We start from the raw sequence: 144,179 nt of genomic DNA, 5'->3' as shown, positions 1-144,179 counted from the left end.
GGCATTTCACATTGTTTAAAAGGCCCAGTCAGACTCATCTCGCCACTTGCTGCACAGGGTTGCTTACATCTTTTCATTTTCCACCGCGGCTGTCTCATACTCTCTCCTCACACCATTTGTTAGCAGGGTTGTAAGACTTACTTTAAATAGGCTTTCCCTACATTTCCCAGGTTGTTTTCTGCTTGGGGTCTGCACTACGTCCTCAGATTGACCGTAACAATGAGCGTGTGTATTTGTTATTGTGAGCATCATATATAAAACTCTCTGCTAAGGTAAAAGTTTCAGATTGTGTTCACCTTTTCTGTGAAGGCTGAACTTCTAATGAACACATGGAGCGCTCCCTTCTCGGAAATTCTGCTCTGAACCCATTCAACCCCCTTTAAAAACGTCACTGCAAAAACCAATAAAACTCTGCCATTATAAATATACAATTCATAAATACTGGGAAGCCTGCTCGCGTTTTGTGAATTATATGACCCAGGCCCAGTTAAAAGGTCAAACTTCAGACGTTGTGGTCACTCCAGGTTGTTGCATTTTTTCAGCCACGTTTGAACAGACACCAAAGTTATGCACCAAATCGCACTCGAGGAGCCAGCAAATGTTGTAGTTTGATCTCAAAAGTTTGGAATGAGACATTCAAAGATTAAGCAAGGGAGGGAGGGAGGGAGAGAGAAAAGAGAAAAGGCAGCAAGAAAAGTGAGGGACTTTTAGGGGCAGCTGTGTTTTATTAACCCAGTCATAATGCCCCTAAAAATCCTTATTGCTCTTGCAATGGTCAACAAATCTCCTGTTACAACATGTAGAAGGATCTCTGAGCGGCGTGTAGGGATTTACACCAACAACCCGTCACACTATATGGCCGGGGCACAAGTCAATGTATGCTGTGTGTGTTGTTTCCGTAGGTTAGGTTTAGAGATTTAAGCTTAGTTAAACCAACTGTCCAGTAGAAGTCACAGCGTTTATTGAATTGCAAAACTCGTGAATGGAAGGATCCAGTCTCACGGGGCCTGCTGAGATTGAACAGCAAACCCAGTATCCAAGTCAAGTCAAGTCAAAAGTTTCACAACACGTTTGCTGATGCAGATTAGCACAAAGTTGGATATGTTAACAACTCTATCTGGGAGCTGCACCGGCAGAATGAAAAGCGTATCGTTACTAACAATACCAATGTTTGCCTTTTGGCAGACTTGTGGATTACACTGTCTATATTTCTTCCCAAGTCTTCGTAGTTTAGCATGCAGACCAGGGAGCCTATACGCTCTGTGTCCTTCGGTATTTTGACTTTGCAATCGAGTGCCAAGGGACAGACTGAAAGACAGAGGCGGAAAGGCCAGCAGACTGACAAAGACGACAAGCAGTGAAGGCGGACCAAAACAAATTCAGAGAGTATTAAGACACGCAGTACAGGTTGGTAGAAATACAGACAGGCAGATGGGAGTATAAACACAGGTAAACAATGAGACATCTTGATGAGGCAGTAGCCGTACAGAGGGATATAGAAAATGGCAACCAGGGAGACAGAAAGACACAGAAAAAGAGACGCAAGAAGACATGCAGCGACATGGACAGCTAGTAAGAGAGACATAGAAGCAAGCAGGCAGTGGAGGACTGGGATCCAGGCCTGGGTGTGGTGAGGTGGGCTGTCTTGGCTGGAGAGCGCGTGGTGTGGAGTGGAGCTCTCGATGTTTCTGAGTGAGTCATCGGAGGGAGGCTATTCTGTCGAGCTTCCCTGTGGGACGGCAACTGTTGAAGGAAGGAAGGAAGAATCCTCTTCACGTAGAGGGAAAGAGAGAGAGAGAGACAGACAAGGGGAGAGGGAGTGAGGGAAAGTGTGGACGATGACTCAGGGCCACGAACCACATGGTGATGGAGGAGGGAGGGAGGAATTACTCATCAGAGCATGTGGAATCTCATATGGCTATCATAGGACTGACAGTGTGCTTCTCCCATGGTGGCTACTCAGCCACCATATCCAGCTGCCATGGCTCCCTCAGGCACCAACTCCACACCAATCAGCCTCGACTTTTTTACCGACAGAGAATGGCGCACAGGTGAGCCACGGGTCAAATTCACATAAGAAGGTTTAAAAATAAAAAAAGCCCGGTTGTTTCTAGTTTTTCACAAGGCACAAACTGACAATAAATGAGTTTTTAAACTCTTTTATCAAAGCTGAATCCACTCCAGTATTGCTGAGTCACGCCATTCCTCCCCCCTCCAAAATGTCCCTGCTCTTGGTCACCTGGCCTTCTGTAGACTCTGTCTGGCTGATGGGGGTGCATGTTGAAAATACTGCATCATAATCTGATCATCATTATTCGAATTTCAGCAGAGGCTATAATGGCCCTCCTGATAAAGTATGTTTCAGCTTACCGAACTTTTTCTGTGGGTCAGGAGAAGAGAGTCATGTCAAATCATAGAGCTTGAGTTTGGCCAAGTGGAGTAGCTATTATAGTTTCTAGAAACACCTGGGTGGTGTAAGGCCAGGCTGGCTCAGGTCCTGGCTTTAATCACAAATGAAAAGTATTATTGAGTGTAAATATGGAGGTATTTTGACACAGGAGTTTCACCTTAGTACCTGTCTGCTTATATTTGGGTTTTGAATTACAGCAAGTCCGTGCAGGTCTCTCTGCTCTTGCTCCGAATTAGGCAATACTGTCAAAATATTTAATCAGAGGAACCTTTCAAAGGGAGAAGAACTGAAAATGGCTTTATGAATATGTATCTAGAGCACATGGTGAATGGTGGGTAACATTTTAGGTCCAGTAGCTTTTTTTCTTCTCTGTCACTCAGCTCACACAACAGCTCTTTCATGGCTGCACAAATCCATCTTTACAGCAATAAATGTGGCACTACAGCAAGCCTGTGGACGAGTAAGTTGTACTGAGTCAGGACAAGACAGAGTATGGAAATGGGTGAAAGGGCTAGCAGCATCACATGCACCGTGGCTTCTCTTTATCTTCTTTAGACTCAGCAGCTGAACCGGTAGATGTCCTTGAATGTGAGCGCTGGTGAAATAGGTGTTAACATATAGCGCAATGGTTGAGGGGGAATGAGTCAGCAGAAAGTTTGTGTCACTGTGAATTCATTTACCCGAGTCTACTTTATATGTGTCCTATACACCTGTCAAGAGTTTTTGTAGGCAATAACTTTTCATATTTGCGTATGCAGCAAAAAAACAACAACATTATGATGAATACACAATGGTGGCATGACTCAACTGGTTAAAGGGGCACGCCCATAAGACTAGTTTAGCCCCCCTTACCATGGGCGGCACAGTCACAGATCTCTCAAACAGAGGCTGCCATTAGGGTGTGGACTGACAGTGCTCCAACACCAGAAGAACCACTCAAATCCAGAAGCAAACACTGCCGACAAAAGGGAGAGGGCAAAAAACTGGAGCAGACCTTCCCTGTGTGAATCCATCCAGCACCCCTCTTTAAAAAGAGAGAATGAACCTGCCTGACCTGCTTTTTGCCAATCAGCCTGTGAGAGCAGGCTTTGGTATGACTCGAGTGAATAGAGAGGGGTGATCAGCCATCACATATCTGTGATGGTGCTTTCTCCATCTCAGTTATACCTTAAGCCAAATTAATGTGATGCCGTTTGTTGCTGTTCACTGGCTTTGTGGATCCTCTGGAGTATCACTAAATTAAAACAGGTTGCACCACACAAACTAGTTCTTACTAAATATTTACACCCAGTAGCTGCCAGGTGTAACTGGTGTGTTGCTAACTGAATTAACTATCGCTAACATTAGCTTGCTAATAGATGACTTTAGATGGAATGTGGTACAGACAAATATTAAATGACATTTCGCAAAAATAACACAATATACATCAAATTACAAGAAGTAGTGCGATAACGCTAGGTTTAATGCACGTATATGTCTGCAGCTTCAGTGCTCCGTCTGTGTATACACAGGATGCATTCAGGCCTGTGTTTGTCTGATCCCAACACACAATCGCTATAGTTAGCATTGAAAAATAAGGATAAAAAAGACTTAAAGCATAAAAATATGGCTATAGTGTGAATAAAGCATGAGCCGTTTTGCCGCCTGTGTAAACAGCTGGACACGGACGACTGAAAAACGTGGCTGAAACACCTTCTGTGTAGACATGCCATAAATGATCAAATAACTTCAGCTAGGATAGCATCTAGTATTTCTCAGTAATTTTAACTGAAACCCATGTACCCTCTCCATGTTTCCATATATAAGTAAAACAAAGTGGTACCTACATTTAAAAAGGACTGGCAGTTAAGTGTAAGGCATCCTTTATCCTTTGTGTACAGCTTGTTAAGCTTCAATGAGTTTCTGTTTACATAGTTGATTGCGTTTGATCAGATGTGACAACAGAAACTTCCAAGCAACCAATTTACCTATCACTAAAGTCTTCACTTGCTAAGACATCTTAATGTTTAATGGTGCAACCCAGTTTAGTAAAGAACTAGTTTGAAACTAGCTAGTAGTTACTAATAACTTAGAAAGAGCAAACTTATTAATAGCTGGTACAACCCAATCCTGGTCCTATCAAACTATTAGATGTGATAGATGCACTTATGGATTCCAGCATCAATAAATAAACTCCGGAGAGCACAAATTCCAGTTGATCCTTTTGAAAAGGTTTGGCAGCAGTATGCTGCAATTATAAACAAATAATATAACAGGGCTGCGCTGCGCACTGCAACTAAGTTTAGGTGGGTGGGTGGACTGAACGGTCAAAACAAACCCTACCCATGACTCCCAGGCTTCAGCTATAGGCATAGAAGGCGTGTCTTTGACTCTCACACATAGATCGAAATAAGATCTTTAGACTCAGGGGTCAGTACTGTGTACACACAAATGTATACACAGTGACACACTCACACAAATGCACCCAACCAGACACATTAACTCTCGACCTCTCCTGTACTTGCTGTTTGCTTTTTATATGCAGTGTCAAACTGCTCGCAGGTATTGAACTTTTCTGTGCTCAGTCAGCAGCCGGACCTCATCTTCCACTGTTTGTCTTTGTGATTAAGTTTGCATATACATAAGCAGAGGGCCACTTCATACTGACAGTGTTGGTGTTTGTATTGTGTGAAAGTATTTGCTGTAGTATGAGGAGAAATGCAGCACTCATAGTTGAGAGGTGCTCCACTTCCTGAGCTTGAGCTTGAGTTCAGCCTAAATATTTTGAAAAGTCATTCCTCATCCCAACCTCGCCAACTATAGAAAGGGGCACTTCGGTTTCTAGTTGTTTTCTGGCTATTTGGGGTCAGCGATGCATGTTGGCAGACCTCATGTGCACTTACTCTTTGCATTGCAAAATGTGTTGGGAAGCTGAACCCGGCTCAGCGTTTGTGTGCCCCGGTGTTGAGTAACAATGAGCTCCGCAGGGCGATTGGCAGATGTGTGTTTGATGCTGCAGATACAGTCATGCCATTGTGTGGAGTCAGCAAGTGAAATGTGCGCATTCACGTGTGTGTGTGTGTGTGTGTGTGTGTGTGTGTGTGTGTGTGTGTGTAAAGGGTGAGGAAAAACAGGTGTTTGTTTTGGCAGAAAGATCATTTGCCAAAGAAGCGGTCAAACTGCCAAAACTCACCAAACAAACCTGCAGCAGTGAGTGTTTTATCTGTCCAACCTCTTCAGTAGTCATAATGGAAATGTGGCCATTTTACTCCTCACACCCACCCACCTCTTCACAAGTCTTTTGTGAGCTAAGAGAGGTAATAGTGAGCTACGCTAGGCCCATTTCAGTGGGGGAGCTTGTTAAAAACAGACAGCATTGAAGAAAAGCTGCCTTTTAACCAAACTTCTATGTAGCATTTGTAGTTAACAAGGGGATGAAGTAAACATTTTAAGCTAATCAGGGGCATGACAGAGCCTCATGTTTGCTCTGATCTTTTCTTTCTACTCGCTGTGGCTCACTTGAAGTCCCATTATCTGGCCCAAGCTGACGTCCTCCAGTCCAGAAGGCCTCTGTGCCAAGCTTGGCTCTGAGGATATTACACAAAAAAGGGAAAACCCATCTTCCCCAAAACCTTCTTCCATTACAGAAGAGAAGTTTTCTGCTTCTATCGAAGCTGTCAATGGAAGTTATTCAAGCCACTTGGAAAACAATCAATTGGAAATCAATTGCTGCTTCTTCTTTTTTTTGGTCTTCATGTTGGCAAAATCATCAGTCATGGGAACAGTACATAGTTGGTTTTCAGAAGAAAGGGAGATTGTCTGTGTGTGTATGCGTTTTTTATGCCCTTGATGATTTTCAGTGTTGTAAGTATTGTTGATCTGCAGAGCACATGTGAGCTGACAGGTCTGTGAAGTGTCAGCATCTGCATTGCTTTTCTCACTGTAACCTTTGCAACCAATGTGGACATGAATAAATTGCCTCTGTGTGTGTGTAGAGTATGTGGTAAAGTGTTGAATGAAGAGCTGTTTTATGTTGGCACCAAAGTCATGGGAGCCACAATGCGACAGGCAGGCCCGAGGCGACCTTAAGCTCAGCAATGTGCCTTCTTGGAACTTCCTTCTCATTCCTCGGGCTTAAGAACAGTGGCGCAGTGCCCGTCTGACTCCAAAACCAACAGTTTTGGAAATATCTTTTATATCTGCACCCCAAATATTCAGAAGTGCTTTCATGCCGTTCTTATTTGGGTTGACAGCGTTTACTTTTTTTCCCTTATGCCTTTTCTTGGTATACTTGGCTGTTTTTGTCTTGTCATCTCCTTGGCATACAGAATGGGTTATTTTAGGCAGGATGGATGTGTGAATGTAAACAATATGACTACATGTAGGACTGTAAATACATTTTTTCAATGTGTCGTCATGTCAACATACGTTCCTCTAAATGTTTTTTCTGTAGTACAAGTTGTTCATTCTTAACATGGGATTTTGGGAAATACACTTATTCACTTTCTTGCAGAGAGTTTGATGAGGAGATCCATGTCTGCACGGTAAATATGAAGCTACAGCTAGTAGCCAGTTAACTTAGCTTAGCATAAAGACTGGAAACAGCTAGCCTGGCTTTAGTCCTCATCTGTCCAGATTCTGACCACCTGCAGCACAGTCTGATCTCTCACGTCTGGTGACATTTCAAACTCTCTGCACACTTAATTGTCAGATAGCCTCTGGCTTTATTAAGCAAGGGGAGGATAAAGATGTCTCGAGGCAACATCAGTTGAGGAGATAAAATCAATGCAACAAGCATAGAGTCCTTATCCTGCCAGCAGAGCTTTAGCAACAGCTACAGTGGTTTCATTAATCAACTTCTTATAACGGTACACAGTAAACACTCCCCTTTTCCCAAGGTATGTATGGGAGGATGGGGGTGGAGGGGTCAGAGGGTGATGGAGTTTGGAGGATAAACTCAGCTAAACTTTGTCAGTGCACCTAAATTCCCCCATCAGTCCCCATCCCATCCTCCCCTCTCCACCCATCCATAATAACCTGCTCTAACACAGTGCAAAGCTAACACAGTCCATATCTAAAGAGCTATTGAAGAACTTAAGCTAAGCGACTTGATTTCATTATTTAAAATGTCAAAAGCTTGAATAAGCACCCTTTTATGCAATAAACCGTCCCTCCAGAAATAATTAACACAAACTCAACCATTCCTCATTCGTGAGAGTTTGCAGTTTTGTCTGAAGAGTGCTCTTTTTTTTTTTTTTTTTACCAGTGGCTGCATTTTGTCACATAAAATAAGCAAATTCAGAACCACCACTACAAGCACAGGTCAAATAAAATCAAACCTCAAACTTAACAAACTGTTGATGCCTAGAGAATTATCAGTCCGCTGAAGTTGGCTTCTCAAGCAGAGCTTACTTTCAGACCTCAACAAGCCATTTGTAACCTTAAACCTAAACTTAACCATCAACCTCTTTATATGTAAAATAACTTCTTGATTAATGGAGCTTGTTGGGAGTTGCACTTGGTAAGATGTTATAGGATGATCTATCTACATATATATCTATATCTATAGATATCTCTCTCTCTCTCTGTGAGGATGCGGAGAGACTGGATGCTGTGAGGTGCCCCAGATGCTGCGTCAATTGTCTTCCTCTATGAAACACCAACACCTCTTGCCTGTTGGTTTGGGCCACTATTTGGCTGATACTAAATCCTGTAGTCTGATCCCTACATACATTTATGAGGCACCAGTTGAAACATCTGAAGACCATTTAAACTCCTATTGGAACCTAGTGTCTTTTTGCCATTGTGACATGATCTCAGTTTATTGCAAAATAAGTTAAAAAAACGGGCCATACAATGCATTGCTGTTTCTCAGTATAGTAATCACAGATTAACTATTTTGGCAGCAAAATTCATAAATAATCTCTGGAAGACCTTAGTGGGACTGAATAAAGCGAGGAGAATCAGCAATTTGATGATTTATTTAAAATCTGACAAAACTGAGAAAAATTTTCCATGTGTTGTTTTCAATTGCCTGCTGAGGTGTTGGTGTCAGCCTGGCTGTGTCCAACCCGTGGCTGTCAGCAATTAGCATTTAGATTTGTGACTTAGGGAAAGTTCTTTCTTAGCAAAATAGGAGCAATTACACAAAGTGGAGCGCACACATTTCCAGTGTTCATGCAAAGCTGGATCAATGATCCAAGATCAAAGCTGTCAGAATAAATAATAGATCGTTGCATGTGGATCTGTGGTTCAATAGAACACGATACTCAATCCAGTAATACCAACCCAACAGAGACAGGCCTGTGACCACAGCAGTGTCCTGGGATTGCGATTCAGAAATACTGATATAGTTCATTTAGACAGGTAGCGAACCTTGTCCCAAAACAGCTCTTAACCAAAACATTTACTCATTAAAGTTTTGGAAATGTGGGCCACTTTTATACTATCAGTCCCTAGCTCATGTTGCAGGTAATTAGGTAGTCAAACATTGAATATGTATGTTGGCTGTAAATCTAGAAGCCAAGAGTATTTTATCCTGACAATGTGACATTGTGAGGACTTTTTTGGGTAGACTTTGGCAAGGCACTGCAAAACTGCTGCAGATACTAGTATCTTTAGTGTCATTTTGGGAGTCATTTCAACATCAACCTGATCCACTCTTGCTTGTCAAAGCCACTGGGGACTATGTGAAAAACTCTGGTTAGCCTCAAACAAATTTTATTCTTTTTAGCTGATAACAGCCACGTTAACCATCTTGTTCTCTGTGTGATCTGCCTGGCTCAGGCTCAGAGGGATGTGTTGTGTTGCAGGCATCAAGATAATTAGGCAGTCACAGTCTAGTTTTCCTGGAAGTTGACTGCATTAGCGAGATTCTTCTCTATTCTCACCTCTTCTTTTGTTTTCCTTTTTCTTACAAGCAACTGTCACACAGAAAGCTTTGGGGTGGGTGTAAATAAGAAGGCATGCGTGCTTAATGAGCAAGAGTAAAATGACCTAATTCTTTATTTTTTTTTTTGCAATGTAGTTCTGCTTACTGGACTAAATGTCAAGGCAGTGGAACTGCTTTATTAAGTTGTCTGTTAACACCAAGAGACTAACAGTGACATGTGTCAGCCAGATCGTATCTGCTTAGTTTCATACTTTCTATGAAAAAGTCCAACACATCTGCAACCAAACATTGAGACTTCACCTTCTGAACTCACTTGTCAAACAGATTAACATCTGACTACGACTCGCCAAAAGGATATAATGAGTCCATATTAAATACTGACAGTCACGTCTTGTCAGTGATGTCAGTGAGTGCCAGAAAGTAAAAAGGGAGAGAAAAAATAAGAAGTAAGGAATGGTCTTCTAACTTCAGATTTACAGCCATGGGGTCACCAGTGGAAGTGGAGCTGGAGCAGAGTGGTGCAGAGCTCTCCTCCTCCCACCCAATTTTTTTTTTTTGTTGCTCTCTGTTACTGCATAATGGTCATACTGCGATTGTGTTTACAGGCTGGTAAATGTGTTGTTTCCAGTGAGTATATGGAAAGAAGTACTCAAACCTTTACCTTTAAGTAAATGTAGCAACATAAGCTTTTAAACTTTAATATGTGTACGTAAGTATGGTTAATTATTAAGTTTAAACTTGTGTCAAAAGTGAAAGTTGATGCCTTTCAGAATTCAAATTATTTATTCATTAACCAGCAAGAATTGTTTAGTAGTTTAACAGTGCATCATGTTGAATGAATATGAATAGATAAAGGCCTATGTAATTATTTACGGTGTAGAATCCATTCAGTGCGCTTTGTTTGAGGATTTTGCCCATTTTGCCCACGTGGTGCAGTTCCCTCCTGAAGTATATTTTGCAATACAACGAAAAAGTAGTGGCTATAGTAATGTAGGTAATATAGATAATCACCAGTATATGATATTCCTTTACTAAAAATAAACTGTGAAAATGAAACTACTTTTTTGTCTTTTTCAGAGAAGCTGCTGCAACACAACATGTTTGGTTTTAACCAGTCTCAGAACATCCTATTGAACCCGTGTGCATGTGTGCGAGTAAGTTGTTTGTTCCCACTAGTTTACCTGCGCGTCCCATGAGAAGTCACCAGAAGCTCGGGCAAAGCAGGAAGGCAGGATGTTTTTGATGAAGCAGTGGGCTTAATTTAGGTCCAAGCATTCTCAGTATCTGACACCTAACTCCCAGCGATCTCACCACACAGTACAGGAGGCGTTTGTGTGTGCGTGCTCATGTTTATCAAGGCAGGAGGGTTATAAATTCAAGAAATGTACACTGACACTTTGCCATGCTAAAAAGATTATAATACCTCCCAAATGTCATAAGGCCCATCCTCCTTTGGACTTGATGAATAAGAAGAAAATAATAATGACAGGCTATTGTGATATGGTGTTTCTTTCGGAATTATTGATACTGGCAAATAAAAAAAATAAATCCAATTAACCCTGCCAAACACCCAAAATCTTCTTCTAAAGGAATTGGCTTAGTTATAGCTCCTGCTTGGCCATAAAATAACCAAACAGGCGTAAGCAAAAGACGAATGCCAACAACCTCTGCCAAAGACTTCAGCTTGCACCCACTGTTCTCTTACTGGTACACAGAGACATTTTCTGCCTACTTTGAATTACAGAATTTTTCTGCTTGTAGGAAAAACATTTTTTATTCATAACACTTAAGGGTGAGCTAACTCTGTTGTACAGCAACTACACACTTGTCTAATGTAATCACACGAACCTACATTTTCTAGCCCTCTCACCAAGCCTGAGGTGTAACCCGTGTTTGATGAACACATGTATATGCTGAAAAGAGCAATGTGGTTTTTGAAAAAACCCTCCTTTAAGAGAATCTGGTGAAGCTCTGACCTCGAGCTCATTGTCATTTTAATGTTGCATTAAATGAACGTGCTCGGACTCGTTGAGTGACTGCTCAGAGTGCTGAGAGGAGAGGCGTGCGGTCGTCAGGCGTCCGTAACGAATGGAAAGAAAAGGAAGACCACACAGCAGCACGGTCAGATCAGGTTGTCAGAGACCATATTTAAAATCTGGGTCAGAGTCCAAGCCATAACCTCTCTCACTCACCATTGCTCTACACTCCCTCCGTCTGTGCCCCATTTCTCCTTCAGCTCATCCCACTAACCTCTGTTTGTCTTTTGTCTTTCTCAATAGAGCTTTATCTCCTCACCCACTTTACATATCTGTATTTCATTCACCCACTTCTACCTTTCTCCCTCCTTCTTGTCTTTCTTTCTGGCCATATGCTGTGACTAGCATGTGCTGCCTGAGCCATTTGCAGAGGCAGCAGCTTTGCCTTGTTTGTGTTTCACAGACATGTTCAGAATAAGATCATATAAATTGGATTGTAAATGAATAAGATAAATGTTAACACTGGGGAGGAAAAAAGTAGAATTAATCTAAAAATGTCACTTAAAACTTGAATTTTTGAGAATACAATGGTGGATGTTTAACTATTGCTCTTCTCCCTTGAGGAATTAAGAAAATTGGAGGCGGGTATAAGGAACAGCCATATGATTCATATGCAGGTCCAGTGGCAGCCAGAAGACTTATGAGTGTTACAATAAGCCTATTCAGTTCTACTTTATAAGAAAAAACAGGCGCAGCTGTTGCTGCAGTACTTACACAGGACTTCAGGTACTTGTATTATATGGTAAACATGGCAAGACAAAAACATTCAGAAAGTGGTTGCAATGAGTTTCATTTTTAAGAAGTACGTTCTTTTGTGAATTAAGCAGTTTCATCTCTGTGGATTCAATTAGTCCATTATGTTTCAAGTCTATCTTAGCACACAGACGGGAAGCATGGGGGAACAGCTAGCCTCTGTTAAAAGAAACAACACTAAACTTCCAGCAGCGGTTGTTGGTTCGGACATAGCTGCAATGCAATAAGTTAACTGCTAGTTAAACAACATTGCCTTGCTTTTAGGTGTAAAATGTGCCCGGATTCAATGTGTGCAGTTGCTGAAATGCATCTTTTACGACACTAGGCTAGCTGTTAACCCTTCGTTTCAGACCACTGTTTTTTTTAAAGCCATGAAATTTGAAATTAACCATGAGTCCTTCAGATAGTCTGCATTCACATTTGGGAAATGCAATGTATTGCTGCTTGGAAACCATTAAAGAGCCAGAGATAGAGATTGATTTTAAGATTTAAAGAGGTGCCATACTGGTGCTTATTCTCTAAGGCAGACCTGGCAGACCTGCAGCAACTCTAACTCCAACAGTGCTCTTGCTACCATTTGTCATGGGAAAATGGCAAACACTGTAAATCAACTGGCATAAATGTCCATGCTTCTTTTCAGCTCGGTGGCTCAGAACCTATTGTGGCGCTAACATGGCTGCCAACAATAAGACATGATGACATTGTCCTGTTTTCATGCTGGAGGACTCCCAGTAAGGAGCTCTTGAATACCTCTTCAGTGTGACATGGAGACGGGCCTGCAACCACCAGCGGAGCAGAGCTGCTTTAGAGCCCTGCTGAGACCTGCCAGAACGACAGCTTTCCCTGCCAGGGGCCTAGGCTCACAGTCAGAGTAAGTTACAACCCATGACACACTCGTGCTAATGCAGAAACACACATACAGATAGCTTCAACATGTACAGTATGAAGGCATGCAGATGCCCGCATAGGTGGAACACATAGTGGAGTATATGTGAACAACCTTAAACTAGGGTGGGCAGTAAAACGATAACAATAATTATTGTGATATTATTTTCCGGAATATAAATATAACAAATGTTCAGTTTAATTCATTTGCATCACAAACAAATCAGCTCTTAATTTTTTCTATTAAGATATGTATTTTGTTGAGGAAAAATAACTGAAAAAAAGATTTTACTTAATTTTACTCATGCATATTTGTTTAAAAAAAGATTTTATCATCATAATAGTTTTGAACGTTGTACCTCAGATTTGTGAAGTGATCCACTGTTTGGTAAATGTTTGTCATGTTCTGACCATAAAGAAAAGTTTAAAACCACAATTAACCTTCTGGTTTCTTCAACTTTCACTCAGGAGGAAAAATCAGGAGGAAAAATCAACCTTTAACCTTGCCAGATATAGTGATAATATTTTTAGCCGTAACGCCCAGTAAATCAATTCACACACAAGCAGACAGGAAAAAAAGTAAATAACACCCAGATAATGTTACCCCACTTATGGCAGGTGTAGCCCCATTGGACCATGCTTGCACACATGCAACAAAGTGAGCACGTCCTCTTACAGGAGCTCTATCTGACAGGGCAAGTTTAAGGTCAAGGTCCGGCAGCTGCTGGATTGATTTGTCTAGGTCAACATGTAAAGTGAAAAAGAGCATGCTTGTGATTAAGGGCTTAGCTGAAGGTATGTGTGTGTGTGTGCGCGTGACTGAGCAAGTGAGACACAGCATCAATATGTGACTGTATATGTATACACACTGTGTAGAAGAGATCAATGCACAGATATATCAGCTGCACGTGTGTGTCAGTATGTGCTTATAAATTCATCTTTTTTTCCAACACGGCTTAGACAGGATCATCCTACATGCCAAGAAGTCTAGGTTTACAGAAGAGAATCGATCCCACAAGGTCCTGGTTCAGTGTTTCTTTTTCTAACTGAAATATGTAAGCCAATGAATGATGAAAAGTCTGCGGATGCAGCATCGTTAATGATTCACTGTGCGTGATATGTCTACCCTGTAAACTCAACTGTGGTTATTTGCATGTTTATATTGTACTATAGTTACATGTTTACATAGCTTCCTATGAGTTGAAAAAAGTTCCATGGTGTCATGCCCTCACAAATTACATTTTTTTTTTTTAATGAATTAGTAACGTGGCATCAAGGACTGTTTTCCTTAGCTCACATAAAGTATGTAGTACAGTTAATATATCGTTTAATGATGTAACTAAAAACCCTTTTAAGGCTAGGGGAATATTGTAGTCAAGGGAAATAAACTATTTAGTTAAGGTGTGCCTAAGTTTTGGCACCTGACACTGGGTTAAAGGGGAACTCCAGCGATTGTACATAGTCTGTTACAAGTCTGGGGGAGTACTACATATGCATATGTGAAAAAAGTTGTATAGCTTTTTGTTGCTCAATTGGGAGCTATGCAAATTTCATGAATTACCTCAAGTGATGTCACTTGAGTCAGCGTTGGTTAGAAAATGAAAAATATCTCGGTGTGTGGAGCTCTGCTTGAGGCTACATTAGCAGCTTCTAGCATAACCACAGTCCTTATAGGCAAGTCATGCCACTCGGACGCCATCTTGGCTATGCCTCCGGGCAGCTATATAACAAGACCAGGCTCCTATCTGAATGGGGAGAGAGCCAGAACTGCACTTTTATTGGTCACGGGGACATAAAAACTACATGAATAGAATCAGCAGTAAAATCTAATAAAAATTGATGAAAAAGTTTGACGACTTTGCCCCTAAATAAGGTTTAAAAAGTGTTTTTCCCGACCAGTTATACTTCTGCTACGCACACGTCACCACTTCCATGCATGTGCAGTAGAAGTAAAACTGACCCTTATGTCAGTGGAGCGTTCGGGAGGGGCGGGAAAAACCGCCATCTTTGCCATTACGGGCTTTACCCGTAGTTATATTGAGGATGTGATTGAGTGGTGTGTCTCTTCTATAAAACGTCTCTTGCATAACACACCTGAATCTCCAACCAAACTGTCGGCAGTAGGATTGCATTGTGGGTAATGTAGGCACCAGGTTTTGACACTCCAACAATGTTATGGAAGAGCAATGCTAAATCGATGGAGTACTCTTTTAATGTCAGGGAAAGTTGATGTTCATGTTGACATATTAAAATATATTGGTATGAGGAGGCCGTGAACAAATAAAATCATGTTTGGAGGCCAAAGCTCAAAATGAAGTTTGGAAAGATCCCAAAATGTATAACAAAGTGGACCATATGCACTGACCGTACATATTAATTGCACATCCTTGTATGTTTTGGAGTTCATCAGACCTTTGGACAACTAAACTGGTAGAAGAAACTTGAAAATGTTTGAGTGACATGACAGTACTTGCATCAGAGATGTACGTGGACACACGAGGGCTGACAAACAGTTTTGTGCTGGCTGTACAAATGTATCTCACAGCAGTAATCTATTATGTGCATGCGTGAGTAGCTATAGAGCTTGTGTCTACATTACTCCCAGGAATGTTGACGTGGTCCAGAGTTTAATAGAACTTGGCGTGGGTGTGGAGTAAGAGTCCCCTGGAGCAGAGTTAAGGTCTTAAAGTATTAAAAAGCCTTGACCCAGACCCTACGCACCCACTCACAGGGACACAGCACCCCTCTTGCAGCCCAGCACATGCTTTCAAACTTTGGCTATGCAGCAAAGAAACACAGGCAGCAGAAAGACAAGAAGAAGGGTATGAACTCAAACAACAAACATAATTTCTCAGATGAAGATGAGCACAACATGTACCCAGCCACAGATGTTGACGCGTTCGCTCTCACTGGCTCAAACACACATACAGCCAAACACATCCCTGTTGTCTTGTGTTGCTCGTCATCCAACGAGGAGCACATGACTTGAATCGGGTGTGGTGCATGACCTCTTATCGGACAAAAGCGTCCCACAGAGAGAGCTGATGGGGGAGACTGTGCCTCTCCGCCTGTCGGCAGTCATGAGGTCTCCATCCCGTTGGCCACGCCGTGTCCCGTGGTTCAAAGACCATATAATGTTGGCGGCGTCTTGTCAATAAATCAGCTGTTTAGCCTTAGGAGGGTGGCAATAACGGGGGGGGGGGGGGGGGGGGGGGGGGGGAGTGCAAAAGACTTCTTTTTAAGGCATGTTTTGCAAGAATGAAGCCTTTGATTTTTTTTTCGCATGTCCTATAATTGCCTCACCTACAGGGCTTAATGTCTCTCAATGAGAATGGTTGGTGTGTATTTCCCACATTAACCCTGAAGGCCATATGTGCATGTGCAGTCATGCAGAGCTAAATGCAAATTTCAGAGACAGAAGTTGGATGCTGTTTTTGTCTCATTTACTGATCTGTTTTTAGTGTGTCTGTGTCATTTAACTGTCATAATGATGATAATATCTGTATGTTGGAATGATAAGTCATGCGTCTCAAATCTTACAGGGATCATTTCTTGACATTCTTCTCAACAAAAGTTTAGTCATAACTCACCATATCTCACTTTCAGTGACAGGACTAACCAGCAGTACTGATGTTTTCTCTGTAGTACTTGCTAACTCTATGCTGCACGGTAGGTTTCATAGGCAGGTTGTTAAAATGCTTTTGCAGGAAACTGCTAATAAACTGTTCCACAACCAGGGCAAGGTCCATCCATCCATCCATCGTCAACCGCTTATCCTGCGTACAGGGTCGCGGGGACCAGGGCAAGGTATCTTTCAAAAATCATTGAAATGGAGGCCAGCAAGAAGAAACAGAGAGGGGAATGAGGGTTATAAAAGTTTACTAGTGAACATCCTCTCAGAATGTTCCCGATTTGATTTGGTTGATAGCTGAAACAGGCTGATGAAGTGTGGCCAGAAGGGTGAAAATCAAATTGAGCAGAAATGTTTGGGATGTGTGTGCCCGTGTAAAAGCTGTCCCATCACAAGGTAGCGTCACTGAGAGGCAATGCTCCAGGGAGCAGGCCTCAGTCCACCTAAAATAAGTGCAGTGTTCACTAACACAAGCTTACTGGGTCCATCCACTGTCAGGATATGAAAAGGAGTAATTGTCTGGTGCAGCGCTGATGGCAGCATGAAAACCAAGTGAGACAGCTTCGAATCGCAGGCCTATGTGCGACCATAGCTAATTATGGAGCGAATCGAAAACCCACAGGATGGATGGAGGGATGTAAATGCACATGCAAAGATGGATGGTTGCGAAGATGACTGTTCCTTTGAGTGATGGCCACCTTCAGGAGTCACTAACTTTAGCTGTGTGGAATACACAGTGTTAAAAGAAATAAGTGTGGTAAAATAAGGTTTGTACAATGTTTTATTCTTGGATTATGTGTCATATGCTGAATAAAGATTGTGTTCAAAATAATATTAAGTGTGTTGCCGTCTCTGTAGAAAAATAATTACGGTCTGTTAAACATACATTTAACAAAATGTAAAATGTCTCAAATGCCTCTTATTTTAAAACCGGACCACAAAAATTTTAATAAAAAAGGTATTTTCTTAAAACAACTGGGTACCTGTAGTAAATAGGAGTGGAGTAAATAGTATATTTTGTTAGGGACTACTTTCAGCTGCAGAATAATACACATTTGGTGCTCTTGCGAGCATTTACAGCAGCAGGATGGTGTATGTGGAACTGACTCAAAATCAGTGCAGTGCTCATGTTCATGATAATGAAGGAACCTGTCCCAGTGCAACAATTTGGCTCACTGATGAGGTTTTTAAATAGTTTTTGGACAACAAAGGAGCTCCATGGCACAGAGGAATAAGCTGTATCAGGATTTGACTACACAGACAATTCTTCAAAGCAGGATCAATTCATTGTTCGTTTTGTTCTTTTAATAGGATTAATTTACAATACGAAAAATATAGAATATCCCCAGATTTATCTTTAAAATTTTTCCCAGAAATATGCCATGTGACCAGTGCGCCTGTGTAAATTCTACGTGTATATACGTAGGTTCTGTGCTGTGTGTGGTAACTGATCTGATGAAGGGCTACCATTGGCTGAAATGTTTGTAGCCTGCTCCTTAAATAAAAATAAAGATTCATTCATTTGCTTAAGTATGGGTCACATGTAGCTTTATGTTTTCCATTTACAATTATACATGACAATATATTTTCATTTCAGTTCATTCATAATATCTGCTGTGAAAAACACCAAAGGAGCAACTCAAGAATCGTTTACAGTACACACACGCAAGCAAGCAAGCATCTCTGAGGTGGAAGCAGGAAGCAGGAAGCTTGTTCGGCTCTTAAAGAGAGAAAGCACATTATCAGACTTCAACTGCTATGTAAAACAGAGTAGTTAGGCCTCCATTCCCTATGCAAAGCATCAGTCTCCTGAACTCAGTGGAGAGAAGAAATGTGTAAATGATCTAAACTTGTCTGATGATGTGACACACACACACACACACACACACACACACACACACGACTAATGAGTCAGACATTCCAGGCATTTAAAATACTCTCTCACACAAATGTTTGATAAGCTAGATCATTGTGTTTTTTATGGTATGTTGGATGGAGCTGGTTGCCGGCGATACACTTTCAGTTGAAAAGTTGATTGTTTTCTCAGAGAGAGAGAGAGGAATGAGAAATTCTGCAGCTTTGAGATGTTTTAAAATAGACGCTCTTTAATTGAAGCAGTTTTTCAGTACCTTATCTGGTATGTGTTGATATCACTGTTATTCATGTGTGAAGAATCTGTGGTGAATGTTTGTGTTCCTCAGGCAAACCACAAAATTCCCTCAAATCCTCCCACCAAATTATTAACTGCTCTAAACAAAGCAAATTGTTAACTGCTTGGAAACGTCACACGAAACCTAGATTGAAGGAAATGGAGAGCTGATGGACACAAGCAGGATCTCATTGTCAAGAAAGGGAAAAGAATCACTGATTTTGCAGCATTTTCATATAAATCCTTGCTCATTCGTTATTAAAACCTTATGAAACCCCATGCCACACCTGAGCTGTGGGAAAGCACCTATGTAATGAAAGAAAAAAGAAGGGAGCATTTCCCTTTTACCTGCCAGCTATCCTACTTATCCAATATTTTAAAAGACCTGAAATTTTGCCAAATGAAAAGAACAAAAGCAGTTTTACTGTGGGAGGCCGGTGACGCGCCTCACCCAAAGAGCTGCATCATGTGGTCCATTCATAAAGCCTATGAGCCCAAGCCCTGGAGCAGCATCTCGCGGCTTATCCATAATGCCTATGAGGCTGCACCAGGAGCTACATCGGGAGGCCCGGTCACACAGCCTGTGATCCACACCCCGGAGCTGCATCGGAGGAACTGCTTACATAGTCCAACGGGACCAGTCTAGGATTTGCAAACATGCAGACACGCCTTATCTGTGCTGCGTTTCTGCCAGACACTGGATGGACGGACAGACGGACACACACACCCACACAGATAAAACCGCAAAGGCAAAAAGCCAGATGAACTCACACCTACAAACTTTAAATACAGCTCCTCATATGCTATATTTAAGGCACCCGCTGTCAACAATAACTAATGAGGTTACAAAGCTAAAATGTCCACAGTAACTGTGTGCTTATCATTGGTAAATACACACAGCTGTTAGCGTCCAGTGTAGCTAGTGAACAATGCTGGCAGCTCCACACCTCCAGCACAAGGGACACATTAAGAGAAATAGTAGGAGGAACTGGCCCACTCACTCTACAGACCAGTCCCTAGTGTGTGTGTGTGTGTGTGTGTGTGTGCGCGCGTGTGCATGATTGTTTAATGTAAAATGTCCTCATCCTTAAGAGTGGGATAAAAATCTTATTTCAAGTCACAAAGCTTGCAACATGCCTGCAAAGTTTAAAAGTACAGTATGTAAGATGAACTGACGCAGGAGTGGAATGAGATACATTTAAAGGCAGTAAATTTAATTTACGTCTACTTTTCAAATACTGCACACGGAAGAGCTTGAAAGCTTCTCAGGAAATGTCACACTATTCAGTCCATGTTCAGTTTTGAACTCGAATTAGGACACTATAGAGCAATCCTAAAGCTTAATAGACTTTTAGCACATGTGGCTGGTGTTTCAGCTTGCTCAGTTACCTTAACAAGTGGCAAGCATGACGACTCATGCCTTTGACCATTAAATGCCTTCTTACTTGCATTAGTCAGGTCCCACAGAGGGAGATGATGTTTCAGATGCAAATAGAGAGAGATACCACGCTCACTCACTGGCATGTTCAATTGCCCAACCTGCTGATCAGGCTCTTTCCCAAAAGGCTTGCTTATTTCACCATGGGCTGTTTCTGTTAGAAGCGGCACCAAGCACAGGTATACCACCTGGAATGAATACATTTTTATAAAATTTTCCATAAGCTGGACATACTGTACATATAAAGCATGTTCAAACTGCATGTGCAAGTTTCTGCAAAGCCGCACGCATGCTGAATCACCACAAAAAGTGAGCAGGGCTATGATATGCATTAAGCAAAACACTCTATTTTTGCCTTTACAAAACCAAGATGTTGATAATGATGTGGGTGAAAGGCTGAACTGACAACAAACGGTTGCCAAGAATGAACTTCAGCGTCTGTCTGGGTTTTGCAAGAGTATGAAATCTCCAATTTCAACAGCAATCCCTATGGCCTACAGCGACACACAACCCCAACACCACACTTGGTCACTGCTATGGGTTGGCTGTGAACACACACACGGACAGGTTTGCAAACACACATACACAGGAGGACCGACCGCCCCAACCCCCCAATCCCTTTTCACCAACTTGCCTGGCGAGCACTCCCTCTTAGCAATCCCTCTTTTTTCCGATGGCCGTCGCGAGTAGCAGACGGTTTTGCCATCCCTCTCCCAAAATAGCCCCCCGTTAGCACAGCCAGGTCAGATGGTTTTGAAACATCCATGGCAAACGGTGCTGGAGTGGAGGAGTGGAGGGGGAAACGAGTGCGTAACCACCTCTTGGAGAGCTCCAGAGAGGCGGTCATGGGTGGGCCTCAAGTGGAGGTTTCTTTCACACTTGGATGACAACGAGTGCTGGGGAACAAAGAAGGGGTGATTAAGAAAAACTGGTGATGTGTGCGTGTGTGTGCACGTTTGCAAGCAACAGGTGGTGGGCATTTGATTCATAACATTTTAACATGTAGATACAGAGAGCCGGAGTCACCCCGTCACGTCCAGGTCGGCCTATATTCCACTAGCTTCTGTAACTCAATGCAATTTGTCACTGGGCATTTCTTCGTCTTTCTGGAAAAAATAAAGTACATTCTGAGTTTACTTTCCATATTATAAAGCAAAATGGGATCCAGGATTTTAACCAAGTTAAACAATTATTTTGTGAGCATACAAAAAATTACAAGAGCCTCAGAGCGGTTACTTTCGCACCTACACATAATATTCATGAAGTTTGCTGTATAAAGACTTTTATAGCGTCTGCTCCTCATTGTTCTGCTATTATTACAGACATGTCTGAGCTTATCTCACTTTTGTCGATCCTCGACATGGTTTAACACGCGATCAAGGGTTCATGGGAAGTATCGGATAAATCGTTTTTTTTTTTTTTTTTAAAGTTGACTTTATTTGGCATTTCTGCTTTATTTAATAGTCACAGTAGAGAGAGAGACAGGGCGGGGGGGGGGGGGGGGGGGTGATGACATGCAGCAAATGGCATATGCAGCCACACACCTCACTGTTGAGGAAGGCTATGTTCCTACACTTCCTGGTGTACAAGAACTTTGCAGTAGTTCTAACATTATGGATATTACTTAAAAAAACGTAGGGTAAAATTGCCTACAGTACCCTGCTAAAGCACCAACATTTACAAACAAATGGGCAAACAGTGGTTTCTAAGAAACACAACTAAGAAATCATTCTTGTTGAAATCATTTCTGTTTTCACGGCGTAATCAAAATCATGACAAAAGGGATTACGAACGTCAACTCAAACTTTTGCTGACAAATTTATAGGCCGTAGTGAGCAATCACATGCACCATCTGGTTCGACTGATGTCGTATGGAAGGTACTTTTAGCCATGTTAGCGCGCACAATCTGTGGAGGAGTTGGCTGAAAGTTAAACAGATCTGGAGCCAGGAGAACCAGAAGATAGAGCTAATCTTACTCTGTGTGTGTGTCTCTCATGGGCAGGCTTATTGATTCATCAGAGAAGTAGGCCGAAGCTTGACATAGCAGCCGAACATGCAGTCTTCCTAATGACTTAACCACATCAACTCTTTTTCTTCTGTGCTGTTTCACCCTCCCTCCATCTCTCCCTTCAGGCAACAACCATGGCTAGAACACGGTGAGTCACGTTGGAACAAAAAGCCCCATTCAAAACACACACACACACACACACACACACACACACACACACACACAAACTCCTGATCAACTCTAGCCTGCCTGCCTCCCCGCCCTCTCAGTCTCCAGGCAAAACCAGATCGCCATGGCTGCGGTGAGACCAGATCAAGACAATCCAGTTGCCAAGCGTGGATCAAGTCACCATGCTGGTACTGCTCCCAGAAACCACCAGGAGCCAAACCTCCCGAAGTCTTCAAACCACATCACACAGTCTGCTGCCTGTGTGTGTGTGTGAGTGAGAGAGAGAGGCAGAGAAAAGACAGCAGGGTTATAAGATAAAAACCATACAGCAAACCAAATCTATTTTGAAGTACTATGACTTCCTTCCTCAAACAAGGCCTCAGTTGCCTTTTTTTTGTCCCACATGACACACCGTCACGGTCACTCACTGACCTTATCACAAACTCTTGCTGTGCTCAAGGGTGATTTATTCATTTTGTTGGCTTGTATTCACAATGTTATAATGTAATATATGTAATATTCAGTCAAAATCAGGCAATCTGAAGATGACTTTTGATGTATGGTGTTGTATTTTCTGTCTTGTTTTTTATGGTGTGTGTATTATCCTAAACTGACCTTTGAGTCTAGCCAACGGAAAAGTACAAACTCAAAAGAAAAACCAAAGTTTGTATTTTAATCGTGGAAGAAGTACAAAAAAGAAGCAATGTAAAAATACTCTATTACAAGTAAAATTTGACATAAGATATTATAAATATACTTATTCAGAATTCAGTCAGTATTTATTATGCAAAACAGGCCATTCATAGAGTTGTATTGTTATTACTATTTATTATTATAATATTAATATTGAAGCATTTACTTATAAGCAGCGTTTTAATGTTTTAATTTGTTTAGGTGATGATCTTAAATAATAATGTAATAGAGTAAAAATGCAACATAATTCTCTGAAATGAAGTAAATGCATTTAATGCTTAAGTAAAATGCAAGTACCTCAAAACTACAAGAACAGTACTTGCCACTGCTTAATGTACCTGGTGGGGTAGTCAGAGTTAAGTTGTGCAGTCATCTTAAAAACTAAAAATATAACTGAAGATCTAGTTCAAGTGTTATGTGCAGAAGGCCATGATAGTGCTAGGAAGGTTTTGTGAGTTACGTCTGATTGACAACTAAAACTGCCAAATAACAAACAGGAACTATCTACTTAAAGAAATACTTCCACTACTTCTTGTGAAGGCCTGTGCTGTCCTCACTTTAAAGGGATTTTCAGGATCTCCACGATGTAACATGGACTCTTTTATCATGACAACAGTATAAAAGATGTTTCTTTTAGGCACTGCGCCAGTTTTCACACCAGCAGTCCACATAGGAGGAATCTCTCTGCGGGTCACAGAGTTTGAGTCACGGACTAGTGTGTGTGCCATGTATAGACCGTGATAATAGGTTCCTGAAGAGACATTTCACCGTCAGTTTTATGGCCTTTTGATCTCATGATTGTCTGTATCTTGTACCTTTCTTTATGGTTTAAAGATTTCTGACCAAACCTTCACGATCTGCCGTCGTTTTAAGCAGGAAACCTGGCACATGTGAGTAGGTGAAATAATATAATGGTTACTTATATATAGCTAGCTGCTCAGTTTTAAACTTAAAGTCTGTTCCCATAAGTGACAGCCCCGAACAAAATTAAATGAGGCGTGGAGTCAAGGTGAGGGGCCTCTCAAAGAAATACCTTCTGTTTGAGTTCAGTTGAGCTAATTTGCCTGGAAAAGCTTCCTTCTGGGCATGATTGTTCTCCCCGGGAAGGTGGGTCAAGTTCCCAGTCAGAAAGCAAGTAGATTATTCAGCCCATATTCTTTGATATTGCAAGGATGAGGGCTCAGGGGCAGGAATGATCCCTGAGGGAAACTGTCTCCCTGTTAGATATTAAGACAATTATTCAAACAAAGCTTCTACCGCCGACATTCATACAAGCAGGGTAACCGTCTCTGCATGTTGTCGTGCTACCGGCTGTCTAGAAAAATATACACTCCAAATCAAAAAAATAAAAAAACTGGCAGATTTACATCTACTCTTATACAGGCCAAATGCTAATCATTTATAATATAAAAGAGAAATTCAATAAAGTCAAGCTTTCCTAAAGCAGATCTGCATATTCCTATCAAAAAAAGTTTAAATATGCTGCAGATCAATTTCCCATTACATGCATTAGTGATACAGTATAGTGATATAGTTATTTCAGATATTTCACTCAGCTCAATGAACTGTGACAGCAAAGCCAAACATATTTTTACATTGGCTATGTCCCAGTGTAGCCTTATAAGCATGATGTAGGTTATAAAGTTATGGACATGAATAGCATGCCAGTACATTTTACCTCATGATGTTTCCTGCCTGGGGCTACTAACTTCTATTGATTGGAAGTCTTTCTTAGAAATGAAATATTCAATCCCAGGTGATCTTACTCAGGAAAATGTTGGCTTAACACTGTAGTTGGAATTGAAATGTACACTGCTCAAAGAAAATAAAGGGAACACTTAAACAACACAATGTAACTCCAAGTCAATCACACTCCTGTGAAATCAAACTGTCCACTTAGGAAGCAACACTGATTGACAGTCAATTTCACATGCTGTTGTGCAAATGGAATAGACAACAGGTGGAAATTATAGGCAATTAGCAAGACACCCCCAATAAAGGAGTGGTTCTGCAGGTGGTGACCACAGACCACTTCTCAGTTCCTATGCTTCCTGGCTGATGTTTTGGTCACTTTTGAATGATGGCGGTGCTTTCACTCTACTGGCAGCATGAGACGGAGTCTACAACCCACACAAGTGGCTCAGGTAGTGCAGCTCATCCAGGATGGCACATCAATGCGAGCTGTGGCAAGAAGGTTTGCTGTGTCTGTCAGCGTAGTGTCCAGAGCATGGAGGCGCTACCAGGAGACAGGCCAGTACATCAGGAGACGTGGAGGAGGCCGTAGGAGGGCAACAACCCAGCAGCAGGACCGCTACCTCTGTGCAAGGAGGAGCAGGAGGAGCACTGCCAGAGCCCTGCGAAATGACCTCCAGCAGGCCACAAATGTGCATGTGTCTGCTGAAGCGGTCAGAAACAGACTCCATGAGGGTGGTATGAGGGCCTGACGTCCACAGGTGGGGGTTGTGCTTACAGCCCAACACCGTGCAGGACGTTTGGCATTTGCCAGAGAACACCAAGATTGGCAAATCCGCCACTGGCGCCCTGTGCTCTTCACAGATGAAAGCAGGTTCACACTGAGCACATGTGACAGACGTGACAGAGTCTGGAGACGCCGTGGAGAACGTTCTGCTGGTGCGGTTGGCCCTGGGTTCCTCCTAATGCAAGACAATGCTAGACCTCATGTGGCTGGAGTGTGTCAGCAGTTCCTGCAAGAGGAAGGCATTGATGCTATGGACTGGCCCGCCCGTTCCCCAGACCTGAATCCAATTGAGCACATCTGGGACATCATGTCTCGTTCCATCCACCAACGCCACATTGCACCACAGACTGTCCAGGAGTTGGCGGATGCTTTAGTCCAGGTCTGGGAGGAGATCCCATGCAATACAGTCCAGATGTTACTACATGTTTTTGCGTCAAGAGTATACAGCAATGCTAGTGGCTCTGTGAGCCTGTGCTTAGGTACAGTGGCACTTTGAGATAAATGATAGCATTGTCATTGTGAGGATGTTGCCAAAGTTAACAGGCTGATGTTTGTTAGCTGGTGACATTTACTGTGTTCACCATCTTAATGGACCCAAACACAAAGTACTGCTGAGTCGGATGGGAAGGTCACAAACCAAAGTATTGGACAAATTTAAATTTTGATGGGGGATTACAAACATTATTACAGTTCATCCGTACCATCATAGCAATCCAGCCAATAGTTAGAGACATTTCACTCAAAACCACAAATGTGATGTCATGGTGGAACAAGGAGTAAAGTCCAGTAATCACCAAAATATTCAGAATTCATTGTCTGAGAACTATGAGTGTTTGTACAAAATTTCATGGCAATCTATGTAAAAGTTGTTGAGAGCATGTTGCAGAAGATCTAAGACACTGTAAAGCTAGCAATTAGCAAACTGTTCAGAGATTGTGTGGTTGACTGTATATATTTTCAGCATATTTTTCCTTGTTAATCCAGACAGATTTTTCAGACTAGTGTGTTTGCTTATTCGCAGCATGAGTTGCATCATTTAGAGTACTGTACAAGTGATGCAACTCTGCCTTGGCATGAAAAATCACATATCTTCAAGCAACAGTGTATTTCATCCTCACATAGCAGGGATACAGGAAGGCTTTAGGTCTCTGTTAAAAAGCAAAGGCAATAGTTTTACACGCCATGTTTCTCAGAATATTTGAGGCACATTTTAATCATCCCTTAACTCTCAATTGGGTCCTGACCCAGATTTAGAAAAAAAAAAGCCTGCAGGGGACTGCGTACACCTACAGCACACTGCGCAGTGTGTGTGTAACACTGGCAGGATAGGGTGTGGTGAGAACATGAGCCATGATGGAGAATACTAATAAAAAAGGAGGAGAGCTTAAAAAGCAAGGATGACTCAGTGTCATCACCCAGACTGTATCTCACTATGAAAGGGCGGGGGTGAAAACCTGTCTCCCCATGCCCACACTCCATCCCTCCCATCCACCCATCCCCAAACACCAAACCTTACACCAGCCCAAATTCAGAACAAGCAGGCAACAACTTAGGGTGAGTCACAGAGGAATTTCCCCGACACATTTTAAACCAAAGACGGTTTTTCTTACTTTCAACTTCCTATTGGAGATGTGTGGCATCAAGTAATCTAGGTCATGTGCACCAAGGCCTACAAGTTTCAGCTTCACTAAAGACACACCTTAACCAACATTAGCAATCATCTAAATATGCATAAATCTGTTTTCACTTGTTTTTCTTTGATTACGGAGAGTTTTAGTCAAGAAATTATTAAAATTAGAAAAATGTGTAGAATTAAAACAATTAATTATAGTTCTTTGGATTTATTCCACTCAGTGCTTTCCTTCCACTTGCATCTTTTCCCACACCTGACATATGCTGAGCTCAGAGGAGTCCAGATGGAACCAACATGCAAGTCTTAACAAACCAATGTACAGTCTGACTGACAAGACAACCTGTGTTTGTGGGCGTATATCTTGTTTGTCTGACAGATGGACAAGACAGATAACTGCCAGGAATGGAAGAAGAGGAGATAGTAAAATACCTTAAGCTGGAAGGGTTTGGTATTTTTTTCTGTTTGTCTCTGGGCTTTTAAAAAAAAACACTAATGTGAGAAGATCAGAATAGAAGTGTGTGTTTTTGATGAAGTATCGGGATGTGCAACCGTGTGTGTGCGTGCATGCGTGCGTGTGTGTGTGGTTACAGGCTGAAGGGCACAGAGCTGGTGTTTGATGCTAGTCTCAGTGGCATGCTTCAAACAAACTGTCGCTCTGCTTCTGTCTGTGGCATGCATGCATGCATCCACACACGCTGACACTCTGTAGCTGTCTTGCTCTGCTTTTCTAGCTCACACAGGGACTTCTACCAGCAACAGGGTTGACCATATAAAATCCCTCTGAGCCTGCTGCGTTGTTTGACACACAAACATGTATACTCACACACACAAACTCACGTGCATGTGCAGCATTTGCATTCAGTATAAAGCGAGTCTGTTGAAGCACACAGACAACAAAGAGGCCAAATCAGGTTCATCATAAACATCAGTTTGCACAAAACGAATTTCCTGTGGAACATGCATAAGAGCACTAGACAGTAATGTCACACACACACACACCTACAGACACACAGACTTGAAGTATACATACACTCAAGACCACTAAATAAATAGGCAAAGAGGCAAGTGTATTCTCTTTCTCCCGTACACACATTTAAAGAGTAGCTGGAGGATATGCTCTGCAGTGGGCCATTTCCATAAAGAGATTTATCACCAGTGTTACACACGCCATTCGATTAGCTCTGCGCATGACTGTGTGTGTGTTTGTATGTGTGTGTGTGTGTGTGTGCCCTTTGTAAGAGAGTGACCAACTGAGCTTCTGTGATAGTGTCTCTGTGGGTGTCTGCCTGTGTGTATCAGGGGGCCGTAGGCTCAAGCCATTAAGATCAGTATAGCAGTTAGATATGTGATCTAAAGGATGATACTTCAGAGGCGAGAACAAAGCAGATGCTTTTCCAGAGAAGAAAAAAAGTGCTGGGCCAACATACAAGCCCTGGGGGACCCCCTCAACAACGCTAGTTTTAGAGCAGCTATTGTAGTCAGCCAAATATAGTAAAGCCAACAGTTCAACCTAATACACTATAAAGCACTGCCAAGAAAATCTGCTGCGCTATTATCAACACATTTAACCATCTGTTCGAAGTGCTTTCTAATCCCATTTTATTATTTTCTTGAGTTGATTTTTCCGACAGAAACTATCACTTTTGGTTGTGTTGTGGGAGGTCTGTGGCATAAAGGGGTGGGTGAAGGAAGGAAGGAAGGAAGGAAGGACGAATGACAGAAAGAAAGACTAGAATAAAAGAAATAAAAAGGAACAACAAAGCAGAAGTTACAGATTGAGAAAAGATAACATAAAGATCTTATTAAAGACAAAGATCATGTGATAAAGACCAACAGTTGGTAGAGATAAACGTAAGGAGAGTAAGAAAAGCCAAAGAAACCAAAAGAAGAGGATGGAAGAGACTGATGGCCGAGGCACACAACTGAAGACAAACAAGAAGAGAAACTTATTTGTCGGATCAACATTCACATACTAATGATGACACATGCAACCTGAATGAAAGAGCCAAGTGGTCAGACAAGAAACAAGAATAATAAGTCATCTAGAAAACTGTTTGTGAGTCACTCTGCAAAATCACATAAAATCCTACGGGCATACAGAAAGTCCATGTAACTTGTTTAAATATTTATTGACATTAAATTAACATTTCTTTAGATATATTCTGTATTATATATAACTAAGGACAATATATAATACCTAAATGTTGTTTACTGTAACTCTTTAAAATGCATTAACTTACCCCTTAACATGTTCATTCAACTTACACAAAACTATAAATTCTCATCGACTGCCATAGATAATTTTCATTTCTAATATTGTTAGTGAATAAAAAATATTTAATAAATGTGTGCCTGTTCATCCATTTCTTCTCATAAAACCCATCAACAAAGCGAGGTGACTTGCACCAGCCCACATGCTGTTTAGCAGGTGACATCCTTTTCCTGGAGACAAAACAGCACCGACGACGCAAGTCATTTTCTCAGCATTGGTTTGCATGTTTTTAAAATGTTATATGGATGGTAATGATGAGAACATGTTATGCTGGTCTGTGTCTGTATTACAGAGCAGAGACAATTCATCTAATTAATTATATAAGTAAGTATAAAATGTGTGTTTAATGAGGGATAACATGAGGGGAAATGTATGTATTGGCTATTACTAGTATTAACAAAATAACTGACAGTTACAATTGCAACTTGTACCTCATTAAAATTAATAATATAGTGTTAAGCTTATTTAACAGTGAAATAAATTAATACATTTGTCTACTTAACGAGAAAAGCAAATGAGCATTAGACCTACAGTACCTAACTGACCTGTTGAACCCAGTTTTGACTGACTGTGCTCTTTTTTATGAGATATAATTTTCATTTTTATATTAGACTGCAATCATTTCCATTTCAAAAGGAATACTAATTGATATATGGTTTTACAGGAGAATTAATTATTTTCCATCCATCCATCATCAACCGCTTATCTCGCGTACAGTGTCGCGGGGGACTGGAGCCAATCCTAGCTGACATTGGGCGAAAGGCGGGGTACACCCTGGACAGGTCGCCAGTCCATCGCAGGGCCACACATAGACAGGCAACCACTCACACTCACATCCACACCTAAGGACAATTTAGGGTGACCAATTAACCTAGCATGCATGTCTTTGGAGGGTGGGAGGAAGCCGGAGCACCCGGAGAGAACCCACACGGACATGGGGAGAACATGCAAACTCCACACAGAAAGGCCGGGGCAACCGGGGTTTGAACCCACGACCTTCTTGCTGTGAGGCGACAGTGCTAACCACTGCAATAATTTTAAAATATTTAATTCTGCTCCACATTCTGGATTGTGAAATTTTTGAGTTTCTGTTTTTAAAAAAAAACAAACAAAAAGATTCTGCTCAAACAGTTTAATTAGCCATCTCTATTGTTAAGCTATCTGAATTTTCTTTTATGAAATAAGACACTTTTTTTGGACCAGTCTATATTATTTATTTTATTTAGTCTCTTAGTCTTATACCATCACCTTGATTCCAGTCTTTAGTAAAGTCTATTAATAAAGTATTGAAAAAAAAGTACCAAGAAAAGCAACACTCGAGATAACATTTTATTCATAAAATATAAAAAATACCTGAAAACCTGAATCAGTGTTTTTCCAAAAGCCAAATGTATTCTTTCTACAGAAGGTAAAAGGAAAACAGACACTTGAAAACCCAGACATCACTGTGTCACAAAGGCCTTAAATTTAAGTCTATTATATCGTAAACAGACAGCATAAATCATCATCTCCTTTACTCTTATCAGCAATCCCCCCCCAAGAACTCATAGCCTTGAAATACTGCCACTATGTTTGCAACTGTGCTTGGCAGCAACTGGCTGCCTTCAACCGGCTCCAGCACGACAGCGCAGCACATAAACATGTATGAATAAGTTTAGAAACATGAACCCATTTGGTTTATCTTCAACAAATCTTTCTCTTGTATTGCACTTACTGAACCCCGGTACATCTGAAATAGCTTAAAGCCTTTACCAAGCCAAATTCCTGTAAAGGACTCTTCTGTCAGTTTCACTTCGTTTTCATCGGGCCTCGGTTTGCACTTTGGCAGTGGGAGCCGAGCCAAGCACATTTCTCTGAGTCATCAGTGAGGGGGGAAGAGAGGGTGGAGGAGGAGGTGGAGAAGAAGATGACGAAGGGGGGAGGAGGAGAAGCAGGAGGTGGCAAGTCCGGAGTTTCCCTCTCGCTCTTGCAGGCGAAGGCCTACGCCGAGCAGCAACAGGCGGAGAAAACCGTGCTCTATTGTTTCAGGCCTGCTGGCAAAGTGAGCCTTCCTGAAACTCAGCAAACAACTATCTCCCCCCCCCCCACACACACACACACACACACACACACACACACTGCTCACTAAGAGACTTGCCAAAATGGAAGAAAGCTGTTGTATGGGAAGTTTACAAGGACTTTCGTAGAATCTGTTGTTTTCTTTGCCTGGCAGGCAAAAAAAAAATACTGTCAATACCATCTTTGAAAAACAAACACAATCAATGAGCGAGTGGTATACAATCTTTTCTGAAATATTCATGACTGAAATAAAGAAGTAACATATAATTGTCGATGCTTCTCTAATGATTATAATTGTGTAGCAGTGACAGAGGGAAGATGGCATGTGACAACCTAAAATTATCAATTGTCAACAAACACAAAGCTCTGTGTAAGCAAAACGACACCTTTAAAAAGGACTGCGGTCATATTATGACGTGTGGCTGATTAAACTGCATTATCTGCTGCTAAACTATACAATTTAAGCGCTGCCTGTAAATGCTGGGAGCATCCCAGCTTTACTACGCAGTGCTAACGCTGGTTGTGAAAATAGGCAGGACCCAGCAGCAGTAGGCACTACTTGGAAGAGGAAATAGACAATGCTGTCCTGTGATTGACAATGGTTTCTGAGAAGTGACTGAACATTGCTTTCCTCCTAGGAATCACAGCTTTATTTAGAATACCCTACTTTTCAACATATATTGAGTGTAGCAGTATAATTGTTATATTATAATATCAAGTTGACCACTTGAAAGTAACTAAACTATCTGAGAGCTTGGCATCTCCATATCAGCTGACAGCGTAGGTGACTAGTTATGAAGTAACAGCAGGTTGTGATGTTGAAGAGGCGGCTTCAGTCATGGCGGCAGACTTTTTGCCATTTTTCTGGCATTAGGAAGATGGTAGAAGAAATGACAAATGAATGGTATGGCAGGAGAAAGGGAAATAGGTGAAATGCAGCAGCGCTGCTGTGAAGTACAACCCTTCATTTCTCATCTTGGGCTGTAGTCAAACAGACCACAGGTTTCTCATGTACCCCCGGACCGGTCAGGCAGCTCCACTGTTTGTTTTCCACTCCAATGTCGGGACAGATTTGGACAAGGGTGACAGCGGAGTCTATTTTCTCCACCTGAAAGCTTGGAATGGAGAGGAGGGAAACTCAAGACTGGTTTTACCCACTTCCTGGAAACGGTAAAGCAAGTGTGAGGCCCCACTGTGAGGGAAAGGGGTAGAGAAAGACTATGTGACAAAAGAGTCCAGAGAGAGCAACTGAAACCACTGGTTAACAGATAAGGAATATGTGTGAATGCATGGGTGGGAGTGTTTGGGAGTGTTTATGTGTGTGTGTGTGTGTGTGTGTGTGTGTGTGTGTGTGTGTGTGTGTGTGTGTGTGTGTGTGTGTGTGTGTGTGTGTGTGTGTGTGTGTGTGTGTGTGGTATAGAGCACGTGCTCCCGCCAGGGGGATTTGCTGATGCCCACAAAGATCTGTTTACAGTGAGTGCCCCCAGTGACCCCCCTGGAGGATGCAGGAGTTGCTGCCAACACGCATACAAACACACACCCACACATCATCCCAGCCACATATCTCAGCAGATACAGATACAGAGTGTCTATGGGCACCTGTTAGAAACATCCGGAAAGCTAGATTCCAGACAAAGCATGTATCCCTATCATAGCACTAAAAACCCAGCCTGGAGGTGGGTGTTAGTGGATGTGTGATAGGAGAGAATCCAGCAGATAATGGAGCCCTGCACTCGATTTGCAACTGATCGGCATTGCGAGGTTGTGTGTGAAGACAGAAAACAAGTAAAACGAACTCGGGCAGCAATGGAGGCCAACAAGGTGTGTGAGTGTGGGAGTTGAAAGGCTTGTTCCAAGGCCCAAAAGGTAGAGAGACTGGAGAAAAAGTGAGAGAGGTTTGTGAGATGAGAGACAAGACGACCGAGTCGAAGGCTTGAAGAACAAGGACAGAGGGAGAAGAGATCAAGGCATGAATCAGAGAGGGGGGCTAAAATGCAAAAAGAAAAAAGCACCTTCAACAATGGCTGCACTGGAGGAAAAGGAAAAGTTTGATACACTTGTTCGATTTACTGCTGACAGCTAGATAATAAGATCGATAGCACTCATGTTTGTATGCTCAATATGAAGCCACAGCCAGCAGCTGATTAGCTTATCTTAGCATAAATACTGGACAAAGACCAAGCCTGGCTTGGCCCAAAGTTTAAAACGTCTGCCTACCTGCCACCTTTAAAGCTCACTAATCACAAATTTTGTCACAGTGAGGGTTGCCATGCACCCAGCGAAGACTCCAGGAAGTCACTGCACTCGGCCAAGAAATAGTCCGGCACAGAACCCCCCGGTAAAACCACAACTTGCCATTTTCCACATGTCAGTGACAAGCGTTGCTTTTGTATCCTCGGACAGAGTTAGGCTAGTCTTTTCTACCCGTTTCCAGTCTTTGTGCCAGGCTAAGCTAAGAGGCTGCTGTAGCTAAGTGTACAGACACACGGGAGTGGAATCAATCTTCTCTCGGCAAAAGCATACTTAAATCCTCACCCTTCTCCTCCTTCCTTCTCTGCCCTCCACAGATCAGCCCTGCTGTGCTTTTCACATTTGCAAGTGATGATGGCCAGGTTTTAAGTCTGCCTGTTAAATTTCAGCGGCAGACCCCCTTAACACACAGGGACACGCATGCCTGCTGACTCACCAACCTGCTCGTCTGTCACAGTGATTAAGTGTGATCAATGCGGCGCAGCAACCAAGGCTGTGCTAATGTACAATAATATGACCTGTAAAAAAGGAGTTGGCTGAGACAAAGAGAAAGTCAGATAGACTTAACGTAGGCTCTAAATTAAAGGCTGTTGCTTCGATGCTATATAATGGACACGGTCAAGGTCCAAGGTGTTTATATACATGGTGTGTAGGCACACCAGAATACACTCAACATGGACACTGTATGTAGAAATGTGGTAAAAAGTACAGATAATTTAACTGTGCCCTGATAAATGTGTGTGGAAGTATACTGTACTGTCTAAATATGTGAGTGTATGGGAACGTGTCTGTGTGACCGCAGGGACAGACGGAGAAAGAAAGAAAGAAAGAGCGAAGGGAGAGAGAAAGTGGGACAGACAGCAGCGACACAAGCTCTTAACTCTCCCCTCTCCTGCTTCATCCTTCCCTCGTTTTCCTCTCTTCTGCCACTGAGGGGAAGCGAAGGAGGTCACCCACTCCTACAAGCACTCAATCAACCTGCCGCCGACCTTGCTCGTCCTGGATACAGTGCCCGCTCCCTCCATTTGTCTGCCTGCTATGCTGCCATCCCGCTGCCATGTCTCTGCAGCCGGTGCCAGGTTACACCGCGACGAGCACAGAGGTGCCGTTCCACCAGATGTCCACTTCTCTGCCCCTGCTGTGCCAATATCCAACGGCAGGCAGCTCTGTTTTACGTCAAGGCGTTGTGTTAGGAGAAGTCTTTGACAGGGATCAAGACAAAACATGTCCAGGTTAATTAGTATGTGGGGGATCGTTTCCCTCTTTATAGGCAATGCTGGTGTACGGCTGGAAAGTGATTTATTCATTATGAAGGGATGGTTTTTGGTAAACTGGATGCTTGCCAGAGTGAAACAGAGTGAACGAGCGAGAGGCATTCCTTAACAGTGTTGTGAATAAATTAACATGTATATTAGGCTTCATTCAGGAACACACTTTCACTGATAACCAACCAGAACCAATGCAACAGCTCAACAATAATCTGCTGCAATCCGTCAGGAAATTACTTTACAGAAACAAAATATAAAAATTAGTCCTGCAAGTAACAATTATTTAAACAAATTAATAATACAACATCAGAAACTGGGCTAAAACTACCAGTTACTTTCACTATTGAATAATTTGTAGGTAATTTCTTGATTAATCACTTTTTTTTAGTCACAATTTCCCAACTTCTTGAAATTGAATCTCAAAAATCCAAATATATTCAGTTTACGATGATATTAAACTCCAAGTGAGAATCTAGATCCGATGAGTGTTTCACGCTTTTGATTACTGCCATTTCAATTTCTGTTGATCAACTGATCGATCTGTTTTTAAAGCTCTAACTACAAAATAGTGACTTACAATTTTCCAAAACCCAAGTAGATACACTCAAATTGCTTGTTTTGTACAAACAGACCAAAGGCCACAAGTATTCAGCTAATTATCATGAAAGACTAAAGAAATCAGACAACGTTTGGCATTTTTGCTTAAAAGATGATTGACCGGTTATCAAAATAGTTGCAGATTCAATTTCTGATTAATCCAATAATTGTTTCAGCCCTAATCAAAATCATCACATTTGTACACTTTTGTATCTGTCAATCTTGAAAGAAGAGACTCCTGAAGAGCAAGTAACATTTAACTAAACTAACATGTGGTGTGTGACAGCCACTGATTTGAACACAGGTGAATGACATGACTGAATTACTTTAGGAGAAAGTGTCACCACCAAATCCAGGCAGCGTGCCAACACAGCAGACAGCCAAAAAACATACTGCAATGCAGGATTCTGCATGTCATTGTTAAATGAAAGGAGCTTCTCATCGACACACTGTCACTCCATGACTTGACTTTGGACGATGTGTTGTGTTTTCCAATGCATGTAAAGGGTAGGGAAGGCTCACTGTGTCAACCACAACACAATATTCTGAAGTCAGACTTGTATTACAAGACAATTACCCGATACTGTAATAAAGGAGGAAACAGCTGAACTCAACCGCCGGCTACTGCTGAGGTGAAAATTAACACACAAGGCCGCAGATATCTCTATCAGCTGTGACAGTCAGGTCACATTCCTTTGTTATGTGCTGTCTGACAGGCCTTCCCCCACGGAAAGTTAGTTGTAACTGTGGATACAGCTGCAAAGATGGCTCCACTGACCACAGCTACAAAAGGCATGGAAAGACAACACATGGGCTGAGACAGAGGCGAGGGAGGAGGGAGGGCGGAAAAAACGTTTTCTGAATGGATGGCAGGAGAAGTTGAAGAAACTTGGACTTGTATTAGTTCAGTTTGTAGATTGTGTGTGTGTGTGTGTGAGAAAAAAAGGGAGAGGCAGACAGAGACAGGAAAGAGAATGTAATTCATCTTTAAAAAGGGCAGATTCCTGGGTGATGTATGGTGTGTAGAGTGTGTGTGTTTGTTTATTGTAGAAATGGGCGTGGGAGGTTGGAAGCTAGCGAGCTACAACTCCCCTTATCGCTCCGCAGAGCAATGTGTAGAATGAGAGTTCTGGGTTCTGCCCTGCTGATCAAAGACACACAGAGAGGCCGATATAAAAATCTTCCTTTTCAGCTCTCTCTCAAACACACACACACACACACACACACACACACCAAATGGCATGTTGGCTAATGCTATGAGCAATCACTCCTCACTGAATAAAATGCAGAGGGAGTTCAGCTTAATATGCGAGTTGGACATTTTTAATGAAGACCACCACCTGTTTTTTTTTTACATGAGCCTGTCCTGAGTCCACTGTACCGTATACGGAAGAGTCAGTTTCGTTGCATCTCACACTGCACAGGATTAGAGCTCAACTACTGGTTATTTTCATGATCGATTAATCTGATCCTTGTTTATTTGGGGTAATAATAATTACTTGTTTAGCCTAGAAAATGTCAGAAAATAATGAAAAATGCCCATCACAATTTTCTTGAGCCTAATGGTTATGTGTTCAAACGGCATTTTCTATCAAAAACACAAAGATAGAATTTACAAAGATAAATAAAATGGAGAAAAGCAGAGAATCCTCAAATCTGAGCAACGACAGGAGCGTACTCGATCATCAATATAGTCGGTAATTTTCTCTCGCTTGACTAATATATTAATTGACTAATTGCTTCAGCCCTACAAAGGATTCATAACTCAATTAATAATTTCAATGCGTTAAACTGGAGCAGAACGTTTGGCCACCGCATCATACAGAGACAGACACTATAAACCTAGGTTGCCTGATGAGATTAACTACAGTAAAGTTATGAATTATACAAAGGAGTTGTAAATGTGTAACTCTGACTATATCACTTTACACTAGACAGTCTCAACTGTAATTCAGACGCGGGTCTCATCATAATGACACATAATGTGCGCACAGACCCAGGGGTCTGACACTACGTGATTGCCTGTGTGGGTGTGCATGTGTATGAGAAGGTGTGAGAGAGGGAGTGTGTATTTGTGCGTATGAAGTCCCTATAGAGTCACGGTTCTGCTTCTCAGACTAACAGTACGTCTGCGTGTTAATTCAAAAAAGAAATAGCAGCAGAGTGTACGCCTCCTAATAAGCAGTATGCCTTGTCTGTCTCCCCATCTCGTCTCGCTACTTCTTTCACTCACTCCGCTCTGCTTTCCCACCTGTCCATCTGCTCCCTTCGCCGTCTCCCTCCGTTCCTCTGTAATGCACGTCTATCTGCATGTGTTCATTCCTTCGCTGCATGTCACCCTTTTCTCTCCACACCCTCTCTTTCTCTATGTGCTCCCTCCCTATTACTCTGCTCCTTCTTTTTCCTCCTTTCATGTGTCACAGCCTCCTCCTCCTCCCCCCCTCACTCCCTGTCTCCTTTCTTGTATGTGAGCTGTGGGTCTGCGTGGTCCTTGTTATCCAGCACCTATCCAGACATCCCTCGGCTGGGAAGCCAGACAGGCAACCGGGCAGACAGGATGACAAAAGATGACCAGAGAGAAGGAAAGACTGACCAGCCCACCAGCTACTGCGGCGAGACTGACAGGCACAAGAAAGGCAAACCTCCCCCCCCTCCCCCCCCAAAAAAACCACGTAACTGAATGGGAGACGTCCAGAGAGGCAGCACTGATACACCTGACCAAGTAGTCTGAGAAGAAGACAGGCTGTCAGTTAGAGACTGCCAAACAGGTAGGAAGACAGATACAGGCAGAGAAGTAAGAGGTAGACAGGTAGGCAGAGCAGCCAGACAAGCAGGTCGTCACAGGCTGGTGGGTAGCAGCCAGCCGAGCTACGAGCCCAGCATCCCAACAGGCCAGAGGGTCCGTAGCTGCACGGCTGACAAACACTGCCTCTGTCTGGGCCTGGCATAGTACTGCAGGTATTAAATGACGCCCACATGGAGACGGATAACCCTTTAATTACTGCATGTTCTGCCGAAGACTCAAAAGAAGACATCATCTCCTCCTAAAACCTGAAGTAGGGCTTGGGGTTTGGATATTGGTGGAATGGAGCACAGAATAGTAAACATTAAGCTCAATATGAGCCTGGGCTTCAAGTCAACATAAATCATTCAAGATGTTAGCAATTTGAAATTTAAATCAGTTTAAAACAGCTTCAGCTCTTCAACTGCTTGATAGCAGAGCTGAAATGGCGATCAGAGAACAAGAGAACAATTCTGCACCACGTTTGATAATTTAATTGTCAAGTAAAAGTAAAAATGGCAACAAAAAAAAAAAGGCTCATTCTTAAATTAGATATATTTGCTGCTTTAGTTATTTTCTTTGATAGTGAAATTTAATACCTTTGAGCTCTGGACTGTTGGTCTGACCAAACAATCTGTGTGACTACGCCAACTTGCATATAAGGGAGTTGTGTTGGACAGTTTTCACTATTTGATATATTATATGCCACACAATGAATAAATTACACAAGAAAATCCCTGTCTGATTAAATAACAATTACTACTTGATAGACTTAGTATAAGGTGAGAAAATAAAGTATCTTCCAATCTCAAAAAACTGACATTTTTAAAGACATAGCTAACTTAGACACAGTCCCAGTAGCTTCCAAAACAAAGCCTTCAAAGTGGAACTGCAGCCAATTTAAAATTAAATGATTAGTCCTATGAAGAGTAAAGGAGGCCATGAACAAGTCTAAATGAGAGCAAAACTGGTCTGAGACTTTACAAACTGTAAAAGGAGACTAACTAGACTACAAATTCTTAAATATTTTTAAGCATGAAATGTACCCATAACCCTGGAAAATGACCCTGGCAATGTCATATTTTCCTTTTCTTTCTTTTAATTTCTGTTTTGATGTCGTGTTGAACACTCAAGGAAGGCACATTTTTTCTATCTCACTTCACAGAGACAGTTCTGAGTGAGTTGCCATAACTGAAGTCAGGAGGAATCTCTCAGATGCATTTCCTGAACGCTACCCTAATAAAACTTATAGCCATCATGTTACAACAAGAATGTCCTAGAATAGCATTACAGTGACACTCAGGAAGTGAATTTACCAGACGCAGGCTTGTAGCACTGCATTGTAGCATTGCTCCAGTTTCACCATATGGTGAAGATTTCACTCCAGGCGAACGCCCTCTGATTCCAATCACTCTGACTCAGCAAAATATGTTGCCCTTCCTCTGTTCACCAGATGTGGCAACGATTTCTTTCAGAACAAGCCATCCAAAAACACTAAATATGCTAAAACTTAATGACAGCACCCCGAGTTCTAAAATATAAACACCAATAAAGTAGCTAACGGTTCAAGCCCACAGATGATTTAGTATGTAACTAGTTTGCTAACCCAGTTTGAAGAACTGTCAGGAGCATTGCAGCACATTTTCTTGTTTCATCAAACAGTTTAGAAAGAGTGTGCTTGGTCATTGGGCCTTTATAGTCACTGCTGCCAGCTATTTCCACAGGCTATCTGCATTTTTTTGTTGGTGGTCTGTCACCCAGATATCTACACCCTGGCTGTCTTCCTACTGGGCCAAGTCACAATGACAGGAAACCATGAACTTTCTTCTTTGGGAGTGATACAATTGGCTTTATGGAACCTCAGAAAAAAATCAATGTGCTCACATCCTCGTAGCCTAAAACAAGCCATTAAATAACTCTCCACTATTTCAAAAAAGTTTAGAGAATTTAAAGTGCCAAGGAGTCATTAAATTTAACACTGCCAAATTTCTGTAAGAAAAATCCCAAATTAAATAACACTGGCAAGGATCTAGCCTGACTGAGGCAAATTTTCCAAAAGGGCCTTGTAGTTTCCATCTTTTACCAATTTTCACTACTGGACTGCAGATAATTGTTCAAAGTTACCGGAATGCCTACTCCCCAAAACAGCCAATTTATTTATGTTGTTGTACTGGTGAGCTCCGGCTGTGGTTTGCTAACCACAGGCATCTTCCTGTACTTGCCAACATACCGTTAAAACATCAACTAAAAGAAGGCACAGAAAATGACCGGACACACTGAGTAGAGAGATGAAAAAGCCATGACTGGAGGTGAGTCACAGAGGAGAAAAAGAGAGCCAAGTGCCTGTCTGAACTGGGTGTACAATTTACCACGCACTGCAGGAGGTCATTTAAAGGAGATCGAAGTGGGACAGGATCCTATTGATACAGCACGTATTTCTTGCCGTTTGTATGGAAGAATCTGAAGGACAGAGAATTTTCTTTGGTGGTCATGCCCTCAATGGTGACATAATTGCACCCTGTATCGATTTTAGATTAGGTGGACTAATGCATGTTGATATGATATACAAATTCATTCTGTTCTTTGGTTTAAGTTGAATTACTTTGGCTAAGGTTGGCCTTCAGACTTAATATTGTGCAGTTTCTTATATATCAGATTTCTTTTCTTCCAAATAAGTATGAATTTCCTGGAGGGCACAGCGTATTTGTGCCCATCTGCCTTGAATAGAATAGGAGCTCCCATGCATGTTAAACCTGAGACTGATGAATTACAGCATATTTCACGTTCACAAAGTGTTTGAAATCATCACTATGCGAATTTCATAATTGGCCAACATCATATGAATTTTAATATTTTAAGATACCCAAACTCTTCTGATACCTTGTTTTAATTGTCATCACATCAGACCAAACACAACAATGTGTTAGTGCATCTCCCAGTACTCTCCCTGACCCTGTCTGTGGCACTCTGCCCATTGGTTCCTGCTAAAATAGTAAAATATTTAAAAAAAAAAGGTTCCAAATATATAACAGTAGATACATTTTTTTAAAAGGTTCAGTGACTTTCTAAAACAGCTAGGCAGTGTGGTTTTTAGCAAATGTTACTTAAACAGGGGTTATTGGTTAATTGGATGAATATACATTTGGTGCTCTGGTAAGTATAGCAGCAGAATGGTGCAGGTGGGATTAACTCAAAATAAACTACAGTTCATCATAATGAAGGAATATGTCATAGTAGGAAAGTACATCTCATTGTTATTAAAACACTTATTGGTAGGATCAATTCATTGCTGGTTTGGTCTTTACATGGCATCTGTACACTGAGAACAATATACAGTAGAATATCAACAAAACTTGTCATTTAACTTGAACTGACCACTTGTACCTATAACTCACGTAAGTACATAGTTAACAGGAAGGAGTTGTAAATTAGGACCGCAAAGTTTGAATAATGTCTATCTACTACTGCAGTGTATTTGCTTTTGTCCGCTGCAGGAGGTTAAACCGACCACAATCCCCCTTCCTGTCTCTTCCTGTGCCAGGCTAACAAACCATTATGCTGCCAGATCAATCAAGATGCTGAATGCTGGATGACTGGTCACACTGGAACCAGATTAAATAACTGGTGGTGATTCACATCTGAGAAATGCAGCGCTGAGGGCCCAGAGCTTCCGAAAGAGTGCTGGGAAATGTAATGTGTATTATATATGTATCAGTATCTGGTTATCAATATAATCATAAATGACCTGGGTGGGTCAGCATACTACCAATACAAATGTGCAAATTTCCATCTAATGTACTTAACTTCAATTAAAACATGACCTACAAGCAACGCGCTGAATTTGACTCATACCATAACAGCATTGTGGACGTAGGAGGGCAAGCAGGGCCGGTCACAGTTCAGACACTGGATGTGGAGAAAGGGTCCATTGAGACATATAGGGACATTAATCACTCACCAGGATTACAACATGTATGAGGCACGCTATTTCTTAACAATGTAACTCTTGATACCAACCCTACAATATTATAATGCAATACTAGTACAGCTAATGCAGCATTCAAGGGGAAATTTCTTTTTAAATGATGCTAGTCAAGAGCTAAAAACTGAAATAGCATAGAATGTGAGCCGCTCCGATGACAATGAATAACAGATGGGTGTTGTGAACAGACTGATGGAGGGGAATTTAAAATGAGGAAACGGGCACATATTATTATTAGTGAGAAGCATTCACTGCTAAACAAAACATGGATTGAAAAATGGTGCAACACTTAAAGAAGCAGCTTCATAATCTCATGATGACATGACATTTCATTCTGGGTTTTCTGGTTTCTGGGTCTGGGAGAGTTATTCGTGCTCACAAATATTTATTAAACTGTCTAAGATCAAACAAATATGTGAATTCTGCTCTGGACAACTGAAGCACCTCAAGAAAACCCACGTAAGAAACACAGGGGCATGCCATTCTCAAGTGTCAGAAACTCCTATGAACAGTTCCCTAGGACGTTCACATAAGGTGCTCAGTGACCGTTCAATCCCCTCATTTTGTGAAAGTGTACAGAAGACTACAACATCATCATCATCTTCCCCTCCAGCCCTTAGCATCAACAATGAAATTCACACCGAAGGCTGGGGAACATCAAAAGCTCCTTCATCTCTTTGACAGTGACGGGTCTGATGTTGCATACTTTTGCTTGAAAAAGAAAACCCCACAACAAACCCAGAGCTCTACTTAAAATACAACTACAAAGTCTCATTAGTGTGCATGACTGTGGATTTCACCAGATTATGACCTCAATCTATTATTGACATGGTGCCTGTGGACATAAATGATTTAGTATTACTAGATGACATTAATCAGCTTAGTAACAGTTGCCTGTAACTCCACCTTCAGTTGCGTTCTGAATTAAACTCCAGGGAGAAAAGGGGTTGGAAGAGTATGCAAGTAAGTGCTTGTGTCTCCCAAGTCCTTGGGAATGAACCCACTGAACTCCCAAAGGTGTTTGGGACCAAAAAATCGGACACCAACTCTCCCATCTAGTGGCCAAAATCTGTCATCGCTTCTGAAATCTCTGAAATGGAAATGGTAGGGTTTAAACCAGGCAACATGAGTAAATCTGTTGGTTTGTGTGGTAAAATGGGAGTGAGAGATCTACACAGAGGTGGATCTACTCATCCTGGACTGCCCTGCTACACATGTAAACCTCATTTATGACTGTAGCAGTGAAACTGTAGATAGACTGTAGCAGTGAAGAGATAAACATGCATGGTTTGTAGAAGAAATTTTGATTTATTGTTGTGAAAATGAAAATCTAAATAGGCAGATAACAATGAGACAATGAGTTTTCATTACATAATCAAACCATGATTTCTTGGTTAAGCTCACTGCCCCAAACTAAAATAGTTGCTTAACGTACTTGTTGTGAACATGTGCAATTTATAAACCATAAAATTGATCGTATAGCTCAGAAAGAGCAACTTATGACAACAGTGTTCCCATTTCTGGCATCTTAAAACACAACAAAACCTTTAGATAAAAACTATTCAGTTCAGTTGTTGGAAGACTTGCAAAATTATGAAGCTATGAAATGGAGGAACAGCAAATGCATGACCACTTTCAGTAACAAGTCACTGAACGGGCACATATTGAATGGTAGTTACCTAAAATCATTTCTTAAGACCACAGAAGCTAAGAAATTAATATGTTAAAACAAAGATAAAATATAAATATAAATGATAAAATAAAACCTATGATTTAAAAAAAACAAAAAAACAACCAACCTAGACTGCACCCTACAATTTTTGACCTATGGTTAACCTATTTGATTTTGAAGCTTTGCTTAAACACTAAACTAGAGTTTTAAATTTAATGTATTCCTCTAATGTTTCAGATGAGGGAAAACAAATGTGCACAGTGCCAATAAGGGCTAACTACGCTCACAGCAGAACTCCTTAGTCAACTGTGGTACGTGAACATTGATTTCTAGAAATCCTCTAACACAACAGCATACGTCTGGCTTACTCATCAGCATCTGCGAACTGGTCTTGCTCAGTGGGAATGCTGTAGCTGAACCATTGCATAGGGCGTGGGTGGTGTCGGGCTGGGCTGTAATTGGCTGTCACCGGCAGGTCAACTGTGTCCCTTTCTATAAGCGTCAAATCCCGCAGAGCAAAATGGAGCACATCTTCTGGACCTGGAGGAGGCAAAGAACACAAGTAAAACATTTGCACATGACCCAACTCTGAAAAACAGCTTTGAACCCCAGCCTGAGCAGCAATAGCTTGTAGTGAGACAAACCTTGAAGCCTAACCTTCAAGATGAAATTGACCATTAGCAATACTTGCTCATAGCATTTTTAAGCTCAAATCTAACTCATTTTGTCCAGATACAAGGCGGTAAGTTCAACTTGGTTCCAGCAGATTGAGACATAAACGTCAGCTTCCAGCAGTCGAAAAACAATGCCTTAAGACTGAAAATGTATATATACTGACGAGCATTATGTATTTCAGGCATTTTGTGTAGGCTAGTATCAATCCAGAGCTGTGGAGGAATAAATGTTTTTGTCTTTACCATATGGTCTGACCCCAAAAGGCATTTTTTCCCAGTCAGTCAGTGTGACCTCTTTGATCTCATTCTCCCAGTCTTCCTCCTCTTTCGGTGGGACCAGTGGGGGTGTCGAGTTCTCCAGACAGGCGGCCTCAGTGCCTCTATAAAAAGATTGTAGAATGCTTAAGTCAGTTTGAGACCTATCAGTCAGGCAAATTTCTTCTTTGCCTAGATACCAAGGAAAATCAGGAAAATCTTTATCCGACACTGTAGTTGTTTCTTGTCAATCCATGTTCATTAACTATTTCGTCAGGGAGCAGTGGGAGCTATTACCGGGACAGTTCTACATTTTTAGGAAAACATTTATTTGCTAAAAACATTGAGGAAGTATCTTTTATTCTACATCACGCTAATGCATTTTTCTGTAGCCTTTCCAACGGAACAGATATATTTCCATTTTAACCAATGCAATTGTATACAACAGCTCACACTAAAGTCATATAGGGAAAATTGAAAGGTGTGAGTGTGCATGAATTAATTTTGGACCGAATGATTTTATTCAAAGCAGCTGTAAGGTTGCTGGCGCACCTCTTCTTACGTCTGAATATCTTTCTTCTTCTCTGTTTCTTTGCTGTTGCTGACGGGCTGGGCTCTGGTGCCATTTGGTCAGAATTACAGGGCAAATCAACAGTGTCTAGACTGGTGGCACAATTCACTGAGATCCCACCTGGAAAGCCAGCACTGCAGACCCGGCCATCTGCTGAGGCATCGCCGACAACTGAAATCGTGCTTCCTTGTTTCCTGAATGTCCTCTGGGGTGCTCTTTTCCAACTCTTGCCCTTGTACCCATGGTTAATATAACCATTAACCATGCATTGTGATTTGGTACCATTCAGTGTGCCAGCTGGTGTGTTCTCACTCGTTCTAGTGTCAGCGGCTGGGCAGCCATTACGAACAACGGCTCCATTAACCAAACCTGTGCCTGGGACCTGACCGCTGACCTGACCATTGGCTTTACAGGTTCTGCGACTCATTCCTCTTCTTCGACCCTCATTGTTCATACCATTCTGAGGCATCGCGTCACCTGTATGGTTGGAGGGCTTGATGTAAGTGCAAAGAATTAAAGAAAACTAAACTCGATAATAATAAAAAGATTTTTACAGTGGAACACAATGTTTCACAAGTCACAAATAGATTAAGTACACATACACACAATATATATATATATATACATATACATACATACATACATACATACACACACACACAATCAGAGAGGCCTGCACAGCACATCCTGGTTGTGCTGGTCAAAATAAATCCAAATAATAATAAAACCAGTAAATGTATCTTTCACACTAGAATATCTTAAAATATATTGCAATGTACTAGTGTGAAATGCAATATGTATTTATGTATACATGTACTACACATTTCTTTAACATACACTGTAAATGTGTTTTTGATGCACTTGCAAGGCTACAGCCAACGGAGAAGCAAGGTGGGAGGAATTATTTTGTGCTTCCAGGGTTATGGAAGTAAGAGTCTTGTTTATTTTCTGCATCGACTTGAATGACATGAATTTTTGATGGCTAGCAGTTATTGCCAGTGCTTGGATGGGCTATGCTTCATGGAAACCTGTTAATACACAGTTTAAAATCATTTGGATTATGAGTCAATGTTGCGCCTCTGCTTGACTTCTTGATAGCAACAGTGGCTAAGGCTCACGGGTATGTAGTATTTAAGCCATTCACCAAACCAAACTGAAAAAAAAACACACAATTTCTCAGAAACTGTATAGAAATAATTAGAAAAACTACTGGCCACACCATAAGCCTATAGTATAACTCATCCAACAGACTTGCATGTCTTCATATTGAGGAACACTGAGGATAGAAAACCCAAATGGGAATTACAGTAACGTTATATCTCCCTTTTTACTAAGCAGAGTACATTTACTGCGCCCAGATCGATTTTGAATGAATATCTTCTTGGCCATTTTTTTCAAGTTTTGAGACTTAGCTGCCTCTATTTATAAAATGAAGTCTGGTAAAATGTTTCTTTAGGCAGCAGCTTTATAATGATAAACTGACTTAATTGTGAAGCTGACCCTGAAGCAGCATGGTATGACTAATGTTAACGGTACTATACTAATGATATCACTCTTAGCTAACCTTTTCTAGAAGCTATTAATTTGATCTTTAGTCACATTTTTTGAGGATCTTTTTCACTCTTGGTCCTTCAGTTACTGGGATTCAAAACTTAGGACACCGTCTTGTTTGATAGTAAGCCATGTTCCCTTCAAACACACTTTGTAACGTTTACAGCTATAACGTTACTAGTAGTAACATTATAGTACATTCAAGGACTCTTTCCAACTCAGATGAAAGCTATCACTTTGGCTCTGTGCTGTGTTTATATAAAGTTAATGCTAACAGCTAGCCAGCTAGGTACCTGCTGCGGCAGGCTAAAGTCCCCCATTAGCTAGCATTGTGATTGACCCGCTAACTGTTAACCGTTGTGTCGCCTGTTGACAGGTAATGGGCTTTAACACAAATTACAGTTTACAGCACAGATAAAGGAAAATCTCAATGAAGCAACCAAACCAGTAATTTAAATCCTAAATCAATTCAGTTTAATTTAGCTAAGTTAAGTCTTACCTGTAACGTTACCGTGGACTGCAGCAAGCATCCACCCGTGTAGCGCACACCAAGCGGCTCATCAAGATTGTGGGGATGGGACATAGGAATGGGTGGCGCCGGAACATAAATAAACATGACATTGTTATATATGATTTGGCAAGATATGTTTTCATACAAAAATGGCGTTATAGGAATACCCCAACGCAAACACACAGTCTGTTTAGAGAAATAATCATAATTTTGCTAACACCATTTAGCCTTAAAAGGCATGTTGATGATCCAACAGTGACCTCCAGCGACAGAAAAGTAACTTCTCAGACAACTCCTGCAACATGTTCTATGGCCATTTCTCAGAAACACTAAATGTGCTCCAAATCAGTTATGTCGCTGCAGACAGGTTTTAAAAGCCATTTGGAAAGTCTCCCGAATTAAATACCAGCTTTCAATTAACAGTGTCTTCCAGCTGTGGGGCCTGCTCATCATGCCATCTCTCAAAGTCCCTGTTACTTGCCAAAATAACAAAAAACACTAGGTGGCACTTAATCTCTTTGCCACTTCATAGTATTAAAAATATTACCTTGACATGACCCTGCTTGAATCATATTTTCCCAATGGCATTAACTGACACAATAATGAGAATATGCAAAGCCAATGGGGTGAGCACGAAAATGACTATTGAGTACTGTTCGTCCTAATCACTGAAAGAAAGAAGAGAAATGCGCGCGCGCGCGCACACACACACTCACACACACACACCAGTCATGTAAGTGGATAAAAAATGGTTATTTTAATGCCGTGTTAAATGTTTTTTTTTATTGACAGCAAAGTATGTACAACATAATGACATCAGCAGTGTACATGGTAGGCATACAATAAGTGGTTTCATGTTAAGAAAAAATTATAGCATGGAAATGGAAGTGAGGAGAAATAAACAGAGTTTGAAATGATAGAGAGAGCAGCACTGCCAAAGCCATTTTTATTGCTATTTAAAGTGACTATATCATATTGGATAGCCCTAATAATTCAATAAATGTAAAATTTAAAAGCTACAAGAAATGAGTTTGTGACAAATTTTACAGCTTAATGTACTGATTTTAAAAAAATCTAGAATGGCACGAGCAGATCTAGAGTGAAAAGATTTGTGAAGCAGAACATGACACAAATCAGCAGGTATTTGTAAATAAGTTAATATTGCTCACAATGCTCACAATTTAGTTTAAGGTAGGAAGACAGTTTACAACATATAAAAAGTCAGTTTAAAGCAATAGACTCACTGACACTAACAATTGAGAAATGCAATAAAACATCCCTCAATGCACTAAAAAATCATTACGTTGACAAAATGTTCCCAAAATGCTGACCTGTCCTGCGTACCATACAAAGCATTGTGCTATACTGCTTTTCTAATAGGACACCTAACCAATCACAAGTTCTTTCTTGATAAAACAGTATAAAATCGTTATCATAGTATCAATCTGAAAAAGAGTGGTGAGTGGCACATGAATACAAATTATCACTGTATAATTACAACATTTACAAGTCAAGAAAATGTCAGACATAGAATGTAGCTTCAAAAAACTATGTAAATCTATAGCAACGTCATCTTGAAAAATGTCCTCAAAAGGCACAGACAGAAGAAAAGGTGAACCATGCAAAAGGAAAAAAAGTGTTTTTGTTTTGTTTTGTTTTTGTGCAAGGAAGCAAAACTCAAGTTTAGAATAATTACATAATACAGCAGATTGTTTCCTATCTCCAAACAATCCCCTCTTCATTACAGTACTCAATACTGTGTGCATGTGAATTACAATGTATCTTTTACCAATTACAGGGATTTTAAGTCAAAAGGCCTTTTTTGGCCACACAGAAAGGGAAATATCCAGTTGTACATTCATGTTATTTATAGTATTAGAGAGTTTCAGAGGGCTTTAAAAACAATCTACAAACTGTAGGTTTCAATGAGATTGCTAATCCAGTCTTTTGTCCCAAAAAGTGAGTCTCCTGTGCATGCTCACCTACAATATTTGAGTTGATTTCACTGAGCATAGAGAGACGATTCAGTAAACCATGTTACAATGGCTACCAGTCACACCCACATAAATCCACCACACACCCTGTACATTCATATCCGTACATTTCTGTGCAACATCATTGAGTCTATTGCGAGCAATGGTGTAACTTTTCGAACATGGCTAGCAAATAGCAGCCATGAAAGTTACAGTTTAAAGACACTCCTTGGTTGCAGCTTCTGCTCCATAAAGTGACGCTCTACTACTCATCTGAACCAACTAAGGGCCACTTCTCAGTGAAAAAGCTTCACTTTTGGACTGATTGACACAGTTGCAAGGTTACTGGAAGACATGTTCTCAAGAATAAACATAAAACGCAAAAATCTTCACCTTCAATTAGCCATCACCGACTTCACTAAAACCCTGCTTTGCTAGCAAACATGGTCCATCATCTGACTCCCCACCTCTTGATGCTTTTCTTTTTCTTTCTTAAAATCTTCATCCCCCCTTATAGATATAGGGACTCTCACTGTTTTCTTTCTCTGACCACTTTTGCCACTTTTCTCTATCTTCTCTTAAAGCGTGCCAGTCCAAATACATCAACATGCATTCCTCAGAGAACAAAACATGGGCCGGCAGCACTCGATTGGTCCGCCTTCATGCCTCTGAGAGTCAGGTTTACAGTCTGTCTGCCAACTTATTTGTCTGTCTCACAACTGTTTCTCTCTACATCATACCAAACTGTCTGTCTGTGGATATTACAGCGAGTGTTATACCAGGATACAGTACAATAAATGTCAGGTTTATTACATTGTCCCAGTTTTTATACCAAGGTAAATTATGCCCAGTGAACAACAGTGAGCGACTCTGTCGATCCTTGAAGCATGTAGAGTGCAGGATATTCCTGCAAATAAATCACCAGTTCAAAGTTGTGACAGTAATTACAGTTCACAGCATAGACAACAAATAAAAACAGAGCAAAGGGTAGATCAAGTTGTCACAGTAGTATGACTTACAGTCAGACTCAGAGAGAAATCACTGGTTGAGAAAACTCCCTTTAGTTCAGCACAGAATCCTTTTCTTCTCTGAAAGAGAAGTTCATTTCCCACCACAAACAGCAGGGGGTGATGCATGTCTATTTATATGTTCCAGTTTCTAGGACTGCCTCTGGTTCTCTCTGCTTTCCTGTACAGAGTCCTGACTCAGGTTGCAGGTTCAGATCAAACAACTGGAATGATCCTCATTCTCCTGAGACCGGGAACAATTCTCATTCCAGCTGAGTCACTGCTAGTTCTTGATCTCCAGGATGGAAGGGTTGTGGTCCAAGATGGACAGGATGATTTTGTCCATGTACTGACGCAGACGCAAGTTAATTTCTTCCTGCTCCTTCAGGGCTTCCATTAACTGGGGAGAGAGAAGTATGTCAAACTTAAATATGTCAATTTAATTTCAGTTTATCACCAAGGTAAAGTATTTTAACGCAAGAGTTTCTTAGTTTTACTCTGGGACTGTTGTTACAGCTAAAATATTCTGCACTTCCCATTGGCTACATACAAATTCTTTCTTATGGGTAGGCTAGACTCCTTAATCACCTAATTGTTTAAACTCTAATGCTGTTATAGGTAGATTTTATATTAAGCATGCATAGCTTTTTTCCTTAGCATTTTTTTGGTGTCTATGTGTGAGATACAGCCATGGAGGTGATCTGCATATTATGCATATTCCATTCAAATCTAAAACACTGAAATGTGTAGAACGCTGCTCTTCTGTGGTATGTCCTAGCCATACAGTTATACTCAAACTGATGCATGTGAGGCACCTATAAACTTGTTCGGATATAATTCATTTAAGAAGCTCTGTGGTTTGGAGAACAGTCAACAACGACAATACAGAGTTGTTCAAGACTAAAATATGCTTTCTGATAAAGTAATCTGTGTCTTGTCCTGAATTTACCTGGTCTCTGGAGGCATTCTCTATCTCAGCGGCTAGAGACTGGGCCTTGGTCTGTGTGGCAAACAGGGTCTTGGCTTCATGTAGACTGAGGCTGAGGATCTGACCGTTAAGCTCATCATTCTGCTCCCTCAGCTTCTGGTTCTCCTAAAATACAGAATCAGGGTGGGAGGTAGAAGAGGGAGAGATAGGAAGCGAAAGAGATAAGTATCTCAATGCGCAGTGCATCAGGAGTGATGATGCTATTTAGATTTCTTTTAAAAGCCTCACTCAACCCATACGACAAAACAAAGCAGCAAACACAGAAATGCACTATTTTGGCAACACCTACGGGACATAACATGGGTTATGTGTGTTACAGAACAAACTGCTCCCCTGCTTTGTCTGGTGTGTTATGAAAGCTCCAGGATTAAGTTGCCTTTTGAGTGCTGACATGAGGTCAGTTTGCTTTTCCCTTGCTCTATCCTTAACCGTTAGTGAGGGAATTGCAGCGCTGACCCCAACTCAGCTCGGGCAAGTCCGCTCTACTCCATTGTGATTAGTGGTTAATTGGGAGGTCAAAGGTCACAGAAGCAATTTTACCATCAGACCAGGACGGAGCCGAGCCCCAGACAACACCAGGTGCTGGAATTCAGGGGGAAGAAAGTCCTGGGACACAAATCGCTGGACACACACATACAGACATTTAAAGAGGTGCACAGGCAGGTATAAGATTGAGCTTATCCTCATGGATGTTACAGCGCAGTTTCTCTAAAATTAGGGCTCCTACCCACACACAGGTACATAATTTGTTCAACAACGGACAATCAAACTGAATTGTTCCAAGTAGCTCAGGTTAAGAAGTTGATATATTGACAGAGAAATTATTTGCGGTATAAAACTGTTCCCCTTCATGCTTGCGTGCACTTAGTGGCAAGTTTGATCTCAAGCAAAAGGAGGACACGGTACTTATCTGATGAGATACACATGCTGTACAATTCAGCAATTCTAACTGACTGGCTATGCATCACTTACAAAATTACTTCACACTGTTGGCGTAAAAACTCTGAAGCTTCATTTCTAATGCATATCAACACATCATCATGAGAATGAGTCAGACACAGACTTCTATACAACTTCAACGAGCGTTAACATCTACTTTTACTAGTCTTATGAGAGACGACATCTGAGGAAGATTATCATCTACTCCCTTATTTCTGCTGTTTACTCTGCACCTGGTCTGTACACTTTGCAGGACTGGAAACAGTAACTGGACATTTGAGTCTCTAACTGTGGCAGGCAGATACCTAGAGGCAAAACTTTCAATGCCAATACTGAAAATAAAGAAAAACATACAGACAACATGTACTCTGCAGCTGGTATTTTCAGAAATTGTGACGGATCTAAGTTAAGCTCCACTGGACTCCACAAATCTATTACTAAACAATCAATACAACATGTAGAGGACAGTGCAGCTTTTAAAGGGGATTTTAAGGGAATGACAGGAGCCAATGAGATTGACTGTGATCGTTACTACCACCTAAGCCCATTGGTAATGTATAATAATATATATTTCAATGTGTGCCCTAGGTCCACCTAGCATCTGCAGTCATGACAATAATAACGCTGTCATGTTCCTCTGGCAGTACAAAAAACAATTTATGGTGTTAAATGGAAATTGTTATACTCCTGTAAGAGAATGTTTGAGTGCATTGAGTTCTGCAGGGATAAATATAACTCAAGGATAAATCCATGTACTGCATCATCTGAAAGCATCTGAATCATCGTACAGGTACATCCACCCAGGAGCTTTAGAACTGGTTATAATATAAGAAATGTAAATGTATTGTGTTGCTTCATCGCAACTGTGCCATTTCATAAATAAAAGATGGCTGGACAAAATTACAAGGCTGGGTATTTGGCCATTGAAATAATGCAGGGATTAGCAGAATTTGCATTATGATGATTACAAAATTGAAAATTCCCTAAGGGACTGACAGAGAGGCAGTACTGTACTCCATCAAAAATGCATCAAATTGAGACACAGTTTCGAAATCAAGGATAGGAATTGTCATTTGTTCAATGTTTGAAGAAAAACTGAGCAGCATTCAACCTGTGAGGGTATTATTAATTATGTAGCTTGCTTAGAAACTTTCTTTATATATGACAGCCTTCCTGGAGACTAGCAGTTGTGCAAACACCAACAGATTTTAGAAAGCTGAACTTTATGATTATCTCCGCATCTTAAAGCACACTCGGTAGCTATGCACATAGCTAACTATGCACAACAAAGACATTTGAACAGAGCCTTTCATCGTTACCTGCTTGAGCCTCTTGACCTCATGCTCTAGCTCCACCTCCCTGGTCCTGCTGTTGAAGTCTGCCAGCCCAGAGGAAGAGCTGCGACTGCGGCCAGGCCTCTCTGTCTCCAGCTTGAAAAGCTGCAAATGCTCCAGCTCTCGACGCAGGTCCTCTATCAGCTACACACAGACAAAGGTTAGATGAACAATGTTATATAATGCCAGTGCAGTATTTTGTAGGTGGATGAGCCAGCATGATTGCAGTGAGAGAGAGGAGTGAAAGAGAGGAAACAGCATGACCAGAAGAGCAAACAACCCACGTGCGTGTGTCTGACTGCATAAAATAGTCCCTCCCACCTCCTGCATGTCATCCTTTTCTTTCTGGAACTGGTGTCTGTTCTGTCTCAGTTTGTCCATCATTTTTCTATAGAGGTCCATCTCATCCTTCAGGCGCAAACTGGTGTCCTCCAGTTTGTCTGTCATCCTTTGTTTCTCCTGAAGAAGGACAGATATACACACATAGTTATAGTTTGTAGTTTGTTTTTTGTTAACCATTCCGTTCAGTTATTGGAAATCCGGCATTCCCATTTAAAGTATGCAATTATTAAATTATTAAATTTTGAAAACCCAAAAAGACATACACACATACTGTATCTACACTGATACTTTTGTACATATACACAGGTTTCTGGAATCAAAGGTATTTGGGGTGCATTCATTCAAGAAAATCCCACATACACGTCTTTCCATATGGAGTTTGGATGGATGTTTTCTATTTTCTGTGACACTACACTGTCACACATTCTTATTTTCGGTGAGTTAGTGTTGATAACTATCTGGTTAGGTGTCATTTACTGTAAATGGGTTGTTTCTAACACCTTATCTTCATCACCTTAAATAAACCTACTGGGTCAGGTAACCAGCTGCTTCAGATCAGCCCAAAACAAAATGCTTCCTTGATGCTGACATTAGTCAGCCTAGAGTATCGATATTTCTGATACCAACGTTTCCTGCGCTAGGATCGATACTCATATAAAAGGATCGATATCTAAACTCAGTCATTTGGAGTGAGTGTGTGTTTTATCATAAGTATCTTACTGTCACCAGGATGGTCTAATTATACTCTGTTGATAGGAACTACATTTCCTTCCGCCTGTCAAAGTCATGCTTGTGCTACAACTCTGTGACGGAGCTTCTTTGAAGTGAGTTGCTGCAGCCCTTTACATTTCCCCGATTGAATACTGACTCTGGCTGGCTGTAAAAACAGTCACGTCTGGCTGTATTTTAGCTGTGAAGGTAGTAATGTTGCTCTGTGTGATGTGTGTGCAAGGACAGTGAAATACTTTGGAAACACCGCAAACTCCCCTAAACATCTGAGATTAAGTCTGTCACATTTAATAGGATGATGTTATGAAGCAGCAGTTCTGAGCAGGATATTTTTATTCTAATTAAAGAATACAACAGTAGTTTGAGGTCTTGTCATTATGCAGCTATTATTTTGAATAGGTAAGGCTACAGCCTACTCCTTATTTCTCTCATAAATACAGAAACGGGAGGGGGGAGGTTAAATTAAACTAGAAATAAAATATGTAAAAAGTATTGGTATCGGCAATACCAGCCTGGGTATTACTTGATATTGGATCGGATAGGAATTAAGTGGTATCGCACATCACTAGCTGACATATTTAAGCTAGAAATTGGAGAATTTAGAGTGTTTGAGGCTCTGCAATATAGTGCTCACTTCTATAATCATATCCACCACAGTTGAGATGCGATGCGACCTGAAAAGAAATAGCCAAATACAAAATATATTTAGCCTAATGTTGACTTTTTATTTCATGGGATACACAAACACAAGTCTCCTGATTCAAAGGTCCTGGCCCTCCTTTTACCCCAACCATGTTCTCACTGAGTTTTTTCTGTTAAATATCATATACCTGCCTTTACCACCACAAAATGATGTTACAGGGCTTCCCCCACTGCGTTGACATATGACGCAATAGTGATCCCTAGTGCGTTACAAACGCCGATAGGCCTTGACCATGTGACAAGTCAAGGAGTGAGAACGGGTTGTAGGCATGGTGTTAACTAGAGGATAGCCAGGAGGAGTTTAGCTCACCTTAATATGACATCAGCTCCCCTAAAAGCATGATTTGTGATATTTTGGGGGGTCTCTAAAACATTCACAGCATGCTTTAGCTATTAATTTCTGTATCATCAAGGATCTTGCGTAAAATCAGAAGTGTCAGACTTCATCCAGCCAGAGGGAACGAACACCGACCGTCAGCAGCGGGCCGGTCGCTCCGCGATCTTCTGTCCCTGTACGCTCCACTGCCCTACTCCCTCTCCGGTAGGGATTGTGTCCCTATTGATTGATCCCTCTGGCTGGATGAATATTAGGCATGATCCATGTTCTACTGCAGCTGGGAGCTCTCTGCATCGCCACGCAACTATCTAAATTCTTCCCTCTCACGGAGAAAAAGAAAGGTCAGGTCGCAAACACAGTCGCAGTTGTTGTGTGATGTGTTGTAGCAAAATGGCTACATATGATAATAATAATAGGCTAACTATAATTATAATAATAATAAAAAGACAAACATGCCTGAGATCCTTTGTTTTCAGTTAAGGGTTTAAAACAGAAAAACAAAACAGACCTGTTTTTTTGTTTACCGTTTTTCCATTTTTCCGTTTTGGTTTTAAAACAGAAAAAACAAAAAAGAAATAATGAAAGAACCATACACTGATTTTTATTCCACACATTCTTCTTTCTAGTCAAATTCCGGCGCCAACATTACCCAAAAATCAACTCCACCTCCAACAGTTCGGTTGAAGATCTAGGTGCGTTATACTAGCTAGTAATGTAGCTTCTAGCTGCAAGCCTCAAGCAGAGATTTATTTCTAACCACCATATTTTTACATTTCCAAACTTGTAGTGTGCCTCAAGTGACATCACTGGATGCAATGTATGAGATTTGAGACTCTTTATAAAACTTTTTTCACTAACGTAGAAGTACTTTTGAAGACCTGTAAACAGAATTAGACAGAATAAAGAAAGGACAAATAAGATAAAAGAATGCAAATGGTAAATATGGCTTACCTCATCCAGTTTCTCTGTCTGTGATTTGAGCCGGCACATGTTTTGAGCAATGTCAGTGTTCTCCTCCTCCAGCACCTTAACTCTAAAAAGGCAAAATCCTATGTATCAGTTTACTTTTATATATAAGTTTGTTTCATAGTCAGCTAAGGCACCGATTTAAGCAAATGTCCACATTATGCTGTAGCTCAAGAGACTACTGACTATAACCCCTGGAGGAATCTCTGAGCTCTGTTTAGCATACAGTTTTATATTCAGCATTTTCTCTTAACAGGCAGGCACGTCAGTGTCCATATCCTGATTGAGGGGTTTTAAATGTAACCCTGTTTAGTCTGTTTTTACATTAAAAACCCTAATGTACAATGTTTCTCAGCATTAGATTATACACTTCAATTAATTCACGCAATGAATTCAAATAAATGTTTTTTATGCATTAGTATACTTGATTATTTTTGTGTTTCTAACCGATTGGTCAGCAGCTCTATCTGTATGTTCTTGTCTCTCTCCATCTTGCTGTAGGCCTCTCTGTGTCGTTTTAGGGTCTCCTGCAGATTTTGTTCTGCACGTGTCTCCTGGTCTTTCAGCTGCTCCTCCAGTTCATGAACCCTGAGATGATGAACACATCACACAAAATTAATTCAATACAGTATCATTACTGAGTGTTGCGTTTTGAAACAGTGAATACTAAATCACTGTACTCTGTTGCATTATGTCTGCAAGATAAAAATAAATCTTGTAGTGTATTTCTGAAACCAAGTTTTCTGACTCTACCTGTGTACTAGTTGTGTGTTATCCTGCTTCAGCTTGGACTTGAGATCGCCGTTCATCAGAATCTCATTCTCGAGTTCTGCCACTTTCTTCTCCAGAGAACTCACCTGATAGAAGCAGAGAAGTAGTTAAACATAGTTAAAATAGACGATTATATTCAGGGATCTACGATGATGTATGCCCAAAAATGCTGTATGAAAATGGGGAAATATTCCTCAACATAACAACAATATCATATCAGGTGAAACTAAAGTGAGTCAGATGCTAGATTCATAATGTTTATACATAATGCACTAAACAACAACACTTTAACATACTTCCTAAAAGTAACTTAGCAATTCCCAAGGTTTTAAAGCCTTGAAAATAATGAACCTATTCCTTGAATTTGCAGACGCAAGAGGAATCCTGACAGGGCTCATCCTGTGATTTAGCATTCTTAACTTAAGCTGTGCATCCACCTGGAACAACTCTCTACTCTCTGTGATTTTAGAGCAAAAAAAAGGCTGAAGGTGAGGTATATTAAAGCTTTCACGAGGTTTCAGTAGGCTTGCAATGAAAGAAAGAGTAATCACTACTTCCCACACGCATTTGTTCTGTACTTGAAAAAGTTTAGTTTAAATAAAATAAAGGTCGGTTGACACAGATCAACATAAGGACAAACAGACGCATTCATACCTTCTCATTGATGTCGATGTCACAGGAGTCGATGCTGTCTCGGAAAAGGTCTTCTGTACTGCCGTTACTGCTGCTTAAGTTGCTGTTGTGAAGCAGCTGCCTGCTCAAACACACAGAGACACACAAACGTACAGAATCTGCCAGGAATAGATCCAGGTAAGCACCAGCTGGTTCTGAGTGCGTTTGCATATGTGTGTGTGTGTGTGTGTGTGTGTGTGTGTGTGTGTGTGTGTGGCAGAGAGTAAAAAAGTAAGACAGAGAGGAAGTGTGCTCCATCCTGCAGTGATGCTGCTGTAAGATAGCATACTGTAGATGATACAGGACTATAAGGACAGTGCCAAGCAGAGAAGCTGGTGCAAACAGAATTACTGTAAAATTAGTCCACACACACACAAACACGCGCACACAAGTGTTTATAGATCACACAATCAAGTGTGACACTGATGCTGTGATGTAACTACAGCTGTCCCCTTTTACACTGATGGAATAACTTGAGAACAGCAAGCTCTGATCCATTACTGAGATTGGCAATATGGAGAGGAGAAAGGAGGAGAGGGAAGGATAAGAGAGCAGAGGTGAGGAGAAGAGAGGAGAGGAGATAATAGACTAGGAGAGGAGGAAGAGAAGAGAGAGAAGATACATTTAAAAAAGAGGAAACAGAAAGGAGAAAGAACAGATAAAGAGAGCAAAAAAGTGAAATACGTAATCAAACCAGATAGTGAGGACAGTAGAAGGAAGAGGGGGAGGGCGCCAAACCTCATATTGAATACATAGATCAGGTCTGACAGGCCATTTTCACTCTGTCACTGTAACTCAGCAACTGTGGATGGAAATAGGACTAAAGCCTAGATACAAAACATTTCACCCAGTACAGACCAACCAGCCATGAAGAGGGATACATGGCTGCCACTGAAAAAGCTGATGTCCAAACTTTTTTTGTCAAATCAAAAACAAAAGATTTAACAGATCAGATTATTTCCATCCAGACCTCCTGTATTTTCTCTCAATAACCGGTTAGTAATTAACTGGCTTTTAGAGCACAATGGCCGGGCAGCTGATAAGGAAGCAAGTTATTAATCTTGCTGTGTGTGTGTGTGTGTGTGTGACTATGCCAACAAACAGAGCAAACACGTGCAGCACAGACTATGTAATACATAAACACACAAGTGCACAAGTGAATGACCTTCCCAGTAGACACACACAGATGCACACTTGGACTCACACACACACACATACAGGTGAGTGGCCTACCTTCCAAAAGCAGTGCTGGAGATTTTCCTGTTGGGGCTCCAAAGGGAAAAACAAGACAGTGAATTGCCATGGATATGTCTAGACTTACATTTCAACAATGCACTAGAAATAACTTCTGATGGCAATTAAGATTTGGCGATTCCATGACATGTGTGTGAGAGAGAGAGAGAGAGAGAGAGAGAGAGAGAGAGAGAGAGAGAGAGAGAGAGAGAGAGAGAGAGAGAGAGAAACACTGAAGGACATGTCAATGATAATACAATTTCACTCCTGGTTCAGTGAGCGGGGGTTTCTGTCAGCTCAGCAACTGTCTCAGAGGGACAAAAGACCAAAGACTCTTTCAGTCTGACGTGTCTGTCTGTGCTGGGTTTCACATTGGATTAACAAAAATGTGCAAACACACTGGAGGGTCACACAAATGAGAGTTAGAGAGACAGGAGTAGACATAAAACTAACATTGTCATCAACTCCTGCTAAGGGTAAATTAATACAGAGCCATAGAATATACAGTATGAGAACTTTTATAAAACATCTATTCTGTGCAAATACAAAAACTATCACTGTGGCACCCATGTCAAATAGCTTTGAGCGTGTTTATATTTGTGTTTGCTAGGTCCGAGGGTTATTGGGGCTGAAGTCGACTATGTAATATACTATTCTCACTACATGAAAGATCAAACAGGATGTTTTCAAATTCACTCATTCTGGTTCAATAGTACCGTGAGCTAAGTCACATTCAAGATGCTCAAAAGAGATGTATCAGATTCAGTGCAGAAAGCAATTGTGGAAAACAGAGGAGTACAAAAACATAACTGACGAGGGTGTAAAAAGGCTTATCTTCCTTCCTTTCAACATTTAGATAAAGCATAGTTTTACAGAGAATGTATAATCCTGAGTGACAAAACGATCCCTCTACAGCTAATGTTTCAGTTAACCTAATGTCCTCTGAAGACATCTAAGAGGCTTAACTGAATAGCAGAGTTGCTGCTTTCTTTTCAATCTCTGAACTTTTATCTACACAAAATGCGCACATTTATAATTAAACAACATTTCTGTGTAAAAGCTCTTTCATTTACTGGTGCTCTTATGTACAAAATAAACTTATTAAAATGCTTTGTGTTTCTACATTTACACGCTGTGTATTTTTGTGGTTGCGCTACAACTCTTTAATCCTGGCACCACTGCTTCCTCCCATAAATTCAAAGTTATTCATCTACCTGACCTGCTACCCATTAATTTTATATTTATACTCCCTCCTCCCCAAAATCAATTCCCTGCACCATTCCATGTGGATACAGACTGTCCACATCCTCTGAGCTCACTCCATTCAAAGTAATTTCTCCAACTGATTATTTCTTGTTCTTGCTCTTTCCACTAACTCTTTCTTTCTGCCCATCTCTGCTTCATTATTCATAAGGGGAAAGCATGTGTCTAATTAGGAGAGCCATGTTGGATTATAGAGCCATTTCTCCCTGGGGAGAAATCCTGCTGAGTCTGCAGAGAGTCCAAGTAACAAAGAAAAAAAGTGACTCCACAGTTCACACTATATTCAAAAACAATACTCTGAAACATTTAGTAGTCTCAGATAACTCCCTGTCTGTGTGTGTGCGCACTTGTGTTTGCCGGTGGACAGAAGAGCTATTAATGGTCACTAGGATTAGGTTTCCAATAATAGATTCTCTATTACAATGGTTGATGAGGTAAGCACAGGAATGACTGCCTTATATAACAATCAATTAGTGTGTGTGTGTGTGTGTGTGCTTGTGTGTGTGCATGTTTGTTCTGAAACAATATAACATCATTCTTATCACATTATACTAAGATCACATAGCAAACAGTGAGTCAGCCTCACCAGTTCGATGTGAGTGGACCTATACACTTCAAACCCCTCGGTGTGTATCCTGTACAATACACATAATAGCTGACAGCAATTGCTGTCTCACCTAAAAACAGTGTGGTGTGCAGCTCCTGTCAGGTATAATAAAGTTCTTGTCTTTTAATTTGCCATGGTTGTGTCTAAACATAACCTGCCAGAATAATTAATGCTAACCATGTGGAGTTACATTAAGATTCATTTGAATAAAAGTGGCAGGAAAACTTGCAGTCAGCAAATACATAATGGTGATTTGTTTAGATTTTTCAGTCAGAATAAGTTTATGGTGGTCAGTGGGAAAGTTTGAGGGCAGGAAAGAGCTAAAAACTGTGTAAAAATGTTGCAGCTCACAAAGACATTTTGAGGGATGTAAGTCTTACAATACTGTGCCATAGTGTGTTGTGTGTGTGTTTGTATCCCGATGTGTGTCCTACCTATTAGCCTTGAGGTTTTTCAGGCGAGCCTCCAGGTCATTTAGCAGGTTGACCTTTTTGCTGCACTGAGAACAGAAGACGTCCATTGGTTCACCAGTGTAATGCTGACGCACCTTACGAGGAGTTTGGCCCGCACTGTTAACACACACAGAGACACACACACGTTTAATCTGCAGATAAATTTAGAAGAACTCATTTTAAAATAACTGGTTTTGCTTTACTTGCGCATGTGTTAACATACAAACACAAATTGAGTGTGTAGAGAAATGAGGCTACCACATACATATACAACCACATAACCGGTGCCAATACACCTAGAACCCTAACCGTAATCCATTGGCTATGCACTAAATAACCTTAATAAATATTTTTAACTGAAACAGAGCAAAAGAAGTAATAAAGAGTGAAAGAAAAAAGTTCTAAATGTCTATGAGATGAACCAGATCTTCTGGGACAGTATGTTGGGAAGGTGCTGACACTCAAAGCAAGGCAGCAAAACAATGACCTCATTACCAAACCTTTTGCCAAAATAAAGAAAAGTCATAACGCATTGTCATTTCCAAGGTCTGACAAGTACGTACATGAAGAACCACTCCCAGATTTTGTTATAGTTTCACAAGTCAACACAGTTCACAGTTGAGTTTTAAAATTTGAACCTCAAACTCAAAAACTCAAAAAGTCAACAGTTTTGGTTTAGGAGCCACTAAAATTAGTGAGTGTACCTTTAACCCACTTTGTACTGTAGTTATCCAAACTTCTTTCCCATGCTGAGTTGCCTAAGACTTCTTGTAAATCTGGGCCTCATTTTGAATTTAAATCTCCACGCCAACTCCATTTGGTGAGTTTTGTCTGCTTGGTATGCGTGGAAGGAGCATAGAGCAGTCTATCGGCCGGGAGACTTAATCCCATTAAACACAGGCCTTTGATGAATATTAATGTGGCCTTAAGGGCAAGAACTCCTAAGCTACATTTCTACAGTCAAAACTCAGAATAATATGAGTCAGGTAACGATGCTGGAGTTTGTGGAATGCAGCCTCAAGTCCATAATTTTTAATAGAGCTGAAGCTACAGAAACTAGCCACCTTTGAGAAATAACAAAGAAGCCTACACACAAGTAAAATAATTATTATATATAATAATCTGCACTTAGTAGCACAGTGGATCCCAGGCCCTGGTCTGCAGACTAGTGCTGGGCCACTAAACATTTGCTACTGGGCCTAGAGGAAATGCTGAGCAATAATTATATATCTTCATAGCTATTTGTAGGTTAATTACCTTAACCTTGCCACTCCCTGTCACACCCAAAACAACAGGACACTGATTTTGAACTGAAGTTGGTCATGAGTACACGACATAATCAATCCGTCATCACCCGCTTAGCTACACAATTAGTGTGTGCGGTGATTTGATTACTTTTGCTAAGCTAACATGGTTAAAAAGCAAAAACATCAAGAGTTTGAGAGAGAGTCTGACACAACTTGAGAGTTTCTTCGGAGGAGGTAGGGGAGAGACCTAAAATGCATGTTTTAATATCTAGATGTGTGCTTTTTATTGTGGTTGTGGCAATGTAAAAACCACTGCAGCAGCAGATCTTTTAAATGATCAGGGATTGCACAAGAATGACCTGATGTTATCTATTTGAGGCAATTGTTTCATAATCAAATTAGATGACAATGTTTCTTTGTCTAACTCTCTCTTACCTAGAGGGAACAGATGAGCCAAGGTCGGAGTATCCGTTGGTACGAGTCTCGTCGTCCGGGCAGGGGCTGCTGGGAGCGTAGTCTGGTTCCTCCCCTTCTCCGTAGTCCTCAAACTGCTCCTCGTTCAGAGAAGCTGAAGAACGCGTTGATAGGTCAGAGGTCACTGAGATACTGGTGTGACCACACCTGAGGAAAAAGAGATACTTACTTACACTCTGCATACATAATCCTTATTATCATTTTGGGTGGTGAACTAAAACAAAAAGTAATTTGTTTCAGATTCTGATTAAATGAATGAATGGTGAGCATAATCAATTGTGGACTAAAGGAAGTTTTAGAGACCATGAAGCAAACAGGTAAGCAGAAGTAAAAAAAAGTTGGGACTGTTCTTACTTGTCCCCAGGGAAAAAGAGATCCCCCAGCGATTCCTCCTTGTCCCCTGGTCTGCTCAGCCCGTCTGACGTGTCAGACCCTTGAGTGCTTTCCACGGCACTGTCTCTGTCTGATTCCCTCTCCCTGCCTTCGTCTGCCACCTCCTCCTCAGCCTCCTCCACCTCTCCCGGGAACAGTTGGCACTCAGGGACGGGGTCAGGATAGGCCCGTGTGCACATGATGACCGGACAAGCCCGCTCCACCTCACCGCCCTGGAGAATCATGGGAAGAAAGGCAAAGACAGAGAGGAAGGAGGGGGAAAAAGATTTGATTGATGAGTAAGTTTACAGAAGCATTTACAGACACCTGTAAAAACAGAAACAGAGCTTGACTGCGGGTTTTGTGAAACCATTAATTACTTTCCAGTGATAGCATCATTTGCAATAGCATTATGTTCTGTTGCAAGCAAACATCCATAAATCTACTTCATTTATAAAAGAAGCTCTTTATAACTTCAGATCTTGCCACATAACTATCATGTTGTCACATGTAATGTTGTCGTGGAATTAAAGTACTACAGTGATCGTATTGTTTGCGGTCTTGGCTTGGCAAAAAAAAAGCAATAACTCTCCAAAATATATACAAATTTTTCATAATTTTTTTTGCCAAAGCAAGTACCTTAACTTGTTTTTGTAGAGCTGAACATTTGTGGATTCTATTTTAGGGGGGACTTCCCATTTAGTAAATTCCTTCACTGTGGGAATGGACTTAAGTTGACATAGAAAGTCTGGAGGGCTAGAAGGGTGAAAGGGCAACAGGTCAAAGGTCGCAGGTCCTGCTCCATCTAGTTTCACTCTTTAACGGCTCAACTCTCGTCTAATGCAACAGAGAACAAGGACTTATCTCAGGATGACTGAACAGCTGAAACACACAGCAGCATGAAGGAGGAGGGCAGGTGAAGAGGTAATCAGCAGGGTGACTAATATATCGGGTAGGAAGTAAAAGAAAGGTGGAGGGGTAGTGAAATAGACATGGATGGCGGTATGGATGGATGTGGGGATGAAGAATAAGTACAGAAGAGAAGAATACAGCAAACAAGTGAGGAGCAAAAAGAGAGGGCATAAGGAACAAAGCCAAGAAGTAATGAAAGCAAGGGTTAGATTAGACGAGACGAGTGTGAGAGCTGTGAAGAAAGACAGGAGAGACAGAGAGATAACAAAGTAGCTTGAGGACAGTCAGGTCTGCATTAGCCACCATTAAAGACTACTAAAAGATTTCAGCAACTAATACTGCACTCTAAGACTGCACTCTGTTTCTTTTACACTCACACAGCGTTGTGTCACTATCTTTGTGGGGACATGAAGACATAATGCCTTCCCTAGCCCCTTACCCTAACCTTAACCATCACAACTACATGCCTAACCTTAACCGTTACCCCAACCCGAACCTTAAAACTTGGCCCTCAAAAAGCCCTTTAAACTTGTGGGGTCCAGCATTTTGGTCTCCACAAAGACTACAAGTATAATTGAGTCCAAGTTTTTGGATGAATATAGTAAAACAAGCCCACACACACGCAACCCTGATTTTTCATCTTTTAAGCTCCACAGATGTAGAAATCCTGGCTGAAGAGTGAATTTTCAATCCCATACTAGGGACGTATACCAGAAGATATATAATATAGAAAGCAATTGACAAAAATCCAAATAGCTCTCTTTGCCATTTTGCTTTTGAGTTGATTTGTTATGGCAAAATATTGAATGCCAGATTATCTGTTCTGAATAATGTATTGATATTTGTTTACTTCCCTATCCCACACCAAACCAACACACACACACACACACACACACACACACGCCTATGTACACTTAAATTAAAAAGCACCCTCTCAACTCATAAACTGAGGCTCTGTACTCTTACAAAGACCCAACATGGGGTCTGGTGCTGAGTCACAAAGAATAAAAAGAAAGGATAAAGGTTCCCTGCAGCAGAAAAAGAAACTGTGAGAGGCAAGAAAATAGGAAGCCCCACCCCTCCGTACTCCACACCACACCACACACCAGTCCAAAAAACTGGACAAGCTAACACAGAAAGGAAAGTTTGACACCTGTTGTACTCATGCTGAGGAGGAGAGCAGAGAAAGTTCATAAGTAATAAAGTAATACAATGTAGCCTACATAATATTAACAAATAATGTTAGAACTAGTCAAAAAAAAAAAAAAATTAAGAAAACATAAGTACATTGCACTCTGCAAATCACTTTGAGTTAAGGAAAATAGTGAAAAAATGATGATCAAGGGAGAAGCTGTGTGTTTGTGTGTGTGTGTGTGTGTGTTTACAGTATGTCTATCTCCAGAAAAGCCTAGGGGCTGTAACTGCCAAAACATGAGCCTACAGAGTTGTTTTGAGCTGCTTGATTCCTCATAGCACAAACACAGCTATAACCTGCCAAACAGCGTCCAACCTGTCAGTGGCTTTGAACCAAGGACACCAAAGTGCTTTTAACTGCAGCGGCTCTGCCTGACGCCTGACACACCTTCACATCAACCTTTAGCCAAAGGAGTATTTTTATTATTTTTATCATCATAAAATGTTTGCTTGGGCCAAAACAGTTCTGTTAATTATGATTCATCAGCAGGTGTTACAAAATGGATTAACCTACGACTGTCTGAAGCCTTTCAGTGTTTGGTAGTACTCCTAATGTATTATACAACTTCTATTCTGGTGTATTTGTTTTGCAGGATGGTATTTTTACATATCAAAAGCATTTTTCAAAAGGCAATGGAACCCTGCTTAATAATACCCACAAACTAACACCAACTCAAGATTACTATTATTACTTTCAATCTTACTAATATTATGTAATGCTTATGCCTTATACTGAGAATGTTTACCAAATATAATGTTAAATAGTTCCAAGAAATAACAAAAATGTTTTACCTGATAGAGAATATATACTGTATTTTGATATAAAAACAGATATAAAAATATTATAAAAACTGTGCAGCTTCAGGTCATAACTTTTTTCATGTTACTTTAAATAAAATAGGAAAAAGATTTCTGATCTCTCTGTGAGGCGGGAGCTGCAGGGTCTGACCTAGTTAAAACAGACTTCCAATCATTTCTTCTTGCTTCTCTCCCAGGTGAGACTAATATCAGAGATGAAAAAGAGATAAAGAAGACAAAAAACAATTCTGTCTCCTTTTCTGAGATGAGAATTGAGATGAGTGAACAGATCATTTGGTCTGTGTTTGTGGTCAATTCGTGTCTGGTAATGTCTCTTTTCTTTTGATTGTGTGTATGTTAAGAACAACTATGAGCCAAATGTGTATGTGTGTATGCTCTCTCTGTCCAGCTACCCCCTCAGCCCAACCCAAAGCCCCATCCAGGTGCTAGACTTCTATATATCAATCATCACTGAATTATTTACATGCAACAGATTTATTACATGTCATTTTTTCACTTGTCATGTGTGGCTGGATAAGAATGTGAAGTCTAACTTTTCACTGGGAAAATAAAGGTTATACACCTTTAGCTTTAGCACAGACACGAAGATTGTTAGTCCAGATTTTCCCATGTAGAGAAACTATTGTGCAGCATGAATAGTTATGTTTGAGTATGAGCCAGAGTAAGAGGGTCTACAACAGCCAGGCTCTCAGAGAAGAATGGATTATTTACATCCACTGCAGCTGCAACAGACATGTAACAAGTGAGGAGAGAAGAGACAGAGGGACAAAAAATAAAGAGAAGGGACACTTGTCACTTCTCTACGGGAAGCTAAAGATAGAGAGCATGAGATCACCACGTCATGTGGAGAGAAATAGAGAGACAGATAGTAGAGCCAAGAAAAGACTAGAGGCAACTTAAAAAAGCAAGAAGCACTGCTGCTATATCTGTTCAACACACACACCTCAACTTTGGAAATCTGACAGGAAAAAAAATTTGACCTCCTAATTAACTTCCAGTTAAACTTGGCAGCGACAGTTGTTTTTTCAGCAGTGCATAGATGGACGTTTATGTAATATGAGTGATGACCCCCAATCACACTATGTTGACACAGTCCTGAAACTCAAAATGTTGAGTAATGTATTTGTCATGCTGCAGTTGTTGAACAACACTGTACAGAAAATTGTGAGATGCAAATGATGTTATTGTATTGCAATTACTGCTACAATACCGGTTGCTAGGGAGGCGGACGTACAGTATGCACATTTAAGGATACACTGATAAGTTTATGTAAAAGTTCTTCCAACCCATATACACTTGCAACATTACTTCCTCTAACATGACCTGCAGTCAAATCATTAATCCATCTAAAATACGTGATGCAAATTCCTCTTGGACACAAATATGACAGAGGCATAAACATCAAAGGTTATTCTAAGGAAGTCCAGTCAAATTAACTTGGTGTTCATGGGACACAGAATGTAGAGGATGAGACAAAGATTCACAGCAAACATTTTAACATGTCAGAGCAGGAAAGGCACAGGTGTAATTAATTAATAACATGATGTCAGATCCCAGGTACAGGGCTCTGCTAGGATGCATGATTGCCTACAGGCGCACTCAAATGACAGAGCTGTAATAAATGTTATTAGTTACACATACACTTGGGTTTGCCATTCTAGAGGACACTGACAAAATACACATTTTGTCGTTTCATTTGGATGTTTCCTGCTAGTAAGTATAAACTATATAATTTATATTCATCTTCTGAAAAAAATGTACAAGATTATTCTGTTTCTTTCTCTTCACTGTCTTGACAGTGAGTCAAGAGTATTGACACATACTGAGTATTTGGACACATACAAGCAATTTGACTCCTGTTTTTTGGTAGCTCATCAATGTACTTTCATTCAGTGCCAGCACAATCTTGTATATAATAAAAGCACACACACACACACACACACAAAACACACCCAGAGAATGACAGACAGAGTGACATGAAGTAATTACTTCAAGAAAGGCCAATTATGTGAGGTTAGTGTTCAATATCAAAGTCATCAAAGGCCCAAACACTTTATCAGGTTGAACTACATTGTTGCAGCCGTCATTAAAAAAATCCACCACCTTGCCTCACACCCCTTTAGTCTATGCTGAGTGCTGAGTGTCAATGCAATTTTAGTGCTGAACAGATCATTAATCTGCCCTTCACAGTGGAGAATTAAGTGTATGACCGTGCATTTCAAGGCACCTATTGATCTAAATTTAAAAAGAGGGAGATGGCTTTGAGCTGACTGGGCAAGAGTGGTACAACCTGAAGGTCTCATTTTCTCTGCTGATTGAAAATGCTGCCAGTAGAGTGATATTCCCACATGTGTCTGATTTTGCTTCACTTAATTATCATAAACTTGTTTTTTTAAATACTTTACAACTTTTGCAGAATTTTCCATGAAAACATCTCACCAAACAAAGAATATAGGCAGATAGCGACAAAAATATTAATAAATGACTCAAGTTGCTGCAAGTTAATCTGGATTAGATATTTTCTCAATAAAAAACTGCATTTGAAAAGTTTATGCTTCCTCCTTTAAAAGAGATACTGCAGTCTCATAAGGCTTTAAGGAGAATGATTCTGAGAGAAGGGTCCGGCTGTGCACTGTAGCTCAGGGAGCATGGCGTGAGCGCGGGTCTTGGTGTAGGTCAAAGTTCTTCAGTCTAGAAGGTGGGATTTGAATAAGAAGACGATAACATATTGCAGCAGGTAGGTAATCACATCTCAGTGCAGCAAAAGTTGAAGTTATGATGTTATTGGACAAATAAGTACAGTTATTTTTTTAAATAAAAGTTATTCATTTCAGCTGTTTATTAATCTAAATAATCATATAATCTTTAAAAATTTTATCAATCTAAAATTTTGTGTTTATATTAAGATCCTTACCCAAATTTTTATTGTTCTGTGTTTTATATTATTATATTGTGGTATTTTATTCTGTTTTATTAATTTTATATGCAACATTTGTGTACATCCTCAATAAACTTGTCTTTGGTTTTCTATTTGTGCCTGCTTACTATGCCAACATGCAATGGGACTGTTGATACTGCTAGCCTTTGATATCCAGCTTTCATTGGTGTGGAAGCATGCATATCAAGATCAGAGTTTAGGTTTAAAAATTTTATGTAGTATTAATGGAAGTTAATATTAATATTTTTTGTCAATGAACTGAATGTACAGGTAGCCACCCCCCCCCATCCAAAATTTCACCCATTCTCATCTGGTCACCCTATTGATATTTGAGATCAAGTGCAAACAAATTCACACCTCCCTTCAGTGGTCCTTCAGAAGCTCTGCCACCCCCAAATCTTAAATCTCTGAAGTTTATCCAGCGTTGAAACGCCTTCGTGCTTACCTGGTCATATAACTTTCTTTTTGTTTATACTCTTCACACCTTTTTCTCTTTGGCTGTTTCTCGCTCCTGTGCACGAGCACTAATGCCACTTGTTGCAATAAAGATTTAAGGAGTAAAAAAAGATTCTTGTGGTGGTAGTGAAAGTAATATAGTAATGTAACAAAATTTCTCTTCTTCTCTTACTTGTAATAAACCAGTCAATTACTACTACTAACGTTACTTGTTCTTCTTCTTCGTACGTCTTCAATGTAGTGACGAAACGTGTTCTGAAAGATCTTTATTGAGGGCCGCCCTCTAAGAATATTTGGCAAACATTTTTGTGGTGTGTCATTTCAGTAAAACGAGGTTAAAGGAATTATAGAGCTTACAGGGTTTAAAAAGGTGTTGTTCATGTTTGCCTGTTTGTAACTAGTTGGGTAGTAACCCTCTTGTTGCTGTACAGTCAAGCAAAACAAGTGTTGCAAAAGACAGAGGTGGACACATGAACTGACATTGGCTGGATCGATCTGAACTGATGAAGCTTTTAAGTGTGATTCAGCAGCAAAGGGACTAGAGGATAAGCAGAAGAGTGGGGGACAACTTGAAAAGGGGAAATATAGAGAGGATGGATCGGGGGGGAGGGGGGCAGAAGAAGGAGTAAGAAAGAGAAGGGCAGCAGAGACAGAACAGCAGTCTCTTGCTTGTGTTTGTCAGACTGAGCTCCAGAGATACGAGGTGTTTCTCTGCAGAGGCTTTACATCTCTCTCCCCCTTTGTTCATTTCATCCTCTCTTACTTTCTTTCTCCCCATTCTTCTGAGCCCTGAGCTCCTTGAGTGCTGCCATCACAGAAATATTCACATATAAAGTGAATCGTTTAATGCTTCTGCTTTGATATTCAGCATTTTGACTCTGTTACCAGTGGGTCCTTCTGTCATTCTGAGCCTCAGATCCCACCAGTGGGTAACACGAAGCTCTGAGACAGGAGGGCATAAGAGGCTTTACTGAACCTAAAAAGCATATTCTACTTCACATGTGTACACAAAAGCTGAAACGATTAGTCACTTGATCTAAAACGCCAAACATTTGCTGGTTCAAGCTTCTCAAATGTAGGGATCTGCTGCTTTTATTTATTGTATATGATATTAAATTTAATATGTTTAATTTTTGAACCGTTGTTTGAAGATATCACCTTAGGCTCTGGAAAATTGTGATTGACATTTTTTCTGAAATTCTATAGACTAAAGGCAAAGTAATGGAGAATTCAGATTTACCTATAATAAAAATATAGAAAAATAGACTTCATTTGTTGACTCATGATCATATTCACACCTACATTATCGTTACAATACCACTTTTGCAATATTCCATGACAGAGAAGCATAAACACTCTCAGATTGTGTGTATGTGCATGTATCTGCCTGCATGTCTGCATTATTCAGCTGCTACAGTAAGCAATACTCTTCCTACGCATGTACACTCACACACAGTCACACATAGCTCCAAGCGGAAGAAATGACTCATATTTCATGAACATTTCATTAAGTCAAGACTGTGAGAATCTTTGGTTCCAGCAAATGAGACACACACTCGCCCAACTGAAATACTGTACAAAAACACCTGAGACTCCCCATTTTGGGAACTTTTAAATAAAACCTCTATTCCTCCCTGCTCATTAATCTTTACGTCAAAACTGTAAGTAAAAGATCAACACTGGGGCTTTTAGAGCAGCTTGATACACATCTGACTACACATCTATAAAACACACACACAGACACACTTGTTTCCACCTGAGTCTCAATTGAAACAGGTAGCTGCTTGGATTACCAGGAATGTTGTGCTGGACAAAGGACAATGCAGGGAGGGACTGAAGCAGCACACTGGAGACTGTGTGGATGAATTATCAATGAAACCAAGCTTATATATGCACAGAAGGTGAAACAATATGCACGCCTGTGTTTTCTGTTGTATTTCTGTATCTACTTGAATGAGGAGAAAACGCTCTTGAAAAGCAGAAAGATAAGGAAAGTACTTCAGAGTGACTTTATTTTGGGATAGTCCCAACTTTATCAAGTGGGTATTTCAAGGTGAAGATTAACAATCAGATTAGGTTTAGGGTTAAAACCAGGTAGTTGTGACAGTGAAATGTTAGCGGTTGATAAATGAATGCTGTGAGACACGATTCTCACAAGTGTTCCAGTCCAAACGTTTGCATACCTGTGTGTGGGCGTGTATATACAGTAGGCCCGTTAAACAAGAAGAACTTGAAATGCACCCCTTAATTAAGAGTGATAAAGTGTCATATTACATAGATTGAGTGTGATGAGTGTACTGCATTTTTAATTACAATTAAGAGAGAATCCCAGAGAACACGACAAGACAATTTAGCTCTATAAATTGTTGTAGATCACAAAGCTGCATGCAAACCAATTTTTGTATCCTCTTTCAGTCAATACTCTACATGTTCAAAGTATGTGTGTCAGTGTGTGGTATATCTGTACCAAATGCTTAAACAAAGAGCTATGTTGTACTCTTTTACCATTGCACAGAGGTGTTACCAATCCTTGAGAGACAGAAACCAGAACGTAAGAAGAAAGCTAAATGTTTGTGTGTTATAAAAATCATTATCATTTTGAAGAGTAATTAGATAAGCTGTCACAAGTAGGCATGTGAGTGTGTTTATAAGTACATTTACTCCATTTGTCAGGGTGTCAACCACCTATTCTGAACTTTAAGTGTTTGACAACTGCTTATAGTATATTTGAACAAATCGTGCTACTGTTTCACATCAAAACAAGGAAGTTGGTTTTAACCCACAGAAGTCAAACCAAAGTCACGTGTGTGCTTTGTTTATAGCCCTACAACAGACAGTATAATACAGTCCACTGGGGCTGCAACTAGCGATTCTTTTCATTACTGATTTACCTATCAGGAAAGTAAAAAACTGTCCCTCATAATTTCCCAGAGCCCAAGGTGATACCTTCAGATTTCTAATAAAACTTTTAAAGCCCAAAGATATTTCATCTACAACTATAGAAAACACAGAAAAGGAACTATATTATACATTTTAAAAGCTGTAACCTGAGAATTTTTTCATGGTCACTGACTTTTTTAATAAAAAAATCAGAAAATGAATTGATTATCTAACTCTCTGCAGGTTGGTATTTGGTCTACAGTCCACTAAATTAACATTTGGGATGGATAAGTCGCCATGGTTAAGTCATCATCATTAGTATTATTACAGAGAATTTAGATTCATCTTCAAGGAAAAGCACCCTGACTCATATGTAGCAGCACCAATGCCTCACAACTCTGTCTCATTGACTGTTCAAATCCGTCCTCTCACAGCCAAAATGTATTGTGTCTGGCGTGTTGATTGTCCTCTTTGAGTCATCAAACTCATGTCCAGTGAAAAGAAAAGAAAGCTCCTCACTCTCTTTCTTTAACAAAGTGCATTGTCTTTCTCTTATGGGACTGTTTGTCAGCCCTCTTGCTGTTGTCCGTTGAATTGAGGGCATTTCAGTGTGGCAGACCCTCAGCAGGTGGCCAGGCCCCTGCCTGCCTCTTGTCAGCTGTTGCATGTGAATTTTGTGATTTAAATTTTGTATGCTATGCAAACAATAACTAATTTAAACATTTAAGCACCAAGAGAGCTTCTGTGGATGTTCAGTATAAGTTCAGAGACAATATTTGGCTTTGACACTACAGAACAATAACTCAGTGACGATGTGATGTCTATTGTGTTAAGACATTTTTGTTTAGCGATTATCCTGTCGTTTTGCTCAGTATCAGAGTGTGAAAGTCTGCACAAAAGGCGCTATACAAATAAAGTCTGATTGATTGATAGTATGGAAGGAATCATAGAGAGGAGTGATTGTTGCAGATTAGCCTCCATTCATCTAGTACAGCTCAGTGCTGCATGCTAATCTATTTATTCTAGTCCTGGTGTACACACCGTGCACTATCAAAGACAATTGGCTGAATGTCAATCTTGCTTAAAGAAAGAAAACCAAATTAAGTTAAAAAACTATATTCAACAATATAACCATAAGCAAAATAATTTTATTGGAAAACAAAAGTCCAGGAACATTCCGGGACAGAGACAATCAACAGAGACTTTACTGCTCGGCTGAGGACGAGTAAATCTCATTATGTAATGTCCAGTCACAGACCAGGGGTATTCAAAACAACTATATAGACTGACATCACACGTCTCTATTGAGAGCCCCACAACACAAATAAAGCTCACCTTGCTTCTCTCTTCTTCATTGGAGTAATGAATATATATCTGAAGTTACAAAAAATACAGCAATTATCAGTTGTATTGTCAGCAGCACATTGTATTCACATGTTTTAGATCGTCTAAATTTCTCCAGATTATCTAAATTACAGTAAAACCTATTTTTAAACTCATACCACTGCAACAAAAACATATTTTTGCATCTAAAAAGTTCTAGTAGTAAATTAAACTCCTTTATATACCAGCTGGTTCTTCATTGCCAAGCCCTGTCATGTGTGTATTATGTCTACCGTACACCTACATCTTTAGTGTGCCTGGTTCAAAACACATTGTGATTGATATGCTATAAAGTTCTCCCATTTAACCAAACTACAGCCTAAATTAACAGACTGGAATAACTTACAGAACATAACGATTTCAGACGACTTTCAAATGACCGAATATTGGGTCTTGAATATGTTAAATAGACATGAAAGACCCTGAGACCTTAATCATAACAACCTACACTGCCAAATATCATTCACCTCCATCCTGACAGGCAGCAAACCCGTTGTTCTCACATTTACGGTATTCCTCTATCTTTGTTTTCCCATCTATACCTGGGCATGCTGTATCCGTCCTGTGCACACTTCTTTTGATCACGCTCCCTTCTCTCTGTTACTCCCTCTCCTTCCAGCTACCCTGGCTTCCAATTAATCCCATTACCATCAGAGAGATTTTGAACCGCAACAGAGCCACCAGTGACAGGCAGGGAGGGACAATGAGAGAGAACATGACAAGAAGGGAAACTGGAAAGCAGACAGGCATGAGAAGAGAGCCGACAGAGGAGACAGGACAGTGTGATGACACAGACGCCAGCAGCTGAGCACGACAGACAGGGTAGCTGAGAGGCAGGGTCAACTGCATCCAACACACATTCAAACACAAACTGGGGGGACAATGGACTCTTCACTGCCGCTTAACTGCCCCCCTCTAACTCGCCAGTCTCGCCCCTTAACATATAAACTATCTCTGCTTTCTTCATGTTTTCCTTTCTTTCACAAAACACTCACGTCTTCAATAGAGTCTTTTCTCTGTTTTGTTCCCATTCTGTCAAGCAATCTTTCATCACCCCCATTTTCCAGCTGGTTAGGGTTGCTTACCCCGTTCACTAGTGAGGGGAGTCCATGGTCAGCAGTCCCCCTCTTTCCACCAGCCAAACCCTCATCCACTGAAGTCATCCACTCGCCCTGTTCACCAGGGCTAAGTCCGTTGTCTTGGCTCTCTCTCACACACACGCACACACACACACACACACACACACACACCACACAGGTGTTCCCTTCAAAGGCAAGAGGAGGAGGAAGAGTCAGGATAGTCCAAAGGGTGAGTCCCCGTTAGTGGTATAATCCAAATAGAGGCAGAGGAGCAGAGCAGGATGTGTCGTTCACTTTAAAAAACTGCACCGGCTGCCTGGCTTCTCCTGCACCGACAGAGACTGCCTCTCTCTCTCTATCTCACTGTAACACATACACACACACACACACACACACACACACACACACACAAACACACACGAACACAAGCAAACACAAGCACAGACTCTGGACCTCACACCCTCACACACTTTTCCTCTCTCGCTGACTGGTTCGCCGGCTGACTTGCATTCACACAGTGAGAGCTCAGATCAGGCAACAGTTGTTGAATTCATGGCTCCTCCTCCCCCCCTTCTCCCTTGCTGGTGGTTGCTTAGCAACTGGCTTTTGTGGGCGGGGCTTGCGAGAGTCCTCACATTGCTGCACACTGTGCTCTCGGCTGCCACCTACTCAGGCTATATTTGCATTTCAAGCCCTTCCTGCCTCTCTGTCTGTCTCTGCTGCAGAAGAGGCCAGTGCCTGTGTGGGCTGCAAAGGAGGGGAGGGAGGTGATAGTTGTCACTTGAACTGCAACAGTTTGTCTTCAGTGATGCAGCAGATTCCGCAAGAAGGGTCAAAAAGAAAAGGCATACTAGTTAGTCGCAAAGGGAAGGAGAAAAGTGGGATGGAAGCATTAGAGAGAAGGAGAGAGGTGACGACAAAGCAGCGTTTTCCACTTCACTCAGCTAAAACTGTCAAATGAGTTCAGAAGATCATTTGCAATGCAATGTGTCCTAAAAACAGGAAATGACTGTGAGCTGAAACAATGAATCAGCAACTACTAAATAATGGAATAATTGTTAAAGTGATTTTTCAAGCAAAAATGCCAAAAAAAACTCTGGTTGCAGCTTCTCCAATAAGAATCTTTGTTGGTTTTCTTTAGTCTTTTCTCATATTGTTACTGTAAACTGAATCTCTTTATGACTGACTCAGATGTAAAAAGCAATTTGAATATATATCAACCTGGGCTTTGGTAAATTATGATCAAAATCAATCATGTAAATAATCTTTCGTTGCAGCCCAACACAGCATCAAAATAACCACAATCCAATCCAACATCAACTCATTACAATCCAGTTACTTCTCTCATCCCAAGGAAGGTACTGTTGAATGAAACTGGTTAATCTAATGCAAGAGACGTTGCCAAAATGTTTGCATTTTGGCTTTAGGACAATATGATTCAAAGTTTAGAAAATCCTTAAATCCTTTCAAAAAATGCATGGAGCTCAATAGTTGTGAAGCTGTTTTTCCATGGTCCCTCAAACGTTGACAATTTACAGATACAATGGGTTGTATTGATGTGATAATTGAGGAATTATGTACCAAAACTCCAAGTCTTCATATTTATCAGAGTTGCTCATTGGTTTATAAATCATCCAGGGACACTAAGATGAACAACATATCAGTATATTTAGAATTTCATGTGCCGAATGGATGAATGGAAACTCCAGATTCCCAGAAGCAAAGCAAAGCAAAGCTATATTCGCTATATACTTCTTCAAAACAACTTTTTCTGCATTGCCACTTCTATACTTCTAAATAATTTGACAGAACTTAAGGTCTAACTGATGTGCCCTTGAGCATATAATTTATTCCTCAAAGACCGTACACAGGCTTTAACTAAATGAAGGCAGATCTTCGCTGAGAGGGCTCTCCATAATATTTACCATTATTTCTTTTTCAACTCTTATCTCAACTCCGCAGGACATTTCAATCATTCTTTCAGCTGCCACTCCGTGCTTTTACTCCTCACTTGTATCTTTTAAATTGATCCTGTTCTAGTTAGATGCTGACCAGACTCTCTTATCAGAGTCAGGGATACAGAAAACAACTTGAAGTCAGCACAGAGGAGCCCGGACTTCTTCTAATTAGAGCTCCAAAAATATCATGATTGGTGGTGTCAATCTTTACAGTTCCAAGCGAAGCCATTCTGTATTAAAACTTGTTTTAAACACGGTCTATCTTGTTAGCCTAGTGAAAAGCTGCATGTGGCTGGAGTTTACTGTATAGGCTCTACCATTATAAGATCATAATCTCAACCAAATTTACACCCCCCCAGGCCACAACTTAAATGAGGACCATATGAACATTACGCTGATATTACAGCAGATAGAGCGCTGTACACTAATTCCAGACTGACAACAGCTGTTTTAACTACCAGCATATCTGCGTTTCTGTGAAGCTATCCATTTTTCACAAGGACAACGAGATGACCTGGTTTCAGTTGCGTTGCACAAAGCAATACAAGCTGTGGATAAAATAAACAGACCAGTAGCAATTCTAAATCTCACATGGACTTCTTGTGCTCCTTATATTTTGTCTAGAAGGGGCTAATGAATTCAGATTATTATTCAGATTGTGTTTTACTGTCAATGTGTAAATGTGGTATATCAGTGCATGTTTATAAATGTTGTGAACATTAAATCCTTAACCTTGAATTTAGAGTTGTCGCAAGTAGCATCCTGCATATTATCTTTTTTGTGTGGGTGCGGAAACCATGTTCTATATTAGTTAGTCTGAATCTATTAGATTTTTGTTTGTTTTTTCCGCTTTATTCCGTGTGTTTGTTTATAAATGCTATAAAGAATGTATCACAAACATGGTTAAATTTCACTGCAAATCATTTCCCAGTTATAATTGCTATATTTCTGCATTGTTTTGCCTGACTGAACAAGCTAGTATTACGATCCACTCTCTCTAAATATTGTCATCTGAGAATTTCCCTCACTCCCCTATTGCTGTTGTCCTACTTACATTTGAAGGACCTGTTACCCATGCTGTGGAAACATAAATCACACAACTCTACTGCCATCATTTCAAATCCCCTCTGCTCTCCATGCTACTTGAAATAACAAGAGACTGATGACAGCTTCTGTATGTTTTTTTCTCTTTCTTCTCCATGCTACTTTGGTGCACTTATTTTTTATTTCTCTCACCTTCTGAATGTCTTTCTTCACACTATGTTTCACCCAACCATTAGATTTATCTACATGTATAATGTCAATTTAACTATCTTGTGTTTCCAATATAATGATGGTGTAATCTCACACTTTCTGGGTGAATGTCTGTTTATATGTTGTTAGCTCAGGTTTCACCACTTCATGACTCAGCAGCTCCTGGCAAAAGCTGACGGTAGCTTAGCCAAAACCTGATCCTGCAACAATTACAAGGAAATGTCAGTGAATGTATTACCATCTTGCTATCTCTCTCTCTCTCTTCCGTCTGTTGACATATTTTCAGTGTTTCAATGTTAATTTCATCACTCATACTTTGCATGCTGGCCTCTGTGTCTCATATCGTATGTGTCAGAGAGTCATAGCTGCTTGAGTCCTGAGTACTTTTGTGCTGAAGGAGTGATGAGAACAAGAGGGAGAGGTGGTGGGAAAGATGAAAAGGAGGAAATAGATATGATCCAAGCCGAGGTAGCCAAATAAAACCCATTTATGTGGAAAGGAATGCACCCTTCCTAAAGTCTCCTTTCTCTCTCCCTCCCTCTTGCTCTCTTTCTCCGTCACTTCTCAAAGATGTTGGCAGTCCCTCAACCAATGGCCTGTGGCTATTTGTTTATGTGCAATTTGTTAGAGGACTGGCCCCTTTCCCCCTTTTCAAAGAAGCCATTTACAATTCTATTCATGTCTACCTGCCTCATTCAGATGGCAACACACAGTTATGGACAAAAGGCTTGGTTTGACTACGTGCTTTAATTAAATATGAACACAGTTTTGTCAATGCTATTCAGAGAGGGAAAGCTATTTACATTACTTTCTGTAATGGTGTATAATGGAGAGACGGGAAGTGCAGTATTAAAGGGATGAGGGTAGGTGGCAAAGAGGAAGGCGGCGGTTGGGAAATCTGCAACACACTCCTCATAGGTAAATGGACACAGGGCTAAAGCAAACATATATATATATATATACACCTTCAGACACACACCCTTAAGTGCACATACAGTAGTATTAAAAAAACAAACCTGACAAATGTGTGTCTTGCAGAGTTCAGCTGAAACAGCTCTGTTGGGACTCTCAACCAGCTGCTGGGGTTCGCAATGCAGCAAGACGAATGACAGTGAGGAAGAGGGTGGGGGTAGAGATGGATGGAGTGAAAGAGGGAAAGGCCCGACAGAATAAGAGAAGGAAAGCAGAGCAGGTAAGGATACTCAGGGGCAGGTAGGCTGCTTATTAGGCCAGCAGTTCTGCCATGTGTGGTTTAACTGCTTTGTCCCACAAGCCTTGGATATTCAGCACTACATGCTGCAGTTGTTTCTCCAGCCTACTGAATTCTTTTGGTGCTCCTGCCCCCGATAATTTCCATAAACCCTATCTGAATCATGGTATGGACTGGGCTGACTACTGGACCGTGCCACATTAAAATATATGATATTTTTAAATGGTGTATAATTTCTGGGATAATTAATAACTACACATAATTTGAAATGTTGCACTTTAGATGACATAATTATCCTCTATCATTATACAGGGTTAGGATTTGAAGGGGTATGTTAGAAGTTGAAGTTTGTAGCTGTTACAGAGCTGACAACATGCAAGCATCAACTTCTTCTAACTATGTGAGATTGACTATAATGACAATGTAGGCAGTGGAGGGGGTGAGAGGAAGGGGTCAGACAGAGTGTGAGCAAGCAAGTGAGAGAAAGACTGAAAGAGCTGAAATCCACAGTCTCATTTCTGTTGCTATCTTGAGTTTGCCGGGTTTGACAGAAAAAGTGAGACCATGAATAAATGAGTCTAAAGGCGTGTGGTTAAAAAATGTAGAAGAGGAAGGGAACACATGAAGACAGAGCAGAGAAATGCAGCTATGCAAAATGAATTTTCAATTCTACTTACAGCAGCTATAGCTATATATATATACAGTACATCAGGAGGCAAAGCACACAGATTGTACACATACAGTGTGTAGAGAAACATGAGTCCCACTAACACACTCTTTCACACATGCGTACATATAAAAAAGGATATGAAATAATAACATAAAATAACAGGTATGACATCTGATCATGAAAACTGGTACTTCTTGAAACAAAACGTACAAACAGTTAGTTAGTATCAACTTCCTCAAAACTTATTTTCGCACTTCAATCCATGCAACAACATACACCACTGTGTATAGACAATACGACGCATACTTTACAGGAGTAGCATAGCATTGCATGTATTCAACAGTATCTCTAGTTACTGTTGATATTGTCATAACAACAAGGTCTGAAAAAAGGTTTGTAAAATTGAAATATAAGCAGTAACTTATCAAGTAACACAGAGAATATTTTGAAGGAATCCTGTTGGTATGTAAAGGATGAGCCACTTCCTACAGCAAGATACATCTATCTACTGGTGATTATATGGGTGTAAAATGAGTGAAATTAGGCTACTGGGTTAGTGTTGCCTACGGGGAAAACCCACATACAGTTGTGGATGTATTGATTACACAACCACATGGTGAGAATGAAAGGGACACATTGTACTCTGACATAGTTATGAATGTCCACAGTATAGTCTCCAGTATGCATTATGATTTAGACTCCACTCAGACAGCATGGTATACACTTAGATTCAGTCGTGATGAGTACAAAACCCTGTTTGTCAGACACCTTAAGGTCTACAATAGATACAATTGCGAGAGCTGAACAGATCAGTTGTTGCAATTCAATAACTGAAAACCCAATTGCATTGCAGTTAAAAGTGCTTTCAGTAAAATGTGGCACCTGTAGCAAACTACAAAAGCATACACCTGCTTTTAATTTTTCAAATTTTCTTTTCATTTTCTTTGGTCTTTTCTTTTTTTTGTTGCAAATTTTATGTGGCGTTTTGACTTACTAATTCACATTTATACCAGCTGTGACCAGAGTTACAGATAAAGTGCTTTAAGATAAGATGTTGGGCCCCATATCAGAACAATGTTAAGTGTAATGTCAAACTGGCATGCATAGATAACAAATGGATGGATAGATAGAGGTGTCTATGTCTCCACTATGAGGCAAACTGACAAGAGTTATCACTCACAATTGGAGTTTCATCAATGTAGGCCTATTTTCCTGATATTATGTAGCTTCTATACTGGAGGCTGCAATTTCAGGACCCCCCCAATCCTGGGACCGCAGTTCTAGGACTGTAGTTCTTTTGCGACAGCAAATATAATGGAGTATTGGTGGTAATGCACAGTAACATGAAGGAGGTTAACCCTGTCTGCTAGCACGTCGGCTGTGAGCTGTAGGTTTAACCGGTCAACATGCATGTAATCAATAACTTAAGTTTAGGCACACACTCTGTGATGGTTGTGGTAAGGGTAATTGGCTTTGGGGGGCTGTTAAGAGTAGCATAGCTAGCTAGCCAGACAGCTAGCTAGCTATGCTAGAGAAAAGAGACAGCCAACCCACAAAAACTTCTCTGTCAGCCTGATGAGCACGCCCCACTAGCAGGTGACTGACAACAGATCAGAGCCTGATGATCAATACACGACCTGACCAGCCATCTATCAAATCACTAACAGACCACTGGGGCAGTCAGAGAAAGAGGGATCAATGAGGAAGTGAGCAAGATAAAGACAAGTCTGATTAAATACTGAGATAAGAATGGGAGAGTGAGACCAACAGAAAGAAAGACGAAGTAAGGGGATGGTATGTGTTCAAGACAAAAAATTAAGACACAAAGTTTTCTACAAAACTCTTATATCAAAACTGTCTATTTGCAGCACAGAGCTGAAGAAGAAGCGCTGCAGGGCTTCAGTACAATGTTCAGGCTTTGCTGAAGGTTTTCAGTTCTTCTTTTTAAAGGTTACAGTGGGTAAGGAGGGAACTTTGTGTGAGCTGAACCAAAACAATGCAACTAGACAATGGCTGCTAATTAGCCTGACAGACAAGAGGGGAAAAACACTGAACCATGAAGGGTGTTATTGACCAAGGTCATGAAATATAAATGGACTTTGATAGATATTTGAAGATATGAACAAGAGATACACACAAATCACACGCACAGTGGATAAGGTGGGACCAATAGACAGATTAACTGTATTTTCAAAGTCTCAACTGTTCACAAACATGTTTTAGTTTTTTATCCTAAATGGACACATTGATTGTACTTTACAGTTCACAGCTGCCACAACAGACACACTGTACTAAAGCACAAGCAGGTACTGTTGGCACATACTGTAACAGAATACTGGACATGCAGCACTTGAACCAATACCAAGCTTATTTCCCTTAAGAGCAAAAACAGGACACTAGTGATCGCATGTTCAACATGTGATGACCAACTTGTATTAATAGTTTAAAGTGTGTTATTTTGTAGTATCATTCCAGTTTCACAAAATTGTGGTTTTAAGACACCTGGGTGCTGACACAGGAAACATTTAAACCAAGATGTCTCCTTTCTTTCACTCACAGTTCTCGTTTATGTGGAAAAAGGATATGAACCGGCTGTGTGGTGATAGTGCATCTTTGTGTGTAACCCTGTTATGACACTGTGAACAATGCTCTTTTGCAGAATCACCTGGTGAAACAGTTTGTGCAAGCTTTCTGGCTTCCTTTCTGGCTTTTTTGTAACCCCAGAGGTGGAGGCAACATTTATGTGTGAAATTGCTTGTGAACTGTTCATCAGTCTATCTCCTCACAACTGTGACACATTGGTGCTAGAAGGATATTAATTCACTGTCATCATTGATATTATAAATATCACAATGCAAATATCTGCAAAACACGATGATAAATGAAAGGAATCTGAATGTATAGAGAAGAATATCATATGTGCTGGATTGATCCTTGCTAATTCCAGGAGGCCTTTTTAATTCAATTGACAGCGTATTTAATAAAAAACTAATATTTAGCCACTATTCTCTTTAATATAATCATACTTCTTGGGTGTGAAGAATGAGGAATTGCAGTTCTGAATTGTGTTTATAAGGAGAAAAGTTATATTTTCCTGCTGGGGATCTATCAAGTTTGATCTCTTTTATCTTTTCTCATTTTCATCAGCCAATATTTTGATTTCAGTAGTAAATAACTGTGGTCATATACATCATGCTGTTAAATATTATGATAGTAAACATCACACTAAATTCAAAACAATGCAGTCCCTTATAGGTATATGGTCATTTCCAGCCAGTTTGGTGGATCAACCCCGAAGTGTGATGCAATGCCATAACTCCTACTATGAGTGGGAGTGGGAGTATATCTGTGTTGTTTATAAAAGGAGAGAGAGAGAGAGAAATGGAGAGAAGGAGGAGGCAATTATCCAGAACTGACCTCCTGTGACAGCTTTTCTATTCAGTCCACACATAACAGGACAATCAGCGACCTAATTAAACAAACAAAAAAGAGAATGAGGGAGCAAAAAGACTAAAAAGAAAAGAAAGGAAAGATGAGGGGAAGAAAGAGAAAGTGATGCTAGAGAAAAAAATAGATGCACTGATTGAGAGCTAGTGTGAAAAAACTAGGGAGAAAATGTGGATCAAAGAAGCATAAAACTGCAAAGAGGGGGAAAGAATGAGAGGATATAAAGAGCTTTGTACAGAAAATCAATGATTAAACCATACAAGGCCCAAATAAAACATGTGCAGTAGCATAAAAAGAAAGTAAAGTAAAGAGGGATGGCAACAGTGGTAGCAAGGAGGGGTGCAGTGTTTTGCACACTGGCCTTGAGCAACATGAGAAATGCTGGCTCAGATTTGGGGGCAGAGAGAGAGCGAGAGTTTGAGGGCAACAGTGCTGTAGCAAACGTTGCAAGCGTCAGTTTATCTGCTCTTAAAAAAAAGGACGACAGGGTCTGGACACTAATTATGGATAACAAGACAGATAGACGGACAGCAGAGCTTTGCCCAAACCTCCAGCACTAGTCAAGGGAGATAACAGAGGAGAGGGATGACAAGAGAGAGACATCAAATTAGGAAGGGAGGGATTAGACTGGGCCAGAATGTAAGAGGGAGTTGATGATTGATTTTATTTAATAAGACACAGATTATGTTTTAGTTTTTTTTCCCACTACCACAAAGACCAAGTAGTGGTACAATTTCCTGTCAATCCACACAAGTAAAAAAGGGGGGGGAAAAGCACATTTGGATACCAAGGCCAGACTAAATGACCTGATGAGTTACACAGATTCAGCTATCTGACACTCACTTGTAAGGCATCATTTAAAAGCACAGTGCAGTCTTTGTAACTGTTCTTAACATTATACAGGTGCTGGTCATAGTAATAATAATAATATATATATATAATATAATAATATAATTCCGGATTTATTTCAGTAATTTCATTCAAAAAGTGAAACTTGGATTTTATATTCATTCATTACACACAGACTGATATTTCAAATGTTTATTTCATTTAATTGTGATGATTAAAACTGACGACTGATGAAAATCCCAAATTCAGTATCTCCGAAAATTAGAATATTACTTAAGACCAATACAAAAAAAGGAATTGTTGAAAAAAGGAAATGTTGGCCAATTGAAAAGTATGAACATGAAAAGTATGAGCATGTACAACACTCACTTCTTAGTTGGGGCTCCTTTTGCCCGAATTACTGCAGCAATGCGGCGTGGCATGGAGTCGATCAGTCTGTGGCACTGCTCAGGTGTTATGAGAGCCCAGGTTGCTCTGATAGTGGCCTTCAGCTCTTCTGCATTGTTGGGTCTGGCGTATTGCATCTTCCTCTCCACAATATCCCATAGATTTTCTATAGGGTTAAGGTCAGGAGAGTTTGCTGGCCAATTAAGAACAGGGATACCATGGTCCTTAAACCAGGTACTGGTAGCTTTGGCACTGTGTGCAGATGCCAAGTCCTGTTGGAAAATGAAATCTGCATCTCCATAAAGTTGGTCAGCAGCAGGAAGCATGAAGTGCTCTAAAACTTCCAGGCAGACGGCTGCATTGACCTTGGACCTCAGAAAACACAGTGGACCAACACCAGCAGATGACATGGCACCCCAAACCATCACTGACTGTGGAAACTTTACACTGGACTTCAAGCAACGAGGATTCTGTGCCTCTCCTCTCTTCCTCCAGACTCTGGGACCTTGATTTCCAAAGGAAATGCAAAATTTACTTTCATCAGAGAACATAACTTTGGACCACTCAGCAGCAGTCCAGTCCTTTTTGTCTTTAGCCCAGGCGAGACACTTCTGACGCAGTCTTTTTCAAGAGTAGACACAAGGAATGCGACAGCTGAAACCCATGTCTTGCATACGTCTATGCGTGGTGGTTCTTGAAGCTCTGACTCCAGCTGTAGTCCACTCTTTGTGAATCTCCCCCACATTTTTGAATGGGTTTTGTTTCACAATCCTCTCCAGGGTGCGGTTATCCCTATTGCTTGTACACTTTTTCTACCACATCTTTTCCTTCCCTTCGCCTCTCTATTAATGTGCTTGGACACAGAGTTCTGTGAACAGCCAGCCTCTTTAGCAATGACCTTTTGTGTCTTTTGGACAGCTGTCAAGTCAGCAGTCTTCCCCATGATTGTGTAGCCTACAGAACTAGACTGAGAGACCATTTAAAGGCCTTTGCAGGTGTTTTGAGTTAATTAGCTGATTAGAGTGTGGCACCAGGTGTCTTCAATATTGAACCTTTTCACAATATTCAAATTTTCTGAGATACTGATTTTGGGGTTTTCATTAGTTGTCAGTTATAATCATCAAAATTAAAAGGAATGAACACTTGAAATATATCAGTCTGTGTGGAATGAATGTATACATTATACAAGTTTCACTTTTTGAATGGAATTACTGAAATAAATCAACTTTTTGATGATATTCTAATTATATGACCAGCACCTATATATTGGTCTTGGACATACCATCAGCTTGTTAAAAACAGTACAACCTCTCATTTCAGCATTTATGATGACAAATGCTGATGTGTTTTAGTACCTCCACTGATAAGTATTGACATATTTGTGATTTGGTGTTTTATATAAACATGTGTATGAAGAGATATGTCATATCAGTGTTTACGTTTGCGACAATGTAGATGATCTGTATCACTTTTCTGTGTTCTTCTGAGTACTGTGAAGCTTCCTTAGCAAAGCTGTGCCGGTTCATATGTTGTCTGTTCTGCATTCTGTTCTGTCTTGCAGGGAATGATGAAAGAGGCACCCAGGCAGAAAGAGAAGTTGTTTAGATATTAACAGCTAAAAGTGATGGCAAAGCAAAGTGTTAATAGGGGTGTCATCAAAAAAGGAAGAGGTGATCACCCACACACCGACAAAGATGGACAGGGAGGACAGAACAGCTGCATAAGCACATGCAGTACTATATAGACTTTCTTTATCCTATCAAGTCTCCCAAATTAAATGACACAATAAGTTGTTAAAATAAAAAAAACAGCAGTGGTACTGCAACCCCATTTAAGTTTACTGTTTGGAATTATGTTTTGGTCACTTGGGGTACATAATTGTACTTCTGAAGGTACAGATGGCACGTGTACAAAAGTTGACTTTAAAATAATACCAATAAAATACTAATACTGGAAAATATACAGTAATGTACTTATATAGCACACTGCCCCAGCAACAAACCGAGGCATAAATCACTGTGTTTTTCACTGTAGGCTTCTTCCATAATTGTACCATTTAGAAATTTAAATTATGTTCTATGTTTCTCTGAGAGTGTACAATACAACTCCATTCTCTCCACCCAACACGACAGAATGCAGAGACAAGGCAAGAGCAAAAGAAAAGAAAAAAACATGGCCCCACAAAGTTAAAGGTGAAAAAGAGTTGTCATCTGACTGCCTGTGCAGATTGCATAGCTGTATACTTACATTACAGAATTTATAAGCTTCCCTGTAAGCAAGCATACAGACATAAATGCAGGTATGCAAGTGTGTGTGTGTGTGTGTGTGTGTGTGTGTGTGTGTGTGTGTGTGTGTGTGTGTTTAAAAGCTCATGCTTCATGGTCTCTACCCAGATGCTCCTGGCAGGAGGTGACCTCTGTCCACTAACAGACGGTCTGGACCTGTGGCAACACACACTCACACAGGGATACAGAGGCTCAAAGGCTTCTCAATGCTCAAAGTCAGAATAAGGTCACATAAACTTACAGACTAACTAGCTGAAGAGGAACGGCAGAAACAACTATGATGAAACCACCTCCTTCAGCTTCCTCTCTGACTCCAGCCTTGCTCATCACCTTCATTGTAGCTCTCTTCCAATTGCTAATTCCTCTCACAACACTGCCTCAAGCTCAAAATGTTATGAAATGTAATATTCTCATATCAGCAATATGGATGTTGCAGTAAAAAGATTTTAAGCACCTAGTGGAGTCTGTAACTTGTTAAATATTACAACTCTGTTCTGAATAACAGAGAAGAAACAGCCCTGGGAGACACAAACACACACACACACACTACTTCAACATGGTGGGACCAGTGAAAAGTATCATTTATCAGAAAGTGGAAAGAGAATTACTTGCATGTGATGTGCAAGTTTACTGATGCTCTGCAATCTGGCTTTCAGAGACGATGAGGGTGAAGGGAGAGAGAGAGAAGTGGAAAGACAGGGTGCTCGACAACACAGAACATATGAGAGTATTAATGTAAAATAACAAGGTTGGTGCATATGCAAAGCCGATAGTATGCATAAACATTAAACTGGGGAATAGACAGCACAACAGAAATTAATGAGACCCAGTTGTGTTTAAGATTTTTAGCCATTGCTAGTCAGTGAGATCATGGGAGAAAGGCAATTTGTGTGTGCATGTGTGTGCACGAGAGAGAGAGAGAAAGAAAGAGACAGGCAGAACAGAGAGTGGGACTGTCTCAAGGTGAACGACTGAGGTTTCTGTTCATTAGCAGTCCTCCCTTATACCCGGATAGTTACAGGATAAGCATGTCTGCTTAGCGGCGTTGTGTCCTTGAATGTCATTGGTGGGACTCTGCAGGGCCTTGTCTCTAATCCTGACTGTGTGTATGTTTTTGTGTGTGTGTCTGTATTTGTATGTGTATGGAAGTCTTTCAAAACTTTAATTAACCAACTAAGCCACACACATTGGTGCCAAAAAACTGTGAGACAGCAATGTTTGTGCTCTTCCAAATCAACAAAATGTCTTCCTTTCCAATCAGCCTACTGTGTATGCATTTCCAGTCCTCTGAGAATCTGATGTAAAACTGAGACAATAATGAACAAGTGGATTATTCTGCATTAAATATTTTTATATTTAACTTTTTTGGGAAGTAACAATATGAAGAACCAAGAAAAATTAGTATAGAAAAAGAAAGGAGAAAATGGTCCATGGTTACAGATTCAGTGTTGCAGCTAAATGCACCTTATCCCATTTTCACCAGGAAGATTCGCTGCATTTCTTTATTGATTAAATTTATTGATCACTCTCTGCTCAAACAGTTTTGGAATGATTTTGCCACTCCACAATATTGGGTTGACTGGCTGCTTTTCTCAAGGGTATTTTGCAAACTTCTGCAGCACTGTGATCGATGGGTGAAAATTGAGAATATTTTCACAGTCACAGTTATTGTTATTTTACATGAGTTTTTCCAAATTCTGGAAATGCAGATGTTCCGGAACTCAATTCAGCGTAGAGAGACACAGATAACCTACATCAAATAGCTTTAATAATGCACAACTCAAATGCAACATTGAAGAATAGACTACACTAGATTTTTACTGGAAGCTAAGCCTGTTATTGCCTCTCAAAATGAGATCCCTGGGCTGCCTGCAACTTCAGACCTTTTAAATGTCAGAAACAATGCATTAAAAGCTTTAATTTCAATAACTGTAACAACACTGTAAAATCAACCAAAGATGAAAACACTTAAGACAATATAGTGCATGTAATGTTTCTCTCACTAACCTCTCACAAGTCACAACCTGTCACAACATAGCAAAAAAGGAGATGAATATAATTAAAATGTAATGTTTAATTGCACTGCAGACTTTTAAGATCTTCAGTTAACATAATTTAATGCATCTTCAGGGTCTGTGGACACCGTGGTGCCGAGCAAGGCTGCCACAGGACAGACCCCATATGCTGTTTCTGGCTCGTCCTGACCATATCATTCGTTCCTCTTTCCATCTGAACAGAGAAATTCCAGTGACTGATGAGTGTCACCTTCACTAATGGACGCTGTCACTCATAACTACTGGCCAAATGGTTCACCCCCTTAATAAATTAGATAAAGGTGCTGCTTAGTTTATCTGATTCCGTTGTGCTTCTGTTCTTCCTCTTCATCCACCTCTTATCTTTTCTTTGTTTTCTCAGTTTTTTTCTGTTAGGTTTCCCTTTCGTCTCTTTTCAGACTCTCCCTCTTTGTCTGCATTCCATCTGCTGCTCTTATCTCTTTCCAAACTCTCATTCCCTCAAATCCATCAATTCACACTCGACCCACTGCATTCCATCTATCTTTCCTTTTATCACTATTTTCTCTCCTCTAACTGCCTTCATTTTTTTGCCTTGTGTCATTGTATTTTCTTTCTACAGACATCACTACACAATCATTTTCTCCTCACTTGTTCAAGCAGGTAAACAAAGCTCACATAGTCAGCATTCACAAGCCCACTTGCTTTCCATAACCTCCTTAAGTCAATATATTATCAATATAACAAACAAATGCCATGAATACCAATTGATTTTTTAGGCTGTAGGCAATATGTGCTACAGCTAGTTAATCCACATGCTAAGCTCCTCCTATAGACCATGACAGAAATGCTATTTCAGCTGAATTGTAATGTACACTCTATATATCGCTATACAAATGTGTGTGTAAATGTGTCTGTATCTATGTCTTGATCTATGTCACTATAGTTACTATACCTCCTATCGTAAAAAAGTAGTTTGTACGACGTGTTGTGTGATTTGCTAGTTCTGTAATGAAAACTAGACCTGCAAGGTATTAATGGGGTCCAAGACTCCCAACTCAAGCCGCACCCAAAGGTGATGCAAGTTGGACCTGCAGTCCCACAGATGTGATGCAATGCCCTGATTCAAAAAGCGGGTTTAGTGAAATCTCTTTAGCAAGAGTACAACCTAGTGGCCAACTGGCAGCATTTTTTTTCATAAAGTCTCTGTATGGCACGGGAAACTACTGACGCAACTTTCACGTTAATCCGACAGGCCTGTATGGAGATATGAGATCACTTCATTTGTAGCGCCACCTAGTGGCTGATTGGCATCTTATTTAGCATATAGCCTTTGTAGGATATCGGAAGGCAGTGGCCAAAGTTTTGTGTTAATAGGACAGACCTATGGAGATATTTGATATCTCCTCCTGTTTGTCTGCAATGTACAAAAAGTGATCAATATTGTTTATAGGGTCAATAGATTCTACATGCAAGGTTTCATGCAGATCAGACTCACCACCTAGGAGAAGTCCTAAAAAGGCACATTTCATGAAGAAACATTATACGCAGAAATTTACCACAAGATGCAGGGAACGCGTGCATCTAAGGCAGGGGTATTCAATTAGATTTCAAAGAGGTCTAGTTAGAGAAAATTTCCCGAAGCAAAGGTCCGGAACATCAAAACGACAAACTTGCGTTATCATTCAGTACTATAACCTATAGTTGTATCAACACATGTTTTAGTCAACAACGGACTGTCAAATCAAATAATATTTCAGTCAGTTTTCACATCAAAGGGATAATAAATAATAACTATTCAAATAATAAATTCTAAATTTAAGTAAATTAAAGTGCCTAATTTTTAGAAAAAATTTAATAAAAAGTGTAGCTTGAAGTGATGAAGTGTAGTCTTAACCAATTTTATAATAAACACTCAACACATCATAACAAATGAACAGCTGTAATGCCTCCTCTTCTCTTTCATTTCCTCTTACAGAGCTACCACTTTCCTACTTTCTGTTGTTCAGTGAGAAACGTGAGCTCCAGCTAGCATATTGGAGATCTATGAGATATTCTGGTTTTGAACTGCCCGTGGGAGGAATGTACATGTAAAAATCTGTACATTCTTGATTAAAAGTCATGTGAAATCTCTTTTATCTTTCGTCTCCTCAATTCGGGTGTGTTTCCAAAACGTCTCAGGTGAATCTCGCGGACTCGACTCGCAAGCATCGGTATGCACAGATTTGATTGGCTGAGCAGCGTCACATGAGACGATTGGAGCACATGCGATTGGTCTGTGAGTTTCCTGGTCCTCTAAACCAGTACAGTAAATGCTAGAAAAGCTGCGCGGGTTAAAATAGAAACGCTCCGTCACGAGGTAGTAAGTCTCAATAATAAATGTGCTGTAGGTCGGCGGTCCGGAGAGGACGGCGGCTGGGTCCGGATCCGGACCGCGGTCCGCCTATTAGTGACCTCTGATCTAAGGTTTTTGAATGTGCGACATACTATGTGGGAGTTACAGGTCAAGTTTTTACCTTGATTGTACCCTACCTGCTGGTGGACAGGTCATTTTTTGCAGTGAGAAGTGAGTGTGAACGTCAGATTGTCGGTTTTGGAAAGCAAAAAAATGGTCAAACACAGCCCACCCAATGCAATGGAGAAAATAGCGAGGTAGTCCACTATACTAAACAATGCACTACTGTACATTACTGACCCCAGTTCAATCCTAAGTTTCATGTGTGTGTCTTATAAAGGATTTGTATGATTAACAAAGATTTACAGATCACACAGAGAACACGTGGTTGGCCAGTTTTTAGAAATATATTAACCTTCCTTAGCCCACACAGGGCTTATAACAGATGAAATATCACAGATTACAATCTGATATGATTAATACATCAATAATATTTATAATGGAATTTTGAAAAATCACCTAGCAGGAAGGAAGTGAAATTCTGGTTTCCCTGTATCAGCAAAGCAAGTGTAACTAACCATTGGTACCATCTATCCTAAACATTATCCAATTAATGCATAAATAAATAAATAAGATTTACTGTTTTTTATTGATATGTGTACAGTTTAACGCCAAGTCACTGCCTGGGCAGTCAAACCAGAACTCACGACTGATGCATGGTGGAACAAACAAAACTTAAACTTAACTTATCTGGCTTGAAATTTAGCTCTGTTCTATCTCTATGACATTTCAAAGCCCACATTTGGTTGGTTTGGTTACTCTGTAACTACAAACATTTCCATAGGGGTTAAGTGTCTTGCTCAGGGACACATTGGTTGATGTTGCAGTTGGTACTGAACCCATGTCTCCCACAACAAAGGTATGTGTCTTCTCCACTGCACCAAATGATTTGCAATTTTTTCTGTAAGAAACTCTATTAAGAAGTAACAATGTCTGTAGAGGTTCTCCATACTTCTATATAACATATGATGACAGCTGTCTCAAATTAAATTTCAAAATGACGTTAACTACAGCAGCTGAAAAAGGTCTGGGTCACTAACAGTCGTCACAGAAAAGGCACACACTGTCAGCGCTGTCCTCTGATCACAGAAAAAATGGTAAATCTGAAAGACAGCTTGTCATAATGTGTCATCGTATCACATCACACCAGATGGTTCACAGTGTGGCATCACATATTTTGAGGTTTCAATTGCTTTCAGCGGGGCTGTCAGTCAAATGTGTGACTTTTAATGCGGTCACAAAGTTCACCATGTTGGTTTTGGATTGTCCAAAGAACACGTGTCTGCAGGCATTCACACTTACAAGGCACTCTCATTTACGCTGCTCCACATGTGTGCCAAAAACATAGAACTCAAACACGCCAACCTCTAAAAAGCATACACGCAGTCTTTAACGACATCTGCAACAAATCTGACATGGTAGTGTGATTCTTAAAATTCTCACATAAGATATAATTATTTTAACAGAACAGATGCAAACAGATCAATAGTCCTGTTGTACATCCTGTAAAGAAACTTTTAAACTGTGGCAGCAACAAGGGTTAGCAGAGCAGCCTAAACACCGTGGCAACTTCCCCCAGCTACTCAAACTTACCTGTTGGGAGATGTAGTCTAGTTCTACATCTGCCCCAGTTATTGAAATTGGAAATTATTGAAACTAAAAACTACATGCTGTCTAATTTTCTTATACATCTTACTAATTACTGTAATAAGTCATGTTTTACCACACATAAGTCAACGGTATGACGGGTTAAACCAATCAGTCCTCCAAACTTAATAAATTAGGTGACTTCTCATTGCCTTTGAAGATGACACATACCGGATCTGTTTCAGATCTGGTGCCCCAATCAGCAGATCAATGTCTTTGACCAGTGCCTTATTAAAATTATCCACGGTCTGATGTGACATCAAGTGATACTGAAGACAGTGTATCAACATTTAGTCCTAGAGGGATGTAGCTGTTAGCTAATCAGTGTGGTTTATGGAATATATTGATTCACAGTATCAGCTGTGATATTACCTATGAGCTATTTACATCAATACATTGCTGAGAGAGAAGGACAATGCTAGCTAATGCATACTGCATGAACATAAACAAATTTCAATAAATTGTAAACAAACTGATGTTGACCTTTAGACGAACGTCCACTAACTCAGAGACGTACAGAGAAGTAGAAGAACTGTAAAAAGAGCCACTTCACAAACAGACGGCCAACACACAGCTCTGAGGAAGGCTTGTTGATTGTTATCATGAGGAAGTGTTCATGTTGCAGACAGTAAGAGGGATGTTGTTTTTGATACATACTCTGCAGTGCGGCTCAGCTGGCTGATTTTCCCATTGCGCTCTTGCACAAGCAATGGTAAACAAACATGCTCTTTGTACTCTCTCTCTTGCTTTGTTTTTTTGCTGGTTCCCTTTTTTCATCCCCTTTTTGCTTTTCTTTGTTTTCAATTATCTGTTGCTGTTATTACCCTCTCCTGACGTTCGTCTTCATCATCGCCTCTCTGCCTCAGTTTCCTCTCATCTCAGTTCTTTAATCAGACCATGAAATGACTGCAGAGCAATCTCCTCCTCACTGTTCATCTGAAGTGCTAATGTGGAAGGAGGGAGCAGAAGAAGGATGATGGAAGTGGGAAAAGATGGAGAAAGGAAGGAAGGGAGAGCGAGTGGGAAAAGATGGAGAAAGGAAGGAAGGGAGAGCGAGACGTAGACAAGCAAGGGGAGAGAGGAGGAGGAAATGAGTGGATAGCAGCGAGAGAACTGAAGCAATGAATAAAAAAAGAGAAATCTAGAAAAAGATGAGAAAAGCACAAGAAAATTACAAAAGGGTGCAGCATCGTGCTGGGGAGTGATGGATAATAAATACAAACAAGAGATGTGCTCAAACAAGAGCATATCTAAAACGGAGAATGGGGGACAAAAATAGAGTGGAGCATAAAAAATAGAGATGAGGGTGACAAGATGAAGTGGCATCAGCTTTTTGTGCTGACATCTGACCTGCAAACCCCACTTTTGCCGACCGCAACACACACACAAACGAAAAAGAGATCACCGAAACAAGCAGGAGATAAAGAAAACACACTGGGAAAGAACAGACCAGCTATGACAGGAAGGCAGATTAGATGCAGACAGCAGATGATTCCTCTGACATGCTGGAAACCCTGAGGAGAAAAAGAAATTTCTCTCCATGTGAGGACAAATGAGGTGTAAATTATTGATTATTTTTCTGCAGCGGCTACAAATCTGGGCCACCACACAGTTTTCACAAGTTTTCAGCATCAGGTTCTTTGAGGCTCCCTGCTGGTTTATGTATGTGTTAACGACATGAGTTAGTATTTAGGCTTATAATTACCTCGCACTGAAAGTGAGGGGATAGACTGAGATGTTAAAGATATCGGTCCAAAATGTTGTGTACACTCGTGTGCATAGATCTACATTTTCTAAAGCATATGAATATAATCTGAAGTGCTGGTAATTAAATAATTGCCAGCATCACAGTTTAATTTCTCACTTTGAGATGAAAATCTGTAATCTTTCTCTGTGGGCGTTTGCTTGCAAACTGTCTCTAAAGATATTAAGTTTAATTGACCTGAATATGTAAGCGAAATGAGTATTAGCAATCTGCTATCATTATCACTATACCTCAGATGTTTCACTCCTTTTTAGTGGTGACAACTCTCTGGCAAATGTTTGTTTCCAGCTGATTAGGAGTGACAACACTAAACAGGCAGATTTTTGTAAAGCTGCACTAATCAATTATAAATGAACAACGGGTCAAATGACTGTGTAATGTGAAGGTGCTCACTCGCAGAGACAAAAACCACAACACACCTCTCTATGGAGCATTTTAGGATCTTTCAGCCAATTCTTTTGGTTTTATAGCCCACGACTAATTACTATTTTGATTCACTCTCACCGCTTGCATCGACCTCATTTCTAGCAGCAGGCGGCAACAGCACACAGACAAAGTTACAGTGCATCTACACCGGAGATGTTCCAGCTGCATTCTTCAGTTATCCCTCTAACATCTATAGAATATGGTTACAATAAATTGTTCACTCTGTCTGCAAACAACAATCAATAAGATTTTGTCTTTTTGTCTTTTGTTTCAGTCCATAAAATAAATAACTTACACCCTCACCCATCCCATCTCCTGCTGATCATGCTATCCTTGTTTTTTTTTACTCTGGAGCTGAGCATCTAGGCCAAGACCTGGCCACACATATTAGCAGACAAACACACACATGCACACACAGGATGTATGTATCCTCCTAGCTGCTTAGTACACCAGTTTAATCTGTCTTTGCTGCATGCTTTGCTGTCTTTCCCCTGTACTTACTAATATTTGTGTATGTGTATGTGCGTCCAAGTGTATGAAACCAAGCAGCAGGAGAGAGCAAGCTAATAAATCCTCTCCTACAATGCTTCTTGCAATAATGAGACACTTCTCACCTTTCCTCCCTCACACACACACACACACACACACACACACACACACACACACACACACACACACACACACACACACACCTCTCTGCAGAGCTACCCTGGGGAGCTCTGGGATTCCTTCCTCGCCTTGCTATGGCAACACAACCTTCCTCCCTCCTGAACATTTTTCCCACAACTGGACACCGCAGCACTCAAATAACTAAGCCTCTACAGATCATAAATATTATTTTATAAAAGAAAATATGCAACATGTCTTCATCCAACAAAGGGTAGAGTAGCCTCTCTAATGGGAAAATGAGATAAGGAGACGTTTACAAAAGAACTCCAGCTGAAGAGGCGTTTTTAAAGTGCTTGCAATCAGTGAGAAGGTTAAACAGCCGTTATTAGTTTCACGCTATCTCTATCCAGCAAAAGAGGAAAAACTCTCTTCTACAAGAAAACTGGATATTAAGCCCTGCAAGACCGATAGATGGACCAGAAGAAGTAGCCTACCTGCAGTTTACACTTAGCATTTCTGTACCGGAAACCAACACTGCAGCATCGACTGGCTGATTTGTAACACTGCACATAAGCGCCTAATGAACCGAGAGATATAATACCAATAGCTGCTATAGTATAAACAGTATGGCAACTTCTCTATTGCCCTACCCTATTGTCAGTGAACAGACTAACAGCTTTAACTACAGTTCAAAAAGTATTTCAGTATTTATTATTATTTAACAGCTGAAGACAAAACAAAAACACATTGCATCATTTGTCCTCAGTCTGTCTCTAGTAAGTCACAAGCATAGTTTCCTTCTGGGCAATGTCTGATTTATTGTTTTCCTTCCTAGCCACTGCGAGACATTCCAAGGCTCAACCATGCAACGCACAGACAACTAAACCCATACCTGCAACCGCAAATCACACCTACCTGTCAGTGTGGAGGAACAAAAACAGTGAAAGGTAATCTTCCTCTTCTTGGAATATAAAATGGTATGACTGCTTGTCTGTGAGAAAATCATTTATAACCATGTTTCACAGGGAAGTCCGCAAATGACACAGCATTTCCAAAAAAAGAGAAGTGTTTTCGTATTGCCCGTCAAAGAAGCCGTAGGTAGAGACCGTATTGCATTTCCCTCAGTGTGAATATTTTAAGAGCACTTCTCCATTGGTATAATGAAATGTAATACTGTACCAATAGGTTCCTAAACCTGTGGAGTAAAGTTAAAAGACAATCTAAACCTAGAATACAGATGCAAACTGTTATTTCTCAACTATTTATTTGACTTTGTTGCTGTGCAAAGTACTTGTTATTAATACCAGAGGGAGCAGTATTGTACAAAGCACCAAATATCCCAAGAGACAGCCCCAGGACTTCATGAAATATGTAACATGTAACACATAGTGATCATTCCTCTCAGTGAGATGTATTTCAATTAAACAATTATCTCAGCAAACCCGGAAGTCAGTTGGACAATAAGACCATCTTAAAAACCTGAAAGATAAATTGGGAAAAATAAATGTACTTCTTGTGAAACTTTCAGAGAAGACAAGTTAGCGAAACAGTTAAATCATTTCACTAAGGGGTTTTAAATGCCAAACTTATTTTGAAGCACAAATCCAACACGTTATAGAAATGTACCTAATCCAAGAACTCATTAGGAATGTTGAGAATATATAAAGTAAGTAAGTGTGTAAGCGGCGTTACATAATCAGGATACAAAAAAAGTAACTGTATTCCGTTACAGTATAGAAAGTAACTTTGAGCAGAAAGTTTCCATGAAACAGAAAACGTAGTGCTATTTGCCTTAGTATATGTTTTTTAAATAAAGTCTATGGTATATGTACGTGTGTCTGTAAAAACACAAAGCTAGAAAGGAACCGTCGCAGATATTGATTGGCGTTTACAGTCGCCAGTAGCTCAGAATGTGTTACGCCGCCACCCCGTCATGCAGACTCTGTGCAGACTGGTTCCAGCTCTCAGTGAATGGACATGTCAGCCCGACCAGGACCCAACACAGACTCCAAGACCGACAGAGGCCAGTTTGACCACTGATAATAAAGTGGTGGGGTTTAGCTCACCCCGGGTACTGCCATAGTGGTGACATAGTGCAAAGCATATCATATAAAAACATTTAAACATGGATTTTGGAAATGGGATATTTTATTATTCTATGTTTCTCTAAAAATACACTGAGCAGACAATGCATCATTGATACTTCTCTTGTCTTCATTTGCCTATTTGGCATTGAAGTAATCCAAAAGTAACTAAAAGTAATCGGATTACATTTTTTGGTACTTGGATTACATTACTGATAAAAATTAGTAATTGTACCGGATTACATTTTTAAAGTAATCCTCCCAACCCTGTGTGCCATTGACATATAGAATGTGTGCACATCTGCAGATAAATACTGCCACCCAGTGAACACAATAGTGAAGTACACGCTACACTACACAAGCTATGGAATTCACTGCAGCATTGCTGCAGCTGCTGTCATGACTCTCAACATGGCTGTTACATTTTTGTTAAATTGTTCAAACTGCCCACAAAAAATGGTCTTATATTGAGGGTAATTGAGGATTAACATTTAGCACATTTTCTTCCACTTATATGCAATTTATTATTATATAAAAATTACCAACAATTGCACCCATCTACCTAAACTCAATAATACAAGCTTATGTTCCTTTCCGGCCGCTGTGCTCTTCCAACAAACGCTGCCTGGCTCTGCCATCCCTACACACAAAGCATTCTCAGTCCCGGCTGTTAGTCCAGAGTAGGAGCGTCCCTCTCTAACTTTAAGAAGTTCTTCAAAACTCATCTTTTCCGATAACACTTCTGGGGCTGGTGACAAACTATTATGTGTTTTACGTATCATATCTTCTAAAATGTTATATATACCACAAACGGTATGCTGGGACTCAGCTTCAACAACTGCTCTCAACTGGACTGTAAAAAAAATTCAGAGGGAGTCACAGGGAAGTACTTTCTGGCTGTACCACAATTTATATGCTTCTCACTTCATGTGCTGTAGTGCTGATATTAACCTATTTACAGCACTGGCAGAGATGTGTAAAATGAATCTACATTTTAGTCTTCATTTAGGCAATGAAATATTTCAGTGAGTCAGCAAAACTGGGCACTTAAACACTGAATGAAGGATACAAACTAAACACTTTAAAAACTTACCCGAGAGTAACTCTTAGCTGTCTCATTTGGCCCTGTGATGAACTGTGCTCCACTTTTCTTTTTTAGGATCCCAACATAGCCTGCAAAGAAAAATGCATGCATGACTCATCTCAGTCTGTAAGAGATTCTGTAGGCCAATCATTTCCTATTCAAGAAAATGAAACTGTACGTGCTGCTCAACACAAAATATATTTCTTGATACAAAATTGAGAGTTCAGGTTGGGATAATGCACGGGCATACTTGTTTTTGTGGTTTTAAGTGATTTAATATGTTAGGTTTTCAATTATTGTTATTCACCCGAATACCATTACTTTTATTTACTTTCAAAATGGCATACTGAAAAGGGAATAAAAGTGAAAAATCACATTTATTAGCCACTATTTAACAGAGTTGTCAAATTGTCTGTCTACGTTACAGTAAGCATTACAACTGTTTTCTCCTGAAGAAAATTCTATCCTTGTCATAGCACACTACTTGCTTACAAGCTTACATGTTAAAAGAACACCATAATGGTTAAGGCTACTGGTAATGTATACAATGGCTTTGATTTTTAACATGTCTATGTTCTGCAAACCTTTCAAAAGCCCCAACAACCAGACTCTTCTGCTCTCCTGCATGGTTTAGAGATACACCCAAACAGTTTCATCAACAGTGGGTCAATATCAGGACAAAAACATAAACACTCACTGTGATGAAATTCACAGTAGAGAGCAGATAAGTGTAATTTATGAAAACAATCTACAGTAGTATTAAAGAACCTAAATCTGTTGAGAGAAAAACATGAAAACAGAAGTTTCACAATGTTTTTACATTATAACAGTCATTCAAATGAACTGATACTGGAGTGTTGAATGAACATCTTATTATTAATGAAGGGTGGGGATAGCGCAATAGATAAGACACATGCCTTTGATGTGAGAGACCCGGGTTCAATCCCCCACTGTGAGACATCCACCATTGTGTCCCTGAGCAAGACACTTAACCCCTAGTTGCTCCAGAGGTGCGTGACCTCTGACATAAATAGCAATTGTAAGTCACTTTGAATAAAATGTCAGTTCTACTAAACAATGCAGCTGGGTCAACAGCAGGGGGTTAAGCTGACCTGGTTTTACAGAGACTCTCAGTCTGGGCAGAAAAGGAAAAGATATGCAGAAAAAGAAATATGAAATATGATGAGTTGGCAAATATGCAGCTTAATTCCACTTGGTTAAGCAGGGTAGCACTAGAGCCACACATACAACATATAGTATACGCAGTAAACACATTCATCATACCATCAACCACCATGATTGTCGTTGCAAAATACATAAAAACGAAAAAATACTAACTCCAAGACATGAACAAGTTTTCAATCAGTCAGTTTATAGTTCAGATTACAGTGAATCACCACATGCATAAAGCCATCAATTGTTTAAGCACTGAAGAGATCACATGGAGGACCTAAAAAGAGAAAGAATTATGCTAATGCTGAAAAGGTTCTGCTTAGTAATGTAGCAAAAGTACATTTTGACTAATAAAGTTAATAGAGATGGAAATGTAGCCTATGCTAAATTATTCCCAATACAGTAAAAGGAAGCAAGACACTGTTTATTATAGACATAGAGTGCGTTATCTAAACCAATATAACATGTGCAGCCCTTAAACTATTAATTCTCTGCACTGCGACTAGTTTCCTCTTTCATGATTTGTCCTCCTACAGGTGGGAGATTGACCATCTGGTGACCTGGTGCAGCCAGAACAGTCTGGAGCTCGATACTCTGAAGACAGTGGAGATGGCAGTGGATTTCAGAAAGAGCCCAGTCCCACCCACCCACGTCACCCTGTACAACATTATAGTCAACACTATGGAGACCTTCTGCTTTCTGGGAACCATGATCTCCTAGGACCCCAAGTGGGAGCTGAAGATCCATCTTTACTTCCTCCATCCATCTGGTACGCTGCTGCCACTGCCGAGGACAAAGGCAGATTGCAGCGGATCATTTGCTCCACAAAGAAGGTGACTAATTTCCATCCCCCCAGGACCTGTACACCTCCAGGACTCTGAGGCAAGAATGTGACCGACCTCTTCCACCCCGGACACAAACAGTTTCAGACACTCCTCTCTGGGAGGAGGCTACAGTCCATCACGACCTAAACCTCAGCCACAAGAACAGTTTCTTCCCAACTTCAGCTGGCCTCATCAACAAGGCCTGGGCCCCCACTGACACTGACTCTCTTGCCCCCCAAACATCCCCCCTCCTTCCCCCTTTTACAGTACATACTGTAAATTTTATAAATATATATATATATACAAGTTATAAAATTGTTATTTTATAACTTGTATATATTGTCTATATTTTTACATTTATACAGGTTTATGTAATCTATGGTTTATTGTCTATTGCTACACACCCAAAGCAAATTCTTTGTATGTGTAAAAACTATTCGGCAATAAAGCTGTTTCTGATTCTGATATGAGGTCATTCTAACCTTTCATGGTGAGGACACCACGACAGAAGCCTTTGAAGTTGATCCTTCCATGAGAATCGGGGGCTAGACATTTGGCCAACTTCTTCACCTGTGGAAAAGCATGGAGAAAACACGAAGGCTATCAGAGCACACTAGAGCTGCAACAATTAATCAGTAAGTTGTCAACTATTTCAATTAATCTGTTTTATTCCAGCTTATTAAATGTGAAGATTTTGTCGTTTCTTTACTCCTTGTAGACAAAACATTACATTTGAGGATGTCGTCTTGGGCTTTGTGAAACACTGATCAACATTTTTCACCATTTTCTGGCATTTTATAAACCAAACAACTTTTAACAAATTTTAGTGTGTATAAATACACACTAAAATTTGTTGAATTTTTTTGTTCCCTGTGTCACTTAAAAACATTTCTGTCTGTATGAGGTCCTGCAGAGCAATAATTTGGTATCCATGATGTCAAAACTGCACATGCTCAGAAATGCTCAGGGAAAGCACATGTTTGTGCAGTGATGGCTGCGTTCCATTCAGGTGTACCACAACAGACATTAGTGTTATTAGTTACATCTATGCTTTTCTTGCTACACCAACTCAACATGTGTGCTGTGAAAAACTATTCTCAGTATCCAGGTACATTAATATGTATTTGCATGTGTGTATGTGTGTGTTAATGCAGGTCTGTGCCTCCCACTTCCACATTAACATCAGTTGGTTTTCCAGATAGAGAGGTGGCTGATAAGTAGCCTACAATTGAGTTATCAGTACAGGACTTATCCTCACTTTTAACATTGCACCAAGGATCTTTACAGAGATGCACAGTGCTATAAAGGGTTTTCTATCACTAGCCACACTAAGTATGACAGGGATAGTTTAATAGTCACAATATTATGTCATATTGCATCCTCTCTTTTCATTATTCATGCCATGAATACTGTACGGTTTTTCAAATGCATAGCTAAACAATACATTCCATGTTTATATTAACAACAACGTATGTCTCTCGAACAGATCACCATAAACTTCTTTTTTCTTTCAGAAAGCTGAAAAAAAAAGGGTCATATCGGATGTTATAATATTATAACCCTGTAGGATTATAACCCCAACAATAAATGTATAAATGACAAATGTTTCTTTTATCATCTTGAAAGCAAGACCATGTTAACAGCCCCACTGAAGTCTGAAGTCTGTGATGTTTATTACACAGCAATATGCTAACGTGTTTGACCAAAAAAGATACACATAAGGATGGTTGTGATATTCCTAAAATTGAGGGTCAATTAGTTAGCCACAAGTTTGTCTAGACAAGATTGTCTAGATCATGACGGCAGAGAAAAAGGAATGGGTTTATTTAAATCAACATAGTTTATCACCTTGGGACTTTGTGTCAAACAAATTCATGGCAATCTACCTATTAATTTAGGAGATACTGATGGGCAAACTTGGTCTGACGGTGGTGCACAGATGTCCAAAATGTACAGAAATCAACCTCTGGGGGCCCATTACACTTTCATATTTTCTTGAGTAAAAGTGGAAACTTTGTCCTGATAATGACACTAGATGAAAGTGCAAGAGGTCACCAAAATCATTAGAAAATATACCTCTGGGAGCCATGATAATACACAACAATGTGCATGGACATTTGGCCAGTAGCTGTCTTCTTCATTTAGACCAGTGTTAATGTTAAAACAGACCACCCTTAGGGCCCCACTGAACCAGAACTGCTTACAATACAAAAATTACATGTAAATAACTTTTAGCCTGAATGAACCACGACTGCAGGATCTCACATACTTCATGTGCAATATCACACATTTGTATAATGAAAGTGGCCAAAGCACATGCACACACTGAAGAGGGCTGCTGCCTTTAAGCACTCTACACCGCTGCTGAATAATGCATTGTTCTCTTTGAAAGCTACCCGCAGCCATTTCAAATTTAACATCACAAATTTAATAAAAGGTTTCTGACTGAAACAACTTCAGGGTTTTACCAGGTTAAAAAGAACAACTTAGGTCAGACCTTCAACTTTAAGAGGTTGAGATAGTGCTACAATAACAGTTGACATAAGACATTAGAGATATAGTGTGTAACTAATTATACATCGCTCAAGTAACCAAGTAACCATTATCCTGGCAACTGGTATTACCAGTATTACTGGTTTTGAGGTGTTTTGAATTGAGGTTACTGGAGAACTTAGATGAATATCTATTGATTTGTATATGTCAGCTGGTCCTGATCAAGACTGTTGACGGCCTAGATTATTATTACTCAGCCTTTAAGGACAAAGTAAAGGAGAAAGAAAAGACGTCAGAGGAGAAAACTTTAGGATTATGTGAGTACGTGCACATTTGCATGTGACTGTACAACTGGGAGAGTGTCACCTACTGTGTACAATAGTAGGTCAGGTTGTCACTAAGCAGCCTGTGGGATTTGCTCATATAGGACAACGACGTGAGAGGGCAGCTCATGCAGTGGAACTAGGAAACTGCTTAATACGGTACATCTCTTAAAAAATTGAAACCCAACAGATTAGGTGTAAAGTGTGTTTGTTTATCTGTACACAATCTTATTGGGGTCACATGATCATCATAGAATAAATATTGTTTAGGGTTCTGAATTACAGTACTCCCAAAAGAGTCTCACCATTATAATTGGATCACAACAACAGAATTAACCTATTTAAATAATGATCAAAAATAAATAAAAAGTTACAAATGGTAATGCACAGCATTATGCAAAATTATCCTGTATAGGAACATGTAGGTCCTTGAGTTACAAATAGCTTTTTCCAAGGTCAGTGACAAGCTTCCCTCAGGAACTAATCAGTGCCCCTGCAGTGTTCCTGCTGATGAGCAACAGCACACTGGGGAGCTAACGGCGTTCAATTACCCTGACATGCAGTGAGACATATACAGACACGAGGGATCTCAAACGATGAAAAACATCTAAAATACTACCAATAATATCCCTTGTTCATCACAAACTGACCTAGTTACCACATAAGTTTCAACTTTGTTTTTTAGGCATGCCTTTCATACTGATCTCTGCAGCATCCTGATCAAGGCTTAATGGAAAAACTGGAAGGAAAAATATGACTTTTTTTGCTTACATTAGCCAGTATTGGCATTCAGGATTGTAATGTTACGAATATTGATAGGAATAATCCAATACAACTACAGTTTGGCCATTTGAAATGCATGCTTGAAAAAGAGAAACAGCAGCTTAGTAACCGTAGCAGTTAATGAGAAAGAGGAGAATCTGTCCTGGTATTTTCCCAACGACATTCTCAAGCAGGGATTTGAGCGAAGCTAAATGTATGTAGTAATCAATAAACCTGTTTGGATTTCCCATTTACTCCAAAATACACTCATACACTAACCATTTTCTAAACTGCTGATCCTGTTCAGCATTATTAAGGGCTACAGCTGTCTCAGCACCAGCACAGATTGGGTGAGAGGCTTGGCACACCCACCCCGAAATGTTCACCATTCTACTTTTAAACACACTTCAGATTAGAGCTGCACGACATAGTTAAAAAAAAGAAAAAATCTTATTGCAATTATTTTGGCAGATATTACAATTTGCAATATGATTCACGATTAGTGGGAATGATCATTTTTGCATCACAGTAATTATTTTCACTGGAAAAAACAATTAAAATCATGATGGTTTGACATAAGTTGGTTTTTGTACCAAACAAACATATTTTCTTACATCTGGAGAACAGGAGTTGCATCTCAGCAGCACAGTACAGTACTTCATTATAATGCTGTTTTGCCACATATTTTACCTTAATAAAAAAATTTGCAGCGTCTGAGATTTGGATATTGCAGTTGGCCATGTTGCAATTTCAATAATATCTCTATTAATTGTGAAGCCCTACTTCAGATGCAACATTTTAGGGATATCCTTTTTATAGCTTGACAAATACTGGATTTTGATTATAGGTATTTTATAGTTTAAAGAAATCTAATTAATATATATCAGTCAATAGCTTTTTAACACATAATAGAAAGAAACTCTTTTGATAGACATACCTAAGTGTGGTTATAAGAGAGTTGTTACTAAGAAGAGATTGTACTATGTGGGACATTTTACATTTGAAAGAACTTTGTAACTGTGTCACATTATAAATCCCTACAAATATAACATAGGTATCAGTCAATACATTTCAGCAATAACCTATGAGTCAATTGATCAGCAGTGTTGCTGATCCATCAGTCTACTTCTCTTTATATTGAGTTACAGTCCAATTTGCACTATTCACATCTCAATTTGCTCAATAGGCATCATGCTCTTGCTCCTCTGGTTTATATGTCAGCTTCATCTCCTTCTATTATTTGTTTTCGTGCATAAACAACGGGATAATAGTTTTTTTTTTAAAGTTACTTTCCTACTTCAGTAGAACTTAACAACTATCTTAATCAAGACACAACTTTCAGTTAAGGCTGTTTTTTTGGACTGTGATTAGCACCTATTCACACTGCATTGCTAAGGAACAAAAATGTCTTTCTGCTTTGGCTCCAACCTGAACAATTTTAATTAGGAAACCCTTCTGCAACAGTATGCTATGTACTCCAGGTCCAGCTGAGCTCTTCCCAATTAGCCTCTCATGTGTCAAAAAATAAAAGTGGAACTTTATGTAAGCTTTTTCATCACATAGCAACAGAATTTAGTCCGTATTAGTTATAAGAGGTAAGATAGCCTACAGTGTAGTCTATGAAGTTTCAGAAAATAATGAAGGCAAGTGGGAAAGACAAGCGTTATTCGGTTTAAGGGGGAAAGAGGCAGACGAAGCATGTATGCAAAAATAAGCTATTAGGCTACTGAAGGTCCGAGACACATGTGCTCACCTGTTCTGCTTGACCAAACTGTGAACCCAGCTGCACCAAGTGCGCAGGGCGGATGAAACCGTCTGAGTCCTCGTCACACACGTCAAACACTGCTTTGAGTTTCCTCACGAATGTCAGCAGATGCTCCGGCTGAGGAACAAAGTTTTCTTCCATCCTTTATCGCTTTGTTCTTCTTCATGCGGTATGCTTTACCCCGACGTGAAGCACAATGGCACCATGTTGTTTGGAAACCGCTCGGTCTGGGCGTGTGACACAAACTGCAGCGCGCGAGAGGAAGAATGCTGCTGATGGATGGGACCGGGAACAAGTCCCAACCCGGAAGCAAAGGGGAGCACAGAAGTGCTTTCAGAATCACAAAGTAGAATCAGAAATACTTTATTGATTCAGTACATTACCCGTCATGTCCACTTTTCTTTCACCGCCATCACTTTTTCAGCTTTTTCAGTTAGAACAGCTAATTGCCTGGCAAACACTGTTGCTAGCAATGTGTCAGTGAGAGCTCAGGATGGACACAAGTCTCTAGTTAAATCCACATGCAGTTTATTATACCCATGCCATGCCATTACAACAATCCATAGCACAAAAAACTCTTATTAAGAAAAGGTCATTTAAGAGATTTAGAGAAGTATAAAAAGTGGTGTGTGAATAAAAACTGAGAGGTCCTGATCTAGACAGTCTCCAGATGCCATGATACTTTGGCTTTCTTTGGCTTAGCTAAATGCTAATATCAGCAACATCCTCAAAATTATAGTTTTTTTGTTTTATATATTAAGTATTAGGTCATAAGGCAAAGATTTGGACAAAAAATGTTTAGACCTGTTAGTGGCACTAGAGGAAAAGTGAAGGGATCGCCAAGATATTTTCATCCTTAGGGGTACATCCATGTGCGTACCAAAGGGCATGGTACTCCATCACATAGTTGTGAAGCTATTTCTTGCAAAGCCACTTATTTGAGCCTCATGGTGGCACTAGAGTCAGCAGGATTTACTGTCTGGTAGCTATGAAAGTCTGTACAATATTGGGTGCCAATCCATCAAGTAGATGTTGAGATATATCACCGGATAAATGAACGTCTCCCTGTTTAGCATTTATAAGCAGTATATATAAACATTTAGCATTTATAACGTACCCTGTGAAGACATATGTCATTTTATTATAACTGTTTTGTATGTTGGCATTCATTATTTGTTTATATGCCAGCCTCCACTTACTGTATATGTACCCAGAAAATGAGTTATATTTGTTGACAAATGTATTAATAAACACTTATATCTTAATATATAATATATGAAAGTTTAGAGGGACGGCCGGGTCTTCGTAGATTTGCAGTGGTCTGATACTCCTTCCATTTCAATATTATCGCTTGCACAGTGCTCCTTGGGATGTTTAAAGCTTGGGAAATCTTTTTGTATCCAAATCCGGCTTTAAACTTCTCCACAACAGTATCTCGGACCTGCCTGGTGTGTTCCTTGTTCTTCATGATGCTCTCTGCGCTTTAAACGGACCTCTGAGACTATCACAGAGCAGGTGCATTTATACGGAGAATTGATTTCACACAGGTGGATTCTATTTATCATCATTAGTCATTTAGGTCAACATTGGATCATTCAGAGATCCTCACTGAACTTCTGGAGAGAGTTTGCTGCACTGAAAGTAAAGGGGCTGAATAATTTTGCACGCCCAATTTTTCAGTTTTTATTTGTTAAAAAGGTTTGAAATATCCAATAAATTTCGTTCCACTTCATAATTGTGTCCCACTTGTTGTTGATTCTTCACAAAAAATTACAGTTTTAAATCTTTATGTTTGAAGCCTGCAAGGCACTGTATCTGCATGGATGAAGGCTTGCCTCCTTCAACTAAACCTCTCTAAGACTGAACTCTTGGTCATTCCAGCCAAGCAATCTGTTCACTATAACATCAAACTACAAATTGACTCCTCTACCATCACTCCAACCAGGGTGGTGAGAAACTTGTGTATCATGACTGATGACCAGCTGTCTTTTTCAAACCATGTTGCTGCTGTCTCTCGGTCATGCCGCTTTGCTCTATACAACATAAGGAAAATCAGGCCCTACCTCGCTCAGTATGCCACCCAGCTTCTGGTACAGGCCATGGTTATCTCTCGCATCGACTATTACAATGCCCTCCTTGTAGGTCTTGCAGCTTGTGTGGTGAAACCCTTACAAATGGTTCAGAACACAGCAGCGCGTCTGGTTTTTGATCAGTCCAAAAGGACTCATGTCACTCCATTACTCAGTGACCGCCACTGGCTCCCCGTGGCCTCCAGAATCAGATTCAAGTCACTAATGCTTGCATACAGAGTGACTACTGGGTCTGCACCCATCTACCTAAACTCCATAATACAAACTTACGTTCCTCCTCGGCCACTACACTACTCCAACGAACGCTGCCTGGCTCTGCTATCCCTTCACACAAAGCAATCCCGGCTGTTTTCATCTGTGACACCACAATGGTGGAACTTGCTACCACACACCATCAGAGCAGGGGTGTCCCTCTCTAACTTCAAGAAGCTCTTGAAAACTCATCTCTTCCAATAACACTTCCTCTTATAACACCTCTAACATGCACTTCCTGTGCTCTTCTTCTTCTGTCCCCTTACTTCCTTCCCTAGGTATTTACCCATTGATGTGATATGAACTATGAGCTCTTACTAGTATTTATTGCTGCTCTTACTAGTATGTATTGTGAGTTGTAGATCTCATGCTGTATTTGATGCTCTGTTGATGCTTGTACGTTGTTCCTCAAATGTAAGTCGCTCTGCCAAATGAGTAAATGTAAATGTAAATACCAGTTAACATATCTCTTGTTTACAGAATGTGGATCAGCATTTCACAGAGCTGTGGTAAAAGGGTTCTTAAATTGTATCTACCTTCTTCCTGATTCTGGTGGCATCATTTTGGTATTTGTATGGTTCTATTTGTCAACACACTTTAATTTTGGCTTCTTATCATAGAGACAGTTCTACACCCACGATGAAAGGTGAATGCTAGACAATACCACTTCCTGGATCACATGCAAGAACCACTCATTATGAGGAGATGCTGTGCTATTGTCAAACTATTTTGTATTGTATTGCATGCTGAAAGTAGGCGTTACGATGCTGAAGTAACCCACAATTTGTTTTGTAAATAAGCAGTGTAGTATTCTGGGGGGTCAACCTGAACATTGTCTCCTGATGGATTTGAGAGATGCATGCATTCAGATCCCACAGTTTCATTCGAAACAAGTGTGTATTTTTTTGGCACAAGGAATGTCTGTACTGTATTGCCTTAAGAAAATAATTTAGTCTCTTCCTGTACTCCTTCCAGTAAACAAGCACGGTTCAAATGGAGGAATTTTAATTTTATTCATCAGTGGCATTTATAAAGAACAATAACTAATTTTCTTCCTCAAATATATATGGCAGTAGCCACTAGTTTTTTTCTTCTGCTTTTGACATCCGCCATTGTCTTTGCTTCCCTGTACATATTTGTTTGTGAACAAGCGCTTACAAAATATTAATCCGTAGAAGAGGAGACATCCTGTTAAACCCAATTTCCTTAATAAGCATGGACAAATAATGTGTCTTTAAGGTTTTAAAATGTTTATGGTCTTGATCGGCAGGGCACTCTAAAGAATCTGCACTTATATTAATATTTTTATGATGAGATTTACTACTCCTCTGTAACTGGCTTTAGTGTCAATGAAATGGTTGTGGAGCCAATCTTCCTTTTGATGAACTGATAATGAAAAATTACTCTCTTCATTTTGTTGGGTGTAAGTAGACGTTCCCAGAGTAATGTTCCCAGACTAATCTCCTCTCATCTAGAAATATTTACCACCTTGAGATAAATCACATTTATTTCTCTTTTGGGCCTGAGTTCTAGTCCCTCTGTTGTGTAATCTAAACTACTTCTGCTTCACAGAGATTCAACTTTGGAGTTGTTGATATAGTTTATAAACATCTTGTTCCATCTAACAATGACCTAATTCTTGGTCACTATTCTTCGATTTTCTTTCATCATCTGCAGATTTTGCTGTCACAAACTTGCCCCATTAAGCCTATCCTTCTTTTTGCACAAAAGAAGATTTTTATACAGACACTAATAAACTTGTTTTCAGGCCACTTTTTCAAAAGAATGCATAAAATAAAATAAAAAATGTTGTACTTTTGGGGAGATGCAGGCCAGTTTGTTGAACTTTTTGTACTCTGCATTTAATCTATAATAATATTTAGTCTTTATTTCTACAAGTAACAAAACAAAACAATAAATCCCCCACCAATGGGGAATGAAGAAACAAGAAACCTAATGAAATAATACATCATTATGATCATATTTACTGACGCAATTGCATTAATAATCTTGCAATAATCAAGCTGTATTGAACATCTCAGTCTTATACTTGACTCACAACAGTTGACATACAAACTTAAAATATAAGACAAAAGCAATGATTGAATTGCAACACACCTTTAACTGAAAATAGATGATCATGGACGTTTTTGAGGAGAAGAGCAGCTTATTAGCAAACATATCTCTGGCACTGCATTGACATGTTGGTGATCATTGTCATAAATTTCTCTTTCTCTCACTTAAAATGGTGACACAGAAATAGATTTAGATGTGGTTAGTCAGATTGTGAGATCTGCTATGATTATTATTCTCATTACTTGGCGCATCTGGCCAATGGACTCCAAAAAAGGAAGTGTGTTTACAGGGTCAACTTCCTCCATTGGAGTCTTCAAGAGGATGTCATACGTATTAAGAAAAGAGAGAGAGAGAGACAGAGAGAGACAGACAGAGACAGAGAGAGAGAACAGCCCATGCTTGTAGGTGCTTTCTTACTATAACCATTCAGTCTTCTTCTTGTGTCAAAGATGCAGGTTGTCAGTGGTGGAAAATTACTTTGGATATACACTCTGCTTTTTACTTCTCAACAACTTTGGGGTAAGTGTCATACTAGGTCTGTAGTGTTTTTAAACACATTCTTTCTTTTCTTTTGTATATAACAACTAAAATATATACAGTATATATCCACTAGAAATATCTATTAAAGTTACGGGCAATATCTCTATTTCAAGTCTCATGTTCAATTGTAACTTTTTCATCAGCTGCAATCATCAGTTTGGTAAAAAAGTGAGCGTCACCACATGTCACAATCACAACAACGTTTTTACGTGCCTTCCGCAAAAAGCTGTTGCTCCAGCTTAAAATGAATTTGTGAAACTCAGCTGATTCCTGCTGTATGTTATATGTTTGTCTTTTCTGTCTAGGAAGACTATCAGCTTCCACTTCCTCTCCCACTCTTCTGGCACCTGAATTAGACATTTATTTAAGGTCAAAGGACTCAGTGGTTCTGGTCTGCCGGACCCCGGAGGGCCACCGCGGGGTTCTGTTCATGTTGTATCGGTTAAGAGAAAAGGTAATTGTTTTGAGGATGTGTGTGTGTTTTCTGTTGCGCCTTGTGTTACCACTGGGCTCCTGTGACTTAATTGCTCTCTGTATGTCTCTTCATTTGTTGAGGTGGACTCTCAGGAGCTGCAGTCTGGTGGTGAGGAGGTCCGGTTCACTGTGAGGATAGAGGAAGGGGAACGTGAACTCTTCTGCTGTCTGTACAAGAACCAGGATGGTCGTTACAGCGCATTCAGTCCCTATTTGCAGCTGGAGCCCCAAAAACGTGTGTCTGCTTTACTTTGCATTTCAACCTATTACACACACTTCATGGCAGCATTAAAAAGAAAAATATACCACACAAACCATTATTATAATAAATAGAGAGAATCAGGACACTGGTCTAGGCTGTCTTGAAAGTGGAACAAAAGAGTTTGTAGAGTTGATCTGTTCAATCTGCACCCAGTCGTGATTCTGCATATAAAAAAATAAACACTCTCTTCCGCTCCTCTCCAACCACCAAAAAACACTGCTGCATGCAGGTGCTCTCTGTGGTCTCTTATTGTCCTCCACTCTGTGGGTGTGTAGTGGTAGTTACATCCTGCACTTCATTTAGAAACCACACACACACACACACACTCACAAAAACATCAAACACAATGTGTACTGGGTTCCAGTGTTGACGGTTAAAGAGGGAGGTTTGGCAAGCAACTGTGGGAAACCAATGTTGTTAGCATTATCTGAGGTTTTACATGATTTTTGCCAGCGAATGCAATATGTAAAAATAATAACATAGAGATAATTGTTTCATTTTCCTCTCCCTTTCTGTACTTCTCTAGCTGCTGCCCCCACTCGCTCCATACCCTCTTTCCCTCCTCCAGTGTTGTCTGTGAAACCCTCCACTGGTGTGGTAAAACGTGGGGAGATGTTATCCTTCAGCTGCTCAGTTCCCACTCTTCAGTCCCGGTCTCAGTCCCAGTCTGGCCATAACAAAAATCCAGTGACCTTCCTTTTAATGAGGGCTGCTGAGCCAGCAGGGGTGACATCCATTATTCTCCAGCCTCAGGCCAGTCAGGCATCAAACCCTGAACCCCAGTCGGGATTCTTCAATGTGGGGCCAGTGTGGGGAGGAGAGGAGGGCGAGTACATCTGCCTTTACCAAATCACCAGAAAAAGGGCATTGGTTAACTCAACTGTCAGCAACGTGGTTCAAATCACTATTACAGGTGAGGATGTCCCACATGACAACTCTGGAACAGTTGAAATAAACCTTGTCACCACTGAGTTTGTTTAAATCTTTACTAAAAATTTATTTTTCTAAACCTGCATCTTTACGCCAAGCTTTTTTCTTTTGATACATTTGGTCTCATCATTCAAACTAGTTTACTGATAAACATTTTTCTTCCCTCCTGCCCAAAGCACTTTTAAACATTGAGTTAAGGTGTTAAATATTGTAACTATTATTGTGACCCTGGCTGAAAAATGATTCATATAAAATGATTAACTGCTTTATGTGTGGATAAAACTAGCAAATGCGATGAATCATCATCATTTTTTAATCTGCTGTTTTTTTCTCAATTAATCAATCCTTTGTTTTGTTTTTAAAAAGCAAAAAAATAGTGAAAAATGTCCACCGTTACATTTCCCAAAATCCAACTTCCAAATATATATATATACTGTATATATATATATATATATATATATGTGTGTAATAAGATACACATGGCAGTGTCAACGGTTAATGTTTTCTCTGATTTTGTCGGTTGCCAGATGCGATGCCAGTGCCCACCCTTGTTCTCCAGCAGCAGACAGACGTGTGGCACTTGCTCTGCATAGGGTCTCCTGCATACCCGGGCTCTGTGTTCTCCCTTTACTTGGCTGATAATGAACTTCCTATTGCCACTCACCATGCCACCTTGATCCACCATCAGGCCAACTTCCCAGTGCCTGTCCAGGACACTCTAGTGGCTTTGTACCAGTGCCAGTACAGTGTCCTCCTGGAAAGAAAATGGATACATTCTGATCGCAGCCTCCCTTTGGCTGTAACCAGAGGTACAGGTTTACAGCTGTAATGTCTGTGTGTGGCTTGTTCAGGGTGTAATTTCACACAAAATCTGACGGTTTGCCTCTTTTCTCCTTTTTCAGGAAGTCCTCCTCCATCATCACCAGGTAGACCTACAATAGCATGTCATTATTTCATGTGAAATTTTATGTAATATGTATTTTTAATGGGCAGGAAGTAAATGACAAAATGTATCACAGATGTCTGAAGAAAAGTAACTACAGTTACCCTGAATCGCACTTCTACTCCAGTGACCATGAAAATCTCTCACAATCCTTTTTGTATCTCACAATAATGCCATGTCTGCAGATTTGTCTGGCGTGGACTGGCCTCTTGTACTGGGCTCTTTCTCTGCTGTGGTATTGTTCCTGTGTTCAGTGGCACTTGTGGTTGTGGTGGCACACAGGAAAGGTATTTCACATGTGAATCTCTGCTCCCTCACTGTTACATTTACGCTGCAATGATTGTTTTCCATTGTGAAACAGATTATTTTCTTCTCTCCACCTTTTTTTAACAGTAAAAGCAGCAGCCGAGGAAAAGAAGAAAAGGTATTCTTTAGTTCTCATTAGGCTTAAAGACAGCAAGATTTAGACCAGTAAATGATCAATGTTTGTCTATCCAGAATCAATGTATCTTCTTAAAGTTGTTATAAATGAGTCATATTTTACTACGAGTACCGTGACAGCCATGACACACGAGCAACATTTAGAGGCAGCATTAAATGCAGATATTCTCCTCAGTAACAACATAAAAACTGTTTAAAATTGCTCAGAATTTGCACGAATATGATATTTAGTTTAAAAATGTATCATGGCCAGCAGAGAAAAGTAATAGCAGTTTATTAATCTCTCTCCCACAAAAATATATGCATTTCACATTATAGGTTTTGCCCTTACACAGCTCCGATTTGGAGTTACCAAATAAATTTCATATAACTTTGTACATAAAATGTATTATTGCATAAAATGTTGCTGTGCTGAACTGTTTCAGACAGGAAGCACAGTTCTGGACTCAAGTTCATGCCAAGGACCATGTTGTTGGTGAGTTTGCGATCATATTTACAGCTAGTTAATTAATTTCCTCTCATATCTTGCAAGGCAATTGTAATAGTTCTGCAGTATATCGCATGGATGTTCCAAGTAGAGGTATATACTGATGCAAACCACTGCTTGACAATGTGCTTTTTTTTTTCTCCACAGACCTTACACTCAGGCGTACAAGCTTCACCTCTCAGGTAAATATTAACCTGAAAGTCCAATTGCTAATAAAAATTCTTGGATGATTAATCAACTGTGATTGTAGCGTGCAGTAGCTTCTTTTTTACCTTTGTACCTTTCTATTACAACTCATTGAGTTAAGCGATAAAGCTGGCTGGCTTTTTGTTATTGTCAACAAATCCCATGAAAAAAACAAAACCAACAACATGTTAGCCCATCTCTCCATCTCTCAATACTTGATGACTTCCTCAAGCCCATTAGTTCCTTCGGAAGACGTAAATCTTTTTAACAGGTCACAAATATATAGATTCATCTTTTAAAAAGGCTAAATATTTTCCTAAAACAGACAGAGTTCTGGGCAAACAGTACTCAAATAGGAGTAAATAGTACATTTGTTGGGGACTCTTCAGCAGTGGATTAATACACATTTGGTGTTTTGAGTATTGTTATATTTTTATATTTATATATTTTATGTATTATTGTTATGCACCAAGTCACCAAAGCAAATTCCTTGTATGAGTAAAACTACTTGGCAATAAAGCTGATTGTAATTCTGATACTTGGGATGAACTAGGATCAGTTCATTTCTGGTTTTGGTCTTTTGGTCTTTGCTGACAATAAGAAAAACATATAATATCACCAGACTTATCCTTTAAGCATTTTAAACTTTGCAATATGAATACTGATACAGAAATAAGGCTGTTCATGTGCAGTTTTCTGGTCTGCCTCTTTCTTTTGGTATTTCTGGAATTTCTGCAGCCTCCGTGTTTCTCCTGTAGATTCAGTATGACAAATAACTGTAAACTTCCATGATCCCTTTGCAGTAAACAAACACACACACGCACAAACATACATGCACACACACACAAATGAACACACACATCCAATCACCAAACATTCTGTCAACCCACACATGTTCCTCATTAGCGCTGTTGCGTAGGGTTTGGGTCTGCCTCTCATTAGTTGTAATCACTTTCATTAATTATCTTGATGAAGGGCTCTCTCCAGGCTCTCCTAGAGGACAGAACGCAGTCATCACCAGCTGACATCCAGCTATCATGACAGGCACGGCAGGGACTGAATATTTAATAACGGATGTGTCTCAGTCTTAGCAGTGATCCTGAGTGGCTTACCTTTTACTTAAAGAGCAGTCATTTTATTAAGAATTGCAGCAATTTTGGGCTGTAGTTTTGTCAGTTGTGTCTCCTTTGCTGGAAATAATTTCCTATAATTACTAAAAGCATTGGTCCAGTATAGAGGGATCAGTTGGATCTATTGTGGTTAGCCACAGATAAAGACTTGATAGTGAAATGACTCCATCGATGTGAAGCTTCTTCATTATGCGTAGGCCCATTTAAAGATGGGAGATAGGAGTCTGGTTGCTGGTGGTGGTAGAGTAAAGCCTTGATGTGGAGGTCAGAAAAACAGAATTGCAATGATATTAAAAGAGCAACATCCAAGGACTGATCTGGGGTCTATGAACACGGGCAGAAAACATCATCGATCTGTTATTCTGATGTCAGAAATTTTAATTATGGGGACTTTGCAGGGACAGTGTGGGAAAGAAGTGACAGATTAGATTAGAACGGGGGGGGGACAGCAGAAATTCACCCATAAAGGCAGAACAGAGAAAATATCTTCCTTATTTCACTTTCGCTCAAGTGCTATTTCAATAAAAGTTAATAACTATATTCCTCATTACTCCAAAGACCAAAAGCAGACTTTCATCTACAAATGAAACAAGAACGGAGACCACACTCATGTTTTTTCAGTGTCAGAAAATGTTTGGGATGATGTATTGGGAGTGATGAAAGTGATAATAGGTTATGAGATACCCAAGATATATATTTTTCCGTTTTAAGGTGCCCAGACATGTGAAGGCCATGTCAGTTAATGCCACAGGAAACAACCTTATGTAGAGATCTTTAACATATCTTACATGTGGATTTTTGTATATATATGTGCAGGAATGGGCCAATGAGGAAGCAACTACAGAGACCGCCTCCAGATCCCCTTTATGGAACTCTCTCTCCACATTCACAACCCCGATTCATCCGATCCATTAGAAATGTTTGTTTTTTCTCTCCCTCTGTCTCTCTCTGTCTCTCTCTCTCTCTCTCTCTCTCTCTCTCTCTCTCTCTCTCTCTGTGTTTATACTTTATTTCAGAGTTTATCAATGTAGCATCAGTTGGAGTTACACAGCAGGACAGGAAGGGCTATTTCCTCAGTTCCTATTTCATGTGTACCAGTAAAAATTGTACAATTTGACAGGATATGATGTTTGTTTGATCTTACATGTTACTGAGCCAGTGAATATAAAAAAAGATTTTTATTATTATTACATTTCCATGTGTTTTGTGAATAACTTAATTTAAGCTTAAAGTTTGTCTTTGACCTGAGATTAAGCAGATGACAAAACCTCCTTTTAGTAGCTGTTCTGGATGGGCAGATGCAATGTAAAACTGTCTATACACTTTTTAACTATATAGAGAGCTCTGAATATTATTTTTTTGAGGTTGCATGGTCACAACAATAATAAAAACAATACTACTGTATCAAAAACAGAGATTACAAAGTGCTGTACAAGGAAAAAAGACACATAACACAAAAAACACAAGAATATAAGTTCTTCATACAAACAAAACATGCAAACATACCAACATACATGTTACAGCTGGATTACTTACAGTAAATACACCAACCTGCATACACTTAAATACACATTTGTGGACAAACTACCCTAATTAAATAGGGTGATTTAAAAACATATTTTTATACATTTTCAGAAGGGACTTATAATTTTGCAAAGCAGGCGGGAGTTGAGGTTCCCTAACTGCAATACATTGGTCTTTGTTAGTCTTACACCTGAGGACCTCTGGGCCCAGGCCAGGACATAATGATGTTTCTCAGAAATCAAATGTGCTCACATACAGTACAAGAGGTGTGTAGTGACTGTGGAGGAAAGGGCAAGCCTTTCTGGAATAGGCCTGCTGTAGTTTTGCTGAATATTCTGCAGAGGGCACTGTTTAGACATCATTTGAATTTAAAAAACACAACTTCAGTACAGCATACAAAACAACAATGTGACATGCATGAAGCCAAGCAACCTTGTTGTATCTACAATAATACACTAACCACGGACAGCTAACTTTTTACCATGTGATAATGGGACAAGAATCAACCCATAGGACATTATGTTTGAGCCCTTATATATATATATATATATATTTGTTTAGTTGTTTTATTCTACATTGCATGTGAAAGTGCACATGATCAAATATCAGTAGGCTACCATGTGAATGTGAGCAAGTAAAAAGACTCAGGAGGGAGATAACCCTCCCACCTGTTTATGTGGCTTTTATGATGGACAATAACAGGGGTGTCATTGTACTTCTGGAAGCAGCAAGAAAGCCAACTCAATTAGTACTGAGTTTTATTACATTTTACTGGCCTCTGTAGCAGCACAGGGCTTTCTTTCAGTTGCAGACATGCACACAGAGAATGTTTTTATTAATTTCTCTTTCATTCACACAGAAAAAAAAACCCAGATGCAATGCGAGGATAGACTTAGATTAATTTAAGGGTTGCAAAGTCTGCATGATGTCTAGCTCATATTCAAGTCTGAGTCATAGTTTACTGTTCCTGTGTGGTCAAATGCAACCACATGCGCGCACAGTGAAGATATTCTGCTCCAGATAATGAGGTTAGCTGATCTGTTTAAAGAGGCACAATAATGATAAGAGGCCTGAGCGATATGAGTTTGACATGCTGATGAATTTAAGTGGCACCTTAATTTGCAACCACAGCACACTGGCGTGTGGCAGCGTCACACTGGGTGTGTATGTGTGCATATATGTGACAGACTGAATTGTGAGTCAGGTCCATATAAAGTGACATTAGCAATCTTGAAACTCATGATAATTGCCCTTTGAAGGCCACCCCATGCTGTGTCTCAAATGTATTAGCTAAAGGAGTGTATGCAGGGACTGAACATCAAGGTGTGTGCTGAAAAGAGAGGGAGGTGATGGCATTTCATTACACCCTGAAAGTTTGGGCAGACAGTTTAGGCTCATATTTTCACAGAATCTGATGCAATTCACTTATTTAATTTAGTAAGACACAACTAAAGTGAGGATTGAGATTGGGTAGTAAATCATCTCATGTGATATCTTCAATCAATTATGATGAAGAAGTTGCTTTGTCCCTTTTTCTGACCACTTCGGACACATTAGCTCAAGGCCTTTTGATTGCAGACAGTTCACCCGTGTCTATCAGTGGGTTTGCAGGAAAAATCAGGCAGCAAAATGTAAAATAATTCTTATTTCAAATGCAAAAGAAAATGTAAACTATTGAGCGTAATATTTTTCAAGCAAACATACAAAGCATGAAATCTTTAAAGATAATGTTTTTGCACACTTCACCAACTGACCGGGAAGTCGACAAACAGCAGGTGTTTAGCTTCTTTTTCAAAAGCCCAGAATCTTTTAGGTTTTTAAAATAACTTAAACTTTGTTTCATTTCCCCTCAGTCTCTCTGACTGGACCAGTAAATCAATGGAGCAAAAGTTTTATTACTGGGGAAATTTCGCCATCTAGTCTAACCCTAACATTGTAATAGGGGGTTGTTGTCTTATTGTGTGTCTAATTCATTCACTCATGTGATACGCAGTATCAGGGAAACCCTGGACAGGTGTTTGCAGCTAGAACACTGGCAGCAGTGAGTGAGTTGGTAAGGTGACTAACCTAACATGTATTGCTGGCTAGTTAGCTAACGTTAGCTGCGGTTTTAAGTGAACGATGGGAGCCGCTCCCATCTGAGAGCTGGAGCTCCAAAGCTAGTGTCAAATTTAAACTGTATATAAAAAGGTGTCAAATAAAGAATATCACGTGACTGATGATGCATGAAGCTTCACACGTCACTGGCACTTTGCACAGCATTCAGTTGGACAGTTTTGAAAAAAGCTAAACTCTGTGATCAGCACATTAGTAGGATAAGAAGAAGGGAGAATAATAGTGAAATATGGCGAAGTACATTAGAAAGACATAACCAAGTATGATGACATTTCCTCCTGAAGTAATAGGCTAATTTGATGAATTTAATCACACATTGTGACTCATATTAAATATCACTTAAATGTCAACCATAAAGTTTAAAATCATGAGCCCACAGTGGTACACAGAATAAACTACACCAAAAAGGTACATATAGGCTTTTTGCACAGTAACATTAATGAAGCACTTCTGAACAAAAGTGTATAGGTTTAATAATAACACAAAGGCTTCTTGGACTTTTATAGCACACATATGAGAGTATCAATATCAGAGAGGTGTGGTGGTGCTTCGGCCGCATTTAACTGGTACTGTTCCTGATCCTTGATTTGCTATTAGAACAGACCAGATTTATTATGCCATGGATTCAGATTTGTCATCTAAACATTAATTCTGTGAACTCCACTCAAGCATAGTATTAAAAAAAATTGGTTTTAAGATTAGTTACGCTATTTACGCCAAATTCCTATCCCACCTATGTTATGTAGCTTTAAAAGAGTAACATCAGAGAATTGCCTCTTTTTAGGTGGCAGGGGTGAAAAACAGTCATCCTCAATATTTGTTGTGTTATGGTTTCACAACGATGAAGACAGTTGGAGAACAATTCAATAAAAAACAGGATTTAACGTCTAAAGGATGATTTTTTCCCCCGGACAACTAATATGTTTTTCTCAAATGATGTACAGATTTTTAGACAGTCTATTAAAAAATAAATCTCCCTGGGAGAGCACGCTTCTGGACCCCCTAGGTTTGGGCTAAGCCCCCTAATGTTTACATCTGCCTCTGCCTCTAAAGTCAACTGTATATGGCAAAACTTACAAGCCTACATTACAGCCTGGTTTTTGACCCCTACACATTTAACAAGTGTTTCCAGAGTCATTTGTCACATGTCTGATAAACCGGGGGCTTGCAGAACTTTCCCAACCAATTATTATTCAGTTTAATTATAACATGAAAAAGATGTAATTAGTTCTAACAGTGTCAATGTGCAACATGGTTAAGGCTGGAAGTACCTCCCCTAGTAATCAGTAAAAGTTTGGAACGTGCTGTAGTGGAACAGAGGACTTCTTGCTTATGCACACGGATGCAACTTAAGAAGTTGGTAATAAGTTATTGAGTCTATTTGTGTTATTAACTGAGTTTAAATATGTTTTATTTTTACCTCCAATAAAAATCAGTTTGTTCAATGATTTTCTGCAAATAAGTACACATTATATTTTTTTTAATTTCTCTTAATATCATATCAATATTACATTGTCAAAACTCTTCACACAGTCAGCGAAAGAGAAGTGTATGTGGACCAAACTGTGTGTCTCTCATTTTTCATTGCTTTCACACAAAATGCATTCAATGACCACTTTCTTCAAAATCCAAAATCCAACTCTTTTCCCATTACTACTTCACCACTTGCAAAACACTATATATTTGCAGCACATTTTTCAAATGCTAACACACTGTGTCCAAAACTGTTAAAAGCACGTTCAAACAAAATGTTTGCAAATTTCCTGCATTTTTGCTGTAGCTGAACAGATACATATAGAAAATCTTTGCAGAACATTTACATCCATTTTATGTTTTAGAGAAATATGTGTAATGTTTTGAATGTGGTTTTACTGTAAAACTGCAAGCTGAGTGTAAAGCAAGAAATGTGCTTATATTTTAGCAGAATTGGTTCAAGCGGATGGTACATCAATTACCGACTGCGGTCATTGGGTTTCAGGTACGAGTGTTAACTATGTAAACAACTGAAAAAAGTGTATTGCAGCACTGAAATGTCAGGAACTTCTTTTTTTCCACAAGTAAATTACTGAATGCATTTCTGATTTATTCTTGTAACATATACTATTGTACAGTCAATAAAGTGAAAATATGTTACAGGTTTCTTCCATTTTTTCTCAGTCGCTTTGGTACATTTGCAAAACAATTTGTATTGGTAAACTATGGCTAAACTTTCGATGACAATGATTGAAAATGCACAGGGCTGTACTTTTTCTGTATGGCATAGATCAATTTCAACAGTACAGAGTTACAGTAAACATTGCAAGAGATTGGACAGGACTCACAGTTACACTTTTACTGTATGCACTGTAATTTGTTGAGTATGTCAACAGTGTGAAAATAAAATAAAAAACAAGGATATTTTACAGCACTGCATAGCACAATGGAAACAATTACAAAATAAGAAATGGAAACATGAAAACACCCCGTCAGGTTGATGTTCTTGTCTATTGGGCCACAGATTCTTATTCACAGCACAACAGATCAGAACTTCATCAGTTTACTGTAGGACACATTTAAAAAACAAATCTAATAGACATATGTAGGAAAATGCAGATTATGATGTGTTCAACCATTTTGCATGAAGTGACTTACACAATGAACAAAGAACCAGTGTACTGTAATACATTGTGATCAACATGACACACAGTAAGCAATTGATAATGTAGGAAACAGCAGACAAATGTACATAATGCTTCCTGTTGTTAGTGTTTTGTAGGTCTGTGTGTTATGAGTGACAATGTATGCTTTCTGAGTGGGTATTGTTGCCAGTGTTTTGGCTGAACGAGTTTATTTTGAGGCTTATATGAAGTGTTTTGGTGGTTTGAGTGACTTTTGGAGGAGAGATTAACTGTATGGCCAGGATGCATGTTCATAATGCAGACTGTGTGAAGAGTTTTGAAAAAGTGGCTTCAGTTATGACCATTGCATCTTAGCAATTGAAAAAAACTGTAAATAGGTGCTCTCCTCCTCTCCATACAATAAAACACAGACTGCATGATATTTGCTGTCGTAGGTTTACAGTATGTTGATTCTCTGTGACTCAACTCTGCCCCTCCCCCTTCTCTCAATCATCAAAGCAACAGAACGCACATCCACATCAAGCATTATGAAATGCAAAAGGCTCATGTATGAGGAAATCAAAAGAATAATCTGTGAATCTCTTTTGTTGCCTGTTGACAATACACACATATGACACATTTGACTGGAGACTGGAGGATCAAACACATTCTACAGTGAGATAAACTAACCCATGTTCGTTACATGATAACGTTACATTTATTGCATTTAGCCAATGTGATACATCGGCGTTAGCTGGCTTGCTGCTTTCCAGTAACTAACATTACTATTTATGTGTCTTTTCACCAGAGGCTCAGCAATATCAACACTAGCTAAATGTATTGAATGATAATGAAACGGTTAGCGAGCTAGACTTATTATTATAAATGAGATTGTTGCTACACTTTATTACAGAAGCCCTAAGCAGCCATCCATTCAAAGTTTTTTTTTTTACTAATTTTCTTGGGATCAAGAGGTAACAAATGTTGTTTTCCCGTGATAACAGGATAATTTTCTCATGATCTGTAGCTGGCTGCTCCTGCCTTGCATCAACGCTACTGTAAACAAATCACTCCATTTGCTTTGAAGCGTTACATAATTTCTTGCAGGCTAAAATAAAACAATTTGACATAATACCTTTGGTACACAGGAAAGTAATGTGGATCGTCTTAGCTGGTGAAGTAATGTGGAAATCCATAACGTTACACATTATATATTGCACCAGATAATGTTAGCATCTGGTAGGCGTTGACGTGACTCTCTCTGTGACTCCAGCCTTTCTGATGTTCACTGTTTTCACCCTACATATCTGATTCTCGTCGACAGCGGATGTTGCAAGCAACAGAGAAAACAGGCTTCAATTCTAAGTGAGGTTCCAGCTCATTGACAAAAATGCAGTAAAAATTTGAGTTTTCAGTTTTCATGACAAAGAAACATTACCAGAGGCTGCTGTCTCACACAGTGCTACTGTGATGACTTCATGCCAGCAGGACTTTGGAAGACAGTGATAATGAAATATCATGGAAATGAGTCTGGAACCAAGCAGGTGATAGACATGTGTGCAGCCTTGTTTGTGGGTCACCACATCTGAAGAGCAGCCAGATTAGATATCAGAGAGAGAGAGAGAGAGAGAGAGAGAGAAAGATAACTTGGAAAGTACAGTTTGCTTGACCTGCTTGGATGGGTTGTTTAATGGTCTAAGCATAATAAAAATCTTTGGTCTTTGACTCTGACATTATTTGTGGGTAACAAAACAGAAACTATCTGTGTTATAACTCTTCTCCTCAGTGTCAAGCTTTGGTTTTGTAGGGAGTGTAGTTCGGTTCTTTCATTTTCAAATATGTTGAAAGACTATACATCACTTGCTGTAATGTCAAAACTTTTGGTAATGTGCCATCAGACTTGGCAATGGGGCAATATGAGGTAGGTTGCCTAGTGAGGAATGAAGCTTATTAATAATTTTGAGCACTTAAGTTGCTGCAGCTCCACCATAATAATAATGTACTATGTCGCTGGGCTGCGTCCAGTCAGAATGAGCTGATGAATTATTCACAGGAGATTGGGAGGTCACTAAACCGTGGTCTGCTGATCTCACCTACACACACACACACACGCACACACACACACACACACGCACACACACACACACACACACACACAGAATGAAAGGTTCACTGGGGCATTTCTGTTTAATTCTGGCACAGAGAATCTTCCTAAAGCTGTATCCATGGTTACACATTTATCTTTGACCACTGACAGTGTGATGGATGCAATGAAAGACAGAAGATAAAGCACGCAATTGTTCATTTATGTTGTGGCCAACACATAGGGTCAGTGCTAATAGGTCAATCCCTGAAGGAGACAAATGCACTTAAAGAGAAACTGCTCACACAGGGCTTCATTATGGACTTCTGCTCACTCATTTTTAAGTCTAGACAATTATGAGTTAGTAGATGAGTTGGTAGAATAACCAATAATATCACTGAATTGTATATTACAGTTTTTTTCAATTGCTAACCTGCGTTGGTCAAAACTGAAGTCACATTGACAAAACTCTTCACACAGTCAGTATGTGTAACAAACTGTGAATCATTTTTCATTGCTTTCACACAAAATGCATTCAGTGACCCCTTTCTCCAAAATTCATGAACTCTTTTCTCATTACTACTTCACCTCTTGCAAAACACTGTATCTGCAGCACATTTTTCAAATGCTAACACACTGTGTCCAAAACTGTTGGACACAGTTGGACACTGTTGGACACAAAACAGATTGATGGTAAATGTACTGCATTTCTGCAGTGACCAGACTGAAATAAATAGAAAATCTTAGAACACAACACAAACGCAGCTGATAACAATTTCAGTTGAAAGCCTACCCAGGTGTGCTGTGTTTAGTCTTGTTACCACACAGACAAAAGGGGACAGCTTCAGATGGCAGAAGTTTCAAAACATGGAGCAAGGAAGACAGGCTGGTGGGGAAAGAAGAGTGGCAAGGGGAAGGATTCGTGGAAGACAAAGGAGAGAAAAACCAAGACCGGTGGTCTCTGATGAGATAAGGGCCACAATTGATGACCATGTTGTAAACCATGGTCTCTCTTTGAGAGAGGCTGGTTTAAGGGTGCAACCAAATCTCGAGCGTTCAACAGTTGCATCAATAGTATGGATTTTCCGGCAACGCATCCTCCAATGATAATTGAACTACATATTACGGTACAAATCAATATTTTGGAATTTTTACATGTACTGACATTTTACAGTAAAATTTATTGATTGTTTTGTGTTTTACTGTAGGATACAAAGGTTGCCTCCCACAGGAGGGAGAGGTAGAATATTGTCAGATGTGCAAGAAATTGCCATTGTTGAATTGGTAATTGGCAACAATGCAATAAAACTAATGGAAATTCAGGACAGAGTGCTGGCAGACAATATCACTTTTGGAAATGTGAATTCGGTCAGCACAACGACAATTGCCAGAGTCCTGGAGAAACATAAAATAAGGACGAAGCAGTTGTACACTGCACCATTCGAGAGAAACTGTGAACGTGTGAAAGAACTCCGTTATCAATATGTCCAGGTAAGATGTCTGTTCAATAATCAATCAGGGAACATACACAGTGATGCATAATGTGAAGTCCTGTGTATTTACTGTATTTTAGAGAGTAATGGAGCTGGAAGCCTGGGAAACTGCACATACATTCATCTTTGTGGATGAAGCTGGATTCAACCTGGCAAAAACACGCCGCAGGGGAAGAAAAGTGATTGGACAGAGAGCAACCGTGGATGTCCCAGGGTAAAGATGAGCTAACATCATGTTGTGTGCAGCCCTGTCCAATGATGGTTTGCTGTTACACAAACCACTCATTGGCCCCGACAACACGGAGAGGCTCATGTCTTTCCTGAATGACCTGCATAATCGCCTTGTGCCAGCGGAGGAGAGAGGAGCAAGAAACTCCCCTATCTTTGTTGTTGTGTGGGATAATGTGGCATTCCACCACTCTGCTGCAGTTACAGACTGGTTCGCTGCACATCCCAGGATGTCAGTGTTCCTGCCTCCATTCTCCCCCTTCCTAAACCCCATAGAGGAGTTTTTCTCTGCATGGAGGTGGAAGGTGTATGACCACCATCCACATGACCAGATGACCTTACTGGATGCCATGAATGCGGGATGTGGAGACACTTCTCCTGAAGACTGCCAGGGTTGGATTAGACATTCCAGAAGATACTTTCCAAGATCGCCAGGAAAGACATAAGATGTGATGTTGATGAGAACTTGTGGCCAAATGCAGCAGAGAGGGAGGACTAGCACCCTGAAGTACTGTACATTATGAGTTTTTGAGGTGTTATTTGTATTACTGTTTGCAGACCTGGAATTACAGAAATTTGTGGGGGGGTTTTTTGTTTCAACTTACAGTAAAATTTTTCACAGTTTACAATACTATCCACAGATGTAGAACAAATAAAGGTTATTGAAGCAAATTGCTGCATTTCTGATGCATTCTTGTTACATATACTTTAGTACCGTGAAAGTGTTGTTGTAAATGAAAACCTAATTTATTTGCTCATGCTTCAAAGATAAAAGTTCTTACTCCCTGTTTTTAGTGTTTTGTAGGTCAGTGTTATAAGTGAGACTGTATGCTTTCTAAATGAGATTTGTTGCCAGTGTTTTGGTTGAACGAGTCTATTTTGAGACTTGTACGAAGTGTTTTGGAGGTCAGATTAACTGTTTGGCCAGGAGACTGTGTGAAGAGTTTTGAAAAAGTGGCTTCAGTTGTGACCATTGCATCTTAGCAATTGAAGAAGTCTGCCTCAGTCAGATACAAAAAAATAAAGGAGACAACCAAGAAATGTGTATCAAGTTTCATTCCAAAATACAAATGAAAAATGTAAAGTCTAACGACAGAGCAGCTGTAAATTAAGCATTAGGTGTGTATTATGTGGCATCATTCAGCTCTGAAATACAGAACAACTTTGCACTTTTCTGAGAGGGTGCTTTATTGCACCATCCAGCTTTCAGTAGTGATGCATGAAAATGACAAAAGGAGCAGCTTTTCATGGATTAAGATTGGGGGAATAATTCAGATCACTGGCCTTATATACAGTGAGTTACCAGTTTATTCAGGACACCTCAGCAACTTGATCATATACAATAATGCTAAAATTAATTCTCTTTGAGAAGCCGGTCATTTTGGGGGGCTGTAGCGAGTGCTTGTGTTGCGCTGGGCTCCATTATGCAAAGGTATTTCTAACTTTCTGCCTTTTCATATAAAGTAAATGGATTAAATATTAAAGTTGCATTGTATTGCAGTCAAATACAATCCCTACTATACTATCTATAACCTCTAAAATGACTACAAAGTTGAATCAACGGCTCTCCTGACAGTGTCAATAAAAGTAAATGGACCACCAAGGTAGAATTTATTGCATGGCTATTATATGGGAATGCATTAGACTGTACAGGTGTAATAAACTAGTAACTCAGTGTAAGACATCATTAAAGGCATAATTTCTAGCTTTTTTTTTTACAGTGTCAGATACTCAGTCTATTTTCATCAACAAAGAATAACTCATTATTTCAATAAAAATGTTTGAAAATCCTATTCTTACTAAATTTACATTTTTCCTTTTCTCCAGTGCAGTGGTATTATTTTTTGCCTTTTTACATTCATTAGTCTCAGAGTTTTCCTATACCAGAAGGAGGCTGAGTGCTTATCTACTAATAGGTGGCCCTCCTCCTCCTATTCCTCTCCTCCTCGCTGAAGGATTCTTCAGGGTTTTTAGTCCACCACCAATCCTTTTCCTTGCTCCCAATCCTCCTGACCCCCTTTGTAGCCTCAATCCCTGACCTCTTTCTGGCTTCACATTCTCTCTTTCCTCCTCTAGTCTCTGAGCACTTTCCTTTTGCTGCTCTCATTTTTAGCTCACAGTCATTCAGCCCTCCACTTCAAAAGCTAAAGGTCTTGGTTAACCTCCCTCCCTCCTTCAGTTCGCTCTGTCAACAACTCCTCAGTCATCTTCCTCATTGTGTCCATTGACCAGACCTGACTCCCATCGCTGCACCAGAGGCGTCTTCTGTCTGGGGGCCCGGGAAATGCAGAGGACCTGGGTGAAGAGACGGGACATCAGAAGTGGTGATTGCAAGCCAAAACAGGAGGGGAAGTGGGAGTAGAAAGAGAATTAAAGAGTAGAAACATCATGTGGGAGCAGGAGGCGAGACCAATAAGCCAACACAGGAAAAAAGGAGCAAAAAGATAAAAAGAGAAGGATGAATTTATTTCCTCTAGAGGACATCTCTTTGGATGAACATCATTAGCTCTGTTAGTCAAAGGGAGGTTAATGCAACTGTGATCCAAGGCCATGTTCAGTATGACTAAGTCAACAACTGAGGCCAATTTCTCCAGCAATCCTCCGTTTATTCCTGAACTGTAATCAGGAACCAGGTCTGTGCAGAGAGCAGATAACCAACCAGCAGAGAGAGAACAAGGGGGGGGGGATGCGCAAGGCAGTGAGAGGAAAGAGAGCCAAACATTACTAATGCTAATGTAAAACTGAAGCGAGCAGCTAAATCCCAGCATATCAATGCCAAACTGAATTAAAGAGCTAAAGCCACGGAGCAGCACTCAACTCTAATCAGAGATACCACAGTTTCAAAGAGATGCAAGACCCACAAGGCAGGTAACGGAAATCAGTGGGATTTTCAACTGAATTTTCTCTTTCTCCGCTATTTACACACACACACAAACCCACTGTTCAGACTCGGTCTCTTCCTCCCTCTCTGTCTCAGGGCTGTTTGCCTCCTTCCCTTATCTATGAAGATAAGCGCCTTTCTGTGTGTTCAGTATGTTATCAGATGTTCAAGGCCCATATTTGGTGCAAAAGAGATGCTTCATTGGACCCTTTACAATCCAGTGCAGTTTTAAACATGCGTTCATATTCATGTGGCAGAGAGACTCAATGAACCAAAAGAGCGACATTGCAATTCATGAGCTCTCAGTTAAGGAAGCTTTATGATTGTGGAACCTGATTTCTTCTTAGCTGCACTGGAGGGAGACGTGGAGGAAGGTGATTTGCCTACATTTTCATTTCCTAAACTGAGTCTACCAGATAGGTAATGGTTGGTGTGTTCATTTATAAAGCAGAAAAAACTAAATAAACGTCATTATGAGGCCTGGTGTTTTTTATGTTATAAAACTTTCAGAAAGTCATTGCAAGCAGTCATATAAAGAAAACTGTAATGTCTGAACTTCATTTCAATGAGGCGGCTGGCATCCCTGACTCACCTCTGGCCGGTTAATCTTCTGCTCTTCGGCCTGGGCTGGGGGCCACATGCCGAACGTGCCAACTGACTGGCGTGCTGCATGAGAGAGAAAGAATAAAAGGTGGCTGAGGGCAAGACGAGCAAGAGCGGTGTAGCAATGAGGCAAAGGTGCGCCAGTGATTGTATTTTTGTGTGCCACACTGTGAGAAATAAAACCTCCTTGAATCAAATTAAGAATGAACAGCAGCAGAGAGAAATGAGAGGAGAGGAATGCTGAGGGAATTAAGGGAAAGAAATGGGTTTGACTGAACATGAGCATGGTGAAATAGAATATGACAAAGGTTATATGATTCATTGTCTGTCAAATAATACATTATTGTCTATTTCCCAACACTGAGTCATGGTCATTCAGGTCATGTAGTGGCACACCCTGATCAGTTTGTCACACAGTTGTTAAACCTACGACGACGGGTGATACTTTCATTCATATAGGGTCACAAAAAACACATTGGCAACCATTCCTGCCAACAAAACACACTCAAACATACACTCAAACATACTGTACTGCAGTTGTTCCCACCACCATTTTTGTCTGAGGTCCCCCCAGGAACCTGCCAGAGTACTCATTCATCGACACTATCTTTTTTAAACTGGATGTTTTTTTTAAAACTATCACTTATATAAAAGCTGATAGTGTTTCATGCAATGTAACTGTCAATGTCTGCTCAAGTTTGCGTTCCTACTGCAGTTGGAATAGAAGTATTATTTTTAACTAACTATTTCAACAATGTATCTAACACATTTAGCTTTTTCACCATTCACCCAATATAAAAAACTGTTGATTCATTTCTTTATGTACCCATTACATTATTTGAGTGCTAAGCTAACTATTTCAGCCGTTTATCCATACTTTTAGCTAACTATTAAACTTCTCTGCTCAGTAGCTTTCACACACTCTCAGTCGCAACTAGTGTGCGGCTATTCCAGCTGACTCAACATGTGGATGTATTTGTTTAATCAAATTGTAATATATACACACAATGTAAGCAAAGTTGAAATCACACTTGAGAAACTTGTTCTCTCATATAGGCTGTATTGGCAGCCCTGTATTTCACATTTGCTCTTGTCGACACTGACTCTATATTATCACAAGAACTAAAAAAACAAGTTGCATGCACTTTTTGAATGCCGGATTTAGACTTCATCTGAAAATTGGACTCTTCCAACTCTCTCAATTCTTGCTGACACAAATGTTGAGATATGACTCAGGACTTTTCCTCGCCTCAACTTTTGTAATTAATGTGAAAGACCAGATGCTTTATTTATTGTGGAGTTACAGAATTTTATTTTCTTGTCAGCCAACTCATGGTCTCCAGTGCAAAATTATTGCTCACATCCACTAACACTGGTTTCGATTGCTGTTTGAGGTTTTCCACTGACCATGAGAAAAATGAAATAATGTGCTCGCTGGGCTGTTTCAGGGGGTTTTCATCATCTCATCACCGATATAAAAACTACACACATACCCACACAGAAGCATCCATACACACAAACACATTGTCTCTGTGTGCTTGTGGGTGCGAGCAGGATCATTTATGCCCCACACACACATTTCTAGCCCTAGACCAACACTCAGCACTACACTAACCTGCTGGGGGTCCATTTACTCCCCTGGATGAAGAGCCAGGTAAGTCAGGAACAGCCAGTTCATTCATTGAAGAAGAAGAAGAAGACAAAGTGGGACTCTTTCTTTCTCTGCTGACTGGCCTACCTCCTCCTCCTCCTCCAATCCCCCCTCCTTTTGCACCCTTCATGCCCCCATACACGCTGATCCTCTGCTTGTGAAGCTCCTTCTCCCTCTCTTGAGCCTCCCGGATGTCCTGCTCCACTTTGACTAAATTTGTGGAGGAGCGCAGCTTGAAAAAGGGGTTCTCCCTGTGTGCCACCTCCTCCTCTACCTCCTCACTTTCCTGCTCTCTCCCTTTAATCCCACCATGTCCTCCTGTGTTGGATGATGAGAGGTTAGGACTTCCAGAGTCGACTGCAGTGATAGGCTCTGCCTCTGGTTTGGCGTGGTAGCGTTTATGTGCTGGGACACTAAGGTTATTCTCTAGGATGATGACCTGACAGTCTGTCCCCTCAGAAAAGCCTCTTGGAGTCAAAGAAGTGGAACCCCCTCTTTTGGCTGAGTTAGGGCTCTGTGTGGAGTTCCTATCCACATATGAACCTCCTAATGTGGATGCCTGTGATGAGATGTCGTCCTCGTTCTCCAGCATTGAAATGTCACTGGCAGAGGACCAGGACGTGGCCTTACTCCTGGATGACACAGTCAAAGTTGAGTCATTGGGTTTCTGAAAGGCCTCAAAAAGCTGCTTCCTCTCTTTGAGCTGGCGTACCGTGCCTTTGTCATAGAAACCTGGAATTTTCCCAAGCCTGACCAGATCCTGTTCCCTCTGGACCTCCTCGTGGATCTCATGCTGCATCTTTTTGCCTGCCAAGTGCCTGTCTTTGCCTTGACACCTCTCAGACTTTGCAGTTAGTGACTGGGAGAGAACTGTTTTCCTCAAAGGGATCTCTACATACTCTGGTGAAGTGGGTGGATTGGGAAGCCCTCTGGACCTTCTCAGGCTGTGTTCACGTGCTATAGCCCGTCGGATCTCCCTCTCAATGGGAGTCTCTTTTGGTACAGCTGCTAGAGTGACTGTAGAGATGGTGGTGTTGCCCTCCAAAGTGCTACTTGGGGAGAAGTCCGCTGAAACTCCACTGTCACTCTGACTATCATCACACGAGTCACTCTCCATCCTGGTGTGTTTAGAAGTCACAAATTTGAACTTTTCTATCTTAAACTCTTGTGTTCGGACAGTTTTAGAAAATTTTAACAGTCCACTGCCGCGTTGCTGCCCAACCGTCTTGTTCCCTTCAAGTCCACCTGTTTGCTTGCTTTCTCCGTCTGTCCTTTCCCCCGCCCTACTGTGCCTTTCTCTCCCAGCTACAACACAACCAGAGCCCTGAGAACCTGCCCCGCCCTGATCTGACTGCTCCATGGCAACAGTAGACAAAGGTGAACAGCCCTGGCTGAGCACCTGTTGTGCAGCTTCCGGGTTTGCTCTCTTGGGGGCAAGTTCATATTGGCTCTGGGACAACAGCTCCTCCTGCTGTTTGACTGAGGGAACTGTAGGCATGGTTGAGATCGGGTCTTGTTCAATACTGGCAGAATATGAGGGCTGGAAATGCTTGATTCTTTTATCTAGTCTAGTCAATTGCTGCTGACAAAAAATCACATCAGTGCTAACTTTCTCTTCTTCCTCACTTTCATCAGCAAAAGGAGGGGAGCAAATGGTATATTCATCATCTGAGTTGTTTCTGTCAGAGGGAGAAAGATGAGCAGTTGAATTTCTTACAGCCACTGCAGCCCCAGACATAATATTTTCAGCTACACTGTTGTCAAAACCATCTGGTAAGAAGTTGAGCTGTGTCATCTCCTCAGATGTTAAATCTACCTCTATATCAACTGGCTCAGTGAGAAGAGGTGGCCATTCTTGACTATTCCAGCTATCAGGAGACAGGAGGTCTTCTGTTGGGTCTGAGATGATCTCAGCATCACTGATCCACTCAGCGACCTCCCCCTCTAGGCAGGAAAAGCCATCCTTCTCGAAGCAATCTTGTGTTAATAAAGAGCTGAGGGGAGGAGGAGGTGGGAGAGCATCCTCACATAGATCAACGAACTCTTCAGATTCCTCATGAGCCTTTAATGCTTCTGATCGTTGGGCAAGTTGTTCTAATTCTGTCACCATCTCTTGTGTCTCCCTGGGGGTGCACAGACTAATTCTTGTTAATTCTTGCTTTTCCAATTTGATTGCATCAGCTATTTCAGCACTCGTGAGTGTTTGGTTCTCTTGCTGTGCTCCAGGCTCCGAGACGTCTACGTCCTCTTCAGACTCTGCCCTGGGAGCCTTTTTGTCTTGCAAGGGGGAGTTGTAGCTTATGACTGCAACTACTTCACCTTGTGCTCGGGACTCATTGATCCACTCGTCTTGTGAGTTGACAGAGCCCCGTTCCTGCCAGTCCACGGGCTTTGTTGCCATGATGACAAGTCTGCTGATGTAAAACCGTTTGGAGCAGTTGGGATGTCTAAGTGAAAGCAGAGGAACACAGAAGTGAAAGGGGAACAACAGAGTGATTAAGAGTTCAACAACAAATACGCATTTTATATCACATCATTTCAGCGCAGATAAAGTGACTAGCCATAGTATTATCAAGAGAATAAATCATCATACTGTGTTTACTGTGACATTTACTGTAGAATAGTTTTGAGAAGCTGCTATGTTTTCATTTCTGACCTCATTCAACCTGTGTTGCAACACTACAGCTAATAAAAAGGAACTCTAAAACAATAATAATACAAAATATATAAGAAATTATACAAACAGTTGCTTTTTGTCTTGTCTAGACATCTGACATGTGCACCTGACCAACTGCATCTCATATGCCTTACTGTGACACTAAAGCTTTTGGAGCAGGATTATAAAAAACATCTAGTAGATGTGTATTTGTAAACTATTTTAATGGCAGATGCTGAGTAATTTTCTTATTGTATAACAGGCAGGCTTTGGCTGTAAGGTGCTAGCGCTACCCCAGTGCAACGTATAAAGTTTTCTGCTGAACACACCTTTCTTTAATCAGCTTACAGGCTGGGGAATGGCTGACAACCACACACACACACACACACACACACACACACACACACACACACACACAAAGGGTGTTCAGCACCTCTATTATCTATTTTTCTTTAATGCACACACTCTGTTTGCTATTTGAAACTTGCCCTGCATCAGTATTGTTGCCCTCCCCGCCCCCTCTCTTATACACACAAAACTGCTCAGTTGTCGTCTGATCAGCCTGCACCCTGACAAACTCAAATTTCCATCCATGCTGATTCTTGCCAAGCCACACTGGCTGGACTTCAACACTGACTGATCATTGAGGGGAATGTAGAACACAGCACTAGGGATGACTTGTCTCTGATAAATTGGGGCAGATGGACAGATACAACAGATAGATAGTTAGATACTAACAGTACATTTCCCCCTTCATGTAGCGATAATAAGGACTGACAGTATGACATGACAGGATGAATGGGGAACACTGTAGTAACAATAATGGCAAAGCATGTAGGCACCACGGCAGAACAACGTGGCCTAATGCTGGTAAATTAGGATGAGAACAGCGAGGGAACAGTGAGTCATGACAGCTATGACAGACAATGTTTACAATCAACAGCCGTTGGTGTAGTGAACCAGTCACCAGCTGCACACTATCACTGTATTTGGGCTGTCATTGGTAAGAATATGTATTATACTCCACCTGCTGCTGTGGCAGACATGGTAAAATGCATTTCAACATTGTTTTCCATTCTAAAAATATTAATAATTTCCGGCTTGTTTCCTGTCCTATGTCTACATGATGAACAAAACAGCTTATTAGAGTGGACTCAGAATGTGCCACTGACATCATTCAGAACCCATTATGAAAAGTACCCTAGCTGCTGTCAGACTCGCCGTTTTCTCATGGGACGGGAGTGGGAGGGGGGAATGAGATAGTTGGCATTCCCACAAAGTTATCACTGTGTCTAAATGAAACCTCAAACCTCAGCTCATTAATTGAGTATATGCACACTGCTCCTTTACATATTCCAGACACAGAAAATAATTGGAGAGGACTATATATATTCAGGTACCACTTGGGTAAACTACTACCTGCCCTGTTGTACAATAGACCACATGTTGACAGACTCACTCTCATGCAATTCATAAAGGTAGCATAGTATGTCACTCATTAACGGAGAGTTCTCAACATGAAGTTTCATTGTGAAATGGAGCATGACAATGAGTATTTTGTCACAGTGAGAAGGAGATTGTTGCAATGGTTTAGACGCTGGTAGGAAAACTATTGCAAATCTTTGCTTAAACAATTCTATTCACCCACACCTGCTGATTATTGTTGAAAATCCTGTTAAAAACAAACAAGCTTAAATCAATTAATACAATGATCCTGCAACGCTACAGTAGCAAAACAATCCCCTCATTTATATTGTGGCATGGTAACGTAATCTGACTACTCTGAGTGTAAACTTTGGCATGCCCTAATGAGATATTTCCCTTGTGCACACTTGCTTCAATAAACTAATGGTATTATATATCTAATATGACACGTTGTTTTTGTATTATTTTCTAAGATGCTCAGAGAAAGCTGGCAGAATTGAACCAAAGGTTCTCCAACTCTCTCAATGGGTAAGTAAGGTTGCAAGAGATTGCGGATTAAAACAACATTACATAACAGACTTATGTTATGCTCATTATCTGCAAAGGGGGCTCACTTTATCAAAAGAACAACAAAATCATGATCATCATTAAAAATACATCTGCGACGGGCTTTACAAATAAACTTGCCCTCCTTTTTGGGTTCAGCAGTGTCCTAAGGTACTTTAAGATCTAAGGGCATTTGACAAAAACGCTAATTAATTTAAATAAAAGCAGCCAACTTCATCACTAATTAGAATTAGTTCTGTTGCCATCTAATGGTTGCTGACATAGTTTCTGGCAGTCACTTACTTTGATATGCTTTAGTCATTGTGGCAAAAAGTAACACCATAGAAAGCTGGTCTCTGCTGGCTTGGCTGTTTAGAATAATTTTTGTAATACAGTTGTTTCTTTTGTAGTAATACTTTACCTGATTGGAATTAAATGGTTGTATGTGTACAAGAATTTCTAATTTCAAAAAAAGCAGAATAAACTAGTGTTATGTCACCTTGTGTAGAGCCACACAAGCAGTGGACAGAATAACTAGGGTCTACAGTTTCACATACCTGTTAACAAAATGCTTCAAAGATGCCCTCCAAATGACAGACACACATTTCTGAGAACACACACTTGTTTCAGGTCACTGATGGTTAATGAACACAAAAGGAATCTCTCCGCTCACGGCTCTACAGCCTCATTACCTGTATCTCCTCCCTTGTGCACACTAACACCCTCAGTACACCGTTCGTGCACGCCCACATTTGCATATAATGCTCACACACTAGCAACCATTCACTAATACACTGATACGCGAAGGAGCACTTGTGCATGCACAAACACATGTGCTCGAGGCTTACCTTACTGTTGTGGATTTGAACATGTATAGTACTAATCCAATTAGTGAGCAACACACACATTAATTATTAAGCCGTGCAAGTGAATGAAGAATGAACCAGAGGGATAAGGGGGTGATTATATCACTGCACACTTTAATTTTGTCCTCTTATATCTGGGGAAAAATGGTGTGATTGTATTAAGCATTTTAACATATTCTTTACATTGCAATTTGGCATAAATTACAGAAATCTAAAAGGTCAGTGAATATGTTCAAGGTGTAATTCACAGTACTAATGAATACATCTATTTATTTTTAAAGCATTCAAGAAAATTTTATTCATATAGACCAAATTCACAATTCACAAATTTACCTCAAAGGGCTTTACAATTGGTACAACACTGTCAAGACTCCTCCCCTTTTTTTACCATACTGTGTGACCGAATATCATGTACCGATGTGCCAAAGTCTCTCATGTCTTTTATTCCTCTGTTTTCTCCTCAATCTGAGCTGCTGCTGCTGCTGGTTGGCTCTCGGGTTGCTCTGGACAAAGCTCCTTGGTAGGATCCATCACAACAGGTGTAGGCAGCTGATAGCACTTCAGCTGAACTCTGAACTCCTCCATCTCCTTCTGCTCCACCTCCCTCCTCCTGCTCAGCAGGTACAAGTCTACAGATAGCCTCTTCTTTGACTTCACAATCCACTGCATCACGAGACAGTCCAGACAGGACGTATTGAGGAAAGACCCAGTGAGGTCGAAGCGATTCCCCACATCAAAGGTGAAGGTGCCGCCTTCTACTGAGATGTTGTAGGGCAGGTACTGGCATTGATCACCAAAGCGGTTGATTTGGGTATAAGAGAAGGTGGAAGTTTCACTGGAGTTGGAGAAGTACATGGTGATGCTGTCTCTCACTCTCAGGGCCTCCATGGATGGTGGGTGGTTGAGACTGCCTGCAATTAAAGCCCATCTGCCCTCCAAATGATGAGGATCCAGCTGATTTATAGGCTGGACCAACTTCTTACAGACCAGAGGAGCTGAATGGCTCAGAGAGATCAGGCAGGGGAGGAAAATGGCCCACACAGGAAACATATCTCTAATGATTCTGTTTAGATATCCCCTCATCATCTCTTTACTAGTTTTTATGTCATCAAGAGTGGAGCTGCTTTTATAGTACAAATTGCATTAAGAAATCACAGTTTTGCAACACTATCAAAAGTCCATGATCCTTTATCCAGCTGTTCAGAAAGTTAGATTATTTTGGGAATGATCATTATTTGCATTGCATCCTCCAGTACTCTTTGAACATGCAATATCCACTTGCCTCTGGTTTGGCGAGGGTTACACAGAGCAACAAGCAACAGTGTATATAGCAATTATGTTTTACTGGGTTAGCGCTACAAATAAAACAAAAGTATTTTTATTATTGATTAATGTGCAAATTATTTTCTTTATTAATTGTATGGTCTACACCTTGTCAGACAATTGTGAAAAAGTTCAAATGAATCCTCGGCGAAATCTTTAAATTGCTTGTTTTTTCTGAGAAACAGTCCAAAATGAAGATTAATCTAATTTGTTGCTTATTTTTCAGCATGGGTAATCTGGTAATCAAAGTAACTGAGTAATCCTCTAATTGTTTCAGCTTTATTTACGGTTACAATCAAGACATTACATCTATATTGTTAATTTTATATAGTTCACTTTAGGCAATTAACTCTGTGTTTCTGTTAGAAACACTCAAGGACTTTCTGTTATTCCCTAACTAGAAAGAAAGAAACAGTGTTGGATTTTTGAATTTGAACCACTTTAGGAAATATTACTCTGGATACCTCGGCCTTTCTTTTTTAAAATGTGTTTTAAAAGTGCCCCAACTTTATGGAAATGCAATGATGAACTGTTGAAGTGCCCATTTAGTGACTTGGCATCAAGTACAGAACAATGTAGAAGTGTGGAAAAGTACCACAGTTGGTTTTATTTGCGCACATTAATTCATTTCTTGAGTTCAGACAGTGCAGTTTTGATTTTCAATGATTCAACTTGACAATGAATACAGCTGGAAGAATTAAATTACGTAAGAATATGCCAGCTATCCAAGGATTGTGCTGCTTAGCCAATAACTGAATCTTATTCTCAAAATTTTAAAATGTTGTCATAGTGAGGTGGGAAAAAGCATTTCCCACTTGAAAAAGAGCCCAATCACATGGACATGTCTTTTATTTCATTCATAGAATATGACCAAATATCATGAACCAAAGTATCTTTTTCACCACAGTCTGAGCAGCTGCTGAATTGCTAACACTCTGGTCAAAAGTCTCATCACGACCCTGAGCCCTAGACTCCTCCATCTCCTTCCACTCCACCTCCCTCCTCCTGCTAAACAAATGCAGGGGTTTCTTTCACTCATCAAAATGCATCACCACATAGTCTGGACATACAGGGGACCATCACAGTGAGGTTTAACTGATCAAAGGTGAAGCTGCTGCCTTCTAGTGTGATGATCAGAATCAGAATCAGTTTTATTGCCAGGTATGTGTACACATACGAGGAATTTGACTCAGGATTGTACATTGCTCATGATGTGCTTACTTATACAATAATAAAATAATAATATAATAATAAAATAAAATCAGACACAAAGAGTAGACAACACTAATATACACACTATGAACAAAACAATATAGACATATTGACAAATAGTGCAGTAATCAGAGTGCAAAGGATGCAAGAGTAAACTATTCTCATTATGTACATGTTGAAGGTGGATATGATATACAGGTACACATACACATACATGCATACATGTACACATGTACACAGTGTGATGGAGCATAGTGCAAAGGATGCTGGAAAAAATAAATAAGACCTATGACCTTATGACCTGAGGTAGGTGTATTGGTATACAGTATATACAATATGACATAGTATGAACATAGTATGAACAGCAGTGAAATAGAGAATGGTGAATAAATAAATAAGTGGAAACCAGTAAACAGCTTCTGATTAGAGACAGAGTTACTGGGTTATTGCACAGGAATTGTTCCTGACACTGTGAGTCAGAAATCAACTGTTCATCAGAGTGATGGCTTGTGGGAAGAAACTGTTCCCGAGTCTGTTGGTTTTGGTGTACAGTGCTCTGTAGCGCCTACCAGAGGGGAGGAGCTGGAACAGGTTGTGTCCGGGGTGAGATGGATCTGCAGTGATGTTTCCTGCCCGTTTCCTGACTCTGGAAATGTATAAGTCCTGAATGGAGGGCAGGTTGGCACCGATTATTTTTTCAGTTGTAAGATGTAGTCTGCTCCTGTCCTTTTTGGTGGCAGATCCAAACCAGACAGTGATGGAGGTGCAGAGAACAGACTGGATGATGGCTGTGTAGAACTGGATCAGCAGCTCCTTAGGCAGGTTGAGCTTCCTGAGCTGATGCAGGAAGTACTTCCTCTGCTGGGCCTTCTTGATGATGGTGTCAGTGTTGGGCTCCCACTTCAGGTCCTGGGATATAGTGGATCCCAGAAACCTGAAGGATTCCACAGCAGACACAGGGCTGTTGAGCATGGTGATGGGGGGCAGAGTGGGGGGAGCTCCTCCTGAAGTCCACGGTTAAGCTCCAGGTTGTTCTGACCGCACCAGAGAGCCAGCTGATCAACCTCCCGTCTGTAGGCCGACTCGTCACAGTCCCGGATGAGGCCAATGAACGTTGTGTCGTCAGCGAACTTCAGGAGTTTGACAGATGGGTCTCCTGAGGTGCAGTCGTTGGTGTAGAGGGAGAAGAGCAGTGGGGAGAGCACAAACTCCTGGGGGGCGCCAGTGCTGATAGTCCGGGAGCTGGATGTGATGTTTCCCAGCCTTACCTGCTGACTCCTGTCAGTCAGGAAGTCTGTGATCCACTGACAGGTGGAGGCTGGCACAGTGAGCTGGGTGAGTTTGGCGCTGAGGATGTCCGGGATGATGGTGTTGAATGCGGAGCTGAAGTCCACGAACAGGATCCTTGCATATGTCCCTGGAGAGTCGAGGTGTTGCAGGATGTGATGCAGACCCAAGTTGACAGGATCATCCACTGACCTGTTAGCCCTGTAGGCAAACTGCAGGGGGTCCAGCAGGGGGCCTGTAATGTCCTTCAGGTGGGCCAACACCAGTCTTTCAAAGGACTTCATGACTACAGATGTCAGGGCGACAGGCCTGTAGTCATTCAGTCCAGAGATGGAGGGGGTTTTTTTGGGACCGGGATGACTGTGGAGCGTTTGAAGCAGGAGGGAACTTCACACAGCTCCAGTGATTTGCTGAAGATCTGAGTGAAGATGGGGGCCAGCTGGTCCGCACAGATTTTCAGGCGCGATGGTGAGACACCGTCAGATCCAGGAGCCTTCCTGATCTTCTGCCTTTGGAAGAGGTGGCTCACGTCCTCTTCATAGATCTTTAGATAGAGAAAGTTTGGAAGCTTCGCTGGCATTGGCAAAGTTAATCTTGACACTTTATTTATGTTTTGTACCAATATTCAAATGGTATATAATATATAAACTGAAATTTTCATATCAATCTAGGTATTAAAAGGAATAAAATTGCTTTAAACTAAATTATATGAGAGGTTAATAAGGTTGACATACAGATACAGATTGAACAATAAACTCTTCATGGCAAGTTTTCTTTATCCTATCTAATTTGCTTCATCATTTGATTTGAGCAGATTTGATTGACAGTGACAACTCATTAGATTTTGATTCAGATTTTGCTGAACCCTGAGTAGTACATATAATGTGCGAGATGAGCACAAAGAAAGGAAACCTGTTGTAACTTTTTGTGTTAATGTGGGAGCCCATTGCTTAACATAAAAAGTTGATACAGAAAATGTGTTTCAATGTAACGTTCAATACAAATATATTTTAACAATAACACTTACAAAAGTGACTTTGGATTAACCTAATACTCCAGTGTGTAATATTTAGGAGGATCTACTGACAAAAATGCAATATCATATACATAAAAATGTTTTCAGTGTTGTATAAAGACCTTACACAATGAACCATTATGTTTTTATTGCCTTAGAATCATTTCTATCTACATACAGCACTGGTCCTCTCAACATGGAAGTTGTCATATTGTGCAACACAATGTTGTAAATAAAATAGCATGTTGTAATAGTATATTTCCACTGGCGTGTCCAATAAATTTTGTCTCTTTCTCAAATGAGGGATACAAATTTTTAATTGCTAAATGCTTTGTGTCACAAAATTGGATAAATTGATTGAAGTAAGTTGATAAACAAAGACTTCTCAAAACGTTGCATAAAAAAACTAATTTAACTGTGGTTACAGATTTGTGAAAAGGTAAGAAACACATGTGTCATGTTTTCCGAAATATAACCTCCATCCACTGATTTTGACATACAATTTATCAAAACTGGGTCACTAATTATTTTCTAAATGTCTTTCAGTCCTTTTGTCCCTCTGTTTTCTCTTCAGTTTGAGCGGCTGGATCGCCGGCCGTCTCTTCTGGACAAAGCTTCTTGGTAGGATCCATCACAGCAGGTGGAGGCATATTCAGACACTTCACCTGAGCGCTGAACTCCTCCATCTCCTTCTGCTCCAACTGTCTCCTCCTGCTGAACAGGTACAAATGCAGCCGCTTCCCTGATTCTACATCAAAACTCATCAGTATGCAATCATGACAGGATGTACGGATGAAGGTTGTGGTAATGTTGCCATCTTCAAAGGTGAAGCTGCTGCCTTCCAGGGAAATGTTGTAGGATGCATAGCGGCACTTGTTATCTGAATGCATGCTGCGACTGAAGGAGATGTTAGTGTCAGCAATGTGGCTGGAGAAGTTTACAGTGGCACTGTCTCTTTGTTTGAATCGCTCCAGGTATGGTAGATGGCTCAGGCTGCCTGCAATTAAAGCTCTTCTGCCCTCCAAATGATGAGGATCAAGTTGATCCAAAGGCCGGACCAAGTCTTCACAGGCTAGAGGTGCTGAATGACTCAGAGACATCAAGCAGATGAGAATAATAGCACATGCAGGAAACATATCTCTGTATGTTGAAATCATGATCTACTGGCTATTGTAATGTTTGCAGGCAGTGGGATCAGTTCTCAGTTGCACATGAAGTATCTATGTTATGTAGCTGGTTTTCTGGTTTTATAGTTCTTTCAGAAACCTGCAGTTTCACAATCCTGAAAATACCAGAGAGCACAGTCCTTTTTTTCACCTGTAGTTTCTGTGATTGTGAAATTAATGAATTTTGAGTACTATTGATCGTTTACACAGGAAGTTTACTCACTGGCTCTCATACATGTTGTAATGTTGTGGGTTCACGGTGTTAATCAAATGCAACTAGACCACTGTTTTGGTGGATTTAATTCTTCTAGATTTAAGTTCTGAAAATAGTCAGTGTTTGTGCAGTAATGATAGTGGTTTAATAAACTGCATATGAAAATGATAACTGCTGTTGATTGATTTGTGAAGATATTGAGGAACACCCTAGGAATATGCAACTTCAAACATGGAAACAAACAATGAGGTAGCTATGGGGACCCTCTTCTGGAGCCAGGCCTGGAAGAGGACCATGCTGGTGAGCATCGTCTGGCTGTGCCTAACATGCACGG

The 144,179-nt window shown here is 40.3% G+C and overlaps 4 protein-coding genes across 9 annotated transcripts; 1 reads left to right on the top strand and 3 right to left on the bottom strand.

The window, feature by feature from the left end:
* Window positions 1–43,652: 43,652 nt before the first annotated feature.
* LOC119899233 lies at window positions 43,653–47,768 on the bottom strand. Its single transcript, XM_038713737.1, has 4 exons — window positions 47,587–47,768; window positions 45,518–46,013; window positions 44,954–45,090; window positions 43,653–44,576 (listed from the first exon to the last, which is right to left on the bottom strand). Exons 1-4 carry the CDS (start codon window positions 47,615–47,617, stop codon window positions 44,401–44,403), a joined length of 840 nt encoding a protein of 279 aa, XP_038569665.1. The 5' UTR covers window positions 47,618–47,768; the 3' UTR covers window positions 43,653–44,400.
* Window positions 47,769–48,359: 591 nt separating this feature from the next.
* On the bottom strand, window positions 48,360–107,368 carry rab11fip4b (RAB11 family interacting protein 4 (class II) b). Of its 5 annotated transcripts, XM_038713732.1 has the most exons (16): window positions 107,138–107,368; window positions 102,289–102,376; window positions 99,819–99,898; window positions 63,989–64,239; window positions 63,596–63,781; window positions 61,896–62,030; window positions 59,592–59,627; window positions 58,341–58,440; window positions 57,669–57,772; window positions 57,363–57,503; window positions 56,901–56,982; window positions 54,161–54,298; window positions 53,825–53,983; window positions 52,107–52,187; window positions 51,528–51,671; window positions 48,360–50,978 (listed from the first exon to the last, which is right to left on the bottom strand). In XM_038713732.1, exons 1-16 carry the CDS (start codon window positions 107,288–107,290, stop codon window positions 50,862–50,864), a joined length of 1,995 nt encoding a protein of 664 aa, XP_038569660.1. In that variant the 5' UTR covers window positions 107,291–107,368; the 3' UTR covers window positions 48,360–50,861. The 5 variants fall into 5 exon arrangements, with proteins under 5 accessions (XP_038569660.1, XP_038569661.1, XP_038569663.1 ...); XM_038713733.1 differs by lacking the exon at window positions 52,107–52,187 and having other exon boundaries at window positions 107,138–107,359; XM_038713735.1 differs by lacking the exons at window positions 99,819–99,898; window positions 102,289–102,376; window positions 107,138–107,368 and adding an exon at window positions 97,557–97,688.
* Window positions 107,369–111,928: 4,560 nt separating this feature from the next.
* On the top strand, window positions 111,929–118,152 carry LOC119899229. 2 transcript variants are annotated; one of them, XM_038713729.1, is made up of 11 exons: window positions 111,929–112,086; window positions 112,413–112,561; window positions 112,663–112,816; window positions 113,370–113,756; window positions 114,301–114,582; window positions 114,676–114,699; window positions 114,902–115,003; window positions 115,110–115,140; window positions 115,583–115,632; window positions 115,792–115,826; window positions 117,777–118,152. In XM_038713729.1, exons 1-11 carry the CDS (start codon window positions 112,017–112,019, stop codon window positions 117,873–117,875), a joined length of 1,383 nt encoding a protein of 460 aa, XP_038569657.1. In that variant the 5' UTR covers window positions 111,929–112,016; the 3' UTR covers window positions 117,876–118,152. The 2 variants fall into 2 exon arrangements, with proteins under 2 accessions (XP_038569657.1, XP_038569658.1); XM_038713730.1 differs by having other exon boundaries at window positions 111,968–112,086; window positions 112,417–112,561.
* Window positions 118,153–128,038: 9,886 nt separating this feature from the next.
* On the bottom strand, window positions 128,039–137,569 carry LOC119899228. The gene is made up of 4 exons (XM_038713728.1): window positions 137,320–137,569; window positions 132,100–134,582; window positions 130,474–130,547; window positions 128,039–129,295 (listed from the first exon to the last, which is right to left on the bottom strand). Exons 2-4 carry the CDS (start codon window positions 134,534–134,536, stop codon window positions 129,200–129,202), a joined length of 2,607 nt encoding a protein of 868 aa, XP_038569656.1. The 5' UTR covers window positions 134,537–134,582; window positions 137,320–137,569; the 3' UTR covers window positions 128,039–129,199.
* Between the last annotated feature and the right edge of the window lie 6,610 nt (window positions 137,570–144,179).

The sequence above is a fragment of the Micropterus salmoides genome, unplaced genomic scaffold (assembly GCF_014851395.1).
Source record: "Micropterus salmoides isolate LMB-PRFRI ecotype aquatic unplaced genomic scaffold, ASM1485139v1 Ms_hic_scaffold_12, whole genome shotgun sequence".
Lineage (NCBI taxonomy): Eukaryota > Metazoa > Chordata > Actinopteri > Centrarchiformes > Centrarchidae > Micropterus > Micropterus salmoides.
This window is presented reverse-complemented; position numbering and strand designations above follow the sequence as displayed.

Excerpts from the sequence above, each read along its gene's own strand:
- LOC119899233 (XM_038713737.1), bottom strand. The coding sequence starts at position 47,617 with ATGCTTGCTGCAGTCCACGGTAACGTTACAG. Across the intron at positions 46,014-47,586 it reads AGTCCACGGTAACGTTACAG|GTGACGCGATGCCTCAGAAT; the intron begins GTAAGACTTAAC and ends CCAACCATACAG. Across the intron at positions 44,577-44,953 it reads TTTTGGGGTCAGACCATATG|GTCCAGAAGATGTGCTCCAT; the intron begins GTAAAGACAAAA and ends TGCCTCCTCCAG.
- LOC119899228 (XM_038713728.1), bottom strand. The coding sequence starts at position 134,536 with ATGGCAACAAAGCCCGTGGACTGGCAGGAACGGGGCTCTGTCAACTCA. Across the intron at positions 130,548-132,099 it reads AGTAAATGGACCCCCAGCAG|CACGCCAGTCAGTTGGCACG; the intron begins GTTAGTGTAGTG and ends TCTCTCATGCAG. Across the intron at positions 129,296-130,473 it reads AGAAGATTAACCGGCCAGAG|GTCCTCTGCATTTCCCGGGC; the intron begins GTGAGTCAGGGA and ends CTCTTCACCCAG.
- rab11fip4b (XM_038713732.1), bottom strand. The coding sequence starts at position 107,290 with ATGGAAGAAAACTTTGTTCCTCAGCCGGAGCATCTGCTGACATTCGTG. Across the intron at positions 102,377-107,137 it reads AGTTTGGTCAAGCAGAACAG|GTGAAGAAGTTGGCCAAATG; the intron begins GTGAGCACATGT and ends GCTTTTCCACAG. Across the intron at positions 54,299-56,900 it reads AGACAGAGAAACTGGATGAG|GAGAAACAAAGGATGACAGA; the intron begins GTAAGCCATATT and ends GTCCTTCTTCAG.
- LOC119899229 (XM_038713729.1), top strand. The coding sequence starts at position 112,017 with ATGCAGGTTGTCAGTGGTGGAAAATTACTTTGGATATACACTCTGCTT. Across the intron at positions 112,562-112,662 it reads TGTATCGGTTAAGAGAAAAG|GTGGACTCTCAGGAGCTGCA; the intron begins GTAATTGTTTTG and ends TCATTTGTTGAG. Across the intron at positions 114,583-114,675 it reads CCCTTTGGCTGTAACCAGAG|GAAGTCCTCCTCCATCATCA; the intron begins GTACAGGTTTAC and ends CTCCTTTTTCAG.